Source organism: Oxyura jamaicensis, chromosome 11 (assembly GCF_011077185.1).
Source record: "Oxyura jamaicensis isolate SHBP4307 breed ruddy duck chromosome 11, BPBGC_Ojam_1.0, whole genome shotgun sequence".
In the NCBI taxonomy this organism is placed as follows: Eukaryota; Metazoa; Chordata; class Aves; order Anseriformes; family Anatidae; genus Oxyura; species Oxyura jamaicensis.
Genome location: NC_048903.1, coordinates 6,727,296 through 6,851,126, shown reverse-complemented (window position 1 = coordinate 6,851,126; position 123,831 = coordinate 6,727,296). Strand labels below are relative to the sequence as shown.

Sequence of the window (123,831 nt, the reverse complement as noted above, 5' to 3'; positions counted from 1 at the left end):
CGCCCGCCGCCCGGCTCGGCAGCGGCGGCAGCAGCAGGTGCCCGAACCGCTCCGCACCGCGCCGCGCCGCAGCCCCGCGCAGGTAGGAGCGAGGGCAGCCGGGGAGCCCGCGACGGACGGGCGGGGGGAGGCTGGGAGGGTCGCGGACGGGCCCTCCGGGTGGGCGCAGGGGCGGCCCCGGTGCTGCTGGGGGGACGGGACCCCGCGGCCACCCGGGACCCTCGGGACCCCCGCAGGACCCTGAGCCGAGACCTGGCCGCCGTGCTCACGGTCCGGGGGGGCCGCGTCCTGCCCCCCCCCCCGAGCGCCTCTGCCTCTCCGCAGGCTGCAAGCGTCGCCCGGTCGCGGCGGACGCCGCCCCAGGGCTCGCCCTGGAGGTGCCGGGGCAAAATCCCTGCCTGGAGCTGCGGGAGGAGAGAGGCGCGGTGCCCTGCCGGCGGCACAGCGCTGGAGCCGCCTGCTCGCCCGGCCGGCGGGCGTTCCCAAAGTTAAACTCGCGTTCAGGGATAAAAGACTGAAGTGGGGTTTGCAGCGTCTTCTCTGGAAGTTTAACACCGTTCAAAACGGGGCTCCAAGTGCAAATCAGTATGAACTTGAAAAAGTTTTGATTAAAATTCTTGATTGAATTTTTAGTTTATTTTACTGGGCTGCTCCGATTGTCTGTACCTGGCACATGGGTCTCTCCTGAGAGTTGAGTTTGTGCAAACAAACCTTTATCCAGGGTTTTGCCCCGCTAAGCTGAGCGTGCACTAGGAAAGTTGCTCAGACAAGATGGGAAGTGCCACAGTTTGCCGGTGGGCTGGCACTGCCTCGGAGGGGACGGGACGCAGTTAGAGCCAGCGGCATCGTGCCTCCGGGACACCCGAAGTGCCCCACGCCGTTACAGGCGTTTGGCCTCCAAACAGCCTGGAAAACAACGTGATGGCAAAAGACATGTAGGGCAAGGAAAATGGCCAGAAAGGTGTTGGGGAGTTAATGTAAGAGAGACAAAAACTCTGCCGGGTAGCAGCAAATGAACTGGAGGGGGGTGGGTGGAGCCACGCGCACCTGCTAGGAGGCTGCCGTGTCCTACTGCAAGGTGCCGGGCTGGGGGCCGTAACGTGCCATGGCCTAACTGAGAGCCAAAGTCTGAATCAACAAGTGTATTGAAATGAACTTACTGTTTCTAAATGTTTCTAAGAGGCACTAATAAGGGTAAACCAAATCAAAATCAGCTTGGTGCTTTCGTGGGGACCCCTCTGGGGGGAGGCAAGGTGGGCTCTTGCTCTCCAGCCATCCCGCCAGCTTCCCAGGCTCTGAAGGATGGAGATAACACAAAGAACAAGAACTGAGGGACCTGGAAAAATGAACGAATCTGTCACTTTTACCAGAAGCCCTCTTCTGCAAAGAGGAGGTGGGCAGACAGGGAAGGAGGGGATGTGGAGTTCCCCAAGCGAGACCCCGTCGTTCCCATGGACTATCAGTCTTGCACACTTGACTAGCGCTGTAGCACCCAGCTTCTGCAGTTCTGGCTTTAATAAAGTAACGCCAGCCATGCAAATTAGACATTACTTCATTTTCATTAAATGTCACACGCTGCGCTAGGCAGTTATGTTGGTTTTCTCTGAATTGACAACAGGCTCTGACTCGTACTGGGAACAAAGAAAAGATGCTCAGCAGGAGGATGTATGTACTGATATATAAGAACATGGCTTAATTAGTGATGTGTGGCAGAGAGCTCCCAAGCTAGGAGTGCAGATTTGCAAATCCAGATGTTTACAGAGGGCCAGAAATTACATTACTCCATCTAATTACAAACTGCCTTGTTAATCAATGTCACTGAGATACAATAGGGCAATTGATGTTCAGATACAATGGCAGCCGTGTCAAGGTATTAACAAACTATAATAGATGCTGTAGGTATTGGACTGAAACAAAGGTATTTCTCAAGCAGAACCCTTTTTGGTTTGTTTTTCAGAAGTACTTCTGTGGGTATGGAGAAAATGTGTGAACTGTCCATCTCATGGTAACTAGCCATGACCTAGTTGTTGACAGTTTGAGCACAGTCTGTAGAACGCCTTGAATGTTTCACCCATGCTTAAAGAAAAGCACCAACTGGGAGATAATCTGGAGGAATAAAAAAAAACAATGGAATGATCCTGAAGAACCCAGGAATCTCTGAAGAACCACTTTAGAACCAGTTACTGTCCTGCTCAGACAATGAGAGGGTTGCTTGTCTCAGTCCAGAAAAAATACAGAAAGACCAAAATAAACTGGTTTTTACCTTAGAGGAGCAAGTTTAAATCTAAGAAGTACTGAACTAGATCTAGATCTCTAGAAACTAAAATACAATTTAGCCACAAAGCAGTTTAAATCACGAGCAACAGCATTACCTACCCTGCATTACATTGGCAGTGAGCTTTAATCCTGTTTAAAGGAAAGCACCACTGGAAACTCAGTCTGACTAGACATTTAACTTTAGCTCCACTTATGAAAAAAGCTTCTAAGGGGGGCAAGCATGAGCTTTTCTGAAAACAAGTACAGAAAAATCTACTAGAAGCCTTTTTTTTTTTTCCTTCAAGAGAAGAATTTATCAAGAGTTCAGCTAGCTGTGTAGAAAACCCACCCTTTCACAGACTACTTGCCTTTTGATTTAATACTTCTTGAGTACAAGATACAAGGTCTGGCCTGTAACTGGATAACTTATATGAAATGCAGTTTGTTCGCTGCTATATTAGTTTATGAAAGATAAACAGAAAAAAGCAATTCAGGGATTCATATATGGCCACATAAACCCAAGATACTCCTCTTCCCAAGCATCTAGTGGAATTCTGTACGAAGTCTGAAGATGTGTGAAAATGAGATTTAGAGTAAAAATAGCTCTTGCTGATCCATACTGCGCACTATCCACAACCATCTCATTTTCTGTTGTAAGAGAGATTTGCATGTGTTTATGGAGATTTGCTTACGGTGTCACCTTCAGCTTCCACAGCAAGCAATTAAGGTATCTCAAAGAGCAGACTGAGTTCAGTGAAAGAGTACACAGCAGGAGCAGATGAACTGTTAGGGTCCCACGCAGCAGAAATGATCTGTCATTCCACACCCTGTGGAATAAGAAAGGCCGCAGGGACTTGCTGGGCCACGTACCTGCCAGCACAGGTTGTACAAGCAGAGGAAGGACGGCAAATGGCACAGACGATCTGCTTCAGATGGCCATGCAGAGCAGCACCAGGCCAAAGGAATTCTCTCGTGATCACTTGTGGTTGTAGGAGAAAGAAGGGGCGCTGAGGGTAAAACCCAGCCAGTAACATGGACCCTTACAGAGTGCTTGCTGGGTGCATACCCGAGAACAGCCGCCAGGTAGACATTTGCAAGTATTCATATCCAAACATTCTCTAATTTTAGTTGCTCAAATTAAACCAGATTGCTTCCTAAGGTTAATCATACGCTCCTTCCTATAGAGAAATAGTTCTGATTTTTTACTTTCAGATCTCGCTTCTGGCCAGAGAATATCAAACAAATTAAGCTTAGCTTTTTCCCTGTATTGTAATGTGTTTTGAAATGTTCACAAAGGCTGTGATAAAATGTTGAAATAAAAATTCACCTTTTGCAGTTACCATCATGGCAAATCTCAGTCTCAGAAGACAGAAATTTTGATGGATATGGGTAACTGTAAACAGAAGGTTAAAAGAGAAACTGTTAGATGATCTTAACCAAAGTGGAGAGTGCAGCAGTAAATGAATATGAAACTGCTGACCTTGAAGGATCACTGGGCTGCATGGATATTGGGTTTTGTAAGTTTTCCATGAACGACACAGTTTATTAACATAACATGGGTGATGTTGTCTGCTGCTTTTTATTGGCTGCCTGCAGCCTTTGACTTCTAGTCTCCCATTTATATATGACATAGGATAATGTTAGAAGTGGGAAAAATGTTAGCTCAATGCCAAAGATATTTGAAAGCACCATCCTTGAGACAATTATTAAACATTCTACTATATACAACCATAATTGTCCTTAAGTCCAAAGCGCTGTCAAGCTTTTCTGTCTTCTTTATTTTAAAGTAATGTTGGGTTTCAGTCTTGCCTTGAGAGACTGCTTTACAGCTAGATCTCTATTGTATTTACTGGTAGCATGAAAGCTAATGCCTGGATAGGATATTAGCAGGTTTTCTTTCAGTAACAAAAAACTCCAAAGTGAGCAATGATGCCAAAGTCAGAGCCTGACCCGTTTTCCTTGTCAGACACTTCTGTCAAAACATGTGCATTGTTACAAATAACTAACTCACAGTGAGACTTAGTCGCTATTCAAATAGGTAATTGTATTTTAACAGGGCAAAATCCCAACCCAAGCAGCCAGAGAACACTCAGCTAAAGCCAGCGTGGGTTGGAACAGCGTGTGTGCTTGCTGTAATTGTAAACAGGGCTACCTCGGTCATGCTTCCTTTTCAGACTTAAAAGAATTAAGACCAATGCTGTCCAAATGTTAACTGAAACTCCTGATAATTAGAGGTTATTAGGGACTGTTGGTTGGCTTTATTTTCTACTACAGTTCTCTTGTATTTGGGGATTCTATTTATATGCAGAATTAAGAGCTGTGTTTGAACAGGTAATCCAATCTTCTATGTGTAATTTAGCCAATGATTTTTTTTTTCCTGGCCCTTAGTTTTGGCTGTGTTTCAAGATGAACAGTGAAACTGCATTACTAAAAATAATCTCATTCAATATATTTTACCTGAAAGGATAAACCAGACCAGCCTACAAACGATGGGTAAAATTCTGAAGTTGTTTTTTTTTTTTTTTTTTAAACTTACCCAGGAAGCCTCTCATTGCACCAGAGGCACTGAGCCGGACTTCTCTGTGTACATCCTCCCCTCTAGTGGCTGCTCTTCTCACAGAAAAGTAACAACACGTCAGCACTTCATCTGTATTAGGCACTAAGTGATGGGCACAGGATGGAGGGATGCTAGACAGGAAGGAAACAAGTAGACACCATTGTTAATGTACTACTCAATTCAAATCTCTTAGTGCTATCAGCCTTATCAAGACAGATGTGCAACAAGAGCTGTAGATTTGACAGTATTTTTGTGAAAAATGCAATGTTTTGCTTGAGAGATGATAATAGTTGTGATCACTTACATGCAAGACCAGATATTCTCAGCCATTTCTGTCCCTCACACCAATCTTTTTTGTTGTTTTGCCTTGTTTATCCCATATTGCCAGTACCTTGCAGGACTCACAGAGTTAGAAACCATCAGTAACTGCCCATAAACCAGCCATCCCACCTAGCTCTTCCAAATGCTTTTCTCCTATCCACTACATACTTTCTCAACATCTAAGTCTCCATGTTCATCGTTTACTGTTCAGCTATTTCTACTATGAGATTAGTGCCTATAATGCAACCCTGCGCCCCCTCCCAGATTGCTGTCATATTTTGTAAGGACCTATTTGTTGCCTGCAGACAGTGGCAAGTGGTCATGCAAGCAAGTCCATGCGCTGTACTGCAGCTCTGGACAGCTTTTCCAGGCATTGAACCAGAGACACTGTGGAGCCTAAACACCTCAAGCTCAGGGGGTAGCCTGGAAAAATACCTGGAAAAATATCAAAGGGGGAGAGAAAACTTGCTGGAATTTCATTTCTGTCTCACACGGGTGCCAAACTTGTGAGAGTTTTCCAGTCCTTCAACTGAAGACATCTTTATTCCTCTCTGCTTTCTGTCATCCCTTTGCTTTCATCCATTTATACCACTATCATAGCAGGGCTGCTCTGTTGCTCTCTCCAGCCAGACACGTCTATTCTGGTTCTGAACAGAACAGTCTAGGTCTTTGTAACCTACAGCGAATGGAAGATTTCCTGAATGTTTCTCAGTGCTCTGACAGTATATGCTAGAAAAGGCTATTAGATACTTCCCCTTTTTCACTGCACTCATTGGAAATATACAATGCCTGGCACAGAAACTATTACAGGGCAATCCCAGAGTGCCTTTCCACCAGAAACCAAAATCTGACATGACAATGATGACCATCAGATCTGGAGGCTTAACTTTTAACCACAAGTTATCAGCAATTAAAATCCTAGTATTAATATTTCATTAAGATCTCCTCCTTCTGAGTAACTAATTCATTACTGAACTAGTTAAAAGTATTTACAGGCTTCCCAGCAGAATTCAGAGCAACCTGTGGTTAAGCAATAACTCTAAAATAATGGATTACTTACAATTTCTTTGAACTTCTACTGGGACAATTCTCACTGTATTTTTATTTCTCTCTAGGTTTGGATGAGAAAATTATTAGTAGTTATGTGTATTTTCAGCAAAAAATTGAAATAATAAATTCCATCAAATACTGACTGCAGCTACTTTTTATCATAAAATTTTACAAATTCCCCACCAGTGAGCTCATTAGTGTAAATGATAGAACCTTATCTCAGGTTTAAAGTCAGCATTTTTACTTAGCTACCAAACAGCCTGTTTCCTTTCGTGACATGATAATTGAGGACTTCACTCCTGAAAGCAAGGAAAATATTCCTCTCTGGTTTTGCAGGGCAATTGAGTAGGGCTGGCAAAAAAAAAACAAGCAGGCCAAGTGGGATTTCAATGTTGCTGTTATCCTTTTGGAAGCATTTCCAAAAGAAGCAGAGCCTCCGCAGGGGAACAAGTGCTCTTTGCAACACAGGGGTGTTGTAAGAGGCAGGTGTCAAGGGAAGGCAGAGGATGAAGGCTATTTCTAAAGAAAATAATAGACTCTTCCCTCATTCCTTGTTCTACCTTCCAAAATCTTTGTGGCACTGAGGTACCATGTATTTACATACCTGCTGTTATGCCAGGGCAGCATCAGCATTGCTCAGCATACTTCAGTTCCGCACCACAGCTGGGAAACCACAGAATCATGCTGGCAACAAGCACAGGAGGTAGAAGTCTCCTCCTGGCTTTCCAGAAGCACCTGCAGAGATGGTGATAAGAACAGGAGGAACAGGGTTAAGCTCTTAAAAACACTGGCAACTAAAATAAAGGTAAAACTCAAAAATACCTGGTTGAAAATGATGACTTCAGTGACAGAGAGGGGGAAAGGAGGGCAAAAATTTGAGTGCCAACAAAACTGTTGTGACTCCAGGCTGGAAACTACAAATCTAGTAAGGATGGAGTAAACCTGTAAACAAACGTATGAGCACTGTTCCATACTGCTAATTGAACTCTTTTTATATATAGTGAGCTCCCCCATTCATCACAGTACATCAAAATAGCAAGGGCTACAGTTAAACTGTTCAGAGGGCTCGCTGTGCTCGGGGCAGCTGGTCAGAAAGGGGGGGGGAGGCCATTATCATGATGTCAGGTGTTCATCCCATGCCTCCTGAATTCGTAACATCGCCAGTTTCCATCTTCTGCACACATCCGGTATTTTAAGGAGTTGTCTGTGGCTCTGAACGAGTGCCCCATCCCCCAGTACTCGTTCAGGCAAAAGCCTGCCTGGCTCCCGGCAGTGCTGGGGAGCCCTGCTCGCATCTGCACCCGCAGCTCCCGCGGGCAGAGCGGGTGCCTGGCACGTCAGCCCCCAGCAGGGTCCCCAGGCTCCTGCAGCTCCACTCCGACCTCAGTGCAGGCAAGCTGCAAGGCAGTTCGCTTGAGTGACACGAGACAAAATAGGATAGCTGCAGAGATGAGAGCCTTTGCTGGTGAAATGCTGGTAGTCTTCAACAGCGCAACAAACAAAACAACACATGGCGAGCTGCGGACACAGAGATTTTGTGTGGCTGAGTTCATAAAGGCTGGAGAGACATAGCTGTCTGTGCCATAAAGGCACTGGTGACTTTTGAAGGAAGCCTAATTCTAGAGTCAAGCGCAACTTAGAAAAAAGTCCTGAGTGGAGTTAAAATACATTACTTTGGGGGAGGGGGGTTTTCTCGTAGAAAACTAAACTTTTCAGTAATTGGAACAGCATAGTTTTAAATATTAAGTCATGAAACAAAGTGCCATTAATTATTTGGCTTGGACCACACCGTACATTCCTACCTCTGAATGCTGAATTTCCAACTGCACAGCACGCCGGGCCTGCGGTTCAGACAGACAGGTCCTCACTGCAACAGCATCCTTTGCAGTTCTGGCTCCTTGTAAAGCTTCATCCAAAGCCTGTCAGGCTCTGAGTCCATTTTGTCTTTCATCCTCTCTCAGTCTTGAATTTACTTCACAATCTGTGGATCTGGATGTTTTATGTAGTTTCTGAAGCTGTATTTGCACTACAAGATAAGGGTAGAAAAAGAATAAAAAGCAGAGCTGCTTCACAAAAAGAGCAAACTTTTAGATTTCCTTTTTTTTTTTTTTTTTTTTTTTCAGGTTCACAGAGGACAGGACAGCGCCTGTACATTGCAGTAAGCTCTGGGTCTGCTACAAGGCTCAGGGCTGTGGAGAAGGAATTTTGTATTTGCTGAGCATCATAAGGATCCCCTAGTGGCACCGGTGTGGAGGGTGGCTGGGATATGCAGGCAGTTCTGCTCTTTCCTAAGGGCCAAAAATACTTGTTTAGTAAACTGCCGATGTGCAAAACTTCACAGGAGATACAAGTTGCACTTAGTGTAGATGTGGCTATTGCTTATCCCAGCTTCTCATTTATGCTGGAGTAATTTTTGCATATATATTAAATATCAGAGGTGGAAAGCACTGTAGATGAATATAGGTACTAGCTTGTCATTTGCACTGCTTCCACATGTACATTTTATGCCCTGGGGGGAAAAAAAATCCAAGATGAGCCTGTCACAAATATCACAGTTTCTTACATATTCCTTCCCCTAACTGTACCTGGAAGCTGATTGTCCATCAGTGCCCCTAGCAGCCTGTGACAAACCGCGGTTTCAGTAATTATTGAAGATCCATACTACATCTGTGATACTGCTCACCGGAGGAGTTCAGACCTAGAAGGACAGGCATCACCATTTTTCCTTTGAAGCTGAGACCAAGTCTGAGTCTCTGGGCTGGCCACTGACTGGCTCAGCTCAGCAGTGGCACCAAACATACTGTATTTATTGAACATAACGGAGGGGAACAGTGAGATAGAGGATGCAAACCGCGGTGATACGAAGGGAGCTAGACAGCACCGGATAAGGAATTGAGTCAGGTATTGGCCAGCTACCAGGAGGAGCGTATTTTTAACAAAGATTGTTTGACGGTCAGAATCGGGAAATAAAGGGAATTTTGCTTTGTTTGCAGTCCCCTGTACTTGGAGTGATCCACACTTTGCCAACATTGTTCAGCACATCTTTAAGGTATAAAAGTGCCTATGCATTTGCCAAGATTTTAATCTAAAAGGACTTTTTCTTTTTGCGCTTGATGACTTTTTTATTCTTTTAGCTTTTCAAGTAAGCAGGGATTTCTTTGTTTGGATTATGCAAAATATGACCAATGGAGAAGCCTAGTGGCATTCAATGACTCTGCATCACTCCATTTTCTTACAGGGTCAGCACAACTCTGACACGCTAGAGTGTAGGAATTGGGTTGCATTACCTTTGCACATTGCCTTTCCTTTATCCATGAGAACTCACCCCACTGCCCTAAGCCCTTTTGCATGACCACTATTTTATTTACAAATAGGCAGCAAAGTGCTGCGGTCTCTCTGACAGCCTGCAATTAATTGCACACGATCTCTTTAGGCTGCCAGACGTACCTTTCATAAACGATGATACATTCTAAAAGGCAGTCCAACTGGCTGCTTTGCATTGTGCATATATTTTTCATATTGCCAAGACAGGACATATGCAAAACCATTTTACTGTGGCAAAACCACAGGAAAGGTAATGATTTGGAAGAAAGGCCAGAGACCAAAGGTTCTGGTCCGAATTCTTCCACTCGTGTGCTGCAGACTGGGTAAGTCACTGAATATTTCTCTGCCTTTTTTCCGCATCTGCACAAGGTTATTTTTTCTTCTAAGGGTTTGAATTCAGTGAATGAAACTCTAATTTATTATTATTAATATATTCCAATAAACGGTTGCAGTGCTTTAGCATTGCTTTGAAGTCAGTCAAATAAGTATTAAAGAAACCATGAGTTATTAGAAACCTCAGCTCAGTCCATCTGATATGCCTGTGTTGAAATGTTACTTGCGGGACGACCTCCTCAGAACAAGAAACTGATAAAGCTGTGTGTGCTAAATGGATCCTGGAGTCTAGAAAAGCTTTTTCTCTCATCACTCATCCATTATGAAAACACTGACATAAGTCGTGGCCCCAAATCACTAAAAGCAACTTTTACTCCATAAAGCATTTAAATGTGCCAGTAAATACCTTATAATGGCATCATACCTATCGCCATTCATACAGCGCGCTCCTATCTACTTCCATTATTCTCTCCTTCCTCCTACCCTGTCTTACTGTTGTGAATTATGGGCAACTCTTGGAAAAGTGACATACACTTTAATTATGCACATAATACTATAATTGAATCAAACTACTTTGTTTCCCGAAAAAGCTGTTCTTTATTTGCAGGCAGGCTGCTTGTTTGTGATCCTAGCATTGTCAGTCACATCAGGAAAGCCATCTTAGTCATAAAATAGCTATTGTAGGGGAAGTATTACTGGTTCTGTACAGGGCTCTTTAACGGTAATTATGTACAGCTTTTAGTAATTTTGAGACTCACCCAAGCATCATGGAAACAAACCATTTGCAATGACATGCAATGATGCCTGCACGGTATTTTTATAAGCAAACTGAAATAAGACATTTTGGTGGTAACATGTAAATTAGCCTTGAGGCTTGCAATGCAATGCTCATCAAGTGTGTAACATTTAATTACAAGACCATTGAGCATGAGTGAAGTCCTCTGAGATTTTCATCCCTACAACAGAAAGATTATTCTACTGAACAGACAATTTGATTCCTCTCAGCAGACGTGGAGTAAATCCTCCAGTCCCTCAGCAAGCCAAACAGGCATTTACGGGACTGATATCTTTCAGGACCTCATCTAGCAAAGTACTTTGTGGAGGTACTGGTGCTTAAGATACCTTGTTGAATCCCACCTGCAAGGAGTTGAGACTTGCAGGCACTAGGCACAAAGTACTGTAGTTGGAAGGGGTCTAATCTGAGAAAGAAGGGCTTGGTCTGGGCCGTTCTCGTTTCTAATTTAATAAACAAAACCATATTGCACTTATGGAGCTACATAGTGTGCACAGTGTGGGGTCTTCATGCAGTCATTCGGAACTGGTTGTTCCCAGTATGCCCAAGTGCACAGCAGCACCAGAAACTCCAGCACTTTTGTCTTCTGCACCCAACCAGTGCCGTCGGCATCCACATGTGTATGGAAACACCGATTAAATCTTTCATTGGCTCCAGCCCTTAGCACGAACAATACTAAATTATTATTTGTCTCAGCCTCTACTTCTAAATGCTTCTAGAAAAGGTTGTGAATGTTTTGCTGTGGGGTTTAAGCTACAACACTGATAGCTGAGGGCATCCATTTTCTAAATGGGGGACTCTGGTGTTCACAAGGCGGCTGGTATGACCAGCCATACGGTGATAAAGGGAGAAATGTCACAACAGAGATTACGTGTATGGCCATAAGTTGTCCAAGCACCTATAGAGCTATACAACCACCTGCCATCTATGGAAACCTTGCAGTCCTCCCAGTGGCATTGCCAGAGGAGATGCCTGGGCATCCACTGACAAAGCAGAGGACCAGCAGGTACCTAAAAAGCTGCACACAAAGGTTGCACTTGTCCATGGTCTCCCTCCAAGACTGAGCACACGTGATATGCAGTAAACAACCTTCCTCCAATTGTTTCTTTCTCTGACTGACTTTCCCCTGCCTCTGGCAAACACCTGCATGCTCTTCAGAGCCCAGTTCAGGCCATGGTCAGAGCCCAGTGACTGCTGTCCCCAGATTTTGAGGGCTTGTGACCAAGTCTACACCCTCTCTGGTAACATGCTTTATTTTCTGGTTCCCTACACTATTCTCCAAGCAAAATGCTCAATGAATGCACTTGTGGATTTTTCCAATGACTAACTCTGCCACCTTACTATAACAAAGACAGGAAAGTGGAGAAGCTGCAAAGTATTTCATACAGGTAAGTGTAGCAATCATTTGCAGCTTACAGAGTAGTACCTAGTCTAATGACGAGTGTTATAATTTTGTTTGTTTTCTTAAAGTCATAAAGCTTGGAGTTATATAAATGTGTGTAAAATTTGACATTTTTAAAAAGACAGTGTAGAAAGTTTCCATCCTCATTTTTGGTCTGTACCTTTGATGAATTGCATAAAAAATCAGAAAGGTAAAGCGGGAAAGAAACAAATACTGTTGTGAAAGAGTAAAGTGTGTAATAGTTTTGCTCATAACTTTAAGGGCCTCCTCGTTTCTGAGTTCTGCATACTTGAAGTTGGCAACATTAGCATTTTGTCAGGAGTTGGGAAAGTTTACAAGAATTTGACCACAAGAACTGATTGAAATGAACTGACATCTGGATTACAAGAATCAAACAGAAAATCGTTAGCCATTTCAAAAATCCAAAATTGATGCTCTTTTCAAGTATTGTTCAGAGACAAAACAACATCCTGTAGGTTGGCTGGAGATAGGAGTTTCATTTTCGATTAGTGCACCAAATATATTTGCTAACTTACTTGTTGCAGACAACATTATGTGTGTTGTCCTGGAGGTCTAGATGCTGGAAAAGGAAAAGCCCGAGGAAAAGCCCAGCTGGCTGTGGCAAGGAATGTGACCAGGTCAGAGACAGCTACCATTAATGTCCTGAAAAGGCCTAGCTTCCCAACAGTCAAATGTTACCTTTTTATGCAAATAGTCATCACAACAACATGCTCAATCTTTGCTATTGCATGCTTAGTGTTCTCATGTGTTATCAATAGATGCCCGGAGCCTCTCCCTGTAATGGCTGTTTTGCTGTCTCTCCAGTAGGGAGGTCTGCTCAGCAGCAGGTTTTCAGCAGATCAGAATGAGGAACCAATAGCCTGAGAATAATCTGCCCACTTGTCCTTATGAAATATTTGTATTTTTTCCATGCAAGATCTAACAGACCAAATGACTTTTCCAATACGGAAGGGTTTAGTGCCTCGTTGCATCATCTACACAATTGCCAGCACACGATAGAACCTCTCAAGGTCACTGGTGAATGGACCGAAGGGTTTTATTAAAGCTTTAAAGTCAAATCGTGCCAAACACCCACCTAAATGGTTACAAACTGCCTGTGAGTGAGCACAGTGCATAGGTGAGCGTGGCCCCAGAGAGGATGCTTGGCTTTTCCTCTCATGAGCACGCTCCACAGATGTACGCCCCTGCTGCTACACAGCAAAATGCCAAGTCCTCTCTGCTCCCTCTGTTGTAGACCTTACCTAGGGAAGGGATGCTGATGCCCGCCTCCTTTCCTCGTTGGTTTTACCGGCACAGCACATGACAGCAGCCCACTCCTCAGTCTGCCCCGTGAGCGGGGAGCGGGGCTGGGGGCACCCCGGCATGCACAGCGCGTTCTGCCCCCCAGGCGTCCCTCTCTGGTTTCAGTTGTACCATATCACCTTTTTTTAATTTGAAAAGTGAACACACTGAAGTTGTTATTAATAATTATAATAATAGTGGTCATATAAAAGGACTTAAGAGCTATTTTCAATTGGTTTCTTTTCTTGACTCCTTTAATACAGCCACAAGAACAGAGTAATCTCCACAGCTGTCGTTTCTGATCTGGGATATATATGTTCTTATCCTGGCTTTCAAAGCCCTCAGCAAAGGGTCTGAGGTTACGTTTTCTTTTTTAGCTTGGTTTCCTAAGGAAATGAGGGTCATGCCATTGCTGTCTGTCTGTCTGTCCTTATTTTTCTCTCATACTGCCTCACAGAAACTTTTTTAGCCTGTCAGACAATTTCAGCTGAAATAAAAAAGCAGTGTAGATCTTGAGAATAAGCGGGTACCTGTAAGACTTCACAGACATTTTTGGTTGGAGAGAAGAAGGAAACGAGTCTCCACTGTAGCTGAGCAAAGGTGAGGAAAATGCAGCCCGTGCCACCTGCTTGGCAGCAGCTGACAAACAAGCCAACACCGGCTGCTCATCAGCACGAGACTAAGTTTGGACAAGCAAGAGCAGAAACTGCTTCTTGGCTGGTTAGGGTGCAACAGCGAGACCTGGCAGCTTGCATCAGCGAGAGGCTCCGAGGAGCATAGGGCACGGCTCTCTCGCAGGCAAGCCTCTAGTTCTGCGCTTCACAGCTGTAGTTACAATTGCATCGTCACATTCTGTTTCCGCTGCCAAAATATTCTGCATGTTTCGCAGATGACACATGGCAATGCAATTCCTGTTTTAGAGATGTTACAACTTAGGGACATAAATTATATTAATTCTTAAAACCTGCTCTTTGTCTGAATCTTGAGTTGCAGGCTGGAATATAACCTCACTGATGAAAAACATCCCAGCTGCTCTCCACAGGGCCTGATCTTCTTTGTGTGTGTAGCTGAAACAGAGCTCCCACTGAATTCAATTGTCCTGCAGGACAAAACTTGGGCTGTGCTGCTTTGTGTGTGTTTGGTAGCACTTGACAGGATAATGTAAGCACATTTATTCCTATATACTTTATAAGTAGCAGTACTTGGTGGTAGGCAAAAGCAGTGAGAGAAATACACACAAAAATTATATATATAAAAACATAAATGAACGACTGATGGTGACAAAGAAAAAAAATTACCACTACAAAACACAAAATCAATAGATTATGAAAGCTACTCTGAGGCTTCCACTACTATCGTCTCAAGGTTTTATTATCAAATATCAAAAAATCATTGCTGCAGTATCAAAACATTCATAATAACAAAATAAAAATTCCACTCGATCTGCTCCTGCAGGGATCTGATCTAAAAGTCCACAAGAAAAAAAATAATTGCTGTGAAAATGGCTGTTAGCCAGTTCTGTCACCAGCCAGCCTCGGTCTCTGACTGTACACTAGTCACTGCATTTCAGTGCCACCACTTCAAAAGGATTGCTCAAGCAAACAAACTATAACCAAATCAGACAAAGTATGAAGCCTTTTAGAAAAGCTCCTAAGTACTGTTACCAGGTGCTCTATTTGAAGCTTAATGTCTTTTTATATCTAGCATAACTGATTCCCTATCATTTAGAGATAATAACTTATTAGTCAAAATAAGCCCTACGTTGCCTCCTGCTGCGGAAGACCAATTCTTATCAGCTTTAACTTTCACCACATTTCTTTCCTCAAAAGCAAGCGGCACTCCAGATAGCACGGCAAACTTCAGCATTGCTCTCTATGTGGGATAAAGCTTTAAGGAAATCAGGTTTCTACATGGAATGCTGCTTTTTGTTCGTTTCACCTTTCATATATACTTATGCATAGTACTTTCAAAGCTAACATAACTCCTGTTAGAGCCTCCAGATAAACATAGCTTCTAGTTCATAATGGCAGTATTTGGGGGGATCGTTTTCTGTTTACATGCATAACAAGAAAAGGAAAAAAAGCTTTCTGGTTCAGTTCACCCAAGGAGATCTGTTTCATTCCCGTTTTACACCTGAAACCTTGAATCTGACCTGAGATTCATAACCCAACCCTGCTCTTTGTAGTGCGCTGTTGTATTTAACAGGTATTTATAAGGGCCTCCTGTACTTGGGGGCAAATTATAAATGTACACCAGTAAGAGAGGTTTGTCTTATGCTTCAAATAAATAAAACTCATTGCACTTTGATCACAACTTGTAAAAATTATACCTTGTTTGGCTGGCTTTCCTCTTCAGGGTGCCAGGAGCAGATGGCCAGTCTGAATCCCCAGAAGATGCAGCAGGTTGGCTGACCAGACCAAAATATGAAGGTTTAAAAATTAAGGGGTATATGCAGGACCAACGGAATTAAACCAGGCTGCTTCCAGTTGGACAAACTCGTGTGACCTTAATCTGTGCTCTTACTTGTGGGAAAAGACTTGTGGGAAAAGTACCCCCCAAATGAGACCTTTGTAGAGGAGGAACATCAAATCAAAATAGCATGTGAGCAGAGTGCAGATCGGGCTTACATATTCTGCCTACATGGCCTTGGCTTTTCTTCTGCTACAGGCAGACTGTCTGAAGTCACCCTCCAGCCTTTCAGCTGATCATCTACTTGCTGACAATAACTAGCAAAAGACTAACATTGCGCCTAGCTCTGCAGTAGACTCAAAACAGCCCACAGGCACGGTGCAGGGTCAGACTGCTGCGAGGCTGTTTGTTTATTTTGGTTGACATTTTCCTTTGTCGAGAAGCTGGTCCTTGTTATTCAGCATGTACAGCCCTGCACATATCCTATCTGTTTAACTGTCTTTGGATAAAAGTGGGTATTTTCCCATGTCAATAAATGTTCTGGTGGGAAGCTGTGAGCTGGCCTCAGAGAGAACCACCCCCTGCTGCGTATCTCACTTCTGCATTGAGTTTTCTTTGTTAATCATGTGCAAAATAAGAAGGCTTTCTGTCTAGCAAAAACCCATCATTAATTTTTCATATGAGCACTAAAGTCTTGAGCAGAATCCTTAAGTGGCTTCAAAGAAAAAGGAATAATAAAACCAAGGAGCTACATTTTCCTTTTCCCTTTCTTCATTATTTGATATTGTAAGCAAACTTCTTAATGCAAAAAGTACAGTTCTCTCAGTTGCACAGTGACACATTCATTTTGAAGGCTACGTTTGACCTTCAACTTTGTCCTTCATTAGCAGGACTACACCTAAACACGCCTTCATTTTACTGCAAATGAGACAGATGCAATGTGTATTCTGTTCAGCCCCAGCATTAGGATTATCCCAAGAGTGGCATTTATGTCCTTGTAGTTCTTTGGTATAAATAAATATCAAAGTAGGAAGACCAATCTGTACTCCACTAGGAATAATAAACTAAAATAATATGGCACTGATTCTGTTTGGGTTGTCTAAATGTGTTTTTATGATTGTATATGTTTATGGCTTTCTCACACTGCCACCATGAATTCCAGGCAATTAAAAAGGACATGAGTTCTGAAGCATTTTAAAAGGGGCTTTGCTTTCCAAATGGTATGTATTAAAAGTAGAATACATTTTTTTTGACAGGGCTACTGCAAAGTCAACAGTCACACATTTCCCTTGCTCCAAATTTCTTCCCCTTCTTCTCCTGCCAGCAATAACTAATTAGAATATTCCTCTAAGCTGAGAAGAAAGGGAGGGAAAGACGACTTTTATGTCTGCACATATATTAGTTACATTGCTAGCTTAAGCCTGTGCACCCTAGATTTGAAAGAAGCTCAGAGGTAGTATACAGCAGGTCTTGTATCGGGTATATCAACCTACCTGTATGCTAAACCATCTGCTTTTTCCCATCGACCAAGTTCAGTGTCACTGTGCACAGCTGAGAACAGGCCTGTCCCGGCTGTACACTGACCAGATTACCTACACTTGACCGAGTGGCACAGATTTTTGAGGCATGTTTGTAGAAAAATAACCTATTTAATTGGATAAATAAGTCATTCTGCTCCAATCTACCTTGAACTGGCATGAGTTACTGAACAAAGCCAAGACCTGAACAAAAAAGCCAAAATAGGAGCAGTGAAGAAGCAGTACTTTTGATCATACTGTTAAAAAATTGCCAGGTTAGTTTTGTTATTTACATCAATTCAAAGACAGAGTTGAGAGGAAAAAAAAAAAAAGCTTTAAACAATTAAACAATTTTCCAATGACAATCTGAATTAAGTCCAGTTTCAAAAATTTATATTCAATAATACTTAGACGAGAAAATTGAATTTCACAGGTAAACCAAATAGGTGCATTTTTTGAAGGTAAAAATATATTGTTCCTCCCCCAGGTCAAACTGTCTCCAATCACACAACTCCATACATGAGAAAATGCTAATAGATGGAAAAAGAGAGAGAATGATTATGTTTGAAATTTCCTTCCCTCCACTGATTTTTATAGGAGTTTACAATTCCTTGATATTAGCGGTCTACATACCCTGCGCCACAGCAGTCAGTGGAACAACTCACGGACTTGGGTGGTAACAGAATAAAATTTCAAAATTTGGCAGAATCATGAAAGAAGAATTTACTAAAATAGTGTAGCTACAACAATGATCTGCTCCTAGTACACCTAGATCAAGCACCTGAAATCTCTGTGAGGTCCAGGGACACGGCACGATAGTCTAACTTCAGCTCTTGCTCCCTTGGTTCCATCAAACCCGCGGCACACCCTCTGGATGCAGACAGGCTTTGTTACAGCTGAATAGTCGCAACAGCTTCCAAAACAACACCGCTATGACCCGTGCTCCTCCTCTGTTTTCTAACGTGGGATCTAGCTGATGGACTTTCCCCAGAAGATGTTTTAAGGACTTTGAGAAGAGATGCACGAGGGCAGGAGCTAACTGAATGTCTGAGAAGTGCCTGCAGTGCCTGAACACCCTGAAGAAGAGGACCATGCTGCTGAGCTTTACAGCAGGTAAGAGTGGGAGGAAGGCTGAGTGCTGCCATTCAGACACCTCTCTCCCTTTCTCTCTGGAGCCTAGGGAGATGTTTGCATTCCACAAAAAGAGATAATTTAGGGGATATGCTGGGGAGGAGGGCAGTCCCCATGCTTTCTGATTCTACCTGTCCATCATTAGCTTAAAATCTCACATTACCTTCTCTTTTGCTCTTTGTTAGCATAAATTAGCAGTTTAAAACTCAATGGAATTGCTATTTGGATTTCAAAGAGATGTGCTCGCTGGAGAAATGAAATCCTGTAGTGGGTGGTGACTTGCAGGTCCACAGTGGCACCCAGGTACTGGAAGACAACTTTTCAACAGGCAAAAAGCAGCAACAATCAACACTGATGACTTGTGGCAAGCTGACCTCTGCAGCTAAATTATTTAGCAAAATGGCAGAGCAGCTAATTAACCTGATAGCAAGGAAAGAGCTTCTCTCTAATGTCTGTTTAGCCTTGTACAGTAGGAGTGAGCATTAGAAGAGAGCACGCACAACAGGCTTGGGCAAACATTGGTGGAACTTCTACCTCAGAGGAAACCAACCTTTCAGAGGCCACAAATAGCAATGTTTCATGTGAAAATCACTAGGGATTTCCATCACTTTGGTCATAAGACGTTGCCTCTTCTGTCCTGTTCACTGTAGCTTTGGTCTGTCCACCTATTACATAAATATTTTACTGCCTGTGTAGTCATAAAGAGGACTATTATCCCATTGTGCTTAAGTGCCAAATGTCAGCTGTGTTAATAGAAATGTATCATCATGTCATTATTAAATATTTATACCGTTGTAGCACCAAGAGACCAATCCTGTCAGGTTTGCTCTGTTGAATTTTTAATGACCGATGGTCCCTGACAAGCTGGCGCGTGTCTGTGAAAGAGTAGGAATTGACACAAGCTTCCTATGTTTCCAGAGGAAGGGTGTAAATCCTGCTCAGGACCCATGTTTAATAATAACACTGCTGCTGAAGATGAAACAGGTGCTCCTGAGACAACCTTTGCCAGTAACAGGGCGGACAGGAAAACCCCGATGAGCCCAAATTGGTTCCAAAGACAAGTAGTAGTAAACTTGTCCTTCCCAGGAAGCTAAGAGGCAGAAAAAGCAAATAAGCTGAATTTCAGCTCATTGTAATGAAATTGTAGCCTAGTTTTTACAGGTTTACCCAAACCAAGTTCTGAGCCTAGAAAAGTTATCCCTTAATTGATGAAGATGCCCAAGCTGGCTGTTCAGTCCAGGCGTCCAGCAGCACACCCCAGAGGTGCCCCATACACGACTGAGCTGCAGGAGCAGAGCTCTCCTCCTTGCCCCTGCAGAACAGCTCTTGCTTGTCTATTACAACAGGAAATGTTTTGAAATGTGAACAATGCAGCAGATCTGAGGGCAGACAGCACAGATAATGAAAAGAAAAAAGAACCATTACTTGGAAATGATTGTTGCTTTGTCACTTTTCCTTAATTTCCTCAGTAACTGGTAGAGACCGTTCCTTAGAAAATGTTTAGGAAATAACATCCATAACACCATTTCCCTGCCTTGGTCTTAGCCATTGTTTCTGTGCTTTTCCTTTTGATGATGACAGCTGAGTTTCAATGGTAGTGCTTTTTATGAATACTCAGTGTATAAATTATGCGGAATAGAGCCTCTAATTTCAAAATAAATTTCAAAGATTCTCCTCACCTTGAGATGTAAAACAAGTGCATAACATTTTATTTACTTCTTCAGAGGCATTACGATCAAAAATTTTGTTTTAAATAATGCCCATAAAATTCCTATATTCCCTTATGAAGGCAGAATTCCAAGGAACTGAATAGCCAGGTTTGATCTCCAGTTAATTTGTTAAATATATGTAAATGATACACGTTCACACCACAATGTAATTTAAAAGGAAACCTGTTTTTTGTAATTTAACTGAGTACAGTCCGTGGCTAGAACAAACTGACCAGCAGGCAGACCTGAGCAGATGCAAAGGATTTTTGAAGTCAGTGTAGCTAAAGCAATTTGCATTAACAAAGAACTAAACTATTTTCAAGTCTCTGATTCTAGAAAGCAAACAAACAAAAAAACTTTGTTGGTCCACACTGAAGCAGCGAGCTGCATGTGGGGACAAGCATTCAGCTGTTTGGATTTTCAGGTTTGTTGCTCAAGGCTGGGAAATAATATCCTGCATTGCCCTGTTCATTTCTGAGCCCTCCCTTGCTGTTCATTAGCAAATTCAGTGGTACATTCTGTGCAAAACAATGATGACATTTTTCCTCATTCCACTAAAAGCTTTTGGATTTCAGATAAACTTCTTGTAAAATGCTGGCACGGAAGGGATCACGCAAAACCACAAACGCTCCCTGGCTGCACCACAATAGCAAATCCTTCCCCAGTACGTAGAAGAGCGACTTTCAATGGATACTTAACTTAGGTAAAGTAAGCCAGCTTGATCAGGAGCAACTGAACAAGGCTCTGGAGTTGTCCATTGCCTCATGGCTTGGGGACTCAGCAAGGATGTGAAGAGAGGTACATATTTGTGTGCCTGGTTAAATCAGGCAGTGAAATCTGAATGCTATGTTCTTGCACAAGCTGCCTGACTACTGAGCTGCTGGCCACACTGCCTTAGCCAAAGGCCTCACTCAGTTTCATCCTTGTAAAATTCAGTGTTTTGGCTCCTACAGAAGGGCTTTGGCCTTGAAATTCAGTGCCTTACAATGACACACCATTTATTGCAACATCTTCAGTAAACCTGACTTGCATGTTTTGGAAATAATCCTGAAAACGTTGAGATGGTACCAAAATATGACATTACATTGAAAATCACGTGTCCTCCCTATTTTTGTTGCATGACAATGACAGAGCTGATGGTTAGCTGCAGTCTTGCAGCTATTAGGTCTGTGCGTCACGAGCCTTTTCACAGGAACCTGACAAATCTCTCTCATTAAGAACAAATGACAATCTCACTGGTGCTACAATGCATGTTACATTTAATCAATTTGCTATTTGTATTCATTATGTACATCTACTATTTTGGGTCATGAAAAATTGAAGAGCTCTGTGGATAACAAATGAGGTAAGATGAGAAAAAGTACTATTAATTGGTCAGTTGTGCTTGTCAGTACCTTGAAAGTATTTAAGGCAAGGAATGAGAAAAGCCAATTCTATGACTTCAAAGTAAAACGGAGCATCAGGAGAACCACTGGTATGGTACCCAGGTTATGACAAAAATGCAATAGTCTAAACACATGTGGTGCTACGACGAGCTTTAGAAAGCTGTTTAACTACAGCTATTACTTAAAGAAGTCAGACTAACTTCCTCGATTGAAATGTATTATTGTAATGCCTGCTAGCATGACCACGCTATAAGTAAGTCTGTCAGCATCCCTCTCATTGCCCCCACTGCCAGGGGCAGCTAACTCATCTCTTTTACATTTCAACAACCTCAAAGAGGGCAAACAAATTAGTGGCTCAGATGTCTGTTTCTGCACTAAAAAGGGAAGAACAAGTTCAACTGTTTTAATTAAGAGAGTATCAAAACGCTGCCAGATTTTTAGGATTTCAGTTGCATTTTCTTGTCAACCAGAACTAAATGTAAGTATTAACTTTGCAGGTGGAAGAAATGTGTGTCTCTATGGGAGACAGGCTGATGCCTTTCTGCATTGTTAGACCCAATGCTATCTGTGTTTAATGAACAGATGATGATTACTTCTGCCTGTTAGTTTGTAAGCCCTTTACCAAACCCATGACTCCACATTACTGCATATACTCAGATGCATAAACCAGAATTTCCATGTTACAGTATTTCAGCTTTTTCAGACCGTGTAAAAACAAGGTCTAGTGTACGTGTGGCAGAGGCAGTACTACCCTCTTTACACTCCTCACTCAAGTATTTTTTGTTCCTTTGCCCAGATTAGCAACATATTTGAACACAACACCAGGCACTGTGTCCACTAACCCAGACTGGCCAAGACTGGGTTGGTCACAGTAACTGTTCCGAGTCTACACAGTAGACCTTCCTAAAAACAAAATTAAATTAAATTAAAAATCTGGAGTTAAAATAAATGCTGCAAGTTCTTAATAACTACTACTGTGCTTCAGAATTAAAATTCATTCGTATAATCGTGCTTAAGGAGAGGCTGTGGTCAAGGGTTCCTGCTAGGCAGAGTCACAGGTGTAAACTTCAGACTCTTTCTGCTTTAAGGCTGAATCAGAACCAGAGAAAAGACATAAGAATAGAAAAAGCCATAGCTGACAATCACTTTCTTGAGAAAAAGAACCACGGTGACAAGAGTGGGCAGAAGTGCTGAAGAAGGTGATGACTGCATTGCTGTGACATCTGGAAAGTAGAGTTTGGTCATAAAAAGCTGCTTGGCATTAGCAATTATAGTAGCTTTTCTTTGACATTGCCCCTGAAGTTTAGAGGGAATATCATTGATTTCATAATGAAAGCTATTCATTTTGCAAAGGTTTGCTGTAAGGTGTCATGAGGAAAGGCATCCTCAAGACATTAGGAAATATAATGAAAACCCTGCAAAAAGGTGTAAAGAATTCTAAATCACTGCATTGTCTATACATTAACGTAAGTAGGAGCTAAATGCACTGCCTGATTAATGCTTCCTTCCCCTTAAGGAAGGAGAATTACTACAACAATATTAAAAGAAATGCAGGAGTGAATAAAACCAGTACTCGCAGCACAGTGATTACACAGAAAACAAGACACAGTAAAGCTAATGCGCTTTCTCAGACAGGATTTTTTTGATCTAGAAATTGGCAGCTAAAGCTATTTAACTAGGCAAGATGAAGTCTTCATTACCTTCACATAAAACACTTTTTTATCGCTTAAGTACCTTGCCAGCTGTGTGTGTGTGTATACGCTATATAGTCTATCACCATCAGCAGTGGGGTGTGAAAATTCTTGGCTTCGTGAAACCGCTCTAGAAAACCATTTTGGGTTATCAGGGAGCTTTTTAAAAGCTTGTCAAAAGTGCAAGTGTTTACTTCTCACCATCCTTTAGTCAGCAAAAAAGTTAGGCTTTTGTGAAAGCATACAAGTGTGAGCTTTTTGAAGACACTGCATGTGTACATCTACTCTGAAGACCCTCTCTTAAGGCCAGGAAGTCTTGGTTACAGCATTTTGTAAGTAAGGGTCCAGATGGTTGGTATAAACAAAAGAGTAAAGGCAAGACTAAAAAAGTGATATATAGGATAGGATTTTCTAGACAGGTGTGAACTTCTAGGATGCGTCCCAGTCAGTCCCAGCGTGATAAAATACGCTGGCTCCCACTGTTTCGTAGTGTTTGTGTGTCCAGCAAGACATTGTTCCCTGCCCTGCATGTCAGCAGACCACCGCACCCGCGCAGCCATGCTAGGGCTTTCTGCAGGCACAGCACCCTCCCCACATTGTATGGTTGGGGTTGAAGGAGGTATATTTTATATGCAAATGCTAACGGATATACCTGTTACTTCAAATATTAGAGGGTGTAATTATGTAACTTAGGAGCATGCACTACCAGATTTATTCATATATTGTACATCTTGTGTTTATTTGGAGAGAAATTTATGCATTAAGCAATCTGAGTAGTGGTATGTACTCAACTTTTATTGACTCACAGCTGGTTGGAAGTAATTATATGATTTCTCAATAAGCATCAGAAGTCAGCCATAAAGTTCAATTATTTTGACATGAGAGATCAATAATAGGAATCTGAAGCAATTACAGGCACATGAATCAGAATTGTTTGGCAAAAAACACTCATGAGGTGCATCTGTCCCTGACTTCAGCTACAATGTGATTGTAAGTTCAGTCAGTGGTGGGGTTCTCCTATCAAAGCAGACGTATCTATGGTTTAGGCTATTAACAGAAGCTCTTATTACTCTGCATTTCTAGAGCTCACCTCACTCAATAGGCTGCATCCTGGACTGAACACGTTCTTTCCCACAGTAACTCTGAATGTAATACGAAAACTGCCATCATTCCTATCTGAGAGAAACAGAGATAACAGTGCACATGCACTTCTCTTTTAAGCCAGCATTCACACGGTGTCTCTCGCATTAAATATTGATCAAACTTCTGAGTTACCAATCTTCATCGCTGAACAAAACCAAAGGCTGTACTGGGATGCCCGCTGTCAGGGCCAGTCCTGAACCTTACTGCCACCTTTACCTTCCTCATTCAAATCCGTTTTGTTCCCTTTGCACAGATTAGCAACATACTTGTACACAGTGCCAGGCACTCTGTCCACTAACCCAGACGGGACAAAATGGTTCTTCTGCTTTCTTCTGTCTGTAGGTGAGCCTCTGCTTGTTTCCCTCCACTGCTTGCTGGCCTGTACCACTTTATAACCACCGCTGGCTGAGCAGCTGTGCTGGTCGCTCTTCCAAAGTGCTGCTGCTGCTCTTCTGCCCCCTGAAAGCAGACTGGCAGCAGGTTCTGCAAGTCATGACTTGGTGGGACCAAGTCATTAATTACCACGTGCTCCCTAGCTCCACACCATGATGCTTCCTGCCCGCTATCCCGAAGTGATGCTGGTAATACCTACAAGTGTTAATAATGCAAAAGTACTGTACCCCTTATGTGCCTGTCTTGTGCCCAGTGTCTTCTCCCAGTTCCCTTGCTGTTATAAGCAGACAGCTGGCACTAAATACAGTGTCTTTTTCCTGGGTATGCTCATGATTTGACATAAAAGGTAATATTAGACACAGTCCGGTGCAGATGTGACTTTGGCAGTTTCCACCCTTTCCAATTTCCGTCTGCTGTCTTTGAAGGAAGTTTACAGCCAGCAAAAAATTAGCAATGCGGTATTGCTGCCCTTTTGTTTCATTTACAAATGGTACTGCATGGACCAGCTGTTAACTGCCATTTCGTCTGAATGGCCCCAAACTGGAACCATGAGGAATCTGAGGCATTTCCACTTTTGTATTCCAGTTACTGCTTTCCAAGAACGTGGAGGACAGTTCTGCGGTACAACACATTAGCCGGCAATACAAAAAATAGTAAAAATACATGTAATTTAGGCTCCCACACTCGGTATGAAGGGTTAATGCCTAGGCTCTTCAATCATCTACTGAATACCATACAGTATGTCTAAAAGTTTGACTAGGCAAACCATAAAGCTATGTTCAAAATACAATGCTCTAGTTGTTTTCAAATGACTTATTCAATTAAATAAAATACGCAAAACAAAACAGCAAAGCCCTGAAACTAAGAAGGATCTACTTTAGTAGGTTGAATAGTTTGGATGTTTTTTGCCATAGAGATGAACATGTACTGAGTCCTAGTACAGATAATTAAGAACCTTCTGGTGTCCCCCTATGGCTGACTGGTATGTAGAGACCATGCCTGCAAAAAGACCAGGCAAAAACCTTTTTCCTACTTTCTATCCCAATTCAACAGTCAAAATATTGTTACTTTAAATATTCCAACCAATACTAGAATGGGTTAAAAACATGAAAAAACGTAATGCAGATTTTGTTTAAATTTTCTCTCTACCAACAGTCAAAACTTTCACATTTTATTTTCAAATCCATAATTTTGACTAGCTTTGCTCACCAAAAGAACCTGAAAAGCAAGGCAGGCTCATGCCACGAAAAAGAACTGAAGAGCTTCTCAGAAACCAGAGCTTTTTAAAAAGCAATAGTAAAGGCTTTGTGTAGACAAACACTTGAAAAGCATAGACTATAAGGAAAATAACACTTTGTTTCTTTTAAGTGTTGTATCTAATTCTGTTTTATATCTTAAGAGCTATAAATATAAACTTGCTGATTATACACTAGCATCATCACAATACCAGTGGGGTCTTAGTCAGCCATCCCAATAGCACACGTCTGCTTTTCGAATGCGAGTTCATTAACTGTTGGGTTCAAACCTCTTCAGACCATTCAAATCATGCCTATATGCTGGTTGTGCAATGCAGGGACTCCTCAAATTAGAGGTTTGCAAATGGGGCTCACTATTATTTTCCCAAGGGCTGCTCCTGTAAGCCACTGCCTGCGTCTAAGATCCCTGCAAGAGCCACTTCATCGTTTCAGCACTTCCTTAAGCAAGCGTGCTTGGAAACTCCCAGGCCCATTAAAGGTAGAACATGCCAGCAGCCCAAGCAGCCAGCCAGTTCTTCAAAGGAATCTCCTGGCCTTGGCATTATTTGTGTCAATTGTCCAGGAACAGAGCATCTATTTCTCGAAACTGGGGCTACCAGCGTAGTACAGCAGCCAAGCCAGGTCGTGCTGCCCGGACTTCTTCCCGTCTGCTCTGCTGCCCACCTCTATGCCAAGCCTCAGCTGCTCCCCACGTAAGCCTTTCCAAAACCAAGCTCCTTTCTGGCCTTTCTCCAAAGAAACACTGACTCCTGAGCTTTCCCTGACCACTGGGACACAAACGAGGCAGCGGAAGCAAGACTCAGCCCACCCCTCTTAAAGTCAAGTAGCAGCTCCTGCCACCTGCCAGCATATGCATGTTTGGCACTACCCTGTGTTAGCTGCCATGGTTTTTGCTGTTTCAGAAATACTCACGTGTCTATTGTCTTCCCTTGGGCTTTTTGGTTAATTTGTAAATTTCGAGGTGACGTTATTTATTTTTCACTTCATCTGGTTCTGTGGAGGGAATCTGTGTGATTCTGGTTGTGCAAGCACTAACAAGTCCATCCCTGAGAGACAAGTCAAGGGGAGGCTTCAAGTCGGACTCCTAAGGACGGAGGTAATGTTGTGGTGGCAAAACCTTTCACCTTTGCCCAGCCAACCTGAAGGGAAGAAGACTGTTAATGCACAGTCCGATCCACGTGCATGAGAGAGAAAAGGAGACTGGGGTGGAAAGTGTAATAATCTAAAAACATGCAACGAGAAACAGTCTCCATTTTCATGGGCCACGCTGTCTTGCAGTGCCACAAATGAGTCAGAGTATCAGCAACTAAGTGATGGGCAGATATTTAATGAGTTAATCTCATTAGGATATTTGAACTCTCAAAAGAGGCTCAAGCCATTAGCTACATGAAAGCTTTGAAATAATCCTTTCAAAAGGACTATAAGAATATATTAGGAAGTGGTTAATGCGCTGTGAACTTTACCAGGATTCCCCTCAGATCAGGCTGCCTAGCAGGAGGTTGTTACTGGCGGGCTTCTCCACAAGTCCTGCAGCCACAGCCGCTCATAGGCTCAAGTCTCCCCTAGAGCCCATCAAGGAACAGCACCAACAACTTGGATTCCTGTTGTTTCTAAGATTGGCCTTGATATTCTACACCTGACTTCTCAATTTCTAAATCCTTTATCTAATCTGGACAGTTAAAACTGGACAAGCCTTATATTGGAGACATGACTAAAAGACCCCTAACAATAGTATTAAATTCCAGTTATTTAATCTGACATTCTCTATGGTGGCAGTATTCCCTCTAACCTTTCCTTTTCTTTAACTTGAATGTAGTCACAATCCGTGCTTATGCTAGTTACTCTGTGTCTAATTAACTAAGCAGAGGGTCATCTAGAGCAGTATCACATCGTCACTGTATTGTCAGTGGCATACCACAGCTCACACAATTGTACCTCTTGAATTCAGATTGTATAACTGCTTTCTGCCCTCTATTTACTTGTATTAGCTTTAGTGGAATTATTCATATCAATAAAATGAACAGTATTTGACCCTAATAGTAAATGAAAGGCAGGCATTAATAGAAGAACCTAGAGAATATCTTCCAGCCATAATTAAAACTCGGGGCAGAGTAATTTTTTCCGTCATCATAAATCACAATGAAATGTGGATACCTAATGTCTGAGTATTCAAACCTGATCCATGAAAGCAGTCAAAAAGTCCACCCCTTTTAATTGCTAACAACTATTCTGCAGTTTAAACAGCAATGATACAAAGGGTCCTTATTGTTTAGAGTATTATAAAATTTAACTGTAAGTAATGCATTTTCAAGAGTTTGGGGACATTATTAAAGTTCATTTCCATGCTGCAGCTGCAGGAGTTGGAATTATGAAAGTGAAGAAGCTGTAAAATTGAAAAGGTCAGGAATGACATTCATCTATTCCAGCTGTCAAATCAAGGGAATGTTAACAAAACTAGTCTCTGGTAGAAAAGCTAATTGTCTGCTTGTATTTTGGCTGCCCCAATACACGGACTGTACTGTGGCTAATCTATAGGAAAGACCATGCTGGAGCAGCACATCATTTTTCGAACAGACCTTTAATAAACAAAGCAGCCTTGTTTCCTTAAATTAGCAAGCTCTAATGATTATATAACCCCAGTCAGTCTATAAAGCAGCCAAATGTTTCAAGTCAGTGTTTAAATAAAAAAAAATAAAAAATAATAAAAAAAAATGTGAGTGAAGTTTATATACTCCTGGAAGCAGCGTTCAATTTGCAGAGTGCTGGGAGTACAGGGCAAAATTTTAATTTGACTTTAATGTTGTGTTCTTACAAGCAACATCTCTAAAATGTCTCCTGCCAAGGCATGTTTTGTTATAGCAACACATAGGAAAGTCTCTATTGCAGAGCAAATCTTTTGTAAATGACCTGGATTTAGTAATCCCTCAGTGTGAAGGACCTTCTCTTCAACAGTCTATTCCCTGCAGGGTGAGACTGCAAACACCTAAACCCAGATCATCAGTGAAGGCTGAGTCTAGGACCTTAGCTACTGAGCAACAGACCCCTGCCCTGTACAGAAGGAGCTCTCAGCAAGGGGTGGTGAGAGACTTAAGCATTTTATTACGCACCAAATCCTACCTTCCATAGACAATGACACTTCTCAGCAACTGAGAACAAAGTAAAGCAACTCCAGACCATGCCACACATTCGAGGGAATCCAGTGCTTAATCTTCTCTAGATAAATTCATTGCAAGCCCCTCTGGATATTTTCTATTGTTTGTTTTTGCGTTTTCACCCTGAATGTTTGCAGGTATTCTGTATATCAGAGGTCTGTACATACCAGCCTACCAAGCACATGTAGCTGAGGGTCAGTACGAGAACTGTGTTCCCATATTGCACCTTATACTTCACCTCGTACTCCAAGTTATCCTGTGTTATGCAATACAGATGCGACAGACAGAAACAATCCAGTTTGACCTATGACAAGATATTACTAGGTCAGTGTGCAGCTTTCTGGGTAACTTTTTAAAAATCTGTTGTCTGACCTTTGTTTTTTTTTTCTATGGGGCAGTGTTGCAAAAGCCAGAAACAATACTGACAATTCATGAAATATTCAAGTGTACAGTTGCAATCCTTTAATAAATGGAAGTGACCTTCAAAACAGACATTCCAAAGATAAAGAGAACTTCTCAATAGATGGCATTTGTCACTAATCAATGACTCGAAGAACTTACACTCTTCCTAGAAATGAATACAAAAAAGACCTTTCAGAATTATACCACTTTAAAAGTAAATTGTTCACAAAACCCATGGAAGAGAACATTAACGAGCTAACAAAACATCAGACAAGGGAAGGATAAATCCCTTGTGCCTGTTGGTACCTACATCCATGTCTGGACTCATCCACACATCCACCTGCTGTTCCCAGGGGCTGGACAATACCATCAGAGTTAACTACGTTAACTTTTTTTGGCTGCATTTGTACGTCAAAATATGTGTAACATTTTACAAACATATTTCCTTTTTCATAGTCACACAGATATCTTGAGCTCTAAGTGGGTCACTGTATTGGAACAGATGTAATCTCAGCAGAATACTGTGAGAAATCTGGGCTACATTAATGACTGATCCAATTACAGTGGAATTCTCTAGAAAACCCAGATTTATTAAGAACCAGGAGAAAATTATGATGTACTTCTAGGGATGACCAGATGGACAAGCCAGTCTCAAACTCTTCCAGGGGGCCAGAGCTGAATGCGTGGTCCTTATGCTGCTGCCAAAGTAGTTGAAGAAATTCCCATTCTGGGGATATGATGCAAAAAGACGGACACTAACAGCAGACACCTGGGGAGACTGGATCTAAACATGTCCTACACTGGGAAGCACCTTAGGCACTGCTCTGAGGACAGGGTGACAGATGAATGAGTGAAAGAGCAGGAATCAAGAAGCCACAGGCAACTTTTTGGCCAAGGAAACAGCTCCTTATAATTTAATATTAGGTCCTCTTGAAAAGTTGTATTCTCTCTCCTGAACAGGCAATAAATACCACCTTCCGAGTAGCAATCTGACACCATGCCTAAGCAAACCCAACAATCTACAACAGCTTTGTACCCAGAAAGAGAGAATTAAAAATACTTGAGATATCTGAGTATAAACAGCTCCTTTCACCATTCCCAAAGCAGGCAAAATTTCACAGCATCCGTATCCATGATCTTGATAACATCCTTCAGTAGAGACACCTTCCTCTGCTTCAATGAAAATCACATCTGTGAGTAGTCCATTAAGGTAATTTGGATCTAAGATGATGTTTGAAGTTTAACATTTAGTTAATTATGAAGTTTGCTGAATCAAGGTCCTTTTTTTTTTTTTTTTTCCAGTTAAATGTTTTACCTGAAATGATATATTAAACAGTGGAAAGTAATATTTCTCATTTATAGAACTTACTGCCAGCTCCAAGCTAGTAAATATTTACATTTCAGCCACTCTGATAGCTAATGTGACCTTTCTGTTGTACACTTTATACCTGTGCTGTATTTTACTTTCAGTGTTAACATTCTTTCTAGTCCATCTTATATTAATAAGCAGTATTTAAATATATGCAAATTTCATTTTTTAGCTGATGTTTTAGGAACATTTTTAAGGTCACCCTGCTTGATCTATCATACAGACACAGCAAATTTATGCACCATATATCCTATCTCTACTTGTTTTTACTTACATCTGTCTTCTCTGATTGCATTTGAATGGGCTTATTTTCTATTTTAAATAAAAGATTTATGCCTTAGCTGTCAGTTTGCCTTTATTTGAAAATTTAATTTTGTTTCTAGAAGTCTAGATTAACTTATTAGATTTAACTGTCCCTTGTGCTTTGCAGCGATAGCAGAAGTATATTTTCCCTTGTGGAGAGAATACATAAACAAAATGCTCTCAGCTTAAAAATAAAGAATGTTATTACTTAGAGCAATACAACACAGTTGGTCCAGGAAACAAAAAAATGTGTTGATTTTTTAAATTTATGATGATGAGCAATGGGAACTGACTAATAAATATGACATCTCACAAATCCCGGAGCCTCCAAAACCTGGAAAATGCTTTGCAGGAAAGGTGTGTTCCCCCCCAACATCCCCTACATTTGAGTTGGACAATATCCTTCCATGGCACAGCTCCACTGGGACACACAACTTGATTCCTGATGTTCATGGATTTATTTAAATGAGCAACAAACGAGAACCTGCCCCATTACTTTCAGTTAGTCAGAAGCCTGTTTATTGATTCGGTGTGCTATTTCACATCTTCAGTGTGACATGTTCTTTAGTATCCCTCAGTAGTGCTACATTCATAATATTGCTCATCGAGCCCTGGAATTTCAGGGCTTGCCTGAAAGGATAACCGACTCATCGCAGTTGCTGTGCATGGTCCAAAACAGCTGAGGTCTCTGGTGGGAGAGTGGGTGGTGCGCTTGGAGAAGGTTAATCTTTTTCAATTGTGTTCATTTATTTTGACCTTTTTCTCCATTTTTCATTTCTGGAAGTACTTGGGATTTTGATTGATTCTGTTATTTTTCTCTTCGTGTTGCAACATCCACACAGACCTGGACAGAATCTATTTTTAATCAACCCCTGCACCTCTTATAAAACTGAAAACCTACAGCTCTTGATTCTGCACTCTCAAGAATGCTTTTGAAAAGAAAAGTGTTCCCTTATCGATAAGGTTCACAGAAGCACCAAGAGGTTCCTGTATACTGAGCAGAGAAAGCAAAAAGTTGAAGGATCAGTATTTACTGGCTGTGTTGGCAAGCCTTCAGTCACGTAGTTGTGAACTATATCCTGATTCACTTTGTTAAATATTGAACACCATGAGCACGGGACTTTTGTGGAGAAACAGAAGTTGGTCATACAAAGAAAACAAATACACGTATATGCTGGCTTCCCTCACTCACAAAATATCAGCCAAGATAAATGGCACATGAGATCACAAAGACCTTTGCTCTCCCATTCAGAGCAATACAGCAGTTATTTACTATGAAGAATAGCATGGCCAGCAGTTTTTTTGTTTGTTTGTTTGTTTGTTTGTTTAAAAAAAAGACATTCAGGCAGGTAGTCCAGGGCAAAACTGAACCTGCTTGACAGCCTTCAGTCTGTGACACACTATAGGTTTAAAGTGCCATCAGATCCAAACAATCACAACAGTAATCTGTCACTTTTGACATCTCCCCCGTAAAAATTAAGTGAAAACACCACCAAGCACAATTTCCACATACATGATACTGTCAACACAAAGTGGAGTCTTCACAAAGTTTTTCAAAGACCTTGTCAGCTCAGAAATGCTCTATTTTTGGAACAATCAGAAATATGACCCTCCTACTGTCACATCTGGGTAAAGAATGTAAATCTACTATGTAATATCACTTCAGTGTGGTATGAACACGTTGGTGGAGGCACCATCTAGCAGGGAAGGCTCACGCTTATCTGCTCTCTCAAGTGCAGGTTCCCCTGCTGCTAAGGGGCAGAAGTAAATCCATTCCAGTCAATCCCTGCTGTGATAGCAAAAACTTAGCGAGGAGGTGCTGTGTTAAATCCTATGACAATGACCATTTCAAAGCATCAGACAAGTCAGAAAATAAAAAGGTAAGATCAGTAAGGAAGTAAATCACACACTATACATGTAAAGATTTCTTCACCATGCTTAGGTAGAAGAAAAAATTATTGTGGCAACTGTTTTGTTACAGAAAGCACCATCAAAAACCAATCGATTGTACAAACCACTGCACCAACACAGCTGAAAAGACAGCTCCTCCTCCAAAGACAGTAGTGTGGTTTTGATTTAACAAGTAATTAATGAATACATAAACCCTGGACAGAACTTTAATCTATCCCAGTGCCAAATAATTAATCATTCATTCCATGTTTAATCCTGTTCTGATAAATGTAATTAATATTTCGCCATGGCACTGCAGAAGAGGAGTACCTGGGAGCAGAGAAAGGCAGCCTCCTATTTCTCCCTCATTGCAACTGTGGAGTGATAGGTGCTGTCTACAGCTGACAGGTAATCCAGAATACAGCGTTCCCCTGCAGTTGTAAATTAGGGTTTATGCATGGCATACATTGTGATTGTAATGAGGCTTTTCTTCCTCTGACCTATTATTAAAATAACAAAACAAAAACCAACAATGAAAAATAACTCACCAGAGCTTGGTCAACCATTTTTCTGATCTGACAGCATTTGGGAAACCAGTGTTTGCACTAACTAATGCCTTGCTCTATACAATGCCACTGAGTGTATGCCAGGGCTGTGGGTAGAGAACAAAGCATGTGCAGATTGTCTGCTTCTGTCCACAGAGAGCAGAGCTATGTGTAACAACAAGGGAATGAAGATTTAAGTCCTAATTTTACTGCAGGGAAACACTGGCATCTTTTTTGAAATCTTGAAGTGTAATCAAGAAATGTGTTGATGTGCACGGATTTAAATTACAGGAAACCCTATGCTGATTTTTTCAGGGTGACACATCTCAGGAATCCACATATTTCAGCAAAGAGTTTTGTGAAGAAGATTCTGTAACAAACAAATTGCCTTGGGATCCTGCTGCCCAATTACTCAGAAACAGAGGCGTCTCTTCACAGTTGTCTCCTTGCTCAGCATTCTCCAATATGGCCACAAATTCTTTTTGCTAAACAATTTTTAACTGTACTTACTAGTATAATTTCTTCTCCTTCCAACACAGAAATAAACCTGCGATTAGTAATTCCAATTGCCCTGACAAATTTTTACAGTCCTTGCAAGAAACCCGGCTTGTGGCATAAAAGTCTCCCAGTGTCACATACTGACGCTTAAGGGAGGCTGTAATTTATCCCCTCCCTAAGATCCTGTGTTTTGCTGCTACCTCAGCTATCATTAATCTAACCCTCCATGACGTCCCAAAGCAGTAAAGAGACAACTTTCAGATGGGGGTCTCTGGTGGAGCAGGACTAAATAGAGCTCCATGAAATCAGGCGGTTTTAGTTTGGGGGCCTGCCAGAGCTATTTTATACACAAACTCATTTTCACACCTGGTAACTGCTCCTCTGTGGTGATAGCTATCTGTAATTTCTAGACAGCAACTCTAGGCAATTATGCTGGAAGGCATTTGCACATTTACAGAGAACTTTGATTTAGGATCATTAGTTTATCAGCTGAGATTACTTTCAAAATATTTTGTTTCCCATTAGCTCCAAATATTCTAAAAATGCACTAAAAATTCTTACTGCTTGAATAGAATCTGAAACTGTTGTGAACTTGAGTCACATCCATTCTCAGAGCAGTTCTCAATAGTACAATAAGTTTAGAAAGACCTATGTACCTTCTAAGTGCTAGTTTTATGTTCATAAGGAACTACTAAACTCGTTAGGAGCAACAGATCATTAAGGCAAGTATCCTGCTTCTGACATTGACCAGCACCAGAAGCTTCAAAGGAATATACCCCTGCCTGCAATATAACCAAAGGAATAAAAGGTTTTGCTTATTGTGTTTCTGGATTGAGTAACCAGATTTGTTTTGTTTTGTTTTATTCCCTCTCACCAGAACCAACTTAACAAATAATTGTATCAGCCTCATCTTTAACTTGTGCTTGCAGCAATTGGTGATATTTATACCCTTGATCCAAAAGTCACACAGACCTGTTGGCCAGCTGCTGCACTGTCACCTCCTTTCTGAATCCCACAAGGAAACCTTTTCCATATTCATGAGCACTGCATTCATTTCTAAGATCCTGGAAACCCTCACCGAGGCTACACATCATAATCCAATTGCTTCTTTATCGCCTAAGATCAACAAATCCTTAACTGATTGGACAAAGTCTTATGTGATGTTTCATACACACACACGCTTTATTACATGTTCACTACTGTATATGGATTTTATTTCTATTTAGTTGTTCATTCTATTTGTTTTAAACGGGGAAGATTAAATTATTCATAGATGTGAATCTACCATTCTATGTTAGATTTGATGAGACTGTATTATGAAAAGTATCTCTTGTAGGAAATGCATCTCTCTGCCTTCTAAGAAAAGTGATGTTTAATTGAAATGGTAGCTATCAGCTAAGGCTGGACCCATTCATGCAAATACGACCTTCAATTAGTGAAGTACACACATCTTGAGCTCCAGCCATTTTATCAGACACACACTATAGGATGAGGAAACGTTGGTATCTTCGAAACATTCTACTTTGAGGTGACCTTCTACTTTGCCAGACTCATTAGGCAAAACAAAAAATAATTGTGCAGCTTCTTCCCGGTCTCTCTTCTGAAGGTTTTCAGGAAACCTCGAATTACAAATAATGATTTAACCCACGGATTCATGCTAATGCACAGCAGCTTAGACAGTTAACACATTCATTCTTTGCAGTTCCCCAGAGGCACTGATTTACAGAGTTTTCTTTTACTTAGCAGTAGCTATTGACTTTTACACAGAAAACACTACAAATCCACTTGGGTCCAGATTTTTGAAAGAGTAAATACCATTGTGAAATCCCTAAATCAGCAAAGAAGAACTCAGTGGTCCCCTGTATTTTCAGCCACATTTTCAGGGACGGGTAGTTTTCTCACTGAGGCATCCAAATAGCAGAAAGGCATTTCTGAAAATCTGGCTAATGTCAATATGTAAGTAGCTGAATCACAAGACTTCTTTTATTCCCATTCAAAAATACAGCATCTGTGACATGCAAACAAGTAGAGACACACATCCTGCTCCCAACTGAAAGGTCTAATATGTTCAAAGAAGTCTGTGGCTGCTACAGAAATATTTATCCAAGCCAGAATGAAAAATAAGGACACGATCATTAGAATCTCTGATTTTTATGTGAGCCCCTTCAGCAACATGCTGTAGGCAGCAAAGAAATAACATACAGTGCTCGTTTATAAATTATAGTATTCCTTTTAGGTCACCTATCAGAATATAGAGAACTGAATTAGAGAGAGATGCTTAACTACCTAAGCAGAAAAAAATACTGGCAAGAGGTCTTAAAGAAATAACTAGAAGGCTGACTATTGGAAAGCAACCCCCAGGGCTAAGAGCAGTGCACACTTCATGAGACCAAAAAAGGATGTTAAACCATTGTAAGACAAGAACTGGCTGAACAAAGGAGGGCTTCCCAGGAAAGGTCAAGGAGTTGGCAGGGATGGAGGGGGATGTATAACGAAAGACTGCCTGTATATGCTGGCATTGCTTGCTGAAGTCAGTTGAGGTATAACAACTGGCACCAGTTAAGGGTTTGATTGTGCATGCCTAATAGGTAGGATGAGCTAACTGACCAAGACAATTGCATCAGGATGGATTTCCAATGCAGCAGAGAGAATCTGAAATAATCTGCATTGTGTACATCCATATCAGCCCATTTAATTTGCTGGCATACTTCCTCTAGTTTCCTGAACTTAAATAAATAAATAAATAAATAAATGTTTGCTAAACATTTCTTTAGTTTGCTGAGTACCCAGATATGTCCCAATACGCTGTTTCTTTACAGACTTGTCTTCTCTTCTGAACCTATTTGAGTTATATTCTGCTTTAGGTCTACCTGTCATCATGCATGTTTAAGTGCCTCTCCAGCACTCTCCCAGGCAGGTGAGGATGGAGACATTTGTGGGTCTCCCCTCACCTTTGCACAGACCTGGTAATGCATCCAGCAAGCTTCCATGGATGTAGAGCTTTCTCTCACAAACCGTATGAAAATAACTTTCTAAATCAAACTTTAAACTGGTAAAGGGCAGCTACAGCACCGTTTGCTCCAAAGCTTTGAAGAGGTTTTCATAACTTCGGCTAGCAAATGTTTGCACTGCTTTCATAAAATCTCTTTCAGCCAGGGGCTCAGGCTGGACTGTTAAACCAGGCTCCTCTCCCTTGTCTGGCTCTGAGTGAAATCGCTACTCCTTAGCTCCTACAATACTGCTGCGACCACAAGCCTTACAGCTTGGGTCGTTTGTGCCTTCACGAGTAGAATTTATCCTTATTTACCATTTTCTTCTCCCTACCTGCAATAGCCGGAGAAAAGAAGTAGACACCCTCTGCGCCCCCGCACTGTGCCGGGGGGGGGGGGGGGGGGGGGGGGGGGGGCGGGCCCCCAGGACAGCACGCAGCCTTCCGAGCGCTAGAGGCCGGGGCCCCCAGCCGCGCTGAACCGTGCCGAGCCGCGCTAAGCCGCGCCAAGCCGCGCTAAACCGTGCCGAGCCGTGCCGTGGTGCAGCGCCATCGCCACCTGCTGCCCCTCGGCGGCACAGCGGCTTGGGCTCGCTTCTGGGCCCCGCGCGCGCCGGTACCCGCAGCAAGGGGAGCCCGCAAGGGGAGCTCGCCCCACTCCGCTTTGGGATCGCTTGGGGTTCCCCCAGGCCGGCGCAGCCCGCAGCCTGCTCTGCCCTGCCCTCGGAGCTCCCGCTGCTCTCCCGGCTCGGCAACATTTACATGACGTTTCCCCGCGCCGCGCTTCTGAAACCCCGACTGTGCACTAGTGGGGAAGAATGAAACCAGTAAAGGAAAAAACCAGTCCCAACCACCGCCAAAAGCTCCCTGCCATGTGTGTGCTAAGGCGGCCGCTGAGGCGGGTGGCTGTCACGCTGCGCCCCAGCAGCACAACCGACTGCCACCAATTAAAATCCTTACAGCGATGACCCCATGCGCGCACACACACACACCTCGCTTGCAACCTGTGGGAATGTGTGTAGGCTTTTTGAAAAAGGGGTTTCTTCCCTTCACAGCTGTTTGACAGAAGACCTTCTGATGTCTTACAGAGTGGCAGTGTCCCACAGACCACAGCTTGAGAACCAGCCCTGCAGTCAGGGCCATGGGGATCCTTCGTTTATCAGCTATTTGATTCGTTTGATGCAGGCTGATACTTGCCCCTGGCCTTGTTGCATTTTGATTTAACTTCTGTTTATAACAACACCTGTAGTAGGTTCTTTTATGTATTAACACATAAAACCACATCTTGTACACAGGTATCAAAACCACTGATTTGCTAGTGTGTGTTTCTCAAACTAGCTGGGTTCATTTTGGCAATGTACTTTATCAAAGATGTATTTTGCCTGCAGCAAAACAAGCTGTCAGCTGCTGCAACGAACTGTCATATATCCACATTTTAATATGAAAAATAATTATTCTTCTGTTTCTATTAAACAGCTACCTATTCTTCAGGCTGGAACCAGAACTGCTTTTACAGAGTATCCAGCTCACTACTGAGATGATTTAAATAGGTCGACTCTAACACTGTAAATATGATCAAGGCAAAAAGCCAGCCAATAAAACTGCCAGTTTTATCCTAATAAAGCAGGGAGGCCTTTGCCATTTCTCTGTAGCAGACAGTTTATTGTCCTGCTGTATGCAACAACTTCAGGACATCTGGCCACTTAACCAATATATATGAAGTCCGGAATGCCAAAGGAGCCATAAGTGAAATAATCAGCGGCATGATTCTCGCTTATACTGAAGTCCCTACACACAGCTCTGACATCAACAGACTGCATGGTTCTGGCATAAATTGCACGAGATTTTAACATTCCTGGGAGCTGTAGGAACATGACAAGGAATCTTGATGGCAAGAAAAATCACTTCTGAAGAAATGTGTATTTTCTAGCCTAGGTCACATGTGGCAGGACAAAAGTCTGGGAAATGCAGGGGTGCATTTATCTCAGCTAGGTGGTGGTAGGGCCTTGTCTCGCAGCTGAAACAAGTACTTTGAGAGTGCTTCCCCCATTTCTCCTTTCCATCAGTGGTCAAAGCAAAATCAATGTGACTGTAGGCCTTGGTCTCAGAGCAGAGGCACTGGGAAAGTCCTTGCCCATCTGCCAGCAGGGAGCAGTGCCTGCTGGGCAGCACCACCTCCCCAGTGCCTTCCTTAAGCTACAGTTGGGCACAAAGGAGCATCAGTGGTCCCAGCTGGCACACATACACAACAGTTTCAGCTGAGTCAGAGTGGTTGCCTACAGTTCTGCTTTGTAACAAGCTTGTGGCTTACCTGTAACCTAATTTAGGATGAAGAATGAGCTCAAAATAATGGCAAACATACAGATCGGTCAATGCTTGGTACTGCCTGTGCATAAAACAATGATTCTTTGCTCCAGTCACCCTACCAGCAGCTCCTGCCCGGGCTGAAACATCCACCAAGTTACACAACTAGCCCAGCCAGCTCCTTCACCCTGCAAACCCTTCTGTGAGGCCTCAGGTAGTCCGGCACATACAGAAAACTTGCTTTATCAAACACATCAAACTCACTTTTGTTGCTACAGATTAAAAATAGACTTGACATCTGGATTTTCTGTTTTATAGGCAGAGCTAAAGTTCAATATATTGATCTGAGCTGCAAGGCTTATTTTATTCAGGGTACAATCAAAGCATGTGGATTTCTACAACTTCAGGTGCACAGCTTTCATATGACTGCAGGCACAGAAGCTGAAGATAGACTAGCCTGTGTGAGCAAATTGGTGGGCAATGCTGCCATATCTGCATGTTTTCATCCCTGAAAATGATCCCACATCCCAAGATTTTAACAAACGTATTTCTTCCAGGATAGCTCTGAAGAGCAGTTATGTGTCATGATGGTATCTGCCCTCACTGCCATTTTCTCAGGACTTAACGTCACTCCTCCCGGCATGATGAGCCTATCACAGGGATCTGTGTTATCTCACAAGAAAGGCAGTGATGGATTTGGAAGGCTTAAGTGGTCTTCCTCCCACACCTGTCAGCTCAGGGTCAATTACAAGGAGGCTGGACTAATGCAGAAACAATTTGCTGGAAAAGTGATGGGATGTGGTTACCAGCCTACCTGTTTCATTATGGCAGTAAATTGTCACACAGCTGCCCCCCAGACACCCTCTGACTACAGAAAGTTTCCAAAATACAGGAATGAAGCATTAACCCATTGCACAGAGGAGGAAAACAAGGTAAGGACATGGTAAGTTAGGAGTTAAAACAGGAACAGTCCTTGAATATCCCTCCTAAGTGAATTCCTCCTCTACTGAAATGCACAACTGTCCTTCATCACCTACCATTTTGTTTGTGCTTGTTCAGTTGTGGAGAAAGCTGTCTGATGAAATGAAACATCTCCTAGAATCGAGGTAGCTGCTAAGGGAGAGTACTGGCTTCACACAGTCTTCATGGCAAATGCCTTAGGACTGAGCTGTTCGACCTGGAATGGAAAACAATTTTGTTTTGTTTTGTTTTTATTTTATTTTCCTTCCCACTGGGCATAAGTCTTCCCTGTCTCTCTGTTGTGCTAGTGAGAGCAAATTTCACCAGAAACTGAATCAATTTACAAATATTTTGATAGATTGAGACAGTTGTTCAGGAAAAAAAAAAAAAAAAAGATTAAATATATGCAGATAAAATAGAGCGTAATGTGAACAGCTGCTGCACAGACTCACAGCCTATGTGGACTTAATTTTATTTATACCTTTTAAAGGTTATGTGGGTTTCCCTGTAAAACAGAAATAAAGTGAACATTATTTCTGTTGGTAATAAATTAAAGAAAAATCTCAGATGATTAATCCTCCAAAATGTGCAGTCCTGACTTTTTGTTCTTGTTTTGGCAGGAAGACAGACATGTAAAATATGCTAGCGCTGCTCTTGTACACACTCACATGTCTCATTCTATAGATCTGCTCAGCAACTCCTTTTCAGGCTGTCTCAGTTTCTGACTGGAACAGGTCATTACATGTGTGCCTCAATCCATCACTTCCGAAGCATCCTGTGAAGAAATTGCCATTAGAAGCCAGTGCAGCAAACCCAACCATCTTCCATCTAAAAGTATGACTTGCATTTTTGTATCACATCTCATTTTCACTATTCCTGACATTACGTATCTATCTGTATAGTTACTTTCCTGTAGTGGCAGAGATCATGCTGTACCTGCTTTTTCTGCACCAATTACTGTTATTTTAAGACTGTGTAGAAATGTCTGCGAACAAACATTAGCTGAAAGTTCCTGATGCTTTCCTTTGCCACTGTCATTGGTGCCTTATGACCGTGTTTCAAATTCTGGACACCTGAGCAGTACACTACTCATTGTGTTTCAAATATCAGGATCAGTCTATAAGCAAAGGGCAACAAATTTCAAATGAAGCTGTTGGACTGAGTGACATTGGACAAACTGCTTCTCCATAAATGCCAGCATTTACTGTAACCTCTCTCGCCCAGGCTCCATATAGAGTAATCACCACCTGCACCAAGCTATGAAGCTTTACTGTATAAACACACCACATTTTCTCACTTCAACAGAACTTGAGGTACATATTTTGACACTCAGATGCACATACTTAATCCAACACTGGAAAACAATATGTTAGTGGGAAAAAATAACTCTATATGCATGACCCTCTCAGAGTTCATCTCTTAATCTTTTCACACAATAAGATGGCAAAACACAGGTAAAAACATGCTAGTTCAACAGGATCACCAGTTAAACAGTACATGGAAGTTCAGGGTGCTCAGACGACTGTGAAGCAGCTGTGCATAGCCAGAGCCAAGCTGCATGGGAGCTACTCCCCATGGGACATGATAGGTGAAAGAGAGCTAGCTCAGAGCCCAGCTTCCACTGACTCCTGCCTGGTAGCAGCCAGGGCAGGGCAGGGCAGGACAATCTGGGGTCCCACGGTGCTGAACTGGCTCCTTGCCTTCAGAAGATCAGTACCGTAGGATGTCTTTGATCTTTTAAATGTAAGAAGCACAGCACCCAGCACCCAGCACGGGGCCAGAAAGAAGTTAGGGGTGAAGGGGTTAAGCTCAGCCGAAGGCAGATCTTGCAAGGGTAACACTGCTGTTGGGAATAGCGCTCAGAATGTTTAAAGGGTAAGCTTTTTGGCCCAATGATAAAAATAATCTATAAATGCCCTATTCAAATGTACAAGATGTCTCTTAATGCTTGTTCTCCAAGCACTTCTCTTGTCAAATTCCACTTTGTGACTGATGAAAAAAAATATCTATAGTGTTTCATAATGACAGGACACAGCTAGTTTAAGGCTGCTGATGAATAAGGAGGCCTTGAACACAGCAACGACAGTGCAGCGTTTGTTGTTTGCCACATCAGAAAACAAATGCAGAACCACTTCATTCAGGGTCTTCTATTCATCAACCCCTTTAAAAAAAAAAAAAGAAAGAAAGAAAAGGGAGCAAAACACCGGGACTGGAAATAACATTGTGTGGAACAACGTTCTCAACACCAGCGCCAGCTTGCTGGGGAGCTGCCACTTGTGTCCTGACTTACCATCATGCGTAGCTCAGGGAACGAGGACTATTTAGCCCATATTTTCTTTTACCCTGTAAGTTTGGTGGATGGCAGCTGAGCTCATCTTTAAGAAATCTGTTCATAGCGTTGGCCATCGACAGCTGGATTATCTCTTTGTTTTTCTTTTCAAATTGTGGCATTCTTTAACACAATCCATTTTACATTTGCTGAGGTCAGTGGGAGTCTGACCCCCGATTAAAAAGCTTTTTTGGATCAGGGTCAAAAGACAAAAAGTACTTACAGTTTCACACGGGACTGTAGGAAAACATGTCACATCACAGCAAGGAGAACAAAGAGAACAACTTCTAATCACGTACCTGGGATGCTGCCACAGCATCAGCAGTTACGGGGCTCTGCCCAGAAGGTAGATGGGCATCAAAAGCACTGGGAGCAGTTATCCTGTGAATACAAACCAGAGCTCACCACCTTGTTCCTTAAGGGGAACGTACCGTGACTTTTAACTCTACTACAATAGTTGCACATTTTTTATTATTATTTTTTTAATGCACAAAGCTTTCTGAGCTGTAAAAAAAAGTTTCACATCACTTTGTTTAGAAATATGAAGTGGGTACATTTACCGCAAAATTTCTTTGTAATAAAATGTTTTCTAACTTCATGAAGAAGCTTATATTACTGCTAATTAAGATGAATAGTTTTAGGAGATTCTGAGAAAAATAACACCTTTACTCATAAAACTTGATGACAACATCTAATGTGTTAGAGGGAAAAGTGATTACTCTAATGCACTATAATACTTGATATATAGTCTCACGGCTCTCCTCTGCTGTGTTTTGTATAACCTATGAAGTCAACAAAGCAAAAAAATAAATCAAAGGTAGGACTCACATGATTCATATTTCAATAAAGAGGAACTAAAATAGATAATGGCTCCCAGACAAAGAAGAAAAAACTTGTATTTCTTGTAGTTTTCCAGCCATGACCTCCTTAGAAGTTCATTATGTCACAGATCCATTCTAATTAGTCCATACGTTAACGGTTCAGATTCACCTGACAGCATACAAATTCTGGGCTGTTATGCAGCAGTCGGGTATAGAAAAAGTTGCATTTTTAAATTGCATACTTCAGGAGCAAAAAGTATTCCAGCGAGATTGAAAATGCCTTTGTCATCATCACCAGTCCCTTGAAGGCTTCTGCCAGGACATGGCAGACCCTGTCAGGGGAGCAGGATTTCCACATCTTTCACCTCCTTTCACTGTCACTGATTAGTATGAGTTCTGGAAATCCCCTCTGCCCACCCTGCAGGAGGCTTGTAACTACCTCTCTTTTTTTCTCCTTTTTCTTTTCCTTTTTTTAAGCAAAGACCTTGCAGTTACCAGTTACCAGCTCTAATCTAATCAGAAAAGTTTTCAGGAATGGTGCTTCCCATCCACCTCAAGCAGATTACAATTTTTTTTTGCTCCATTCTGCAGCTGTGTCTTTTCAGCTTTGTAATGACAAACAGACACATGCGAAGGAACAATTAAACATACCTGTATCGTCGTGTTACTTTGATAGAATTTATCTATAAATACACTCAAATACTTCTGGTAAAATACTATATAAAAAAAGAATGTATTCAAGAATATGGCACAACACAGCACCGCCATTGGAATGGTGACATTTCCTATGAGATTCAGAGAAGTAAGGCAAGCTGTTGATTCTCTTTAATCTCGACTTCATTTGCAGCGCCTCCTCAATCCACAGGTCTCTTTCTTCCCTTAGGATACCCTCCTTTGGAGTTTGGGCATGGCAATTCCATGACAAAAGACCCCAGGTACCCTGAGACAATATTAAGTGGCAGTCAGCGTGACACTCAGAGCAGACTGAACATCTCTGGAGGCTTTGACTTCCTGATATGCTGCAGTGGACTTGTTGCTAAGGTGGAAAGGCAAACCTCAACAGTGCCATTACAAAAAGCATCAATTGTTCCCATGTCCTCTGAAGTACTAACCATATCCATGGCAAAATTAAGTATTTTAGGTGTATAAACCAACTGTTAAATAGAAGATTAAGAATTCAGACAGCAAAGGAGCTCAAACCGAGCTATTTTCTACGAGCACTTGACAAACTTCCAAACCCATAAAGTACTGTTCTGGTCACATACCACAGGGGCAGGTGAGCCCACATACAGGAAACTTTTAAAAGCACACAACACACAAACAGAGCCAGTTTCCATTGTCCTAAACATTGAACAGTCATTTACATCAGGGCAAAGCAGATAGAAAATGAAATCAGGATGAGAACAATGACATTTTAATATTGTTATGCCCTTTATATCAGTCTAAATACTTTTAATAGAAGAAAATCCTCCCCATAAACAGACTTCTTTTTTTTTTTTTTTTTTTTTCCCTATCTATTGAATTGTTGGGGAAAAGAAAAAAAGAAAAAAACTATTTGGAAAATAATGTATTTGAAAAACATTATGACATTCCTGGTAAAACCTGTCTGATGAATGTTTGAGAATCTCTGCCTTTTACTAGAGATCCGCATTCTCAGCAAGCCTGAATGGTTGTCCTTAACCTCTTCCTCATCTGGTGGAAAAGCAAAGTGACCTCATTGAAAATTTCTTTCCATGCACTATTTTCATCTGCATCCTTCTAAACTCATCGCTCTCAACTGCAGAGAAACAAAGAAACTGAAGAACTGCTTAAACGAGTGGGTGAAAAGCAGAATGTGACCACTTTCTCAACACAACACGCTAAGAGAGATCACATGAGGCAGTCCTTTGTTTCCGTGAACACACGGATTTGCTGGTGACAGAAGCAGCATATCGCCAAAGCTGTGATGGCACTGACAGCCTTGTGTGGGGCACAAAAGCACAAATACTTTTCCTATGAGAGACCTTGACAGTACTGCTCAGGAGCCTACAGCTTTGAGTACCATGAGAAAGAGCTTGCTGCTTTTCTGTGCAGCAAAAACATTCATGGCTACCAGCTCCTGCTTTGGCACTTGCCAACAATGTCAGCTTCGCTATTTAGGCAAGATGCTGAAAGTGCCATAGTAAACTGTTCAAGTGCCTTTCTGAGCTGATTATGGCTGAACACATTAAAAACAAACAAAAAAAAGTGTTTAAACAAGTCACTTTTGTTGCAGGATCCTTGACCTGGTTACACCTTTTATTTCTCCTGTGCTCAGCACAACAAAATAGGATACGCTTTCACTGGTCTACTGTCTAAAACCATCTACACATGCATCCATGGCTTGATGACAGGACTGTGCTGAACGTATTCTGGTAGAGGCATTGCATACCAGGGCACAACAGAGATTAATTGTTCAAGATGTGCTCTCCCACTCAAGGTAAACACTAGAAACTGATTTTAGTAAATATTTGTACTGCATTATGCCAGTTGAGTATTTCACATGCTCTGTGCTAGGCAAATGAGCTGCCCAAGGGTATTAGCGTCATGGACTATGTGCAGTTCTCTAAAGCTCTATCTGCTCACCACTGACAATACAGCAAACAGAAAAAGCCCAAAAGGTGAGTTACTTGCCCTGTCCTTCTGTCACGTACAGTATCATCTCACACCTTGTCTACTCCCTGAACCAACTCAGGATATTCAAATAGCTCCGCAAGGCAAATGGTCACAGCCTCCACTGTACCGGTCAGCTACAAGTGCATTTAATGGAATTGCACAGTGCTTGTGCAGGTGTTCTTCCTCTGTCCTGTGCGCTGGTGTACACAGACTAGGAGGTGTCCTTGCGATCTCAGAATAAATCACAGCAACCTGAGGTTGTTAGAGGCAACAAGCAGCTGGAAACAGAAGCTTTGCTCTGGCATCACATTAACCGCCAAGAGAAACTTCACACAAACCTTGCATAAACGCACACTCTGATGACAAAGGCACCTCTTTCCCTCACCCCTTTTTTGTTCTTGAACCTCTCACGCTAACTTATAAAAATAATACTGTTAACCTAAGTTAATAGCAAGTCACCTTTCTCCTGCTTGCCCCATATCTTACACACCCACTCCCCTAGAAACACCCAATATCATAGGTGAGATTTGTAGTGAAGCCCTAACATTAGGGAAATGAAAAAATCTGTCAGAAAACTGACAGCTCAAAAGGTGCAAAAAGCAGCCTGCTGCCAGTCCTGGGCCTCTGGCCACAGGGGTTTGCTCTGGCTCCCCTGTCGGGACTCCCTGAGGGTTGCAGCAGTCTGAGTCCGAAGGCCTGAACTAAGAGCTTGGCTGAGGACAAAACGGATGCCTCCATCAAACACTGCTGAGAAAGCATGGATGACTCCTCTCCAGCAAAGGTGCTTCCTTTGTGAACAGGAGTGAGCGGTCTCCCACATGAGATGACTTGGGCAGGCTCCTGCATGGCTCTGCATGTGGAACTGGTAAGGATCCCTGCCACCCTTCTGAACCACTCACGTCACCGATCTACTCACAGTCCCCGTGGGGCACTCTGCCACCCTGAACACAGATCTGCACAGTCATCCTGGCCACTGACTCACATACTTCTGCTTGTAGATGCTTGGTACAAAGACGCATTCAAGAAGCTAAATAACAGCTGACCAAACAAAGGACATACGCCAACGTGCTGGTGTGCTCATGTGTAACTACCTGGAAAGCAGATCTTAACATTTTTACAAGTTATTCTACCTTGTAATTGTTTTCTCAGCAAGAATGCACACTTACCAGCATCTCCATGTAGAGGTAACTCTCTGCACACTTCTTGGACTACAGGATAAGGAGAGAAGCAGCAAGCACTTCTGAGGGGATGGCCAGAAGAGCTACAACCCTCATAGGCCATTTCCACCTGCAGTTCTATTTCTGGTACAGGATCCTTTGTCCTGCAGATAACCAAGAACAGAGCAGCAAATGAGAAAGAAATTGTCTTGCAGCAAACAAGAAGCGACAAGGACTGTATCCTCAAAGTTCAGATCAGAATCCAACTCTGCCCAAAGTTTGGCGACAATCAGCTCTAGGATGTTTTCAAGGCCAAATCTGGGGAAAAAAAGAGAATAAAAGATTTCTTTGTACGTGTCCACTGCATAGAAAATCTCTTGAATAATGTGAGATGCTTTATATTTTAAAAATCTATCAAGCAGATCTAGTACACTTGAAGATAACAGAAAGCCTCCCACAGGCTTTACTGGGCTTTGGTTTAGGTTATGTGTTTTAATTCTTTTTTCCCTGTGGCAGAGAAGCACAGTAAGTTATTGAGGTTCTCCTTGCTCTGTTCCCCTCCAGGCTGCAGGCAGCGTGCACAGAAGCCTCCTTCCATTTTCCTCCATGCTTGTGTTTGATGGGGGCTCCATTTAACCCTCCTGGCTGGTACTGCTCGGAAGGATTTAATGGCTGATGTTCATCCCTGGTAGCACTTAAAGACAGCATTTATGTAAAGAATTTATGCCAAATTGGTTTTATGCCTTGTGTGAGAATGTAGGAGCAATAATAATAATAAACCAGGCAGTAATGCCTTTTTTAATTCAAACTCTAAGGCAGGCAGATGTCACTACTCGTAACAGTCAAGACAAGTGAAAATATAATCTTGGATTATCATCTCTGATACGATCATTTTCACAATTAAAATTCAGAAACAGAAAAAAGGCCATTTTCATGTATTTATCATGATAGAGATGATGAAGTGTGGTATTTAATGCTTTTTGTACGTCTTAGAGAATATCAGAACAAATCAATACCAGCAGCGTTCAGTGATCAAACCCCAACCTTTCCTAACTTCTTTGTAATGCCCTGGGGGCCAGAACTCCTGAATGTATGTAATCAAGCATTTTAAAGGCCAAAGACCGAACCTTTGGTGATTAAATGCCCCACTTATCCCTCGGAGAAGTATTCAACATATGCTTCTTCCATGGCATTATAGATTAATTTAATTTCATCACATCCATAGCATGTTTTATGACTTCTAAGCAGCATCCCCTAATGTATACAATTTCCAGACAGTCTCTGGAAATGAGAACTGATATTTGGTGGGAAGAGACGTCAGAAGGACCATTTACTGCTTTAAAGTGCCGTAGATGGATGACCAATGAACTCATCCATTCCAAGGCAATTTTCTTCCTTTACTACTGAAAGGTTTCATCCCCTTGGATAAGATGTTCACTAAAAGAAATGGAGGCAGTTTTTCATGATGATGCATTAGATGATTTTTTTTAAACATATTTGGGCATTAACAGGTTTCTAAACCAAAGAAAACCAAAGCTTTTCTCTCTGTGTCATGTTTTTTTGGGAGGAAGCAGTGTTCCTTTGTTTTCTTGCTGTCTAAAAGTTTAGTATGATTAAAATATGAAAACAAGCTTAGAGTAGTCCTAGAAAATGTGTCCAGTCTCATTAGCATTAGAAATGTTGTTCAGATCAAACATATTTAAGAGTCCTTATGCAACTCTTTCCAGCCAGGCTTTCAGTGATCTCTTGTCAGCATCATGGGACACGCTACCATTTCTATTCCATGCTTTGACCATTTTCAAAACCCTCCTGCCAACCCTCCGTTGCTTTCAATTCATCCCTACCCAACTGCTCAGCCAAATGCTGCCTTCTCTCTCCTGCTCCATCTCATCTGCCACTGTACCCACTCTTTTTCCTCCTGCTTGGGGCTTTTGCCACAGCTGTTCATACAGCCAAGGAGCAGTGCCGCTGAATTTTGCAAGAGAAAAGCATGTGCAGCCCCTTGGTTTGTTAAGGTGTCCTCCGCATTATTTCTTTCAGAGGCAGCCACCTTCACTCCAGGATTTCTAAATGGGAGGGGGGAGCTGGCCGGGGAGGCAGGCAGATGCTTGTGTAAAACGGCCCTTTCTTGTAAATAACTCTTCTAGATTCCAGTTTATAAACTAGATTAATAAAGCAACTGTTGGATAGAATTTAGAGAACTTTTGAACAGTGTTTTACAAAACAGAAGGTAATTAACCCTGTAGCATATGAAGCCACTGCCTTAATATTAAAGCATCACTCGCACACCCTGGCAGCAGGAAAAAATATATTATTTTATTTTATTTTTTAGCATATCAAGTTCTCATAAAGCTAGACTATCGGGCTATCTAGTTAGTGGCATGGTTTATATCTCCTAAATATCTGAGCATCTGCTAGGTACTTGTGGATTTATTCACAGGCTGCCACAATGAGGCAGTAGTAAGTTGTGGTGAATATGCTATTTACAGCACAAATGATGCTGAAGTGTTAATTAGAGCTAATTTGACTTGGCCCATTTTGGACCTCTGACAATCACAGCTCTTCAAAAGCAAGCAGAACAGGCATATGCTTATCTAAGGAAAATTTCCACTTCTCTATTTCCCCATCTATTATAATATATATATATATTATATTTCTAATGAGAGATGCAAAGAAATTTAAAATATCTATTTTCCTAAAGTAGTAGCCAAAGAGAGTTGCTGCTCCAGGCTTAAAAGAAAACATTACACATATTTGGCTTAGCTGAGACTGTCAACAGTATTAGAGCAGGAAGAAGCTAGGAAGAAAATATGTCACTGAGTATAGGACCACGTGTTGAGTTGCATACTCTGAAAGTTACCTTTTTTTTTTTTTTTTTCCTTTGAGATAAACAAAAGCTGTTTCCCAATGAGAGGGTCAAGAACAGGAGAGGCCAATTTCTCAGCTTTCATGGGGTCCGGATAACTGTACTTGCCTTTCCCCCATTTTCATTAGATTAATCAGGCTAGTGAAGAAAAACAGCTTAGAGATTTAGTAGCTTCATCCTTTGAGAAACATGATGCAGTAAACTTTCTTGATCAGGAATATTTTTCTAGTAGGACAAGCTACATAATTAGGTTCCTTATAAAAGAAGACTCTGAAGCTACACTCTGCTTCCAAATACTTGTCATTTGACCCAGAAGGCAATAAGTGAAAATTTCAGAACAAATAAATAATAATAATAAAATAATAATAATTTAAAAAGACACTTTTCTGGGTGGTAAAGCTTTCGTGTGTTAACAAAACATTTGATTTGCACTGCTTTTGATATCTACAGAATGACAGGAGAACTAAAGCACTACTCGGAGAATGACAGTGTAGCAGAATGAGTCCAATGGAGTTATCACTCAAAAGAGGACAGTAACTGCTTCAGTGATCTCTCAGGTGGATGAAATACTGGGCAAAGGGGTACTGGATGTTTTCTGTAAATTATAATCTAATGATAATAATAAAATAAAATACTTAATTTAAATACTTTAAATACCTAAATACTGAAAAGTACTTAAATAATCCTGTTTCACATTTGATGGACTGAATTTGTGCTCTGTGCCTCTGTTATGAAAAAAGGAATAAACACAATAATTGATATTTCTGATAACTGCTCAACTGATCAAACTAGTGCTACTAAAAATGAGCAGTTTCAGCATCTTCCTGGGAGGAAAAAAAAAACAAAAACAAAAAAACAGGCTGATGCATGCCAACTCACGATATGTTAAAAGCATGAAAATATTTTTGTTGTTTAAAAATCTACAGATCATACAATAGGGAATACAAGATAAATATACAGTAAACGAAAGCAGAAGAGATTTAAAGAATGTGGACCAGCATTAGGAATGAGTAAGTCTGTTGTCCCATTTTGTTCTTCTAAACCTACTGGAAAATAAACAAAAAAGTAAGAAAGATGCAACATGAAACTGTTCTGCTGTGAATAATTCCTTAGAAACATTTCTATCATGTGGCAGGTCACGTTCATCAAACCCACCTATGGATTTTACATGTAAACGTTTCTCACTTGAAGTTGAAGCCTGCAGTCACAGGAAAACTAACCCGATCACCCCTTCTCAAATCACAGCTGTGATCATCTGCAGGGCAAGAACAGCTGAAGTTTCCTTGGCATTCCACTTGGCACTGAACCTGGCTGTGTGCTACCACTGCTGAGCTGAAACACTGCAGTTACTGTCACCTAACGGAGTCCAACATCAGCAGGACTGCAGAGAAGGGGAACACACAGCATAGAACTCTAAATTATATTTCTCCTTGATTATTAAAAATATTACTTATGAAATATATCAGGAACCAGCCAAAGACTAGTTTATAAAATATCACAGAAAATGCTAATTCATGAAAATTAACAAAAGAATGACAATTTGTTGGAATTTCAGATTTCATCGTCTTCCTTCTCCCTATTTCTGTGCTTATTTTTCTCCCATATCCTAATGAGTTCTGTTAAAACATCGATAGAGGAGGAATCTCTTTGTACATAGATACACACATGGACACAGTGGTGACAATGTCCTACAAATACAGTGATGTTCAGGATTTTCATGTTGTAGCTTTTTATGTTTTCTTTTACTCAAAAAACCCTCCTAACACCACATGAGACAAAACCACTATGAAACATACAGCCTGGAATCTCTGCTTTGCAGAGGATAGTGCATTTTAGTCATTCTTCATTCTTGTTTATTTTTTTTCCAGCTTTCTGTGTTCTTTTACCATCTATTTCCATGGCATAATTATAGCTATGGAGTTCCTTAATAGCAGCAATGGGGAGAGCTTATACATAAGATTATGCTGTCCCTGTGGTTTCAAGGACAAGATCACATTTTAAGGACTCCAAAAAGCGGCATAATACAGTGATAACAGAGAATCTTAAATGAAAAACGTGGTTTGCTACTCTTCTTTCAGTGACCATGGAAGACTGCTTGAATTCTTTTCATTAATATTAAAATTAATTGTCATTAATATAATTGATGGCAAGCAAATTTTTGTAGCTTTAAGTTTGCAGATGTGAGGATTCAGTTACAACAAACATGACATCACAGGCATGGAGGAGCAGCAGAAAGGCAACATACTTAGGAAGACTTTCACAAAACACCCTGTGATTGCCCACTCTTAACATTTCTAATGCCATATAGGCTTTAAAGACTTCTTGTGCAAAATAACATTGTGGGACTTCTGTCAGTGTAAAACGGGGATTTTACACTGAAAGAAAAAGTGATTTTAATTTACCCAATTCCTGTTGCAACCATTGGTAACACTGGGGCTCTTCATCCCTCTCAGCAGCAGGGGGCTCTTGGAAGTGAGAAATTTGTTCATTGTTCCCCAGGAAAAAACATTTTAAATGCACTCTCTTCTCAAAGACTGTAAGGGTGTTTGTCCCTGGACTGCAACCAACACATTCTGAGCTCAGAGCTGGACCCTGAGCACTGGCTCAAAATTTCTCAGCATCAACAAAACTCATTTGCTATGCACTGCTTCAATGAGCATAGCCACACCGTGCACACCTCAGCCAATTCGCTTCCATCTTTTAACCAGACAGTTTGGAGAAATGCTGCTTTTAACTAGGGCTCCAATTTTCTTCAAATAAAGAACCTACACTAACAGTAAAAGACAAGTTTACTGTGGAGCTACTTGGGCCAACAAAGATGTGCAATAAACACATTCTCAATCCTCTTTCTGCTTTTCCCCACCAATGCGATGTGTTTAGCAGGTAACATCTATTTCTAACACTGCAGACAAAAACAGCACAGCTGCTGCTTAATTGTACAAAGCACATATGCTGACAAGGTTGAATGCAGTGTGAGTTAGACAATTAGTTGTCAAAGATGATTAAGAACTGTGGGCAGCTTAATTCAGACAAGTCAAACACTGCTCTAAAAATGTCTCAACTGAAAACAAGCTTTAGAATAGGCTGATAAGAGGACATCATTCAGAAAGAAAAACTGCTGGACTTTGGGGATATTTTGTTAAAGGAATTTAAAAAGAGGCAGTAAGGACAATTAACCATGGGGATACCATTTTTTAAAGCGAAGTAGCCCAGACGACTCAGAGCCATCAGAGTGCAGCAAGCCATTTGCATCTGTAACTAAGAGTTTTCATGCACAATTGCTTTGTTATTCAAACTATGCTTATGGTTGTGATGCATTTAGGGTAAAATTTAATGCTCTGGAGAACAGTCCATGCATGATCTAGGAGCTATTAAATCCTAGTTTGCTGAGGTGTTAAGTGATACATTCCTTAACAGATGAATTCCTCTGGAGTCAAGTATTAGCCTTTGTTCACACAGCTCCAAGTTGATCAGCCCTGAAAACTGGGTACTTGTAATACAGAAGAAGAAGAAATGGCATTTCTAGAGATAAAACTCTGTCACTGTTTCAGACAAAATTTTTTTTTTTAAAAAAAAAAACAAACAACAACACTATTTTAATTCCTTTTATGTGCAAGTGGGTTTTTCTCCAAAAGATGAAATGAAGATGAGAACAAATTTAGTCCCAATTGCTACAGTAAACTGAAAATCATTCTTTGTTTACCTGTTCAGAAATGGAGTTTTGCTTCAATAAGTATTAAAGAATTGGTTCTTAGCAGGTCTGCAACAGAATTAACTGAAGAAAGCTTTCTGAGGCAAAACATACTCTCAGAATTTCCAGTAATTGGCTCATGCACAAAACAGGTTCCCCCTAAAGTAAGAGTTACTCTGTGCATTCCAGCAGCAGTGCACAAGCTGGGGCCAAGCATCCTTACACTGGGGGAAAAAAAAAAAAAAAAAAAAAAAAAAAAAAAGGCCTTAACACAATAAAAATATTGTTAAATAATTTTAAGCTAACCATCTTGTGCTTGGATTTTTAAAGAGCTAAGAGTCTGTCAGATGGGGAATAATCCATGGTGATACAGTTAAAGTGGTTTCAGGATGACCTGCCTCCACATCTTCCCCATTAGAGCAACTTTTCTTTTAAGCTGTCCCCTCTGTTTGCTTGTCAAATGCTTTTGAAAAAAGAAAACCCAAAGTTCTTGACAGTGCTATTAAGGCAAGCAACTTGTGCTTTCCTGTCCCTCTTCCTCATGCCAGTAGCCTGACTCACCTCTGGAATATATGTGCACACAGAGACAAGTTATATTGGTGCTCTTCTCCTGAAAGTACCTGCAACCACATCCTCACAAGTACTATTTGATGACCTTCTTGGGCTGACACGTCAGGTCTGTCCACATTCTGATGCAAACTGAAACAATACAGCTGTGTTAACACAATCCTAAATCAGTCCTAACAAAATTAGTTGAGAAAGCAGGGTATTAAGCTCAGGCAAGCTGACCATGGCTACACAGTTTTTGCAAGCTTGGACAAATCATAGGCAGATTTTACTCAAGTGTGAGTGGGTTCAAGAGACCTTGTAGACCTGCCTATACACAGTCATGCACTGATTGCTTGCGACTAAGATACATGGGGAAAAATGCTAACTGCAAAACCTCTTTTGGTTTAGTATCTCAAGTGCAGAAACTCTACACCATCTTGCTCATTTAGCTGAAGCTGAATTTGCCCCTGGCATTGGCAATAGGCCTGATTCACTAATACGCACAGAATATCTTATTATGGTCAATGTCTAGAACACAAGATGACTTTAAGGAAAGGTCAGAGGTGTTCCTCCAAAACCAGGAGAGGCTTGCACTATGGGTGCAGTCAACATTGGTACCAGGTGGAAGGTTGTAATTAAGGTCATGAGTTTTGATTCATTTCCCTGCTCTGACTCTCGCTTCCTATGTCTTTTTGGGCAGATGTCTCACACACCATCCAACTTCCTTCCTCCCTTCCTGATTTGCTTACCTAAACTGCAGAAAGCAGAAATGTTTTCTAAACATGAGCGTGGTCCTTTTTATCTGGAACTTGAAGATCCACCTCAGATACACAAAGACATTCAGGACCAAAGTCTACAATGCAAGCTGCTTGGCATGAAGGCTGAATGGGCTGAATGGGCTGGATGAACAAAGAAAGAAATGTCAAAAGTTTTAAATACAGTCAGTTAATGGAGAAAACTCGTCTCCTCCAAAAGCATTGGATACAGAAATCTATAAAATGTAATAAGTGAAGCTCTTTAATTCTTCTCATTAGAAGACTGGGGGATTGGACCAGATGACCTCCAGAGGTCTCTTCCAACCTGAACAATTCTGTGATTCTGTAACTGTAAGAGTATTGTACACACTTGTTAAGCTTAAATGGATTGTTTCTCCATCAATTCAGAGAATTGTCTTTTAGCTCCATGCGTAATTCCTTAAATAATTACACATGCAATAAATTAGTGAAAAATCAAAGAAACTGCCTGTACTTAGAAAACCAGCTTAATTTGGCATGCTCTACTGCACGCTTCTAAAAGCTCAAAATCTTTCAGGCCCTGCTTAAACCAACAGCCTCCTCACTGTGCAAGTAATCTTTATTAAAAAAATAGCAAATTAAATTTGGCACTAAGTGAGGTGTGAAATTTTTAAGCTGTCTTGTAAAAAAAGAGACATCGGGGTCAGATGGGGGCTGCCATCCTGTTGCCTCCAAGCACATATGCCTATTTGGAAAATAAACTCATCAACAGTCATCAAGTTAGGTGGGAAAAAAATGTTGTTATAAATTCCTCCTGCTCTCTGCAAAAGTCACAGTACGTTTTTTAAATTGTTCTTTTGAAACCTTCTCATTACGTTGCTTGCACTGATTAAGCTGAGCTATTTCTGCTTGTCCTCTTCCTTAAGGGCAGGGTCAGTTCGCTCAGGTGCCTCTGCTGACTTTTGCTACTTTGTGGAGAAACATAGAAGGGAAGGGGTGGAAATCTCAATTATATTGCAACATACAGTTACTGGAAAAAAAAAAATACAGAGCCCGTTTTTTCATTTTTTTTTTGCCTAAAGTCAAATAAATTTAAAGAGCATTATAAAAACTGTTATAATGGCTTTTCTGTTATCAAATCTAACAAAAATATTTAATATCCGGAATATTTAATCATCTATTATAAACACATAGACTGCAGACGTGAAGCAGAAGTTTTACCACTCTCAGAACAGAACTTTTTAGAGAGTTCTGAACTGCATTGATTAACATTTCAAATCCATGTGAATATCCCTGGAGTAAGCAGAATCATCTCTCCATCTATACAGTGTTTTCTACTTAGAGGAACTAAAAATCTGAGGACTAGACACTGGATTGGCATGTCCACGTCATTTCAGAAGGAGCCCAACCGTGCAGCATCACCTAAATAATGAAGCCCACATCTGGAAGGATATTGCTTAAGTTGGCTAAGTTTGTGCAAGGTCAGTTCATACTCTAAGCTTCTGTACTCTGAAAATTAAGTAAGAAGTTTACAGGGCTACAAGTAGAATCACCACATAGATCTTGGGGATTGTTTTGCCAATAGGAAGTCTTTCTTTTTAAGTCAGTTTCTCTTGTATAAATACAGGACGAAGCATTACTACATTGCTCTGAGAAATATTTTCTGAAGTATTCCATCAGTTAATGAACACCTCTTCTAAAGTATGATCATTTCTTATCTAAGGAAGGCAGACATGCTACAGTACACCACATAGTACAAAGTGAAACGTGTACAGATCTCTTCATGGAAGATCTACTCCACTACCATGCTTTGCAAGTTAGCGGTTAGTATTAACAAAAGGAGAATAACCCCTGAAGTTAGTGGAAATAATTCAGGATTAGGCTTCAGAAAATATATTTAGTGATTTTCACAGAATGACAGTAGCTGTTCGGTATGAACTGTGGTATACAGTATTTTATGCATAACATCATAATTTTGCTTTGTGGAAAATATGTCAATTCTGATAGGAAGAATTTCAAGGTGAAACACTATGTGATAAAAGGAAGAACAGACATTTTTATAAAACCAGACTAACAGAAATAGGGCAAAAGTGAACAAGTATTTTTGTCACTCAATAAATGACATTGATGGTCCACGGTATGAAAAAGGAACGATTTGGTAAGGGGTGTTCGTTAACGCTCAGATCCCAGTGATTTTTCACAGTCTAACAATTATCCAAAATAGCCTTTCTTCAGCAGTGCTGGAAATGAGCTATCCACTTCCCAGCTCAGTGCTTTAACTGCAAGCAATCTTTGCCTCGTAGTCTTTAGCATTTAAAAAAGGCACTCAAATCCTTTTTGCAAGTTAGCTTATTCTCCACTATTTGAACATTTCAGCTCCAACATCCTTTTGTTACTGCTTTGGAGGTTTTTTCCTTCTCCATTTGGCAAGCATCGATTTTCCATTAATGCTTCTGTCACACAGGAACCAGCTGCTATGTCTCATGAAGTGATACAGAAAGAGGAGAGCTCACCCTCAGACAGATGCGCATACAAACACTGAACTATCAGCAGGAACACCGCTCCCTCTGATCCTCTCCTCTTGCTAGTTTGTTCCTCTTTGAAGGGACAATGTCAAGTGGCTACCCAAGGGAAGGGGTCAGAAAACACCATCACAACTTTGCTGTACTTAGTTCCCCCTGTGATCATCCTCAACTGCCATGCCAGCAGACATCAGGGCTTGAAAGCTGAGCTCTTGTGACTGGGGCTGGCTCTTTCCACAGAGCGACTTAGTGCTTCAGTCACCACAAATTATGCTTTCTGGTTTTGTTGTTTCTTGCTATCTGTTTTCTGGGGTTTTGTCCTGAAGTGACTGAATAGCCAGTAGAAAATCCTAACAGATACACAAGTGTGCAGAGTAACTGGTACAGTGTATAAATACGTACACGTAAGTGTATAGAATAACAGGCACATAGGTGCACACAGAAATCAGAAACAAGGCGTTCTCCTTACTTGGCTTTTCCCATTATTCTCAGCTTTATATTACTATCACGTGAAAATAGTTAGCACCCTCTAGGCCCAGGATACTGTAATACGAAGTTAACAGCTTTAATTTTCCATTAAAACTATGGTCTTCTCAATGAGCTATGTAGACACTTTTTAAAAATAATCTTGGTTTTATGAGTTATTAAAAAAAAAAGCATCTCTGATTAGCATGGAAAGTTCTGATATGATGGTACAAGTCCCTTGCGACAAGTAACGTCGCACACCCCAGCACCATGTTCTGAACTACAGTCTCAAAGTCTCTCATTGTAGTGTGCTTGGTCGTTTATCCCACAGTACGCACAGAGAGCTAGTTAAGGTGCTTTTTTCCTGTGGGGTTCAAGAGCATCCTACATGCCTGATCACCAAAAAGATGTTACTTATGCAACACGTTACCATGGAGAGGAGCCACTTCACGCTTTGCTCACGTTGCACTTCTTCACTTGTTTTTCTACCTTGAAAGCAAGGACACTGTATTCTTCTGCGTGTGGAAAGCATGAAGCACATTCACTTCAGCATCATTTCTGTTTACTCTTCTCTGTTCGGAGCAGCAAAGATCTCCTGTCAGATCAGTCTGTGCTAACATTTGATTTCCTTCTTGCCTTCAACTTGTTCAGTCGCTGAATAAAACTGTTATATTGCTTTCCTAACTGACAGACCACCTCTCTTGGCAGGCTTATTGACAGCTGCCTACCCACTGATGCCTTTCCTCACAGCAAAACAACTACTTGGGTGTGGAAAAACAACTAGAAAGTTACAGGAACAGGACGGTACCCCTTTTGAAAAGAGGTGACACAATCCAGCAATTCAGGCACTCACCACACACAAAGGTCCATCAGCAGCCTCAGTCCTGATCACTGGTAGCTGTGTGATGACCTCGCAGCCCTGGGGTCTCCCCTCTTCCAAGAGGCAGCTGTGGGGCTGGAAACATCAGGAGGGACAAGATTACTGCGATGAGCACATAAGCTGACCTCCCAGCCTCCCTTCCCCTACTGTTTTGTGGAAATACATCATTACAGAAGAGATCCTGGCTGCTGGGAATCCTGCTCCTGGTGGCCAGGTGGCAATGACATTCCTGCTGCAGCACATGGGCTGGCTGCTCTCACCTCACCTCATTCTGCCATGACTTTTGCTGGTAGATACCAAGGATCCCAGAGATGCATGTGTTAATTAATACCCTAACTGAGCCACCCAGTGCAGCTCGCTGCCTCAAACCTGTTTCAAGCCACCATCCGACTGCAGGTCAAACATTCAGGATTTTCTTTCTAGCCACTAGAATTTAAACCTATGTAATGACTGACAAGAGCCCCAGAACCACAGCAGTCTGTGCACCCTAGACCAAGTATAAAATATTAATTTCCTAACACAGCACCCCCCCCAGCCCCCCCTTCCCCCCCCCCCCCCAAAAAAAAAAAAAAAAAAAAAAAGACTATATTTTCTCAATGTATCTTCCTTGAAAACAGCAGCTCAACTTCATGGTAGTAATGAGTACCCTGTAAACATCATTAGTGTGGGAATCATGCATTGACTTATCCATAGCACTACCAGAAACCTGAAACTGAAAATCAAGGGGTTTTACATGTTCCTTACTTTTTATGGCTTCTGGACTATGACCAACAACACTTAGGCTGTCCTGTCATGTCTCCTACTCTGCATGTGAAAATCCCTGGAACAAGGTCTTGGCTCTGCTGAGCTACATGCCAGCAGCCACGAGGTGGCACGCAGAGCAGAACAAACTCCTGGCTGCAGCCGCACCAGAAAACTGCAGTAGTGCCACAAAGATCCAGAGAAGGACATCCTTGCTTCAAGCAGACACCAAAGAGACCTCTAATTGACACAGTTACCTTTTGTGCTTTGCCTGGCAGCTCACTGCTCATCTGTTTTGCTGGAGAGCTGGTGCAGCAAGACTGGAGAGAGGGCAGAGCAATCAGGGGGGCATCTTCAGGGTGAAGAGGGGGCACAGACTGGCACAACAGGAAAGCACACTGAACGGCTGCTGCCACCACAGAGATGCTGGCCAGTCCTGGTGTTCCAGCTACATCCTGAAAAAGAAAAGCTGGTTGCTGATGCTTCTGAAAACTCTGCTTAGGGAAAAGCTGATTTCACACTGAAACAGTGAGTGTGCAGATCAGCTGGCCATGGCAACAGAGACAAGGGTGTTAATAAATGCTTTTTTTATTTTCTTTTCTTTTTTCTTTTTTTTTCTTCTTTTTTATTCCTGAAGGAAACCTAACAGCAAGGAAGAAAAACATATTCAAACTGCATCAATAAGCCCCAGCCTGCCTTGGTGTCACGTGCGATAGCCTGCTCTAGCCAAGCATCTCTCATGCGTTGTATCTCTTATGCATTGTGCACGTTTACTTACTCAAAGCATCTCTTTCCATGTCAGATATTGGTAACCTAGAATTTGAGTAGCAAAGAGAGTCTGGCTCAGTACCCTGCACTTGCAGCCAATGCCAGAGTCAGGAACAGCACCCAGACATCCTGCCAGCCAGGCAGAGTACCTCATTACTGGAAAAAACATCTGTTTTATTTTGCCAAACATGCACACAGAAGCAGTTATCTTTGGCAATCTCTAAAAATAATTTTAAAATGTCCCCTACATAATCATTACTGAATTCAAACTATATTCCTTTAAACAATTCTAGTTCAAATGATCTGGAGTGCATCCACACCAAGAAGCAGAATTGTTACAAGAAAGCAATCATCCAGAGATTCCCTAGAAATTTGCGTTCTGATTTGGTAGAAAATGCCTCAGCAACTGCTTTTTGCATCCCATTTTGCACATAACTGGGTTTTCTATGAACACAGTCTACAAAATGCAGAAATGCAATACTATATTTATTGAATTGGTCTGTCACACCACAGAGTCTCACGGTATTAGATGCTGTACATAAATTCAGGCAAAAAGTCAGTTTCTGTGCAAAAGAAATGAATAATTTAGGGTATGATAAAAAACACTGGAGAAAGTGAGTAAAAAGGTAACATTGAAATACACACAGGTGTTTTACTCTAAACTTGATTCTATACTTCCATTGCAAAGAAAAGAAATATCAGCTGTCGTGAAAATCCAGAGCTTTCCAGACTTTTACATACATGTTATGTCATATAACCTCTCTGTCCCCTCATTTACTCGCTAGTAAAACAGAAATCACGCTTAATACATCTCCCTCGTGAAGCATTATTAAATGTTTACAGTGCTTTGCAGTCACTTGTTTGATAGTATGGCTGTGGCATACTGTTGCTAAAGACAAACTAAACTGTTCAGTATTTACATCTGTTACAGTATTGACTAAGCTCATCTTTCCTGTTTTTAAAGTTTTAACTAAGAAATGCCTAATGAAATTTGCTAGACTAACTGCTCATGTTGTCTCTGCTGGTAATGCAAAAGCAAACGGCTGTAAGTACGGTACCCTGAAGGCAGACATTAGGAGTTTCTCTGTTGAATCCAGCAGAGAAGTTTCTTGCATCTCCGTTGAATGCCATCATGCTGTGATTAGTTAATCATTAAGTACATAGTGCTTTTAATTAACTGCCAACTCTGCTTGGGCATCTGTTCTGAAAATCACATCCGATCATGCTTTTCCCAGTCTGTGGCTACGGAGCTCTTCAATAATACAGTTGTTGCTCGATTCTCTAGCTCTTTCTGGTGCTAGGTAGATCAAGTCCAGAGTGTCCTACATGAAATGAAATATAAACGGTCTGCTTTTCCAAGGAAATAAAACTAAATGGGAATTAAACTTACTTGCCTCGATAGATAATAAATGTTGTTATTAAAAAGCAGGTTGGATCAATTAACTTTTTTTTTTTTTTCTGGAGGAAATAAAAAGCTAGAATAGTATTTTTATACCTCATTCCCAGCACTAGGTAGGCTAGCTTTTTTTTTTTTTTTTTAAACAATGATCTTTAACTGCAGAAAATAATCCTTTTCATTTTATAAGGGTGAGGAAGACTGATCATATACACAAAGGTTCAGCAAAATATTTCATTTGACTTAAAGTGAGAGGGAGATAGACAGTGCAAATGTTCCCTTGCAAATACCACAATTCTCTTTCTCCATAGGTCAATCTCTGCTGGTTTCAAAAGGCTTCTTTCCAAGTGTATTTTGAAATAAATGGATGGAAGATTTTCTAATGGCCCAGCATCTTTGGAGCACATACCTGGGGAAATAACAAGACTGTAACATATCTTAGGTAACGCATCCCAATTTAAAGGTGAAAGGAAAAAAGCAACATTACAGCAAGGAGAAGGCACAGTGGGGCTGGTAGGCAGGGCGTCTTCGGCTGGTGCTGTCAGTCTGGTTGAAATCCAAGTCAAACAAGCGATCAGAGGATAATTGTGGCCATTTGATGGCATATCTGAAATGAAATAAGGGCAGACACCTAGACCAGAAGGGACACTCATTGTGTAGCTCTGTACTGGCAGATTCAGAAGGACGAAGACTTTGCTGGGTCACACTACTCCTCAGCTCAGACACAAGGGGCTGGATACCTTGAGAGCTCTGCCCTGCCCCAGAACAGGCTGACCTGCAAGGTTAGTGATGGATCACACACCGCACAGCGTGAGAAGTAGCTGTGCCACTACGTGCCTGCTCCATTATCACAAATAGCACTAGTGCAGCAAGCAACAGTCTCATGGTCCATGTGAGAGATGCTTGGTCTCACTGCATATGAGTGCTGGCCATGTAAAGGTTTCTGGATGTCTGGCAACACAGCTGGAAATAGCCAGAAGAGTGGCCACATGACTCTTTCTATTTACAATTTCTTGGTACAAGATAGGACATGCAGTAACCCCTCATAAACTGCAGGACCGCTGGCAACTTCTCTGCTGCCACTCCCGCACCTGTATGTGCTAACTGAGGTCCTCCATCTCCAGCTGGTGCTTACCGCATTTGAATCGGGGCTAGTGAAAAGGTAGAATTCATAAAGTGCCAGTTATTTCCATAGAGAAATGTAAGCCAAGGAAAAGGGCGTTCTTTGTCAAGTACCAAGTTCGGAGAAGAATAAACCAGAATTAAACTTTAAAATTGTAATTCTTTAAGGAGTGCAGCTAAGAAACTCACATGAACCTTGCGATGCAGAATAAAACATTGCAGCTGAACAACAGCCAGTCTACAGCAGATAGGCATGTAATGATTACAGTTAACGCAGCGAACACTCACTGGCAGATACGCATTTTACATAATAACCCTTTTTCAACAAGTTCAAAGTAATTCTCTTGTTTTCTTTAAAAATTCCACTGCGGATGTCAAGATGTGCCAGCACAGAGAAAAGAATTATTTCATAACAACATAAAACCATGCATTTCTAATTGTTTCCATACCGAACTATATTGGGGGCACCACTTTTATAGAGGGAGTTCAAGGTATTCCTGGGAATAGGCTCTTTTCTGATGACATCATAAGAATACGGTCACTCAGGCAACAACTTGTTACTATGGTAACTACAGTTTTTACAGATGCTGAACACCAGCAAGGTTAAAACCACTATTTTGAGATTTGCTAGGTAAAAGTTTACCAATATTTGAGGTAAGAAGCAACAAGGAGTACACTGCAGATGCACAGCACTGTGCAGTTCTTTACCTGTTATTGGGAAGCTGAGAACAATCGACTTTGTCTTCAGACATGGAGTTCCTGGGGTAATCACATTTTCAGATACGTCCTTTTATGCCACAGCAGCTGGAACCAGGCCTGAGCACTAACTTTGTGATTTGGGGAGGGGGGGGGAGGCTGGAAGAAAAGGACTGCTGCTGCATCCAAGAGAGTCCCTGATTATATGGACATTTGGGTATGCTTGCAGAGACCACACAGACTGCGAAGACAGTTTGTAATTATATGAAGACGTATCTTTGGAAAAGAAATGGATTCTTTTTCCCTGACTGCAAAGAATTGTAGGATAAGAGATAAAACCATCTAGCCCAATTGCTATCTGGGCTGAGACTACTGTCAGATGAAACCAGTTACAGAATGTTTTAAAACTAGAAGCCATGTGTTTCTGCCCCAGAACTTTCTGCATTTGACTAATTGCAAGCAAATCTCAGAGGCTCTAGAATAATGTCAAGTTACAAATAACAACTTGTCCATTAGCCTGCCCTCTGTAAGACACTGGACAATCTGATAAGCTAGATCAGATTTTTCAGCTGGTTTTGTCCCCAACCAACACAGAAGAGGCCTACAGCTAACATTCCCAGTAAAACAAATTCCCTGTCTTAGGGTCATAAACACAACCTAGTCAGAATCCATGCTTAAGCACGTACAAATATTAGCAGAGTACTTTTCATTTTGCACCAGCAAACCTCAACTCATTCAGATCCCCAGAAGCTGAACTGTCTGCCAGGCTGAGAGGAGTGTACAGAGTTACCCCCGCAGCCTCTTTCCTTGGCAACATTTACAGCGAAGAACCTCAAGTAAAAGTGTAATAAAAGTGGAGTTTAAATGGGCCCATTAAAAAGCAAAACCTAAGGTGTATTCTTTATAACGAATCTGCTGCCACATTTGAACTAACTGGCCATTACAGGCAGTCTCAGAGGAACGGTTAAAGCCAAATTCTAACACTCATTCCTGGGGTGGTCTCAATAACAGGATACTGAGATGCAACCACAAGCTTCAAGAATTGCTCCTGCTCTCGGTCTGTATGAAAGCCATCCATCACCGAGGCAATGAAGATGACGTGCTTTCAGTACTACGTACTGTACTTCTTTATTTATTTATTTTCATATGTATCCTACCAGGCATTTCGTACTGTTCAGGGTATTTCTTTTTGAGTCCAGGAGAAGATTAAGGCCATTGCTGGTTTTCATTTCCACACATCATCCAGTAATCCTGGCTCCTATTGGCAGCAGAGAGCCTTCTCCATGCAATTCTCCCCCATCATCTGCGAGAACAGAGATGTGGAAGAGGCCAATTACCTTTTGGAGAGAAGGAAATTACTTGCTTATAATTGAGTTCTCTGAGTACGGTGTCCGCTATTAGAGCCACACTCATCCTCCCACCTCCCCCTGAGACCTGGGGTTTTATTCCTATTTAAGTTCTAATTATTATAATTAGTCTGAAAAGGATTTGGGAGTTAGGGGCTATGATATGCCATATAGACCCCTCAAGGCATCTTTTTGTACTAACTCATTATGACCAGTTCTAAACTTTACCATTTAATCTAGTCATTCAGTACCCAAGGTCACAACAGCTGAGACCCCCTGAGCATCAATCCGTAGAGACCACCACCTTCAGAGAACTACAATTAAAAGGTAAATAATTCCCTTGCTGCCTTCTCTGTGAGGCAATGCTACAAGTCAGGGAACGGAATCCAACCTCAGCCTAATTACTACTCCGGTAACTTACGCAGTTGCGATGAAAAAGTTGGCAAATACTTTTCCATTTATCGAAACAGAAACACAAAGCCAGCCACAGTTTGTTTCAGACTGGAGTGGCAAGGGTCAGCCTTACAACAGTCAAGTTACACACTCTGTATCTCTCAAACTCCAAGAAATTCTGAAGAACTACACTCCAAAAAAGTCAATTCATCATCATGACATGCAGGCCATGGCAACTATTCTTCACCACGCTAATCAAAGATTAAATCCTTTTCTTTGTTTATTCCACCACAAAACCACTGTTGAATCAATACAAGTTTTAAATTTTTTGAATCAGGCAGTGCACAAAAGGATTGTAAGCACTCAGAGGTGGTGCTCTTCTGAACTGAAATATGAACAAGTACAGATTCTTAACAATATCATCATCCGTGTTGACAGATTCCAAGAAAATCAACAGATGCTGGTATTTTCCTGAATGACAACAGCCTCCAGGCCTGAAAACTGTAAAGGAAAGCTTTGAAATTCACAGGAAAGAGCATAAAACGGTATTAAGCAAAATAATTTGTCACAGGGCCAGCACCTGGATTCCAGCGCACAGCGTCACTACTTGGAGGTGACAGTTCCAAAGGCTTCTGTTGCTGAATTTTTGAAAGATAAATTAATTCCATCTGCAAATCAGAAAAATGCATCCAAGTCTCTACCAACAGAATACCTCATGCAATGCAATACTTGCTCATTATGCAATACATGCCATTAAAGGCAAGTACAAAACTCAATGGCAACGCTGAATTCTCAGTGAAAAGGCGGCTCTTTGAATCAGAATTTAGAAGGTGTAGGTAATGTACACCAATTTCTAGATAAATAAGTCCAAGCTCATTTGTAGATAAAACATGTTAGTAATCAGTCTCCTAGATTCTTTTTTTAATAACCAGATCAAAACTTAGCACATTGTTATGCACATATTACGATGCAGCCTGTCAAATTTCCATAGGGGTTTAGCAGTAGATGCTAACATCACGCTAGAAGATTTGACAATTCCAAGTCTTTAATTGTGAGAGCATCTAGAGGAGGGGAAAAAATAAAAAAGTTGTATTTGTTCTCATTTTTCCACTGGAACTGTGTGTGCCAATTCTTCAGCCCGAAAGCAACCTGAATCCCTACCCAGGGAGCGTAGGTGTAGCAGCTTCAGCAGCGTCCCTAGCCATACCACGTCCTCCTAACCAGTGCACACAATTAAGCACAATAGGTAATCTTTGCTCTGAAGCAGGGACCACAAAATGAGTTCTCTTACTCCCAGCTGACATTAGTATCACACTAGGGACCAATATGAAGAAGTTTGCACTGTTGCTGTCTGAGCTCTGTGTTTGCAGGTGATAAATAGATTCCAATTTCTAATTTTGCTGGGTCAGAAAGAGCCTTCTAATTTTCCTAAATTAAATTATAGGCTCTTATCATATTTGTGGCCAGGTGCATTAACTACAGAAGCACTATTTCAGCTGCTGCTGTTTCTTCCTCTTAAGAAAATAAAATGCTATGTTTTGGGAGAGAAGGTTGAAGGACAAAGGCAAGGAGTAGGTCAGACGTTGATACCTTAATCTGGACACAAAAATGCTCCTGTAGTTGTTCCAATGGCTGAGTCCCCATAAAAGAATGGTGGCAAGACTAAAGATTTGTCCCAGCCATCATGCCACTTACAGATTCTGAAAGTCTGTGGTGGCCACAGACTGGTGGCCATTCCGCTTTAACTACATTTTCAGAAGCATATAGACCTCTGGAGGCATCATTTAGGAGAGAAAGCTCTTTAAAACATCTATTGACTGCGAAGGTTGCGTGTTATGGGCAGCTCAAGGCTTTTCCGCAACATAGGCAAAAGTTAATTTCCCCTCCTAAAGCCTGAGGAACAAAATAACTGACTTTGTATTTACCACTTGCAGCAGCAGAACTCCATGTGAAGGTAGGGCAGCCTAGGAGACTCCAGCCTATCTCCCTCTTCCAGTCTCAGCTCCCCAGGGCCTGGAGGCCACGCTCCTCCCAAGACATAAGCCTTGTGCTGACGTACAGCAGTCAGCTCAGTCTGCCCCAGCCTGCCCCTGTTCTTCCCACTCCCAAGATCACCAAAACCCCCAGCTGGGGGCAGATGAGGAAAGCACGGGCTCCCTTTACTCGCCCAGCCCAGCCCCGGTGGGAAGCCAGGCTCAACACGGGCTGCTGAGCCCCAGCTCCCCCAGGTACCCTGCCCATGCCCAGCCCGCGGGCCAAACACACTGCACTCTACTGACTGTTTGCAAGCAAAGGGTTATTTCCTTCCAGAAGAAAGTTGTGTGTTGCCCAGCAGACACAAGGGACTCAAGCAGACTATAATTATATATTAAAAGGGAAAATTAGGGTGCCAAGTCTTTGATTTGTATTCCTGGCAAAGAACTGTCAATAACACGAGACGCTGCATTTTTGTGTTTTCCTGGAAGTGGCTTTTACAGAAGGTTTTACTTCGAATCAGAATACAAACACGGAGAAAAACATTCCTACGGGAGCTCGTCTATGGTGTGTTTTCCCAGGCTTCATCCTCTCATGTACTTAAAGGTCACCTCAGCCAGAGCTGCAGAGATTCACCGCCAGGTCCTTTTGTAAAGTGCTAAGTAGAATCTATACCATGGAATATCGTAAAACTGCTGCCTTCCTCTAACAGTGTGGTTAAGTTCTCACTTAATAACAAATACATTATTTAATCCCCAGGGTCTGATATCTAGCATATCCTATACCCATCAAAAGCCACAAGTCTCCCCCGTAAAGCTACTCCCAGTACCTTGCATCCCACAACTGTTAGTTCCTTGCTCATCCCACAGCTCTGGAAGAGGCCCATTGCCATTGTTATCTATGTCCCAGCGGAGGCACTTTCCTTTAAGGTACTCTGTTTCATCAAGTTATTAGATGACCTGAAGCCCCTGGGAGCCCCAGATTAGTGAATCTAGACTTTTATGTGAGTATTTTATTCCTGACATTCCACCTTTGTGAGATGGTTGTAGGTGAATGATTTTCCTGCTGTGTCAAAAGACATACTGGTTTAATTCAATGCATGTCTGCAAACAGAATCACATCTGTTTGTCTCTGCAGATAGCTGAACCACTAACACGCCTGCCTTCTCCTTGTGACCTGTAATAGCCATCCTTCCCCCAAACCACACATCACTGATTGTGCAGCTCTGAACTCAGGCCCATACTCTTACTTGGGGTCTTACTGTCTCTTCTGCCCCTTGCTTTATCCTTTTGGAGATTACTTACATTAGTATTGATTGTACTTGAAGATGGTGACACAGAAGTGCGTTAAAGCTCTGTAACAAGGAACACATGCAAACAGAGAAGAGCATGCCTGACTGGAGATGAAAAGCCACAAATTCTGCTTTCAGAAGGGAGGAATGCCCTCATACACATTTTCCAAGCCTGAAGTTTAGAAATTTTTTCTCCTCTAGTCAATGAGAGCTCAGCTCTGGCACAAAAATTGCCTGTGCTCTAGCTTTGATCCCAATCATATTTTTAACAGATCTCCAACGCTTGCCATTTGTAGTCTGCTCTAAACACGCACAGATTAAACATAAATCATCCCGAACATGTATAACATTGCTCATTTGTGCAATTTTTAACACCTCTCAGAAAACAGGATCCTCAAAATGCTGAAAATAAAGCCTGTATTGTGGCCAGCAGCCATATGCTATTTTCTAAGCAGCAAACCATGGGTAACAAAGCGAATTTGTTTTGTACCCCATGGAAGTGAAGGCATTCTTCCACCAAGATGCTGTTTTACAGTGATTCAGCTGCAGGTAAGGAGATAATGCATTTATCTGATGCTATGAACATGGAGCAAAAACACTTTGCAGAAAAAATACGAAGTAGAAAAAGCATTTACAATATTAATGCATTTTGAAAAAATATTTTATAATCTGGTAAAGATGCTGAAAGCAGAGCAGAAATGTTGATGCTTAAATCATTCCTCTGTTCAAAATGCTTCTCTGCAGTAAACAGTTTTACAACTAGCCCCTATTGTGGTCACCTGAACACAAGCTACCTGGCTGGCTCGAGTTGGAAGAACGTAGTCGGGGTGTTACAGACCAGTTGGGCAGGAAAAGAGCAAAGACATGGAGAGTTTCCAACGACAGCAAGCCATACCGGCTATGCTATGGGGAAAAAATAAATAAATAAATAAATAGATAAATACTTCTATCTTTTCAACATCTAGACAAGTACCTAGAGACAGGAGAAACAAACAAACCAAAAGTAACTGAATTTTTAACATACACAAAATGTAATGAAAGAGAAGGTCTACCTCGCCATAGCAAGCTTGGAACAATCTTAATCACGGTCATGGCAGTGGCTATAGCGTCAGTTAACTCAGAAGACAGACAAATCTTTATTTTTCTCACTAACACACAACTGTTGTGGCTAATTGAAGAATGCCAGCTGCCTAAGAGTTGTGACACTTCTCTCAACATTTAGTCTGAGCAGGCTAACAGTCCTTGACACTAGAGGACATATGAATGACAACCTGTTAAAGCAGGAGGGGAAGAAAAAAAGATGACATGATTCCTAGCAAAACAAGCTAAACATTTACATGTACCATCAAGCCAGAAAATGTTGCTGCCTGGCATATCTTTATAGGGACAGACTGTAGTAAGTAAATGCTTTATAACAGAATAATGTCGTTTTCCCAGGTACAGCTTGGCAATACGTAGGCCTTCACTTAAAGCTTCTCATCACCAGCCAGCCTGAGTATCCTTCACGCTTCCTTTCATCCCAGTTCCTAACTGCAAAGAGACGTAAAGAGGAGTGCTAACTAGTACATCTGAGCTGAGTCTCATCTACAGCACCTGTATTTTGAAGGCACTGGATGCAACTTCATAAATCATGAGGATTTGGAGACTTGCACGAGAAGAGCGAGCAGAAGGCAGAGGTTTGCTTTCTCTATAGCAACCATTATAGCCTCCTCTCTGCAGACAATACGGAGTAAAGGTCTAGCTGCTTTCCAATGAGCATAAACTGAAATTAATTGCCTCACTTGCCTCCACATCTAAATCTCTCACTTGTTGTTAAGCTGCTTCTTTCTTCTTGGGAATGATATAATGCAAGGAATTATAATTTTCCCTCTTTGACCAAAGTGTCCATCTGGGGGGAGAAGCACCCAAGTGTTAAAAAGATCTGGTACACTTAACATCCGCTATGGCCACTCAAGCCATTCCAGTCTGATGGCTCTGAACACCCAAAATGTTTTATAACTATCAAACAAATGGCTGTCAAGGACCAAACTTTTCTCCCCCTCTCCCCATGCTTCACGTGGAACAAATTCCTTCACCACCCCCTCAGACCTGACTCCTCGACGTCTGCCATCTAGACAGGCTTTTTAGTTTCATACCACCTGCCTGCGCTAAGCATTAAGAACACATCTCCAGCTAATGGTAACGACGCATCAGCTTTAGAGTAAAATCATTATGGGGGTGCTGAAAATCACTGTACCAACCCCTAGTGTTATAAATGCCCAAACTGCAGAATTAACCTTCAACATACAAATAAGCAACTTTTACCAGCATGGAAATGAACACTCTTGACTCCCAGACAATATTAATTATGGTCCTTAGCTCCAAATTATGACCAATTTGGAGCCATTAATGCAGGAACAGAGTTCATGGCTGTTTTGTGAAATGGCTTCTCAGTTCAAAAATGAATAAATAATACTTTTTTTTTTTTTTTTTTTTTTTTAAATCCTCACTCCTTTTTTTCAGACCAGACCAGAAGGAGGTGGCAGACAGTTTGGAAAAAGCCCTTTGCATAAAGTTCTCTGAGGAAAAAATATTGTTAATTAAACCTCTGCAGAAGATGTAAGCTTCACTTACTGAGAACAAACCTAAGTTATTTTTTTGTTCCCTGCACAGCTTATAAATACTACTTTAACAGGACAGATTAGATGTTTCTGCCCTTAGCTAAGACTAAGAATGTTAGGGGAGAAAATCATTCAATGTGGGGAACTAAATGTTCTGAGAGACACGTACTTAATTCATTTGTAACTTGTAAACTGAACTAAGTCTAGGGAATGTTTTGGATTTATTAAACCATCATATTACTCACAGATAGACTGTTGGGGCAGCCCTAATTTATGAGCAAAACTGAATTTACTCCTAATTATGGAGCCATGACCAGTTCTTTGATAGAACTCTTTTTTCCCAATTCAAGTACAGCCGTGTAGCACTTGCTTCTTCTGAGGAATGAATGCAAATTCCTTTCTGTTTGCACTCAGCTGCCATTAAAACAGTGGCTGCCATGCAGATGCAGAGAACGGGATTAAAAACAGAGTAATAAGAAAACTCAATTACATCGCAACCACCCTGCAGTTAAAGCTACAAGGAGGCCCACAATCTGACCAACTAATTCATGTTACTGTTAGGTATGGGTGAACTTAGAGTTTTGTCCTATTTTATTTCCATTTAATATTTATGTTCCTTCAAATGACCATCCTAAACTTTCAGTTTGTACCTGTAGGATCTGTAACGCCTGATTAGCCTTAAATACAGAAAGAGAAGAAAGGGAGGGGAAAAAAGCTGTATCTAACTAGCACTTGCGTTGGCAGTGAAAAGGATTGGAAGGCGCCATCTATGGAAGTGAATCAAGAGGCCAACCTCTTACATGGGGGCTCAGGAAGGTTCCAGTGAAACTCCATGGAGCCACTCTGGTGATCACCTCCCCAACTTCTCCAGCTTCCTGCAGCCATCAACCAAAGGAGCAGGTTCAGCTAGGAGAGGTTATAATACTCATGCCATTTTTTATGAGGATTGATTTACTTACCAGATTAAAAGAGGTAATCCATTTTCCTTACTACAGCAATTAGATCTAATCTGAAGAGCATCCCCCCTCTGCTTTATTGACAGTCCTTTAAATCTAAATGATAGTTTTAGAAATGCTTCCTGAACAGTAAAATATTATTTTTTCCTCTCTTTCATTTTTATATAATTAAGAGATAAAGTCAATGGAACAGAACCTTGCCAGGCGATAATGATCTCATGCTGACAGACAAATAGTAAGGTGAAAAAAGCATAGGAAAAGTATATTTTTTAATTCAGTGTTTTAATTTGCTATTATACCAACTGATTAGCATCTAAAGTACAACAGACTGACAGATTGGTGAAGAAGTGACAAAGCTGGTGCCATTAATGTTCGCTGATTTACATTCTCATTGTCTTTGGAAATGCTTTCCTCCACCCCAGCCGAACATTTTCCCTTCATGTACGTGGGCATGTAATAAGTTCAAATGACAGAAACCAAACATTTAGGCTCCATGAGACTGATCTGGCAGGTACCAAATCTGTGCATTCCAGCATCTGGAAAGAGAAGGGCCAGGACATTAGGGCTCCCTGGCTCCCTGTCACCAGCGAGGCCACAGTGACTAAGCTATTGAGCATGGGCACTCTTTGCCAGGACACGTACTGGTGCTGAAGGGACTGATCTGCTCTTTTTGAACCCATTATTTTCTTACTCGTTTTCATGTAATTTTAGCCCTGCAGTTTCTGAATATCCTTAGTTTTGTTCTCAATCAGTCAAAAGGGTTTCTTATCCCTCTTTCCTATAGTAAAATATTTACTACTGCTGCTGTTATCACAAGATCACTTTTCTTCCTAAACTACCACTAATTTGATTGCTTTTCTCGCCAAGTCAGCCTTACATTTTGTTTTCGTTTGTAAAAATTAAATAAAAAGCCTCATGCTCATCTGTAAATACGTCACAAGAAACGCTGTGTTCTGTCCCATACACTGTTCTGTCCCATACACTGGATGCCCTCTGTTACAAGTGCAACACAAAACGCAGCAGCTCCCTTTAGGAAACCTGCCCTTTGTATCAAAAAAAACAACTCCTACTCCAGCGCCCACCCTCATTACTTACAAGGTCAGTTCTCCTTCAGGGTCTGATCCATGGTACTGAGTGTGCTCGGTATCAGCATGACGATTTTTAACATTTCAGTGGAAGAAAGGCTCTAAGACCTAGCAGTATCGTGGAAAATCAGGTCTTTACTTTTAATATTCAGCCTCTGTCATAAAGTACCTAGCAGAATAAAGAAAGTGATGACTCATTCCTCTGTCTTCAGCCTTTTGTGCATCGGTCATAATAATACCGGTTCCTCAACTTTTCAATCTGGGGGGCAGGTGAATTCTTGGTGATAAGGATGCATTTGCATTTCTTTGACACCATATGCAGCTATTTGTGATAAAAATGGCTTTCACTTCTGAGAAGTGACATGCTTTTGAGGCGTGCTGTATAGTCATCTTTCAGCATCTGAGGGCATCGTGGACCCTACATGTTGTACCACATTTAGGTGGGCACAAGGTAACCTAAAACACGGACAACTAAGGTATAGCCAGGTTGCAAATTAAAACAAACAAATAAAAACAATTAAAAACATAGAACTGTATAAAAAGCAAATCAAGACAAGTAAAAAATCATAAAGGATGAATTATAACTATAAAAAATAGGACCAAGACAGCACTAGCACTGTGCCATGAGATTTGCACAAAGGCAGAATGAAAGATTTAATATTTGATAGCAGTCGACAAAATGGGAGCACACGATGCTGTGTGCAAGGGCACAAGCTGGTATTGGTCTTGCATGAATTTCAGGGAAAGTGAATATTAAGTAGGCATTAATAGCATTGCCCTGCTTAGTGATACACTACAGCTGGCTCAGGTGCTTGGAGTTTAGGAAGAGTGTTTAAAATATTAGAGGAAATACGAAGAGGCAATAGAGGAATTAGAGGGTAAGATGCGTGAGGAGAGACTGCGGGAGCTAAACTTACATAGTCTCAAAGAGAGAAGGCTCAGGGGGCCTCAATCACAGTCTATAAATACCTTCAAGGTAATAATATAAATGAAGGAAGGGAATTCTCCAGTCTCGGAAGATAGCAGGACAAGGAGCAATGGCCTGGAGCTAAGGAAGCAGGAGCACAGGGTAGGTTCTGGGGAATGGTTCTTAGCTCTGGCCTCAGCCGCGCTGGATGAATTCACTGCGGGGAGGAGGAATTGTTCTCCTTCCACTGACTCTGGGGTGCCGTGCCCACACGCACGCACACACCATGCTTGTTGCAGCCAAGACGGCGCTAATCAGCAGGAGCCCCCCTCAGAACGCGTGCAGCACAAAGCTGTGCATCAGCACGGCCACAGCCATACGTCGCGTGGGCTGCCACGGTCCACGTGCTGACTCGCAGGTCCTGCCGCACACGTGATTGTTAATATGGAGTGACTTTAGAATGAAGCACTCATTAACCTGGCACCACTCTTGCTAGCGGAGAAACAGCATTACGGTTCTCCACGGCTGCACTTCACTACACTGGGATTTTTCTCCTTCTTAGAGCACTGTTACAAAGGCTGGTTTTGCACATTCTGCAAAGGGTGAATAAAGCTCAAACCACATATTAGCTAGCACAGGTGGTGATTTGACTTCCATTTATCCACCTGGCTCAGTAGAGAACAAAAATTCAGAGCGCTGTACAAGTAAAACAAAGTGAGTCCTCGTGTGGCTTATCCATTCCTAAGATACATCTACATGCAGAAAGAGGAAAAAGACAACTCCTCCATTTTGGGGGATGTCCTCCCTTGTCCTGGGAAAAGACTAAAAGACTATCCTATCCAACCCCCCCTTTCTTTTCGTTTGGGGGGGTAGGGGGGTGGGGAGGAAGGGGGATAGTTTATAAAAAAATCCCAATTTAAAGTTCTCTTTACTATCCTCGCATCCCACCCAATGTGGCAATGATGGCAGTTCACAGCCCCACAGCAAAATAAGAGAGCAAAACCTGCAGATGCACAGAGGCATCTGCATCCAGCAGAGGCAAAAGCACTGAAAATGAGAAAGGACTACAGAGGCTGATGAAATCTGGAAGTTTCTGAAGTGGCTTGACTGACTGTGATATGGCAGAACAAGAAAGAAGCCCTGAGAACATAAGCAAAGCACAGCCAAATAATCAAAGCAGCAGACTCAACTACTGTGCAAAGGGTTCAAACAAGGAGTAATGAAAATGCCTTTTGCTCCAGTGACCCACAAAGACACCACTGCAGTTCTTGTACATGAAGGGATGGCTTCCGAACAAATCAGCTCCTCCCCTCTGGACGGAAAGAAATCAACTGCCTCCACTTTCTGGGAAGACCACTCAAGTTTACCAGAGTCATAACATAATACTGAAAAACAGAACAAAACAAGGGCCTCAGCACTTCATGACACCTCACCTGCTGGATCTCTCTACGTTGCTAGCACCTTCTCCTGTGCACTGGCTCTGATCACCAGGAAAAATTTCAAGCAAAGGGAACTGATGTGTACCCTATTGGCAACAACTTTTTTCTATTATTATTAAAGTGTTTCTCAGTTTTATTAAAAGATAGCAACCCTCCTGCATCTGGATCCACCTCTACCAGGGTAACACGCTGGCTTGGTGCTGATAAACTAGGTTGCAGCTAACCACGTCATCATTTCACACAGAGCCAGATCACCCATCTGTAACCCACGGTCCTCCTTAAACTGACAGTGGAATGGTGGTTGGGAAACGCTTTGGCCTTGTAACGAGCTGTCTCTTCAAATTCTTCTAAATCTTCTCAATCAACAGCTCCTGAATTTGTGCTTTATGTCTAGCATCTTGCTGGCAATGTGCATCTTGAAGGCTTCAAGCCAGAAGTTACCATGCCTTTTTGCAAAAAGCTACATTAAAAAATCCCCAAACAGTTACTAACAATGCACAGCTTACTTTAAATTACATTTGGACACTTTGCATGTGGTGCTCAGCACCTCTGAAAACAAAACAAAACGGAAACACCTTTCAGAATGACACATATGTATAAAAACTCCCTCAGCAGACAAACCTGAAATGTTCGGCTGCCAAAGGCTCGCTGCCGTGTTAACCATGAATCAGCTCACACTTCAAAGAGGAAGCCAAAATTATATTCATGTACAGAAATCTCTAAATTTTACAGGGTGCTTTGTGCTAACATTTTCCCCAAATAAATACTATTTTTATTCAAAAAAATGTGCTGGGACATTTTTGAGGAGGTTTAAAACTGTTTCCTAAGTCTGTATCTGAACAGGGAGAGCAGCATCAGTTGCAGCGATGGCTTCCCAGCTAGTATTTGCATGCTGCAAGTTACCACTTGAATGTACTAAAGTATATATTTGTGTAAGCTACCATACTACTTATTGACTGAAAGGCTAGGCAGCTTTGTAAATACACAGTGAAAAAATTATCTGCCTTATTTGTGTGTTGTCAAGAGACTGGAATCACTTCTGGGTAAATAAGATGCATTTATAAAATGATCTAATTATGTATGGTACTTAACTTGAAAGACCTGTAGCCATTTTAGCCTCTTAGGAAAAAGAGCATACATGTTTTATAACTCTAAAATAATGATTTCTAATAAAATATTAGGAAATATTACAGCCTTAAAAATTACATATCCCAAATTTGAGAGAGAACATCAAGAAAGCATATATTTGGCATACTAACCAAAGCATAAGGCAAGGCACCACAAACACCTAGAAGATGCATAAAAATTCAGTTTTCGTCTGCATGTCCTTGCAGTTACTGTGAAAATCCATCCCAAATATTTCTCCTAACACTAGCCACAGTGGGAAATTTAAGTAACAATATATACAGAAGTTCTGTATTAAACAAAATCACACACAAGATTTGATTTCTCCTCCTACAAATGTTGATCTATAAGCAGTATTTGCAAAGCTTTCCTCAGGAAAGAAGTCCCGCTAAAATTAATAGGACTACTCCCATAACTAAGTCTTCTTGCATAACTTTTAAAATGGCATCTATGAGAGTTTGGATGGTAAACCTAATCTTCAATGTGAAATTCTGCAGCAGCAATTGTTCTCTTATAAAATATAGTAAACAGGAAGGTAAAGTACTCGTGGTTTTGATTTTTAAAATCTAAAGCAGAGTAAAAACATCTCGCATTTTGGTATCTATCAGAACATGGTACCGTTGACGAATATTATCATTTATACTTAGCAAATCCCAGAGCTTTTCAATCCACGAGGAACAACACAACTCAGCAGTAGCTGTAAGGAAATGGCAGCTTTATGTTGTCAAATACCAGTCACTGAATATGCGTCTGTCTGGAAAATGACAGCAAGAAAACATGGAAGCATTTTAAGGTGAAAAACACTGACCCGTTATTAGAGGTCTTTGAATGTTTTATTATTATGCGATCCTGCTTGCTAATAGCAGATCATCAAGTGATGCAAACCGATGCAGAGCTATGTCACAGTCCTTTGACGTCCATTACTACCCATCCTTCTTGGAGCGGTATCCTCTGGGCTTCTGGACTGTAATTTTACTTTTTAAGACATCTTTCTAACTTGACATTTATAGTCAGAGGCTATCTATGTCTACCCTCTACAGAGCAGGGTACATTTCTCAAAAATTGATTAAAAAAAAAAAAAAAGAAGAATGAAATGAGGAAAAAAGGGAGAGAGACAGAAAAAAACACAGCCCAGTAACTACTGAGGGAATCTCAGGCTCTGGAGACATGCGTTCAACTCTCTGCTCTGCCAAAATCCTTGCATAATGTGAGGAAATCAATTAGTACCTTATCTGTGAAATGGGGATACTCAATTACTCACAGGGGGATTATGAGACTAAATAAACAGTTACAAATTTCAAGTGATTTAGACAGTATAAAAGTAAAAGACAAAACAGAGAAAGAAGCAAATTAAGATTTCTGTTCACCGCCACCCCTTTCTATCCCCCAACAAAATTACTCCAGTGACTTCACCCCCCTTAACAGAAATGACTTTTCTACACCAGCAGTTTCATCTATAAATACCAGTGGCCCAAAAGCAGCTGTCCCATAACGTCCCAAATGACCATTGTGTCCCCGGGACAGGTCGCAACATAAATCAGTTATAACGTGGATAACAGCATCTTACCCAAACAGGAAGCTACAGCAATGTTTCCTTCCCTGCAAAAGTTATCAGAAATGGAAGAGAAGCTGTCATGTCCTTAGCTTTCTAGTCATCAAACAGTTCCTGCAGCTGCCAGAAGCTGGAAGATTATCTCAAAGTGCTTACGATGAAGACAAATTTAACTAAAGACTCTACCCCCAGTCAGACCTGAAGAATTTCAGAGCTGCAGGTTAGATTATTGTTGCTGAAAAAGGAGAAAATCTCCAAGATTTATAGTCAAAATAGGTATAACGGGTGTCATTAACAACTCACCAGCTCCCAACAGCGAGAATACGATGTCACATGAGCTACTGTATTTAGCTTCTGGAGCTAGCCTGGGAAGCAACCTACACAGCACCGTGTGCTGCTGCTGGCAAATGATCTTTTAATGGCAACAGCTATATGGGGCTGCATCCATTCAGCTACTGCCTTGCAAAAATGATGATAAATGATAATGAGGAACTATTGCAACTATCAGAAGTATTAGTAAATCTTCCTACTGCTTCCTATTATAAATCTAGAGAGGTCTTTAAGACTGCTGTCAAACCGCATGAAGCACAACATGCAGTTAACTTTGCAGCTGTTGACTTGGACTTTGGGACTAAATTCAGCAGTACTGGAGCAAGAAACCTTTAAAAATTAAACCCAAACCACCGCAGATCAACCACTATCCTAACTCCTCCCAACTTCTGAACCTCAGAAAGGTGTGGTGATGAGCTGACCTGCTCAGTGACGCTCCCTGCTCCAGCACTGTCGCAGAGGGAGAAGTTTGGCTTTCTGTGGTTGCCCAACCTCTGGTCCTATCCTGTGCCCTTGGGCCACAGGTGGGATGCAGAGAACACTTTCCAGATGGCTGAAAAATGTTACTCTTAATAGTGGTGTCACTGGGGGCTGAAAGCTAAAAAGGGGCCTCTGTATAGTATTTTTTGCCTCCCAATAAAGGTCATTTATTAGAGATATTCGTGTATTTTCATTTATTTTATTAGAAGATGCCAAACTCTCTGCTGATGAAATGTTTCCCTTTTTTCTTTTCCTTTCCTCCCCCTGATTTTCTCTCCAGCTAGCTAGTAAGCCATACAGAGTGTTGGGGATTTGTTACTGATTGACTACTCATTGAATTAATATAAAAATATACCCTAGCATTTTCAAGCACCAGTAATTCAAACCAGGCAAATTAATAGGCTAGCTTTTTCTCCAAATACTGCTGAGCATGCCGTAGGCAGCCGTCTACTTGAAATTACTTTTGTTAAAGAAGGATGTGAGCTTACAGCATGCAAGTCAAGGAACTTCTCTGACGAAGCACTACGAAACCACTTAGTGACAACTACATTTGAAAAAGCAAACCAAAAACTTACAAAACTTTTGCAAGATGTTTTGTTGTGTTCTACACGGGTACCCACACCTGTCTGAGCGATACTAGCGCTGCTGAGTTGTGTAAGGAGCCATGAGCTCAGGTAGACATCCGTCTTCACGTGACAGAATCCAAACTCAATGCCATTGCTCTCTCCTCAAACCTCAGTGTGACACTGCAGAGTTTGAATTCTCTCAACTAGCATTTACTGCCATTAAATCAACTTTTCATTACCTGAAATTATGATAACATCATGTTAAATTAATGCCCAACTCTTTCAATCCTCAAAACTCACTTTTTTGTTGTTTTTGTTTTTCAAGAGAGATCACCACTCAATCTATTTCTACAGAGCTTTCTAATCATATCTTTAATTAGGATGAGAAGCTGAAAAAAAAGCCTTTAAAAGGAAGGTATTTCCTAAACTTATAATAATTTTGAAGCAGAACCACTGACACCACCATCTGGACACCGCTTTCTTTTCCTCTAGTCCTAACGTGGAAACGGAGCCCTCTAACTGCAGTGTGCTATCACAGTACACCTTGTATAATGACCACAACAGCTTCCTTAGGGCAAAAAAGAAAAAAAGCAAGAAGAAAAAACTGCAAAATAGCCACAAAAAGAAGATTTTTAATTCAAGTCTGCCCTCCTGGTAATGCACTGTTTTTATCAGTTTATTATTACCCCCTTATTTTATAAGTATAACACGTATTCAAGGAAATGTATTGACCAATTGGAAAGAAGCAGAAAGCCAATTAAAAATAATACACCGAGAAAACCACCACCACAGCTTCTGGATTAAATACATTTCCTGCACTTGTCTTTATCCCAGTTCCAAGGTTATATATATAACTTATTTCCCATTATTTCCCCACATAGATTCAAGCCTGCGGTAAATGTTAACTTTTTTCAAAATTTCTGCTTTGGAAAATGTTTATGACCATTTTAACAGTGATAACATACCTCATTGTCTGAAATATTCATATTCACCTCTGTGTTATCTTTAATGTTACAGGAAACTGCTGCCACCTGTAAACTTGTGGATCAAAGTGGTTCTTCTTTGGAATGAATAGTTTCAACACGTGATCAACAAACAAGAAATAGAAATACTGTATTCTATAAAGTAATATGATGTAAATATACAATACATATTACTTGCCAGCATGCACTCATAAATAATGGTGTTCGAAATTCTGTAACAAATTCAAAATGAGTAAATGAAAAAAAAAATGACACTTGTTTATGATTTTTTTTTTCCAAACAAACTTTAAAATGTATGGTTTGGGGGAGATTTTCAACTTTAACAAAACACACATTTCCCCACATAATATGGTTTTGATGAAAACCATCTTGCAGGCAGCAGGGAATGATTCAGAAATGCTGGCAGAAAGAACTAAAGACCTAGGTTAGAAACCAGGTCCACTTACATCAAGACCTGGTCAATAACTTCTCTCCCTGTTGACACACTGCATTACATAAATCAAACAATATAACTCTTCAGTGTACAAATGCCATTTAAAACCACTTTATATTTCTTACTTACTTGAAACCAAACTGTACTTTATATAAATTAATATTTTAAAAATAATCCTTTAAAGCTTTCTTTTTCCCTGGGGACATTCATAAATTTGGGTTTGCTGTGTGTATCCATCCAAATGCAGTAACAAAAAGTAAAAGCCTTAACAAATACAACTTTGGGAATCGGCACCTCTTAAAAGCAATCAAGATTAGCAATTATATTTTATGTTATGTGCTCCAAATATCATTGTGCTCCAGCTCTTAAGGAGATTCACACTGGCAAGTGATCAAACTCAGCCATCCCTTTGCATACAACGCTGCATACAATTTGAAAGTTTTTATAAACTCATTCTGGCGACAGTCAAATCCTCTGAGCTAAGGAAAGACTTAGTTCTGTGTGGAGGTGTTTTATTCAATCCTCTGCGCCCACTAGAAACCACCAGTTTGAGGTCTGTGGCCTGTTAATAGTTGTGGAATATTTTTCCATTTTCTCAAAAGTTTATTCCATCCAGAAGATAATTTACCCTGCCTGGAAGGTGGAAAGGTGCTCTTTTTTTTTTTTTTTTTAATTTTTTTTTTTTTTCTTTCTTCCTTGCTAAAGGAATTTTGTCACACCTATTACCCTGTTATTCTCCCTAAAACAGCAGGGGGTAAATGCAAAATAATAAAATAAATAAATAAATAAAAACCCTAAAAGATTCATCCCCAGAGACAGATAAAGATGCCATACTGGAACAAGCAAAAGCATGACTGTATCATTAACAAATACCAAGCAAAAGTGAGAGAACAGACCAACAGCATGTCAGCAGTCCTCCCTCAGAAGGGGGAAAGCAGGCAGCCAGGGGCCCCGCCGGTGCCTGCAGGACCCTGAGAGCACCTGCACTTCACTCCTGTGCTGAACACACCGCCACGGTGTGGGCACTCCGACTCACGTCACAACAGAGCAAACGACTCATTAAATACCTGAGCATTTCTGAACACAGCAAACCAATAAATTAAATTCATTAAAGTATGTAATTCATAAAAGTATGCAATAAATCAGTTTCAGCATTAGGTGGAACTAGAATATGGGCAATAAATAATTAAACTTAAAGAAGGGTATAAAAATATGCATGTATTGGGAAATGAATGAGAATGAAGTTTCTGCCTGTGGAGTAATACAGACCTGAAACTGGTTTGGGATGCTCATTTCCAGCGCAGCTCTCCACGCCTCTGGAGAGGCCTCCATGCAAGGCTGGAGCATGGAAACTCCCAAACCTCACAATCCTGAAGCTTCATTCTCTGCCCGCCCCAAACTTTACCTGCAGGCTTAAACCCAGAACAGGCTGGCCTTGCTGAGCTGGCAGGCAGTGTGGAGAGGACCTGGAGGCAGAAGGGATGCTGCTTCTAGTTCATTAGCAAGAAAAGGCCCTCAAGGCCACCAGGACGTGCCCCATACTGGTGTGGGCATACAGCTGGGGCCACCCCAACAGTCCCTATACTTCCTGCTCTCCCAGGCCACCTCAGCAGCCCCTGGGCCAGCCCAGCCTACCTCAGCCATGCGATGCAGCACCTGGGCATTGCATTTCCTTTTGCTGCGATGGGGACTCCAAATAAGGGTGACAACCAAAATGTTTAACACGCTGTGATGTCAAGGTCTGATGTTGCTGTCAGACCAAAACAGACACTGGTGTGGCAAACCTTAACTCTTCAGTGATCACTACTAGCCTTGGGCACAAATAAACCTAGGCCAAGTCCAGATAAGCATGAAGATGGAGATGCTCGATGCGAATTTCATATGCACACAGTTGGTCAGTGCTACACCCTTCCGATTTACTCTTGTTCTCAGCTGGTGAATTGTGAATGGGTTATAAAGCAAAACAAAAGCCAACTCACTATGGCTTCAGCTTAGAAGAACAATTGTCACCATCTCTCTGAATCCAAGACATGAAAAGTTGGTACAACAATTTGCATTAAAACTCAATCCTCACAAAAGACAGAAAACTACCTGCAAACCTCCCCGAAACAGTCCTTCTTTCTTAAGGTACAACTATGAGTTTGCAGTGTAGAGCTGAGTATTTTTTAAAAATAAAATAGTAGAGATTATATTGTACCTAAATGCATTTGCATCATTTATATTTGATAAATCTTTAATCTTTTGAAGAGATTTAGAGCCCTTTGTATTTCCCCTGCAGTTACCATTTCAGTCCTTTCTTTACATCACCACCAGATGGGGCTCACTTATAGCTGAACTCGCTGGACATTACACCGTTTTCTAGTACACACACAATTTATGTTGTACACAAACACACATCTATTGAATGCATATTCATTTTCACAGCATATTTGCACACTTTTCGTCTCATGAAAGAAAATCCATGTTTTTATTTAGTGATACAGCTGGTTATAGATTTCTCTTTTTCTTCCTTTTTTTTTTTTTTTTTTTTTTTTTTTTTAATAACATTAACCCCAGAACTACTATTATGCTGTAAGGCCAGTTTAGATCAAGTTGATAGCAGCAAGAAGAAGGGATGTGTTGCTCAAGAATTATAGTGCCAGCTTTTTAACCAGTTTCCAGGTCCGTGAGACCTGTGATGTGGACTGTCTCATTACACGCCTTAGCATTACAGACTGATTTCCAACATGCTACACCCAGTTCCAGTGTAATCAGTAACAGCAAAATAAAATGCAATTATTTTAAGCAGAACTTCAAATCTATTAAGAAACCTCCAACGTTGTTTTGATATAGCAATCTCCCTCCCCTTGCCTTTTATTTTAAGGTCAAAAACGAGGAGTGAAGCCTCTTGCTGTACAGCCTGGCAATTCAGTCAGGGAAATGCCCTATTTTTATCACCTACTTTCTCTCTTTCTAAAGGCTTTCCTTGCTATGTTATTTTTTCCCCCTCTTCCCAGTTATGCATGAGCAATAATTCCCAAAGAAAATAACTGAGCTTCCATTTTAGCTCTGCAGATTTCTCAGGACAGATTTTGTGAGTGAAGAAGGGCTTCAGCCTGTTCTCTCAGCCCAAGGTAGCAGCACTGGGTACTCTGGAGTTGATGTCAATCGGAAACATACTGTGCTAAGGATAAGGAGCAGCAGGGACCAAAAATACGTGCTTGATAAAGACATGCCATAATGGTAGACAAAAATAGGAGATAAAAAACGCAAAATAGGAGAGAATAACTTAAAAGTCCATCAGATGCTTAGCTACAATGGTGAGAATATACAACTATAATTAAGATAAATGCCCGTAAATCTGTTTTGTTATTAATAGTTTAAAGCCACAGTCAATGTGTTTAAAAAAAATACTAAATTATGTGACTTCAGCTTTGAAGACTCCAGGGGGCTTATCAGACCTGGCTCCCGCACAGGCTAATCCCAATTCTGCAATAAAAACCGTATCTCCAAGACAGAGTGCCTCTGACTACATGGTTTGGCAGCACCCACTTGATTCACATGGTGCCTCCTACTGTAGCGCTCCATCAATATTTTTCCACAAATGTAATCACAAGAGCATCTTTTCAGACAGTGACTGACCTAGCAATTGATTAGCCTTCAAGATGCATCAGATTTTAAATAAAATCTGTATGTAGAAAAGCCTTTTTCATGCATCGTCACCAACATACCATGACAAAAGTCAGCCCTAAAATGACAAATGTTGTATGTGATGCCAGTTCTTTTTTCTAAACGGGTGCCAAAACCCAAAACCTCTCGGTCTTACAAGACTCAAAGGAAACACACATATTTTGCAGTTCACATCACTAAAGGAGACTGGAAAGCTCAGACTGCAAATAATTAGGCACTTAAAAAAAATACTAGCCTGTTTCTCAAATATTTTCTTTTGGCAAATACTGAATTTTCTTTTGTCATACTGAATTTTCCTCTACCACGTGGAGTTTTGTTTAACACCCACACTTGGGAGTGTTTTGATAAAAATCTCTGACGCTGCAACATTAGGAAAATATAACACTATCAAAAGCAAATTCAGATTTTATGATGCTGCTTCTTAATTTCTGCCTTTTGCAAAATATTGCTAGAGCTGCTCTGCTTTCAGAGACCTTCTTTTCCTATTTGATGCTGGAGAGACTTTTCTGACTGCTGAGCCAGGAAGGAGACCAACTATTCTTCCTGGGCAGCTGCCCAAACCCAGTGCCTCTGCCCCCGGCTGCACGCCTGGCTGCACAGCCCAGGGGGGAGGCAGGCACGGGGAGCAGAGTGGCCAGAAGTCACCAGGGAGAGGAGGCAGACAGAGAAGCAGGCTCTGACTGCCACAAACATCACCCAGTCCCACTTCCAGGCTACAGCTGCAGCTGGGGGCATGGAGTCAAAAGAGGAAAAAAAAAAAAAAAAAAAAAAAAAAGGAGCAACAAAACAGAAAAGAAGGGAACTAAGGGCTGCTAATCAAAAAATAAGAGAAGAAAGGAAGAAGGGAAGAAAGCTTAGCCAGCTCTCCCAAGTCTGAAGCAGTGGACAAAGCTACACAAGAATGGGAGGAATGAGTTCTCAGTAGCTGCATGAATAAGTAATGAACATCGTCACATAAAGGAGAAGAGGATGTTTATATCTTCACACCATTTGGGCAGTACTCACTTTCTAGATGCTTATATCTATCAGCCTCAGTTTCCAGACTTCTCCAGGTTCTTCCATTATGTGGCCAACATCTAGTTTTGTGCAATAACATTCATGCTAACACTGACTTACAAATTCTAAGTTTCTTCCAAGAGTTCCATGATGAGAAAAAGAATCACTATAAATGAGAAACGTGGTCAGAAGTTACCTTGAAATTCCTAGAGAGGTGAATTCCTCTCACATATTTCCACTCCTCAGCGTTGGCAGGAAGGGTTATATGTTTAACAGTGATGGTTCCCTTCATCAGAACACCCTTTTGTTACTTAATACATTGTTATTAGAATGGATTTGGAGGGGGAAAATGAAGTTATTCTGCAGTCAGTACAGTAGCAGAGGGAGATACCCGAGCTCAAGCGTTATTTAAATGTTTACATATTCAAACCCCAAACTAACAGCAAAACAGCTGCTACACAGAAGTTTAGAAGCAGAATGTTCACTTATCTGAACAGCTTCAGTTCATAACCCAGTCTGTTTACTTCTGACTTTAAGCACTGTATCCAGCTGCAGAAGCACATTTACATCAGAAGACAACACCACTTTTAAAGTCTCCATTCCTTCCTTGTTTTGTACTCCAGACTCACAAAATGCAGACTAACGAGTACATATTTGGAATGGAGTTTCTGTCGTGCTGCTGCAGTATGCCTAACTGCTTACCAGATGCAGTTGCTCCAGTTTTCCACATGAACACGTTCCGTAGCCTTCGCACTGATGCTATTGCTTCCTTAATCCTATGGACAGTCCCCATTAGTATTGTTGATACCTAGCAGTCTGTCGCAGATTTGTGCTTCATGCTTGCATGGCCTAAACCACAACATTAGTTCTCTTTTGAAAGGCTTCAGAGTCCTGGCCAGAATAAGGCCCGGAATAAGGCCAGATCCATACAGCCATTCTCAGTCCTATCTGTATCCTTCAGCACAAGGCTTATGACAATCGCTTCTGAAAACAGGTTATCTTCTGCTGTAACAGCCCTTTAGCAAGGTTAGCACCATTGCAATAGTTTTAAATTGCATTCATAATTTGGCAGTTAAGGCTGGCGGACATAAAACTGAATTTGCTCATTCTGCTGGATCCAAAGCACAGGATAAGAGTTTTGGTATATCAAATAAACTTTAGTGGACTGACCTTGAACATTCATCTATTCTTTGAGAGCACCAGAAGCTATAAAGAAACATATTAAAACATACAACCCTTCCCCAAAGAGCTTACATTTGAATGCTTGACAAGACCATGACAAGTGATAAGGGAGAGGGATGCATGCTGAGAAGAGGAAGAATCACTGCAATAGGATCTCAACTTCACTTGGCAAGGGTAGAGTTTGCAGGTCTACAAGCTTTCTAAGAACTCATTATTGCTCTCTTGAGTGAAAAAATAAAAGTGAACTCTTAAGAGTTTTAAAAGGAGGTGAGTAAATAGAGAGACATTTGATGCAAAGTATGAAAAGGAAAGGCTCTCCAGGCTCACATCATTTAAAAGGAGGCAAACAACAATTGTCAGGTCACAGAGCTAGGCCAGGGCAGAACTGTAAGTGGTTTTGGAAAAGCAAGAAGCTGTAGTGTTTCTTTCTGGGCAGAATCTGCAAGGGTCAGATTAAAAAAAAAAAAAAAAAAAAAAAAAAAAACAGAAAAAAGTTAATTTAGAGGCAACATAATATAATATTAAAGTACTGAAATGTGGCATTTGTACTGAACACACTTGACTGTCAACTCAAATGCCATAAAGTTTAACACTGTAGTTTGAACAGATGCTTAATTGTATGCACTTAATGAACCATCATAAACTAGGAAGGTTCCTGGTATGGTTGTAAGCAAGTGTTATACTGCATAATGGGAGGTACAGAGAAAGGAATCTCAACCTGATTACTAAATGGTTACCGTGGACATGATGTAACAGACACAAATAAGAACTGCCAAGATCTTAAAAGCCTTTTATATTTCAGCAGGCAAAAATCGGTCTGAAAACTATGATGAGGGTCCCACAGTTCAGAAAGCACCACTGACTTTCACCAAGGCAAGAACTGGAGTTGAAGGATAGTTATGAAACTATAGAGTGGTGCAAAAAAGTTGATATTCTAGAAAGAATTCCCTAGTCATGAAGAAATTCTCCTTCCTTATGGCCCCTCACAATGAAAGACATGATTTGCCAGGGAGGTGTCTCAGCAGCCAGCCAGGAGGAGAAGGAAGGCAGGCAAAGGGGGACACCACACACTGGCAGCGCTCCTCCGGCACTCAAAGGCACCCAGGGAGTGGTGGACTCTGCTCAGGAATCCTTCCCCTGTCCTCTGCAAAGGGCACGCTGGGCTAGTAATCTCCTTGCCGTTCTGGGGCAGGGAGATGCACCTGGGGGCAAGATGAGGCAGAACAGAGAGATCTGGAGCCCACAAGAGTCAATTCACAGGAGGTATACAGGTTTGGCAGCTATTAGTTTTGCTATTGTGAGATACTAACTAATATATATATACGTAACATATATTGCATATTGCTACATGAGAACCTCAAGGCTTGACCAGCAAGACCTTGATTTTTCCAACCTTGATTACAGAAATTACTAGGTCTGTATCATGAAGACATGCATATTGTGAATAACCTGAAGAGAAATTAATCAAAATATGACACGCTACACACTCACTAGCATTGTTTAGAATACATTTTGCACACAAAGATTAAACAAACCTAAAGCTCTTACACCAAACAGCCAGAAACCCAGGATGGTAAAGATAAAACTACTGAAGTAGGATCTTTTCTCCTACTTGAGGTTTGGCATTTGTGCATTTTCTGAAATCTTTTATTCTATTTTGTAAAGGACCCAGCTATGGAATCACAGTTTGTCAAAGTGCTATTGATCTGTGTCTTTCCCCACACACGCACTCTTAAATGAGTTGTAAGGGGGAACTGAGGTGCCTGTTAAACCTAAACCACTTAAATATATTGAAAGGTAACTTGTGACATGCACTTTAAGAAACGGTTGCTCTGCATGTTTCCCAGCTTCCCGCTCCTTGATGCTCTCCGCCATTCTGTAGGTGGCTTCCAATCAGAGCGGCCGCCGCCGAGGGCCGGAGAGAGGGCTGCCAGGTTTTTATTTTATATTCCAGCTACAATGCAGGGAATGTAAGGCAGCAAGTGTGTATGGCACGAATAATGAGTTGTACTAATTCACAGAAATTCACTTTTTTTTGCTGTCACACACTGCTCCTTTTTCTATAGACCAACACTTTGAAAGTTCATTTTTATGTGCCATTTACTTCCCCAGGGTGTAAAGCCTGCTAAAAATATCACCATTTCTTCTCCTCTGATAAAAGATTATTTATGCAAAGGCAGAATAATTATTCTTGACATACTAGAAGGCTCCCTCCCCCGCCCCCCCAAGGTAGTTTCAAATGATACCTTCGTAAAATACAGGGAAGGTCAATACAATATTGTCAGGTAAAGCTCAACATTGAACATGGGTCCTGTGAACTCAGGATACCAATAAGACTTGTTAAATGAAGAAAAAAAAATGCAATTTGACAGGGCATTTGATTTGAAAGCATGAAGGGAAAAGGCTGGGACAATGAGGTTTCTGTAAACAGTTACCACATTCAACCCTAAAGAAAATGAAGTAAGATCTGTATATTGTAGAAATATAGTAGCAATTAAACCAGGCAGAAATATGTGTGGGGGAAATCCTGACAACTGGCATCAAGAGGTTAACTCTTCTTTTCTTTTTAATCACTAACTAGTTCTGTCATCTTTTGGTTCAGTGCAAAATCTCCCCAGAGAAGCGCCTCCATTCTTTGAATGTCCATAAGGCAATTAGGTTTTACATTTTTAAAACTGAAGGGTTTTACAGGATGAGCCAATTTATATGTTTCCATAATAAGAAAAGACTCAGGGCTACTGAAGTATCTATTTCAAAATGGCTTAGGTGGTGCATTATTGAATCCTACAAAGCCAAGGGGCTTCCAGGTCCCAGAGTCTTTAACAGTCATTTTGAGGGAACTACCTGGGCAGAATACAGAACAGCTTCATTTTTGGAAACCTGTAAAGCAGCCATTTGCTATTTGGAGTTCCTTCAACATGTGCAGTACAAAGCACAGTAAAGAGAGGTCCTGGCTGGAACACAGGATGTGGAAGGGTGCTGCAACAGCACTGGGTAGTTGTATTTCTTTGCTCCTGAACCGTTTTATTTTCTTAATAAACGCTGGTCAAGTCTCAATCATAAAAACAATCGGGTGGATATAGCTGTGAGCAAAAATGGGTGATAGCTTTCAAACTAGAATAGTGTAACAGCTCTATCTACCAATTAAAGCCATTCAGTGAACAAATCTGATGATTAACTGGATATGTAATTAAGCCTTTATTATTAGTCTAATTGGATGGTTAGGGGAATTATTAAAGCTGTTAAGATTCTGTGTAGCAATCTGGCTGTGCAGTACAGGCAATATGAAATTCAGCTCATTACAAGCAAGGCCAAATGAACATATTTGAGGGGAAATTCGAGACAGCTGCATCCAAGTCTTTCAAAACAAACCCAAACAAACCTTAAAGCCACAAGTGGAGTTCAGCAGAGACGTCCCACTCCACACTCCAACATACATGGCAAGTAGCCAAACACAGACCCATTCCCAGGAGGCAAAGGAGAGGGCAGCTTTTTCTGTGGTGCCAGATGAAGTAGCCTCCCTCATCGCCCCATCATTACTTACTCCAGGACAAGGAGGAATTATTGCAACAGAGGCATCTGACCGACTATGGAGCTGAGCTATGAAGGCCCCTAAAGCTGGTTAATTCCTGAAATAACTTGGTGCTTCAAAATCTGGTCTTGGAAACATACAAGAATGAGAAGGAAGGTATGTGCAGACCACTGCATAGGCCTAGCAAAGCATTGCTTTCCACAATCACTTAGTCCGTGTTCTACTTCTGCCAGGCCAAAGTCTAGGCTCAGCACCATTCACTGCCACGAGGAAACAGCAAGCGGCTACAGGTGGAAGCTAGCTCTACCCTATACAAGAACAAACCCCTGTGAATGAAGGACTAAAATTAAGCGGGAGAGTAGAAGGCCAGATAGCAGTTCTTTGTCATCTGGCAGCAATCCTTCTGATCTTCTCTTTCTACCATGTTTTAAACGCTTAAACAAAGGCATAACAAGTATAAAAGTATTGCTGGTATGAGTGGAGAAGATCAGTTTAAAAGCCCCAACACTTTGCTGTGATATGAATCACAGCACAAAACACAAGGTAGTTGTGAAACAGGTCTGCCATGTCCTTTAGCAAGGGACAATGTCAAGCAGCTCTCACCAATCCTTATCAAAAATTAGTAATAAAGAAACTCTCAAGCTTACCTGATGTTTGAGAAGGTGAATAATGCAACGTGCAGGCAGGTGGATTTATGGCTATTGAAGAGTTACTTCCATCAGTCTTAATGAAGTAATGCTTTACTGCTGCTGGATCAACACGATGCTGATACAACTCTGTTGAAGAAAAAAGAAAACAAACCAATAAGTGATTTTTCCCCAATGAGCAATGCAAATGCCTCCTTAATTACTATGTTCACTTAACAAGTGACCTACTGTCCTTCATATCTGAAAAGCTGCAATATTAGAATGTTTTCTAGAAGTACAATTCAAACAAGCATCATAGAGAGCAAGAAACCAAGAATAACAGTTGCTGGAACTGAGGCTGAAAGAGGTACTGATGAGCCATGCTGCAGCAAAACTAGAAGAGCCTACATCCTGACCAAAGGGGCTTCCAAGGACTGCAGCTGCCTTAAGTACAGAAGTACACAGTTTTCCCTGGCTTCATATCCTTCCAGACCCAGCTTCCAGTCACATGTATGTGCCTGCACACACAAACACAGGTTATGCCAAGGTAAGCCTGCATAAGTTCTGCATATCAGCAGCCCAAACACATAACAAAAATCTAATGACAAAAGATACATAGATATATTTGGGTTATATTTCCCATTAGCCATCTCTTATGTAGGCAATTAAGGTCAATGGGAAACCCCCCCACCACACTCCAGTTGCAATCAGACTGTTTTAAAAATGCCAAAAGCGAGATGACACATGATCTCAATGCTGCTGCGTGCATGCAGAATGTATCTAACTCTCTGCGGAAACCAGCAATAGAACTGATACGCTTTAACACTCTGGATGATAAGATAAATCTAAGTGACTTTAAAAATGATACAGAATGTTAGAGAACTCACAGCATGTGTCTTTGGGTCTGATTTAAGCTCTTCCCACATATAAGCTGCTCACTATTACTGCTATTAAGGAATTTCATTTAGAGGGGATTGCCTCAACTAGTAATCACATAAAAACCTACACTATTCTCTGTGAGAAAGTCTTTTATGGACATTGCCACCTCCAATTAAATAAATGTAATGAAATGAACAAAAACACGTGATTCCATCAAATCCAAGATTTGTTCTATAGAATAACAAAGAAATTGTATTCAGAATATATGGTAACTACAGATAAGTGAGCATAACTCAAAGAAAAGACCTAGCACACTAACATTAATAAAAAAAAGTCTAAAAAGACTCAGTCTCATCTATATGTTTGAGACCAGCTTTGTGCCGGCAAAAGTTTCTTAAACCAAAGTAATATGAGAAGGGGTAAAACAAGCATTTCAAATAAAGGGCATGTTAGGTATAGAAACAGACTTTCCATTTTTTATTTTTATTTTTTACAGCAAATGAAAAGAGAGAAAAAAACACCTCTTCTGTTGCCCATTAAATCAGGACAGTTAATTTCTAATTTCCTAAGTCCAATATTTCCTTATTCTATGGAGTTTCATGCCACAAGGTTTACTTAGAAAAAAAAAATAATCCTCACACTGTTTGAAACTATTTACTTCATGGATAAAAATAATTCTGAGAATTCTCAAAAAACCCAAACCCTCTATTGTAATGTGATTTGGGCTTTTACATTCTAATTGCCGCATATTTAAGTATTACTTCAAAATCTTCTGGTCCAAAAGTGTAACAGAACATCAAGAAGGTGTTCACTACAGAAAGGCACTTAAACAAAAATTACATGAGAGTAGCAAGTATTAGAAAGTCACTGGGAGCAGCCTTAGAAGGACAAAGTTCAAGAGAAGTATGCGTACAGGATGGTATGCGTACAGGATGCTATGGCTGCATCATCTTTTGAAACACAAAGAAACCCTAAAACATCTCATACGGATGACTGGAGAAAATGTCCTATTAAGCTCTTCAGAAGTATGCTCCTTCTTACTGTCCTTGATAAAAACCTGGCGTACATGGGTGTACACACACACCCACACTAAGAGGAGGAAAAAGCATTGCATGTAATCTTAAATATGGGAGAGGAGCTTTGGGCCAGACTTTCAGATGTACCTTGAGCTAGCAATTTTCCCAGAAAACACTGGAGAAAAAAAAATAAAGATCTCCTCTGAGTCACTGCATTGTTTCAGTTTTATTTTCCTAGTAGTTAAACATTTCATCTTTATAAAACCCTCTGAAGTTTATATAAAATAAGCAATAGACTTGTGTGAAAAAAACGCTGTGGCAGAGCTAATCATAAGCAGGTACTGAGCTTTTCCACAAACAAAACTGTATTCCTTTTAGACTTGAGTAGTGCTGAAAACCACAGGTTGATGAAAACCAGCTGTTAGTTTATAAGCCCCCAGTCCAGCAGCCGGGGGTGCATGTCTGTGCTGGTGTGTCTTCGTAGACCCCCACGGTGCAGGCACTCAGGGAGCACCGCGCTGCATCTGCCTGCAGAGAGCTGCCAAAATAGAGCCTCAAACAGCTCAAAGAAAAAAGTCTTCATGTGGAAGGATAAAAAAAAGACTTACACTTTGGTGACAAATTTATCGTCTCCAGGGTAGGGTGAATATTTCTAAGGTCAATCTTCCAGGACATTAAAGCAAATTGGAAGACTTCTACATATTTTCATAAGATGGCACATAAACCTCAGGAAAAAAATATATTCTGAGATCACTGGAAAAGGAAAATACAACTGATGTAAAGATGACATTGCAACTTACAAAATATTCTGTAACATCTCTCAAGAGAAAGGTGAATCAAAGCTCCTATTTTGCTACTTTCTTCCCCATGAGAAAGATGAAGACCTGTCACTCATCAAAGCAGGCCTCTTTAAGTTAAAGGAAAGCAGAAGAAACTACCATGTAACATTTTAAAGAGTAAGAGAATTTTCAGATGTCACCAGTCAGTTTCTTTTCTAGAATAATCCTTACGTTTCTTACAAAGTATACACGTCCACGTGCACAGAAAAGCTTTCTGCACTGGGCTTCTGCAAGCAGCACCTACACTTCAGTGACAACACTGGCGGAGGTTCTCCTGGAGATTTTTATCCCTGTTCAACAGTGTATAAGGGATTGAGACTCCCACAAAAACAGCAACTTAATCATTGTTTTATAAACGATCATTATAGTACTAATTACAAACTCCACAGTGAATATTTTAGCTGAGTCTGATTTATAATATTACACAAAAGCATTCTGAAGCTGAAAATTATTGCATATAAAATAATATTATATCCTCCATGAGTTAATAAAATCTTATTCTCAATAGAGTCTCTCTCAAAATATTATCACTGATACAAATATCCATGGTGAACAAAGCACACAGACCCCAAATTTCTAGGGCTGTGCAAAGTATTAGGCAGGGTACAGGGCCAGCTGGAGAATGCCATTCATTAGAAAACACGTGTGAAAATTCCCCATCCCAAAGGCTTCTCATAGCACTTCTAATTTTATTCAATTTAAATTCAATGAAAGAGATTCCATTCATTTCAAGTTTTGGAAGAAAGCTCTAGGTGGAAGCAGTGCCTTAAGAGAGAAAGAAAAAAAATACATATGTTAAAAATCTGTTTTCATCCATTCATCTTTTTCCACTTAGCATCCTTGAAAAAGACCAAAACCAAAGAAACGATATCCTTCCACTGTATACTGCTCTGCTTTGCTTTCTACACGTAGAAATGGTCTTTAGACAGCCCCATACTTGCTCCTTTAGTTATGCCTGAGAAAGCCTAATTTCAAGGTTGTGCTGTAGAGGTTTGTGAACCACACTGCATGTCTTTGTCACGCTGCTACAAACTTGCCTGTAGTTTTGTCCCACTACAACATGAGGAAAGCATCAGTCACTACTATTAGACATACAAGGGAAAAAAGACAGAAAAAAAGAAGCATTTTGAGCACTTCAAATAACGTGATTTAAGAAAAGCCCATAGTCAATCACAGATTTTTCACAATGCCTGATAAGCATGTGATGCACAAAAAAAAATCAGGTATTTGGACTTCAAACCAGTACCTTTCAGAATAAATGCCCCTCTCCAGTAACTCACGCTCTCAGAGTATAAAGGCAACTAGCCTCAGACAGAAAAAGATCTTGTACTATTAAGATTATGACATCAGGTGATTTTGTCCCTTGGTATGCAAGAGAAAATAATTGCTCAAAGAGCTTTCAGAAAAACCAGCAAAAATTTTAACTGGAGAAAAAGTATGTTTACCTTGTACATAAATAAGTCTTACCTGCTCTGCTAGCAGATTATTAGATCTTTTTGTATGGAAATCACAATATTTGCAGTAATAAAAAAGCACAAGATAAACAGAGCTACAAGAGGGTGAATGGGAAGCTAAAAGTTACCATGAATGAACAAAGGACTGGGACACTGATGAGGACCTGTAAGCACAAACCCTTTAAATATTCCAGCCTGTGTGAGGGAGAGACTTCAGAGTTCCCAAATTCTTATTCATATTTCACACACAAAGTGTGAAAAAGTAAATAGCAAGTATATAAAAGGAAGCCTAACAACATAATGCGCACTTCTTAAAATAAAATAAGCCCTTGAAAGCTGAGAACTAAACTGTTTTTTTGTGAAATGATAGAATTACAAAATAAATCTATAATATTCATATCCTTCCCCTGTCCCTCAACTATACGTACAGTGCAATCCCACACCCCTAGAATAGGTAATAGTTACTGTACCAGAAGATGAAAAGATAGTCTTATCAAAAGAAAACCATGTTACTAAGTAGTCTGTTAGAACCTCAGAACATCCCCCTCAGAAAACTATTGTTCTCAAGAGGCACTAGAAGCTGGGTGATAACCATTGATCACTACGCTAGAAAAATCCTAGAAAAAAATATGTCCATCCTAAATGCATTTACAAACATTTTTCAACTTCAGCTGTTGTCTATTGATTAGATTCCAGAAGCAAGATAATTGAGAACTATTACATAGAGCCACAATGTCTTTGTTTTTAGGTGGCTAACAGAAAATTTCTTAGCATCCAAGAAATGACTACTTACATACACCCAAAAAAGGAGAGCTACTCAGGAAAGGCTTCTAGTGACAAAATAATAATAATAATCTAGTGATTTTGATCATTAGCAGATGCAATAGCAACTAGTTGTAGATGCCAAATGAAAAATAATGCTTAATCTGCAATTGCACTAAAGAATGGGTAGTTGGAAGGATTTGGATCGACTACTCAGACAGAAAAGATTTCAAGCCTTAAAAGCCTAGTCTGTGGTAATTACTCTTGTAGACATGGTTTTATTTTTGTGTAGATCCTAAAGTCCCATCGACTTTCAACATGACTTGAGCTCCTCACTCAGGACAGTGGCTTTGGCAAACGTTCCATTGACTACAGACTCCTCTGGTCTAGTCCATCCTGGGAGCCTAAGCCCCAGTTTAAAGATGCCTTACGTGTCTCCTGGGAGAGGTGACCTACCTCATCAGGACTAGCGAAGTCTCCTGATGTAGCATGCCAGCTGCTAGTTAAACAAGCACTTTGTCACATTCCTAAAAGGAAGCAAGAATCAAAAACTAACCAAAGTAAGACTGAAGAGGGGTAGGACCACCAAAGAACTCTATGGATATTTTGCAGTTGAGAGACTGAAAAATCTCTCCAGAATAGCACAATTACATGCTTGCAGTTGTGGAAAGCTCTGGGTAAAGATTTCCAGCATGCCTCTGGTTTGATTGCGCCATCAGTGCTCATAGGCAAATGTGCAGATCATCAGCCCTGACCCTGAAGCGCAGATTCTTATCCAGCCTCTGCATCCAGCACTGCTTTCAATACTTCTTTGCTCAGGTTAAAGTCCAGGAAGATAATTATTTTCCAACCTTTTATTCCCAATGTCTTCATTCAATAAAGCTAGAGAAGTCTCTGTCCTTGTCCCCATTCCACATCAGTTTTACCACCCAAGAATGCCTGATGGACATCACTGCAGTAGGCTTCAGCAGCAGCTCAGAGCCAAATGTATTATTAATTGGGTACCAAAGCCTATCAGACCTCAGCAGCCGAGTTAAAGAATTTTGGCTAACCTCACGTAGCTATTACTTGTCATCTTCCAGTTCATTCAGCCAATATGTTAGAAATTAAAAGACAGTTTGGAAATGAGGATCCACCTTGTACTGAAAAGTTTCTGTCCTGCATTGTCACACAAATGTTTAGAGGAAGCTGTTGGAACACACAGCTCTAATTTTGGCATCATGTGAACGATACTACATTTGCAGATCAGAGGAGATGCATGTAAGGTTCATGCATGCATACAGTGCTTTGCTGTAACTCCATTTGTTTATTGCAATTGTTACCCACATGTGAACAACAGCTCTCAGGATAAACGCTGTTACAGGAATACAGCGTCAGACCTGAAAATGAATAAAATATAAACATTACTGTGAAAGAAAGACCTTGCAAGGTCAACTGTAGAGCAAGGGCAAAACCAGCAGCTACACACAGAAGCATCAAGCTGCAGTATGTGTGGTTTGTATGCAGGACTCTAAGGAAACTCTGAAAACAGTGGGTCAAAGGAGAAAAAGGAAGAAGTATTACAGCATCAGCCAGGTCACGGTCTTAGCAGCTGAGCAGCAAGAGATATGTGAGTAAATAAGCCAAAAGCACAAGCACACTACCAGCTCTTGAATACAGTCTCAAACCCATCAGTATCTTGTAACTGATTTTTAAAGAAGGAGCTAAAATGTGCTTAGCAACCACTAGCACCAAACACAGCACCGAAAGGTCAAGAAACGTAGTATAAAAATAATCATCTAAATGTAAAGGGCAAATTCTCACTTGTGGTTTTTCTGCAGAACAGACCCACCCCTTAATCAAGAACAATTCAGATAAATGTACAGGTCAGCTCCATTATCCAGTCTCAAGTCACTTGAAATTCCAGAGTAACCTATGAAACATTGCCTTACTTGTTCACTGAAACTACTTTTACAAAGAAATCTATTTTCCTTAAAGATTTTAAGAAACTGGGTGTGTAACATGGCAAGGCAAAAGTCCTGGGTATCTCCCACAGTGTTTAGCAACAATAATCCTTAACATTTCTATATAAAGCTTTCCACATCTATGCCAATGCACTTAAAGAAAGGAAGCAAAAGACATAATTACTGTGATGTGGAAACGGCAGTACAGAGGTATAAAGAAAGATGCCCAAGGTCAAGCACGGTCAAGGTCAAGAGGTATAAAGCAAGATGCCCAGGTGTCCCACCAAGCGTGGTATAACATAGCCCATGTCTCAGCCATGCAGGGAGCCCAGTGCTTTCAAATCAGAGCAGAGCAAGCTGATTCTGAGCACAAGGAAGGCATCAGGACAGCATCATGTTGCCCTGTGCTAGCCAGCCTGGTGCCTGTGGAGCACAGTGCAGCGCTAGCATGCCTATGGTGATGTGGGAACTTGAGTCACATGCTGTCTATGTGCCATTGTGCAGGCAGAGCATGCTCAGGGCCCTCCCCAGGCACAGCATCACTGCATCACACTGCATCAACCCCCTGCCAGCCCCCACCTCCCTGCTGCCTTTCTGTCCTCATCTCACATGCAGCAACAGCAGTAACAACAGCGGACAACACTCTACCTATGAAACCAAGCACCCAGAACAACCATGCCCTCTGTTTTGAAAAGTTAGCTTCATTAAAAAACGCAAAGTACGCCCAGTGTTCTCAAGGACTTTGACACTCAGATACTAGATCAGCGCCATTTACAGAACAGATTTCAGTCCATGGGACGTATTATGCTCTACTGGTTTGGGGCTTGTTGCTTTATTTGGTTTGTTTTCTTTTAGGTCTTGGTCATCTTCCTAACCTTTGTGATGAATCTCCTCTGAATCCTATCTACTGGGAAGGAATCCAACGCAGCACTAAATTTCAGGCTGACAATGTAAAACTATACCCAATTTCTGCCGTGTTCAACTTCACACTGTCCCAGTTTGTGTACCCCATGAGCCCTCCCACCCTCATCTCTTGATTTTGCTCTTACCTTCTGTTTTTGTCCCTCAACTTCCTGTGCAGATATGAACTATGTGAGCAAGTCTGCAAGGCCCCTCCCATACCCAGACTTATATTCCTTCTACGTACCAGCTTCTGCTATCCTTCCCAGGGAGAACTTCATTCATTTATATAAATCATCCTTATCATCCTTACTGGTTATTCCAAAATTACTCAATTTCTGCTTACATGTTTGACTGTGAGCTTAGAAAATGGATAGTGCTTTCATAAGTGAAAAACTCCAGAAATACTATGTAAATAAGTTTTTGTTTTGTTTTGTTTTTTAAGGCAGGCAGTTTAAAGAAGCTTAAATTCACACAAAAATACATAATTAATTTCATTGTAACATTGTGCCTGAGTAAAATTTAATGTTATTTGAATTATGAAACAGGGGTAAAATAGCTGCATTATTTACATACCACACTAACCTGATTCTAAAATTATAATTCATAACTTGATAGCAGTGCAAAAAGATATTTTTTGTCATGCCTGTAAGAATAAATCTGTTTTGAAGCCATTATATGGAGAGAACCCCCACACACATACACAAATACATGTGTAGGTATCTATGGCATGACCCAAATTATTCCTTTTTATTGGGGAGGGGGGGGGGGGCGACAGGAAGGATGTTTTCCTGAGCAAGACACTCATATTGTTTGTATGCATAAACCTCCCATCCTTGGCTCTCATATTTGTTAACATATTTCATTCAGCTAAAGGAATGCATATGTATTTGTAACAACACCGATTTGGGAGCCCTTTTTAAAAAAAATAATTGGAAGTCTCATACATGAGGTCAGTACTCCTCCAGTACTCCTCAAGCATGTAGCATTCATACAAGTAAACAGATTAATATATAGTATATTGATGACCTGATTAAGTGCCAGAGCTGGCACACACATGCGTGCCCACACACAAAATAAAGATAAGGTAGATTCTTTGTCAGAGATGTATTTGAGATTAATGGGAAGCTGGCACACTGAATGTGTTCCACTGCACTGAAGCAATTATCGTAGTAGGTAAAGCAAGTGATAAAGATTTATTTAGTACAAGGCCGACATTCATTAATCTCTTTAAACCCCATGTTAAGGTGTTTTAAAGTACTGTAGCTCTTCTCTGGAAAGGTCTGTTGAATCTATGACAGAAAAGGCAGACCTGCATAAATGCAGTGCAGGTCTCCATGGACTATGACATTTCTATACCTCCACAGGGAGGCAAGTATTTTAGATTAGTTTGGTTAGCACTGCAGATGCAGCATGCTGATTTACTAAACTCTGATGCAAGTTCCAAAAATAATTAGCTTATCAAAGATCCACCTTCCTTCCTCTCTTTTATTAGTGTGCTAAATATGGCATTGTTGCCAGGAAATAATTCGTTTCAGTAGTATGCAGACAGAAAGCGCAGACTTGTCAAAACTGAGGGTTTTAATAACAGCTTATTCTCAGTGCTGACTTCTTTTGAATGATGCTCACATTACATGACTAACTAAACAAATGTCATTCAGCTACATAGCTCCTTCCATGCTATTACAATACAAGGAATTAGTAAGCATTTCTGAAACGCGAGTTATTTCTTGGTCCAATATTGTAAGAGCAGGCATCACAGATAGCTAAACAGACATACTGGACACAAGATTTTTATGAACTGGGCTTGAGGTACCACTCAGTAAACCTGTTGAATGGAAAAGAGGCTAAAGAGCCCTACCATTTCATACTTTTATGGGAGACTTATTATAACATATTCAGTTTAGGTAGGCTGGTTTTTTTTTATTTTTTTTTCAAGGGAAACAAACAAAAACATTTTTATTTGGCATACGGAAAATTATCCCTTTGAAATAGGTTAGTTTCTTCAGTATTTAAGCGAGAGTCATTTCTCAACACATCAGTAAGAAAGAATATTATTTCAAGAGCCACAGTCAAGGTTCCCAGATACTGCCAGCGTGCATATAAATAATCGGCAAGACACCCACTGCCCCGCCTGATTTTTTATCTTCAGAAAGCATATTAAAATGATTTATTTCTAGTCTGCTACTCATAGCAAATGCAAGTCAGCCTCTCCTTACCTTGCCAGTGACAGGGATATCAGCGGAACCCCAGGTACCAGCTCCCCAGTGAACCGTGCCTGGGGCAAAATCAGCTGTAATAATTCCAGCAACTGGAAATGAAAAGGAGTGTTAACAGTAGAAGCTAATCCAGCACACATTGAAGTTACATCAACGACTTGCACTACGAAGCAGATAAAAATAAAAACCACCAATTCTAAAGGCAAAAATACATTCAATGAGACCCCACATAAGGAGTGAAACACATTTTAATCAATTTCAGTTAGAAGATATTTAAAATCTATATTAAAACTTTCTCGAAGTAATAGAAGCAAGCAGAAACATGAATTAGAAAAAAACAGTTTTGCATATAAAACCGTAGCAAATCAGCAGGCATCCTCTTCATTTTAATACTAATACATTAATGTTTTTTTTTCTATTAAAGGGTTTCATTCTGTAGGCTTACTTAACCCAAGTTCGCACAAAATAATGGGGTTGGCCCACTGTTTCTCTAACATTTTTACACCCATATTCCTCCTTATCTTTTTCCTGCTCTCCCTCTCTCTATGTGGTCTCTACAGTTTCGTATTTTCATTGAAATGCCTTCCAGAAATGCCTTTTATTCCAGCAACATGAGATGGTTCCATTGTGCTGACAGAGTTGCCTTTTCCAAAAGAGCAAAATTCTCCAGAGACTGGGGTTTCCAGATCTGAATGCTTAATTTCATATTCTAGCCAGCAAGGGCAAGGATATAAAAATACTGGATCAGGTGATCAAACTACACAAGCTAGTTATGTTGAAATATTCCCTCATTTTCAAATGCTGTTTCAATATTAACATCTATCAAAATATTTTTGAAGATTTATATTAACAGTTCATAAGCCTATCAACAACACTACTCACTACCCACACAACTCTGCCAGTTGTTAACTGAAAATTAAAAGAACGGATATTTTTACTAGATTAATTGTTTTTTTAAAAAAATGCTTTGCCCATCAACAAAGGCAAAATTTATCAACCGCCAGTTTCTTTTATCCCACTTATTAATTGCTTTGCTTTCCTTGGCTGGGAGGTAAACAAAATACCTTTTTCAATATACAATTTTTTTTTAAAAAAAAAAAAACAATCCCCAAATACTTTACCATGAATTCAAGAACAAGAAATGTTAATATCACATACATCATGTTACAGTTAGCAATTGTCAACTTGTTGGTGTTCAACTCAGAGAATTTGTAGTCATGACTTTTTTCTGCAGGTCTTCTATGCCTGTTCTAATACCTGAAAGGAACCTTCATTAGTTTCAAGGCCAAAACCTTGAAATCAATTTATCTGACTGGGCTGAGTTAAATAAAAGAATAATTAAAGTCTCTAATGAGCAAAAATCTTCCTTGTCTTTCAAGTATTACTTAAATGCTAAAACTATAAGTGATTTCAGTGGAAGAAGAATTACATCTTTCATATCATTTACCTTCAGTTTTAAACTGCATCTCTAATAAAAACAGCATTATAAAAACAATGTCATGAATTAACTTTATTCTATGCAGTGACTGTTCCTGATTCACAGTCAAACGGGAATATCCCTGTCTTCACAGTAACAATCACAGAACTCAAAATTTTTACATTCACCATTGCCTTCCAGTAAACACAACCAAATTTCCTAGACAACAACCTCAAGATCCATATAACACAGGGCTGTCCATCCTCCTTTCTCAATACCAGACAACCACAGGGTTCCTTTCTTACTTGAAATACCGAGCAGGTATTTCAACTTGAAATACACGAGCAGGTATAAAGAAACAAACATCATGGCCAAACAATTATATATATTTTTTTTCAAAACAATTTTTAAAATCCCTATTTTATTTTATTTTTTGAATCAGCATCTTCAGCCTTCCTCATAGGTGAGATGCCCCAGTCCCTTAATCATCTTTGTGGCCCTTTGCTGGACTGTCTCCAACAGCTCCATCTCTCTCTTGCTTACAACTACTGGCAAGCGTGAGAGGGAAAGGGGAGAAACCATGATGCCAGAAAAGTTATGATAAATTCTGCATGGTCACATAACTCATAAAAGGTGAAGTCACCTGTGAATTTATTCATATTCATCAAGTGCTTGCCAAACCACAGCACCAGATGATCACATTTTCTGTGTGAACCAAACCATTTACAGAAAAGCTATTTTAAACACTGCTTATAAGAATTTCCAATATTTTCATGTCCCAGTACCTCTCAAGTCAGGCTCCCTCAGTGCCCTTAGTCAAATGATATCAGCCTCAGAAAGAGAGAAGGATTTTAACAAATACATTTTAGAAATCTCAAAGTGATTAAAGTAGTTTTTCTATGCATAGTAATGAGGTGGTTTTCAGGTTTGCTCTTAAAGGGCTCAAAGCAAGTTTGAAGATGTGATCTCAGAGCTAAAAGTGACATACCCACTGGAAAGCTGGCAGCATCCCCTTCACATGATTGTGTAGAAGCTTCATGTTTTTAACCTAGTGGATATTAAAATAGCTGACTCAAAACTCACCATTACTACCAAATTGACCCTAGGTATCAGGCAAATATTTTCATTGGAAATCCAACTACTTGATAAATGAGGGAAAATATTAACTAACACTTGGTTTTAGAATGACCATATAAAAATATATTAGTCATTAAAGGGCAGAGATGAGGGTTAATAATACTAAATAGCAATAGCAAAGTCATCACTGTGTCACTAAAGGAGCCAAAAGTATTTGATAATCATTTTTCACATGGCCACATAATTAGCACTAGCCCTCTGCTACACAGGTATGATCATCATTAAGGATTTATGCTAGTGAGAGGTATCACTATGCAACTAAATTTAAAGTAAACTTGATCACAGGATTGAAATAAATTGCTAAGATTCGTTTTGCCATAACTCATACTTTCTTAGTAGAATATTTGGTATTCTTTATTTAAAAGAGATTTCTTGAAAACAGTGAAACACTTAACACAACAAAAACACTGGAAAATAATGATAAAAAAACAGGACAACTACAGGCTTTTAGGTCTAGCTCTCAAGGTCAACTGATATCATTAGACTTACATGAACTCAATTCAAGTTACAGCAGGGAAATCACATTAGGAAATATGGGTCAAGTCGTCCTGCAGTAATAAAGCTGTTACCTCCAGACTCAATTTCTGAAAAATTCCTTAAAACCTGTCATAGTTCAGTATTTCTAACATTAGAATCACAATTTAACAATGAAGTATACCAACGTTTAAAAAGCATCACTTAAGTATTTATTCAGGTGTTCTGAAGAAAAAAATATAAACATACAAATACAAACAATACCCCACTTTAGTCCATAACCGTTTTGTCCCTAACCATGTTCAAGCAGCAGAAAAATATATAGAGACAAATGCAAATGTCCTATGCCTTTGTATACTGAAATAGCTAGGATAAAGAGCTACTTCAATGTCTGCGTGAGCATGGGTGTCGGACTGGACTGGTATGACCAACACGGTAAAAATACAAGGACCAAAGAGATGCAAGAGAATAAATGCTATGTACAGTGTCAAATTCAGACGAGGTGATGAAGTGACATCACCAAGTAGATAGAGCACTAAATCTAGGGCACTCAGTTACTACAATCGTACGCTCAGTATAAAAATTAGGTTGCAACATTCTCAAATGTATATTCTCATTTACAGTTTAGGGAGGCGTTTTCCAAGCACTCGGTGTTGGCGTTACTACTCCCAGTGAAGTCGCACGGACGTTAACAATTGATTTCTAAGGAAGCAGGCATAGACTGAGCACTTCTGAAATCCCACTGTAAACGATTTTCATGGAGAGAATCTGAGTTTGTATGGCATCCTTAGGATTATAAGCACCTCCAAAGGCTTCCAAAAAATAATTAGATACAAATTAGTGCTCGGTATACACTTAGTAAGAGCTTGCAGAACCCCTCAGACATTCAAACCTGCTTAGCAGAGGAGGAGGATGTGTGCAGGTATACTAACCTTCATTTTCAGCAATTGCTGTTCATATGGACAAACAGCCAAAGCTGATAAAAAGCCAGCTACAGTGGACACCTAACTGCTCCATACGGCATCCCCACAAACCTTCGCTCTCTCCTGCCCATTCCCAGCTCAAACACTCCTTGGTCCCTCTCGGAACTTCAGGCTTCAGCTCTAGCTTTCTTCTCACCCTCCTGCCCCTGCATGGAGCAGGCAGAGCAGCAATGTCTGCAGACACAGGCGCACTGCAGATCGGGGACAGCCCTGAAAGGAGGACAGGAAAAAACGTGTTCATGCACTGTACTGCCTGGCCACAGTATGGGTTTAACAGGGTTGGAGCCACAGCTCAAAACATTTAGACACAGAGAAAGCTTCTGAATACTCTAAAATTAGGTATCCCAAATGCTGACATTGTTTCAGATGATCACAACAATTAGCTGAACCTGTTTTGTATGGTTTTATTTTACACTTTTTTTTTGTCACATTAAATGTAATTCTCTTTCCAAGTTCAGTATGCAAGCACACACATTTTTTCCATACATTACTAAAAGTTAGGCCTTGAAGTACGAGTTGGATCTCTTTTTAGAAGCTAAGTGCAGTGGAAGCCATTTAAAATAATACTTTTATTTTTTTTAATGGAACATTGAAGTAATATAAGTGGGGCATATTAATTCCCAGACATGTGAAATTTATTGTCACTTAGATGCCCACTGGGAATAATTTATGCATCCTCGATTAAGAAAATATTTTTAATTTGAATTTGCATATTTTACTCATTATGATTAACCTTGACACAGTCCTTTTTGGAGGTGCCATGCCCTCAGGTGGGAGTTTACAAAGTGCCCATTTACCAGGAAGAAATAATGAAACAAAAACACACATGTTTTCTAATGAGAAAAATAAGGTGGGTCTTGGACAGCGTGCACCCTGGCTTACAATGGTCTTCAGTGCTGTCTGGTGCAATGAAAACCAGATTAGATTTGATGAAATAAAGGTGACCTTTATTCAAGTGCATGAAATCACAAAAAGTATGGTAAATTCCAGCACAAGAAAACTTCAAAATAAACAAATAAATTACAAAGTCACACGGGTCAAATCGAGACAAAAAAAAATCTATAAAATGAATCTCTCCATTACCTGCCATTATAACAAAATACACACCAGTGATCAGTTTCTGGGAAAGCCTTCTGTCTTCATAGCTTTTTTTTTTTTTTTTTTTTTTGACAGGTCCAGCAACTCTGAAATTCTTGGATTTAGAAAACCAAATTTTAAAACTCTTTTCCCTAAACCATGGTCAAAGTCAATACTAAAATTCTAGTCTCTAAAACATTCAGAAGCACGTATACTAACAAAGTTTTTAAAAAGAAAAGTTAAAAGCTATTTACATCTCAAAATTTCACCTTGCAAAATTTCAGGATTCTCCTGGCCTCTACCTGGAAGCACAGAGAAGCAACATTGTAAAACAAACAAACAAACAAACAAACAAACCACCTTTTCCCCTTTTCCTTCCACATCTGGGCTCTGCTTCTGTGTGAACAATGTCCACAGATCTCATGTGTGTGGGTGAGATGGCCAGAGCCAGCTAGGCTGAAATATGAAGAGGCGTATCAGACCACAGCAATACATTGATTTAAGGTGTAGTGCACTCACCCTTACATAGTGTATAGAATGCTGCTAGCCTTCACCATAGAAAATAATATTAAAAAAAAAAAGTCTGAAGGAGACCAAGACCCCCAGGCCCTTACACAGATGCACAGCTTTCACACTTTTGCAGTGAAGCAGTATGCCTCTAAGCTTTGACAGAAAAATACTGAAGTAGTTCAAAAAAGCAGTCACATTTAGTTATTAAAATTAGAGAAGGATCTGACTACAGCAAAAAAGCATAGTGGATCATTCTGAAAAATCACTGCGGGTCATGTGGGATGCACACCGTAGAAATGGAAAAAAGAACTGTGATGGACAGGAGGAGAAATGCACCATGGCCAACATGCAATTACCTGTCAACTAAACAGCAGAAGAAATGGGTGGTTTTGGAGAACAAATAACCAATATAATGGAAAATGCAGAAGAGACTTTCAAACATATGCAGTGCCTACACAGTTAAAGACCTTAAATACCCAATGGCTGTCTTAACGGTAGTCTAGCACTTTTCTGGGCAGCTGACACAAAGTTCAGGAGCATAGCACGGTGTTCTGCAGAATGAGCACAATGCTGCAAGCTGTTTTCAGGGAATTAAAGACATCCAGCTCCAAAAACGGAAGGATGGCCTGTACATTCACAAGCATTCCTGAATAATTCACATGTTCTCATTCATGCATAGTTTTCTTCAAGCGGATTAATCCTTAAGTACTACTTTTTACTAGAACAGCTTAAGATACATTATGGCTTATAGTCTATGGATTAACTCTCCAGTTTGCAAAAAAAGTATTATATACATAAAAATAAGATGAAATTCCAGGCAACCTCAAAGGTTTCTGAGGTTTATGTTTTAAAGTTCTGACTGTTTTCCTACGAGCTTCCTAAAGAAAGAGGCTACAATTAAAAATCTGTGTCCTTTCTGCTAGCACAAAATCAACTGTTCTATAAAGGCTCATAAAATTACAGCACAACAACTGTACTACTGAGGAAACTAGGCAGACTCTGCAATTCACATCACTTATTAGAACTTCAGTTTAAAAATTTTAAAAAAATAATTAAAAAAGTGCAACAGCTGATTTCATAGGGAGGACTGCAGATTTCAGAACTCCTTACAAGCAGTAGAGCTGAAACGTCATGCGGGTTTCAAATATGATTGAATTCAATCTGATTACCAGAACGGGTAGGCACCGTGTCGGTTACAGGGCGAACACTAGAACACTATTTAATTTGCAGACTGCAATCAAACCCATGCAGGTGGACTCCAGCAAGCATGAAAACCCCACCATAGCTGCTACAGCTCTGTGAAGAGATGAGCCTGTTGCTCGTCCAGTGGTATTACAGGAATTGGGACTGACTCTCAGCAAATGAACCATGACCTCCCAAATACCTGAGGAAATACATTTAGGAAAAAAATGAAAAGCATCTTTTAGAGGTGTCTAAGAATTCCCTTAAGAGCGCATGGTGGCCTTGCTGAGGGTGCTACAGTGTCATATCCATAGTATGTTACTCAGAAAATCCACTTGTATCACCCTCACAGCTGTATCTCCCAACTATATCTTCCGTGCAATGCAGCAGAAACTTTCTCACAACTTCTTCAACTCTCCATTTCCAAGCAAAATTAATATCAAAGTTCATGAACAGCACAGTATTCCTACAGTGCTGTGTCAGCATTCGAGGTCCCAAAAGGTAGGATTTCCTCAACGGAAGGATTTCCACAGAGTCTAGACCAAGCCACATACAACTACAGCTAATTCAGCTGGAAATACTAAGATCGCAGTGGCAAAGCCAGGGGCTTTGTTAGAGGTGAGCAGCTGCTTCCTTAAGAGGACACCATTCAGTTGAAATATGTCCAGTCCCTTGAGAGGAGCTCTGCTTGCGTTACCGTTCTCAGCTGCAGTTTAGGAATTAAAAACCGGATGTTCAGAGCAGTGGGATTACAGAGCAAGGTATTCTTCACTTTTTGTTTACAAAAGTAAAGACAGTGTAAATAGCATATTTCTGTGTGTATGAGCGTGTTCTATATATGCATTGCTGCAGCTTAAAACTTTCTTTACTTTTCAACACAAGCTTTCAGTTTCCTTTAATACATACCTGCCCAAGATTTCTTGTTAGGTTTCTGTTAAATATATAAAATAGACGGATGAAATAGACATTAGAAATCCCACCAAAACATTTATAAAAAGACAAAGAAGCCATGTCAGTACAAAAAAAACAGCTGTCACACGAGATCAAATGCATTTCCTTGCTTTATCCTGGCAGTGTCCCTGCAATGCAGTGCGGAACACTATGGACATGTCACAGATGCTCAACACCCAAGCTGGCAGCAAGGGAAAAAGGAAAAATGACTAAAAGACTGTGTGATAAGCAAATTATTATGTCCTTACAACGTATGTACTAAAACACACATCTGCTACACCTAAAGCCATCCTTAAGAGCGCAGTGCAGTTTCAAACAAGAGCATTTTCTTAATGAAAACGCATGGACTACAATCTCTGTAGGTTGAGGATTTCCTCCTCCGTCCTGCAGTGTACCTCAGTGCCAGAGGAGAAAATGGTCTGTGTCACGTGCTATAGCCAGCTGATATTCCAAAGGAGAACAACCCGCAACATCTCTGGAAATATCACCAATGGAAAAGCATAGCTGAAAACATCTTTATCTATTATTTCATATGAATAATAAATTTGTATGAATAAGAAATCTAGGAATCGAGCCTGCTTTCTCACATACACAGACACAGAACACAGAGGTTTTGCTGAATCATTGCACTCGATTCTTAAAAGTGCCTCTTATAGAGGCATTATTCCCAAGTACACGCGGCTTAACCTTATTTTTGAAATTCCACATTTCTCTATACCATCCCTGGAGTATTACACAGCTTAATTAGGATCAAAATAAAATGTATGACATTTTCCACCTGGCTGAAAAAGTGAAAGACCTAAAGGATTTAATTTTGATACATTTTAAAAAAGAGAAGACTGAAATACTTACCTGTACCTACTATTTTCTAAAGATGATTTGCTGAAAAATGTATTAAAAGCAGCAAGCCAATTATGATCAGGCTCAGACAAATGATAAGGTAAATCCATTCTTGTAACTCTTCACCTAAAAAGAAACAAACAAAAAGAAAAAAAAAAAAGTAAACGGAGCAAAGAGGAAAAAAGTGCAATCGGAGAAAAATTAAATACTAACAGTTTTTATCTTATTAATTTTAGAACCTTATTTGTTTTTTGCATTTCCTCAGTGAATCTCAACAAGAATACAGAGGCTAAATTCTGTGTAAGTGGAAACAAAAAAAGACTTTATATTAATACAAATAAACAATCACATAATAAACAGTCTTTCTCCTAAAGGTTAAACTTTTGTATGAAGAAAGCTAAAATAAAAATTCTTGGGCACAGAGCCTCACTTTGCTGTGGGAGCTCTCTCCTGTTTGCCAACAGCCACCTGACACAGTCCCTGACACCTCCATCAGCCAACTAAGCAGTGTAGGCGTTCTCCGAGAAGCAACTCTGTGCTTCTGTAATCTGCCAGAAGATAAACTGTAAACCTTGGCTTACACTGTGATCCACTGGAACTTCTCCCTGCCTTCAGGATGCAAGGTGACTTGCTTTAGGCTGGAGCAGAGAGGACATTTAGCTTGGTCCAGCTGATCTCCAGGAAAAAAGTAAAAAAGGCTGTAGACTTGTAGTATAGCAATGTATAGAAACATGTCTTACACTTAGAGAGAATAGGAGCAACAAGAAAAGGTCAGTGAGCTCTCTATGCCACAAAGTCCCAGAAAAACACAAGTCCATGAACAAGACCATTACAAAGACAATGGGAGTTAATTTTACTAAAGCTGCAGCCAACTCACCTTAGCATCACTAGTTGAAAGTCTTATTTTTTTTTATAAGCCCCTCACTTAGAAACCATTTATGACTACTGTAAATGTCACAGCAAGTTTTAAAACATGAGCAGCTGCAAAAATTTACACCAGCCACAGCCCAAGCTCAAAAAGTTTTTTTTTGTTTGTTTGTTTGTTTTGTTTGTTTTTTCTTTGCCTTTTTTAAGTTTTAATCTAATTTTTATATAGACTCAATAAAAGAGATGACAAAACATGGAATCCATTTCTTGTATTTAATGATTTATAAAGTCTGATACCTGGAGAACTAAAACTGAGCTTGTTTTGCAGCTCCCAGAAAAATCATCTCAAATGCAAAGAGGACAGAAAAAGTGCAATCTTTACTCACCTTCATTACTGGTTTCAGTTAAGAACACAAAACTGGTTTAACCTTACACAAGTTATGTAGTTCCAGCCTGAATCCTTACCAATATCGACGTTTGAAATTGCCAACTCTCCTTTGAATGAACCTGTTGATTTTTTAAAGTAAAATCTGAATTACTCGAGTGTTACGTTATGTTGAATTTTGATTTCTTTAAAGAAAAGAATTCATCAACATTCACTGACATTTTCTTGTTGCTCCTGTTCTCTGACAGTGTATGACACATCCTTTACAAATTGCTATCCTACAACTCTGTAGACTTTTTTTCTTTATTTTATTTCATTTTTATTTACAGGAAAGAGACGGGAAAAAAGGAGGAATGCACACCAGCCCAGTCCCTTCTCCAAAAGGGGTCCATGTGTGGTTCTGGGCCAGGAGTTCATCTAATTTAAAAGGTCAATATTGTTAAAAGTTTTTAAAAGAAACACAAAAGATTTTTAATTGCCTAAGAAATCATAAGCACTTCAGCACTGATACTGCCAGTCTTCTAGGTGCTAAAACACAGTTTGGACTCGATCTCTGATACATGTTACACCATGTTGGGGCTTAGGAATTAAGTTCCAGGGTTGCATATAGCATAATATTAAATCACACACAATGCACTATGAGCAATCCTCTACTGGCCCAATCTACTAAAATGATTTATGCACAGAAAGTTTAACTGTACAGCTGGGAGACTGCTGCACATTTGCACCTTCACAAAGAACCCCTGTCAAGCAAGTCACCAGTATAAATGCCATTTGGGCAGGTTTTAGACTGGCGTGAGATTTAGAGTTTTGAAATAAACCCACCTTCTTTCAATATGAAAGGACAACCAACATATTATATGGAAAGTATGCAGTTTCTTATGCACAAACATATAAATACATTTTATGGCAGTCACATAACAAAAAAAAGAACCACCAGCATTAAATAAAAGACCTGCCACAATGCAACCTGTTGTTACTCCTCAGAGTGATTAAAATACGACTTCACCATGTTGAAGTGTCTCTCCTCCCCCTCGCACCAGCAAACCCTTTCTTCTTCGGTATTTGTTATACATTCTCATTTATATTATCTGTCTAGCTGTCTGTCCTTAGATTGTAATCTGCTTAGAACAGGCACTTTCCCTTCTTGACCATTCAGCAAGCACTGCAGTTGGTGGTACCATGGACAAATATTAAATGAAGCTCTCTGAAAAGAGACAACTGTAAGAGGGAATTCTATTGTGTAAAACAAATGTTCCCACGGAAGAGAGCTAAGGTACTTAACTGAACTAGTTTTTACTCAAAAGACTATTCAAAATATTGAAACACTCCTCTGCACATTGTTTGCTTCCACATAGACAGAGAGGGCATGTTTTTGTGGGCCTCATTTGGACAGCCTTCAGGAGCACAAGCTTCTGCTGAAATTTTGACAGGCAACGTGACTCGTGTAATTGTTTTTGGAGATTTAATCAGCGCTGTTAGAAATAAGTCAATGCCAGAAATGGGAATTGCTTAGCGATTGCTCCTTAAAAAGCAGGTTATATAGCAGGGAAAAGATTTTAAGCAAACCGTATTTCATCTTGCAAATGGAACAGTGCATGAATGAAAAACGGGGGCTACAGGCTGACAGTATCTCTAGAGCACCTGCTTGCTGCCCTGCTGTAAATTTAAGTAACCTTGCAGCATGCAGTAACTTTGAAATTAGAACCTGTCAGAAGAGACTTTCTATATTATTTGTTTCAGTGCCTGCCAGTTTCGCCTTTCTGTTGGAGAATCTCCACCTAGTTTTATAAAATTTGAAACAAAAAAAAAATCCTCGAAGCCTCAGTTCAGTGGCAAAACAATTCCACAATTAAAAATCTCCTGGAAAAAAAAATAATAAATGAGTTATTCAGGTACAGCTGTGAAAAGGGTTTGCACAATTTGCTGCAAAGCTCCACTCAAACCCCCTCCAATCCGGTACCCTTTTGCCCTCAGCATCCACCTTCTCCCCTGTTGAAATCAAGAATGCAGAGTGGATATTGAAATAACTAGTACAGTAAGTGAACTGCAGAATTAGTGCCAGTCTAGCAAATTAAACAAGGGAATAACCTAAATTTTTTTCAATTTTTCCTTTTTTATTACCAACAAATTAGAGGGCTCCAGTAGATTTTATCAAATACTGAGCTCCCCACTCTCTTTCTCAAACTGCATAAATGCCTTGAACTCCCAAAAGAACATCACCATTCCTTAGCCCCATGTAGTTCTCTTTCATTTACCCACTTCCACAGCACCATTTTCAAAGACTTATTTTAGCCAAAGGGAACAAAAGTGGAAATCCTGAAAGGAGATCTGCAGATTTTTCCAGAATTTTTACTCTGCCCCCTCCACCAACTGTCCACAAGACCTCAGCTCCCCCGCTGGGATATCCTTTATGGATGACTCCTAAGGCACTTAAAGATTAAAACAAAGGAAGAGCCTTACAAGTCTTCCGCTGCAATGCCAGCCACAATAGTTTAGTCGCACTCTCTGAACACAAAAGAGAAGCCTACCCCTACCTTTGAAGTTGTAAGCCTTAGTCAAATTCCAGAAAACAGCAGACAGGCATGACAATGTATTATATAATTTATTTTGTGAACTACAGAGAAGTACACATACTACATGATCTGATCAGACACATGAAGTGCAAAAAAACAGTTATCAGCTACCAGATGGAACATGTTTTCTTTAAAAAGTAGTGCTCAAGCAACCAAAGTTGACAAATAGCCTGATGGAACAACACCATAAACATTCAGAAGAATAAGGAAAGTATCTCCTTAACGCATAAGCCGTTCAGAATTGAGCCTCAAGTGCTGGAAACGCTAACTACAATAGGCAGCCTGCAGGCTGCTTCAGAACTGCACAGGCACTGAATGCAAAAAAGAGCCACAGTGCTGCTGCGGTGGCATGGGCTCCGATTCGAGCACAATAAGAGGGCAGAGCACAGCCTTCTTCACTTGCATCACAAAATGAAAAGACCAACAATCGAAATTTTTTGTGCATGCCCTGAAACTGATGCTTAACAACACAACCCTTTTTACACACAAACTCCAAACCTCTAATTGATACACACAACTGACTAATTTATCACAATTCTTCCTTTCTCACAATCTCACTTGCTTTGCTCTCAAATAACCCTTAATTTCCAACCATTCCCAAGGCACAATTTAACCTAAATAAATCCATTCAGGTATGCTTCTGTCATCAGTTATTTTTCAGACTACTAAATTGTAACTATTTATTATTGCTTTGAATTTTGTGCATAGATATGAGATTAGCTGGTGCTACAAATAAAAGGCCAGTTTCAGTGATAGTTTTATTCTTGCTAGAACTGAAAGCTCTTACCCACAGCAGCTTCTCTACAACTCTGGAACAAGACCATAACCTGCCTGTATCAGTAAATCTGGTATCTTCAGAAGAGGCCATCATGGGTACCTGCTCTGTTGTGATGCATCCCCCCTGGAGTACTCTGCACATATAAAAAAAAAAAAAAAAATAGATTTAGAAAGATGGCAAGCCCGACTGCATACGGCGTTGATCCTATGTGCTGTGCCTCTGTGCAAAGTCCTTCAGGATCAGGAAATAGCTTGCAATGTCATAAAATGCAGATCTCACTATAAAGCTGACAAGTAAAGACAAACAATTATTTTACCAAGTCTAACCTACGCTATACAAAAGCGAGCAAGCCTTTCCTTTTCCCTTTCCCTTTCCTAAACCTTCAGAAAAACTCATCTTTATGAAAGAACAAGGCAGAGTTGACTTTTAAGAAGGAAGCAAGACCACTCAGAACACGAGTTCTGGAAGAGCTGAGATGTGGCCTGCTGGATATGCCTGAGCATTAATTTGCAGAGAACCCAGTATCCTATTTTGCAACATATTTAAGAAAAGGCATACCAGTGACATCAGTGACAGGGTATCTGAATGCGGCAAACTATGCTATGGGATGATAACTTGATATAACCACACACATATTTTCTAAAGCTAAAAAGCGTATTTTGACTATTTATTCTGAATACTTGGATAGAAAAGGACACAGGCTTTCACTCAGTAATGCCTCTCTTGAGCTCTCTAGATCTGAGATGCATTAGAACATGTGTCTCGAGAAAATTACAGTGTTTAAATCAAGACTTAAAGTGACAGAGAACCTACTGGGGCAAGATGTTCCAATGGTTAATTACACTATGTTCATTATGGTACATAGGGCAAAACCACTCTGCTCAGGAGACATATTAAAGTCACTAGAGGACAACAACCTAATCTGCTAGCTCCAATTTACTTTGTGAAAGAAATTCAGGCTATAAAGACAAGGCATACACATGCTTTCTTAAAGCAGGAAGTGCCATGGCATGCTCCACAACAAATGGAACCTCCTCTTGTCTCCTTAATTAGGGCCAGTATATCATCTATCTCTGCTGAAATCCTGTCCATTGCTGTGTAACCCAATGCGAAGTCTCAAGTCTGAACAGACGGCAGAGTTCATCACTTCAGCCTGGGATAGGCAAGGGAAAATATGCAAACAAACGCTTTCCATCGAAAAATATTGAACAGCATGCAAAATAATAATCTAATAACCTAGTGCAATGCAAGTGCTTAGGAGTTGAAATGCAGCAGCTTTTTAGTAACACAAACTGTCTAGGACAAGAAGAGATTAATATTTTATCCCAACTGAATTTCATGGGGAATTTTGATAAGAATGTAATTTCCCAAGCTGACTTGCAAGCCAGGCCTGTGAGGAGGTGTAACACCCCTGCTTGTACGTGAAGCAGCCTCAAATCTATAATTATCGCACATGTTCAAGAGTTCAGTTTTACATATCATCCAAAGTCAGCACTCCAGCTGTACACTGGCTCATAACGCTATTCTTGGCACTGTTTATAAACACAGTACCATTTATTTTTGTCTTGAGCATCACCGAAATGCTTTGCACAGGACATTTATCCTAAGGGACATTCCATATGAATATGCTCATCTTGTAAAATCCAGCAAGATTACATGAGAATGGCACGTAGGATATACGAGAGAAAAGAGAAAATTAAACTGGCTGGGTAAAATACCTATTCAGACTTTTTCATCTTTGGTTTCTACACGCATTGTGTATGCAATATACATTAACAGTGAAACTCATCAATGAAACTGCACTGTGTTCACAATATAAGTTTAAACACTGTATGATTACCATCATTTAACCTAACAGAATACTGCAATGCCTGTACTGAAGCCTTTCTACACTTTAGGACATTCACATCGATGTATGTTCACCCACGAAGATATACAAATACACATTCTTACATTTCTTTAAGAGTAATTCATTCTAAAAAGCTTTTAGAGCACATTGTAGGGTATTCAGCACAACACTACCATCACCACAGTAACATGATGCTAAGCACTGCACTGGCACCGAATCACTCCATCGGATCAATATTGTTCAAAGAATTTTTAAGAGGAAAACCTCACAAGGATCATGTAACTGCAATCTTCAGCCTGCACATCTATCAGATAGACCACAGCTCTTTGCACCAGTTCCTTCTTATCCTCTTCTCACTCACAACTAATGCTTCAAGATCATTAATCATCCCTTGATGTTCTCACAGTATTACCAACCTGGGACAAATCGCCATAACCCCCCAAAAAAACACAAACAAACCAGCCCCCAACAGCTCAGCACCAGCACAGCTCCACTGACCAAGCAGAGGCAACTGCAAGAATGGTGCTGTTGAACACATTTTTCATTCTAATGAGGATTCTGGCACAGCAGAATGAACTAGTGTGATGGTTTTCTCCAAAAGTGACATCTTAAGTGAGCTGCCTACCATTATGCAACAGGACTGGCATCTCTATCACACAGTGAGTGAGCAGATGATAGATAAAATGCAGTCAGGGTACCAGGCAAAGGGCTCATGACGCATGACACTAGCTATTGTGAGATGGAAACTTGCTGTGTGCTTGCAGCTGATCTGGAGGAATTCGTAATGCCATCTGACCTGTCAATGCACCAGTGCTGAACTGCAATCCACTGCCTAACAATCTGCAGAGCAGGGATATAGATGCGTTATACTGGAGTAACTACACTGATACATCCCATACCAGTTCTAATGTCTACCACACTGGGTCATATTTTATGTAAAATAAATAAATAAATCCCAAACAAGCCTGTGTGAGCAACCCATAAACAGGACACCATCCACTCAGTGTCAAACACACCAAACACAAAGCCATTACATGCTCTTTCTGTACAAATATATTCTATTTACATGTCCAGTTTTGCACAGAGGTCTAAAATGCTAATATCTTGGCTAGCAAAATTGTCAAAAAATTGTTGACTTCATAAAACAGTCTATGAATATCTGGAATTTTTATATATACAAGACAGAAAAGCAAAGTCATCTTGTATTCTAGATTCATCCAAGATTTCCAGGTATCCAGATAACATATCTCAGGAAACATCGGACATGCTCAGATACATTTTGTTCCAGGTATTCTGAGTACATGCAGCAAATCCAGTGCACCTGCAGCACACAGCACTTCCATACACAATCAGCTTGTTGATAGCGGTTCATGTTTAAGGTCCTAAACACAAACAAGGTTTTATTCTGAAAGGAGATAACTAGGCCACCCCTGCTCACTGGATCCTTCTCAGCCACTTTTTCAAAGACAAGATACATGGAGAACACGTTACTTTGAAGAAGGCTATATACCAAAATCAAATTACATGCACACCTCTGTCTTTTGCACAGGTAACAGCATCAGGGTTGACTTCTCTGTAAACGGAAGCACCAGTGCACTGGAAGAGGAACTGTGCCACCACTGCACAGACAGACTGCGCTTTGTGAGGCACGCAAATAATACTGTGAGCATAGACAGCAAGGATCTGCCTTCTAACATAGGCTGTCTGATTTTAAGAAGCCTGTTCTAATGCTGCAGAAAACATCCTCTGGCTTCACTGGTCCCAGAGAAGCAACACTTCAAATTCCTTTGGACACACTGTGGGAACCTCAGTAATAAAATAAATATGAGAAAGCCAGAGTTCAACTTTGGAGTTGGAAGTTCCAGGATCTTAGATTAAAAAAGAAATATCTTTGCAAGAGACATGTGAAGGGTAGATGCAAACTTGCCTTGCACACTGGAGATATTTAACAGGAATAAAATCTTAACATCTGACAGTGATGCAATCTGTAATATTGCATATCAAACTTAGACAATATATTCCTGGATATCCCATAACTTCACAGACAGTGCCATGACAATAGGCAATTTTGCGAAGCTGCTGAGTTTCTGCTGAGCACAGGATATCTGCATTAAATAAAGCTACAAATCAAAATCTAGTTTAAAAAGCATTTTGGTAAGTTCATTTCCTTCCACCAGAAAGTAATTATTATCTAGCCTTCTCCCACATAATGAAAAAGAAGTTATAGCACAGATCTGGAATTTAGAAGTTCTGCATGAACTACAATTTAAAACAAATCTGATTTCAGTATTTATCTAAATAAGAAAATTGTATATATTTCTTTAATATGTACAAACTAATAAGCTACGTTCCACTGCAGAGTTATCTATTTAGTGAACTGAAAGGACAGATCAACAAAAAAACAAACAAAACAAAAAAAAAACGCACCCAGATTGGGACAGAGATCTCAATTTACTAATTCAAAATATAAAACATTACAATTATAACTATTAACCTCTTAACAACATAGAGGTGGTGCATCAAGTTTGAATTAGATGCCTATACTGAACAGGAAGCCAAAGTAAACACAGCGTGTCATTTTAACGTGCTTACTTAGACCTGTATAATTTTCACACTTCAAAATAACTACAAAACAGACATCTCTAATGGAAAAAAAAAAAGGGGAAAAAAAAAGAAAAAAAAAAAAAAAAAAAAACTGCCTCAGATCCAGCCATCACATATAAATTCAAAGACTGAAAAAAAAAACATTCATTTGAATTGCTGCTTTACAAGTGGCCAGTAAGGCACTTTGTGAAAATTACTGGTTTTCAAATGGTATTTAAGTCTTACTTCGAGAGGAAAAACTCTTTCAAAGAATAATATTTTTTTATTTTTTTTTATTCTATCTTCAATGGTCAGATTTCCATAATATGAACTGCTTGATAGTCACTTTCCCTTTAAATTATTTTTTAACCATACAGGCAGTCACATCTGATTTCTGATTCTCCTTACCTTACTTTTCCTTTCAATTACTTCAGTTCTTAATACGAACAATAAGAGCGCTCATTGCATGTCCTCTGTGGGACTCCTGGAACTTAGATACTCAATAGACAGGTGCATAGATAAGGATTCAAAGTCTTTGTTCCACTGTCCAGACAGAATATGTTTAATCTTTTTTCTACCTTTTCTATGCCATTTAAACTTTAACCTAGTAGTAACTTTTACTGCCTTGATTCACAATTCAAAGGTATAAAGATGAAAAGTCCTTGCCTTGGAACGTAGCTTGAAAACTTCATTCTTAGTCTGTATTTCTTTTGAACTTCTTCTTGTGGTTTTTGTCTTTATTTTTCCAGGGTGCCAACTTTACCACATAGGACTTTCCAAACCTAACAGCAGGGCGACCCAGAAGGAAGAAAAGTAGAGCAAATTTGTCCAGAATCAGATCACCTTAATGGAAAATATTTAAATTACTGACCAGGGTTGATTAAGGGGGTAATCAGTCCATTTTTCCCCTATCTTTTCAAATATGCCAGTAGTGACAGACTCCTGTAAACATACACAGTATTGTACCAAACATGGGACAAAGACCTAATATAAAGTATCCACACCGTGTACAACACATCACGATTAACTGCACAGAAATAATTTATAGTAACAAGCATGATGTAAAAGTAAAGTATCTGGGTACTTAAAGTATACCCTTTACAATAGATGAGGTAGCTGTTAAAGAACATTTGGTTCCTGTGCAGATAAGTATACAAATTTATGGAAGATTTGCATCTTCAAGATATGGGAAAAAATAAATAAATAAATAAATAAGTATCTTCCTGGAGCAGGAGAGGTGGTGCTGCTGTACATCCTGCTGATTTAGTAATGCGCTAGGCTGCTGAGCGAGGAACATGTGCTAATCTGGTGCCCTACCTCGAGGGGACTAGCCTCCAACAGCAGGGCAGGACACCAACCTGCTCAATTTGCCAGAGCTCATCTGTCAGAGCCCATCACACTGTTTCAAACTTTGTATGGGAGCTATCCTATGAAATAAAAAGTTTCTCTGATTCTTAAAATGTATCGCCTTTCACCTCTTTCTTGGTATAAGGGAGAAAAAAAAAGGCAAAGTCAGAAGTGGTGTACAATGCCCATTATCTGAACTGCTTTTCAAAGCTATTAACCAGAAAAGCTCACGTTGCTGGCTGCTTTAAGACCTTCTACCTAGACTGTCAGTCAGCTATGAAAAGCAGCATTGCCTGCCCACTGCTAAGGAAAAACACCAGCAAGGCCAGGAGGATGCTCCGTGCCTCTCCGGCATCGCTCCCCAGAGTCCAATTACCATACCCTGCAGTCAGGCTGGGTGAAGAGCAGTCTGCTCTGCTGGGCAGGGCCTCGCTCAGGTGACCACATAAAAATAAAGCCAGCTTTATATAGCCAAAGCCAAGTGGTTGTGTGTTCCCTGGAATAAGACAACCTCCAGAGATGGTGATCCAGTTTGGCTGCAGAATTTTCCAGGGCCCTACAACAATCAAAGCCTGAGCTGGATTATTTTCATTCAAATAACAAAAACAGCATTCACTTATTTACTTATTTGGCAGAGATTTTAATGAGTACAAGGCCAAAAGAGGTAGCTGTGTCTATCTAGCACCCTTTACTTGATCATATTAGGAAATCATATCCTATTCTTCCTCTTTAGGGAACTCTCATTAAATCTAAAAAAGTATATTGCGACATCTAGCCCAATATTGCTTCGCATCTTTATTTAAACTGCTACTTTGAGAATAAGAACTGAAAGTCAGTAATTGCTTCAAGAAAACAGCCATTGCTTATTGATGCTAGCACATCATTCAAATTACTTCCAAGTTACTAGAGCACTTGTCTTTACTGAAGTTATCTGTATCAGTTAAAGGGAGATCAAGCAAATGCCCCCTTCAACAAGGTGAAAGCCATCAGGAAGACAGGATTACAGCACGCAGACTGTCAGGTAGCAATGTGATTACCAACATAAATCCTGAAGCTATAAAAAGCATTTAAAGTAATTATGTAAAGAATATGCCCTCACACTCTACCATTTAAAAACCATTTAACTTATCATTTAAATTTACTAACAGATGTAAACTCTTTTCAAACACAAAGCTGATGTCCATCACTGCATTATCCATGCTGTTAAAGAAATTTCAATTTTAATTTATAGAGCTATGCAAACTTCTGAAGTGCTTAATTCACCATTTAGGTCTAGATTTATAACCAGGAATTAAAAAAATAAAAAAAATAAAAAATAAATAAATAAATAAATAAAAAGAAAAGGGCATATATATACTATACTTACCAAATCTGGGAAAAAAAAAATAATAAATAAAAAATAAAATAATAATAATAATAATAAAAAAGCCAAGAAGTAGCTCTGGAGAAGGCTGAGGCGCTATTCTAACTACCTTAAAAATCAAAAGACCTAAATAAAATGTTTTTAAAACGATTCAGATTAGGAGTTAACTCTAAGTTACCTCTCTCTTCACTAAGAGGAGGTGAATCAAATGTTTCTAAAGGAAGGGAGGGGCTTTCGGAGTCTGTTTTGATCTCCTTTTTCTTGGACCCTGTTCTTCAAATACCCAATGAGCAAATAATGCTTGGTGACCTAAAGAGATTCCAAACACTACTGCTTTAATACTGCTGCTCTTACTGCCCTTCCTGGCTATTTCTTATTTTTAGGGCCCTTCTAGATAAGTACTAGGAACAAAAGGAAGTTATTTGGAATAGAAAATAACAAGAAACTGTCAAAAGAATGCGAGAGAGAAAAAAAAAAAATGAAGTGGTAAAGACATGCCTGTGACCCATAAACCAAACAGGCACAATATCTCCTATGCAACTTATAACCACTGGTATTGCTTCATTTGTAACTTTCAACTTCAGATTGACCCAAAAAAGCAGCTCTTAGGTCTACCAACTAAGATACGGTCCTCACAGACTGTACAAAAAATGTGGCCTTAACATTTCTCATTTAGAGTTACATGATTACCCGATAAACATGGAAGATTATACAGGAAAATCAAATTCTGGAAGAAGTCTGCAGAGGCATTTTCCCTGGTTTAGGATGTATATAAAGAAGGCCTGACAGGTTTTTAGTTCTGTTATCTGCTTGATTCATACCTCAAAAATATTTTAGGTATGTTAAGCCTATTCTTCCCTGGTTTCCTGCATGATTTACAGGTGATGTATTTTGAAAAATAAGAGTTTAACAAAGACTTCTCTCTCAAATATTACCTAAAGATATGCTTAGATATTTGATGCACAGATAAGACTCAAAGCAATCCACAAGATTCAGATTTTAAATCACTTATTCCCTTTGGCATACTCAGTCTTCATTTTTGTTATGCGCCTGCTGGCACCAATTCTTTAATTCTCTAGCTGTCACACGCTGCTCCAACACCACCTCAAATTCTAATACAAAAGGAAAGTCAGTAACAAATAAACCTTGCAGGATTTTTTTTCTTCATAAAGAAAGAATAAAAGAAATAAAGTCATTTTTAACTTTATCAAACTCATTGGGAAATAAACTTTTTTTTTTTTTTTTTTACTTAAAAGTTGCTTATGGGGGAAGAGGGAAAAAAAAAAAAAAAGAAAAAAGAAAGAAAAGGCATAAAGTTGTTTTCCATGCCATTTCTGAAGATTTTTTCCCTCATTCTTAATGAAGTAGATAGAGAAATTCTGCGTGTTCACTCCATGATCTGAGTCGGTCAAGGAAACTGGCCACTTCTAAAGTAAACATGACCACTGTCATAATTTTAAACTGTATAAATAGAAGTAATAACATAAATCAAGTAGTCAAACTATAAAAATAATTCTAAAAGCATAACTACTTGTTTGTATTTAGAGTCAGACTTGCCTATGTCTTTTTTTTTTTCCCTTCAAATAAATGTGTCTTTAGTGTTCTCAAGACAATTAGAAATAACTGTATTGGAACTGCAGTATGGCACATTGTGTCTAACAATAAGTTAATTATATTTCATTGCAAGTGTTCATTAGATCAAAAATGTTTCCTTTACTCTTCTTATGAAAGTAAAAAACATAATCCTAACTAATTTATTTCCCCCGTATTCATCCAAACACTAAAGACTAATATCTCAGGCACAAACATGACTGTCTTGAATACAGAGCAAGTCTAAAGTGGCAGTCAATAGATTGATTATTTAGTAAAGCTGGGATACAAATATGTTCCCTACAGCTTGCAAAACTGTCACCAGCAATATTGATTCCGCAGATTCCTTCCAACAGGTTAATGTTCACTCCAGCTTCATCTATGACTTTCTGCAGGTTTTGTTGCTACAGGCAATAAACTCACCAAACGTCCCAGCTGGACTGGGCAAAAGAGCTATGTCCTGTACTCCTAATTCAGAGGCAGATATTTAGCCTCTTACAATCTATTCTCAAAGGTATAACAGAATCACAGTTGCCTTGTAAGTTTACAACTATTACTGCGTTTTCTTATTACTGTAACCTGTGCATCATGTTAGCACACAGAGCAAAAGAGCTGCTCAGGGCTTAATATGTTGAGCACCAACACAAACAGGAAAAAAAAAAAAAAAAAAAAAAAAAAAAAAAAAAAAAA

General features: G+C 40.4%; 4 long non-coding RNA genes across 6 annotated transcripts; 2 read left to right on the top strand and 2 right to left on the bottom strand.

Annotated features, from left to right (window-relative positions):
• The first annotated feature begins 28 nt into the window (after window positions 1-28).
• LOC118172708 lies at window positions 29-4,354 on the top strand. Its single transcript, XR_004753831.1, has 2 exons — window positions 29-82; window positions 1,958-4,354. It is a non-coding gene; the product is annotated as an uncharacterized LOC118172708 (long non-coding RNA).
• A 3,881-nt stretch (window positions 4,355-8,235) lies between these two features.
• LOC118172707 lies at window positions 8,236-16,832 on the top strand. Its single transcript, XR_004753830.1, has 2 exons — window positions 8,236-9,831; window positions 15,694-16,832. It is a non-coding gene; the product is annotated as an uncharacterized LOC118172707 (long non-coding RNA).
• A 22,010-nt stretch (window positions 16,833-38,842) lies between these two features.
• LOC118172937 lies at window positions 38,843-54,545 on the bottom strand. Its single transcript, XR_004753910.1, has 6 exons — window positions 54,444-54,545; window positions 47,299-47,489; window positions 43,013-43,094; window positions 41,053-41,159; window positions 40,462-40,601; window positions 38,843-38,982 (listed from the first exon to the last, which is right to left on the bottom strand). It is a non-coding gene; the product is annotated as an uncharacterized LOC118172937 (long non-coding RNA).
• Window positions 54,546-55,186: 641 nt separating this feature from the next.
• On the bottom strand, window positions 55,187-101,326 carry LOC118172938. Of its 3 annotated transcripts, none has more exons than XR_004753912.1 (4): window positions 101,233-101,326; window positions 93,724-93,868; window positions 91,242-91,370; window positions 55,187-55,321 (listed from the first exon to the last, which is right to left on the bottom strand). It is a non-coding gene; the product is annotated as an uncharacterized LOC118172938 (long non-coding RNA). The 3 variants fall into 3 exon arrangements; XR_004753911.1 differs by lacking the exon at window positions 55,187-55,321 and adding an exon at window positions 85,896-86,046; XR_004753913.1 differs by lacking the exon at window positions 55,187-55,321 and adding an exon at window positions 88,154-88,264.
• Window positions 101,327-123,831: the final 22,505 nt, after the last annotated feature.